General features: G+C 53.1%; 1 protein-coding gene across 1 annotated transcript; it reads left to right on the plus strand.

Annotated features, from left to right (window-relative positions):
• The first annotated feature begins 26,334 nt into the window (after window positions 1-26,334).
• On the plus strand, window positions 26,335-118,810 carry PTGFRN (prostaglandin F2 receptor inhibitor). Its single transcript, XM_068271013.1, has 9 exons — window positions 26,335-26,418; window positions 95,777-96,145; window positions 100,564-100,983; window positions 101,491-101,826; window positions 102,228-102,644; window positions 105,006-105,401; window positions 107,707-107,814; window positions 115,969-116,265; window positions 117,907-118,810. The coding sequence occupies exons 1-9, from the start codon at window positions 26,373-26,375 to the stop codon at window positions 118,074-118,076; spliced, it is 2,559 nt and encodes an 852-aa protein (XP_068127114.1). The 5' UTR covers window positions 26,335-26,372; the 3' UTR covers window positions 118,077-118,810.
• The last annotated feature ends 17,827 nt before the right edge of the window (window positions 118,811-136,637 follow it).

Here is a 136,637-nt window from a genome sequence, read left to right on the forward strand (position 1 = left end):
ATCACAGACCAATTTTACCCCCTTCCATGTAGTATGAGAGCCATACCTACACAGTCTTGTCTATGGAGCTGCACTCCCCATCAGACAGAAATCTTACCACCCTTCCATGTAGTATGAGAGCCACACCTACACAGTCTATTCTATGGAGCTGCACTCCCCATCAGACAGAAATCTTACCCCCTTCCATGTAGTATGAGAGCCACACCTACACAGTCTATTCTATGGAGCTGCACTCCCCATCAGACAGAAATCTTACCCCCTTCCATGTAGTATGAGAGCCATACCTACACAGTCTATTCTATGGAGCTGAACTCCCCATCAGACAGAAATCTTTGCAAGATGCTGCACACACAGATGCTGTACAGACACAAAAGATCAGTATCTGCAAAAGATCTGTTCCTGCAAAAGATCCCAGGGGCCCCAACCGTCCCGTTTTCGCCGGGACCGTCACGGGTTGGGGGAGGGGTCCCGCTGTCCCGGGATAGCCCCCCTTGTGTCCCGGCAGGCAGCAGCTCCTCTCCAGCGGAGGAAAAAAGAAGGATCGAGGCGCCAGCCGCGGCTGTGGTGTGCGGGATGCGGGCCGAGCTTGTCCCCCCTCCCTCCGAATGTGCCCCCCAGTGTCCCCCTGTATGGCGCAGCGCAGCAGAGCGGCAGTCTTACCATCTTCCTCGCGTACTGGCATCTCGTCTTCCAACTACTTCCTGTGACGTCACAGGAAGCGGAGAAGACGAGATGCCCATATGCGAAGAGGAATGGTAAGACTGCCGCTCTGCTGCGCTCGTATCTCGCCATACAGGGGGACACTGGGGGGCACATTCGGAGGGAGGGGGCCAAGCTTGGCCCGCATCCTGCGCACCACAGCCGCGGCTGGCGCCTCGATCCTTCTTTTTAGCTGGGCACCCTCACCCTTCTCCCCACCATTCATATATATATATATATATATATATATATATATATATATATATATATATATATATATATATACACACATTTTTGACTAGGGGTGTGTCAAGGGGTGTGGTTGGGGACGTGGTCGGGGGCGTGGCTTAAGTGTCCTGGTTTCTCATCTCAAAAAGTTAGGAGGTATGAGATCCATTCCTGCAAATTGCATTCATAGTCTATGATATCTGCAGATTATCATACACACCTTGTTTAACTGACATTCATCTGCAGATCAGACCCACCAGGATGGATCCTCAGATCTGCAGATGAATGTCTGTTAAACAAGGTGTGTATGAGATCTGAAGATATCATAGACCAGAGTTCCCCAACCCTGTCCTCAAGGCCCACCAACAGTACATGTTTTGCAGAAAACCACAAACATTCACAGGTGAGGTAATTAGCATCTCAGCAGAGATGATTAATTACCTCTCTGGATTTCTACAAAACATGCACTGTTGGTGGGCCTTGAGGACAGGGTTAGGGAACACTGTGACATAGACTATGAATGCATTTTGCAGGAACTAATATTTTGCAGATACTGATCTTTTGAATGTGTACTGCATCTTTGTGTGCAAACATTTTTATCTGATGGGGAGTTCAGCTCAATAGAATAGACTGTGTAGAGTTTAGGCTCATAAACACATCAGACTATAGTCTTTGGAAAATGAAAGATCACAGACCAATTTTACCCCCTTCCATGTAGTATGAGAGCCATACCTACACAGTCTTGTCTATGGAGCTGCACTCCCCATCAGACAGAAATCTTACCACCCTTCCATGTAGTATGAGAGCCACACCTACACAGTCTATTCTATGGAGCTGCACTCCCCATCAGACAGAGATCTTACCCCCTTCCATGTAGTATGAGAGCCATACTCTACACAGTCTATTCTATGGAGCTGATCTCCCCATCAGATAGAAATCTTACCACCCTTCCATGTAGTATGAGAGCCACACCTACACAGTCTATTCTATGGAGCTGCACTCCCCATCAGACAGAGATCTTACCCCCTTCCATGTAGTATGAGAGCCATACTCTACACAGTCTATTCTATGGAGCTGAACTCCCCATCAGACAGAAATCTTACCACCTTCCATGTAGTATGAGAGCCATACCTACACAGTCTATTCTATGGAGCTGCACTCCTCATCAGACAGAAATCTTACCCCCTTCCATGTAGTATGAGAGCCACACCTACACAGTCTATTCTATGGAGCTGAACTCCCCATCAGACAGAAATCTTACCTCCTTCCATGTAGTATGAGAGCCATACCTACACAGTCTATTCTATGGAGCTGCACTCCCCATCAGACAGAAATCTTACCCCCTTCCATGTAGTATGAGAGCCACACCTACACAGTCTTGTCTATGGAGCTAAACTCCCCATCAGACAGAAATCTTTGCAATATGCTGCACACACAGATGCTGTACACATGCAACAGATCAGTATCTGCAAAAGATCTGTTCCTGCCAAAGATCTGTTCCTGCAAATTGCATTCACAGACTATTGAGATCTGCAGATCCTCATACACACCTTGTTTAATAGACATTCATCTGCAGATCAGATCCACCAGGATGGATCTTTAGATCTGCAGATGATTGTCTGATCTGCAGATGAATGTCTGTTAAACAAGGTGTGTATGATGATCTGCAGATATCATAGACTATGAATTCATTTTGCAGGAACGGATCTTTTGCAGATACTGATCTGTTGCAGATACTGATCTGTTGCATGTGTACAGCATCTGTGTGTGCAGCATCTGTGTTTGCAGCATCTGTGTGTGCAGCATCTGTGTGTGCAGCATCTTGCAAAGATTTCTATCTGATGGGGAGTTCAGCTCCATAGAATAGACTGTGTAGAGTATGGCTCTCATACTACATGAAGGGGGTAAAACTGGTCTGTGATCTTTCATTTTCCAAAGACTTTTATCTGATGTGTGTACCCACCTTTACTAGGGTTGTTGAGTTGGTACAAAAATCATCCAACTCCTCAGTTCATAAAACCTCCAACTCCAGGTACCCAAAAATTGCTTCGACTCCACAGCTATGCAACGATCAGGGGCATAACTAGAAATCACTGGGCCCCCCTGCAGCTGCTTCCCTTGCAGGGTCTATTGTTACGCCCCTGGCCAGGATCTATGGGACACATTCTGCCACGTCCAGCCGAGCTCTCCGCTGCCACACAAGGCCATATATATACCCATGAACGAGGCTCAGAGTTGTTTTTCAGCCGGGCTTCCATTAAGCGCAGAGTGGTTTCCTCAGGTCTTGGTGGAGTAGAATGACTGCAGAAGTCATCATTCCCCATGAATAGCAATGTGGTGAAACATTAAGTTGGACGTCCCGCAGGAACCCTCCAGAGATATTCTGATGCTGAGTCTGTGCGCTCTCCGCTCTCCCCCACAACGTATCCCCCAATACCAGCCGTGGTCAGGGGACTCGTTATGCCTGTATCATCAGCTAATTGTTCTGTTAATGATAATGAGATCGATGTTACCGTGGCAACAGACTAAGACCTCCATTAATTTCCCCCATTTCATCGTCTTTCTATAAACCGTTAGAACATAATTACCGAGCGTGCCGCTGCACTCAACTATCCCTGCGTGCCGACGTCCCAGAATTCCAAGGGCCACGGCGTCCATCAGCTGCATATACATGTGATACCGAGAGCAAGGGAAGCTGGCTGCGCCTCCTCAATTGTGTTCCTTTAAACATTGTGCGCATGCGCAGTGTAAAGAGGAGCAGCCAGGGCTGCACATGTGCAGTGTGAGGAGGCACAGCGGGGGCTGCACATGCTCAGTGTAAGGAGGCACAGCGGGGGCTGCACATGCACAGTGTAAGGAGGAGCAGCCGGGGCTGCACATGTGCAGTGTGAGGAGGCACAGCCGGGGCTGCACATGCTCAGTGTAAGGAGGCACAGCCGGGGCTGCACATGCGCAGTGTAAGGAGGCACAGCCAGGGCTGCACATGCTCAGTGTAAGGAGGCACAGCCAGGGCTGCACATGCTCAGTGTAAGGAGGCACAGCCGGGGCTGCACATGCTCAGTGTAAGGAGGCACAGCCGGGGCTGCACATGCGCAGTGTAAAGAGGAGCAGCCGGGGCTGCACATGTGCAGTGTGAGGAGGCACAGCCGGGGCTGCACATGCTCAGTGTAAGGAGGCACAGCGGGGGCTGCACATGCGCAGTGTAAAGAGGAGCAGCCAGGGCTGCACATGCGCAGTGTGAGGAGGCACAGGCTGCACATGCGCAGTGTAAAGAGGAGCAGCCAGGGCTGCACATGCGCAGTGTAAGGAGGCACAGCCGGGGCTGCACATGCGCAGTGTAAGGAGGCACAGCCGGGGCTGCACATGCGCAGTGTAAGGAGGCACAGCGGGGGCTGCACATGCGCAGTGTGAGGAGGCACAGCCGGGGCTGCACATGCGCAGTGTAAGGAGGAGCAGCCGGGGCTGCACATGTGCAGTGTGAGGAGGCACAGCCGGGGCTGCACATGCTCAGTGTAAGGAGGCACAGCGGGGGCTGCACATGTGCAGTGTGAGGAGGCACAGGCTGCACATGCGCAGTGTAAAGAGGAGCAGCCAGGGCTGCACATGTGCACTGTAAGGAGGCACAGCCGGGGCTGCACATGCTCAGTGTAAGGAGGCACAGCGGGGGCTGCACATGCTCAGTGTAAGGAGGCACAGCGGAGGCTGCACATGCGCAGTGTGAGGAGGCACAGCCGAGGCTGCACATGTGCAGTGTGAGGAGGCACAGGCTGCACATGCGCAGTGTAAAGAGGAGCAGCCAGGGCTGCACATGCGCAGTGTAAGGAGGCACAGCCGGGGCTGCACATGTGCAGTGTGAGGAGGCACAGGCTGCACATGCACAGTGTAAGGAGGCACAGCGGAGGCTGCACATGCGCAGTGTGAGGAGGCACAGCCGAGGCTGCACATGTGCAGTGTGAGGAGGCACAGGCTGCACATGCGCAGTGTAAAGAGGAGCAGCCAGGGCTGCACATGCGCAGTGTAAGGAGGCACAGCCGGGGCTGCACATGCGCAGTGTAAGGAGGCACAGCGGGGGATGCACATGCACAGTGTAAGGAGGCACAGCCAGGGCTGCACTTGCGCAGTGTAAGGAGGAGCAGCCGGGGCTGCACATGCGCAGTGTAAAGAGGAGCAGCCAGGGCTGCACATGCGCAGTGTAAGGAGGCACAGGGGGGCTGCACATGCACAGTGTGAGGAGACACAGCCGGGGCTGCACATGTGCAGTGTAAGGAGGCACAGCGGGGGCTGCACATGCTCAGTGTAAAGAGGAAAAGCCAGGGCTGCACATGCTCAGTGTAAGGAGGCACAACGGGGGCTGCACATGCGCAGTGTAAAGAGGAAAAGCCAGGGCTGCACATGCTCAGTGTAAGGAGGCACAACGGGGGCTGCACATGCGCAGTGTGAGGAGACACAGCCGGGGCTGCACATGCACATTGTAAGGAGACACAGCCGGGGCTGCACATGCGCAGTGTAAGGAGGCACAGCGGGGGCTGCACATGCGCAGTGTAAGGAGGCACAGCCGGGGCTGCACATGCGCAGTGTAAGGAGGCACAGCCGGGGCTGCACATGCGCAGTGTAAGGAGGCACAGCCGGGGCTGCACATGCGCAGTGTAAGGAGACACAGCCGGGGCTGCACATGCGCAGTGTAAAGAGGAGCAGCCAGGGCTGCACATGCGCAGTGTGAGGAGACACAGCCGGGGCTGCACATGCACAGTGTAAGGAGGCACAGCGGGGGCTGCACATGCACAGTGTAAAGAGGAGCAGCCAGGGCTGCACATGCGCAGTATAAGGAGGCACAGCCGGGGCTGCACATGCGCAGTATACGGAGGAGCAGCCGGGGCTGCACATGTGCAGTGTGAGGAGGCACAGCCAGGGCTGCACATGCACAGTGTAAAGAGGAGCAGCCAGGGCTGCACATGCTCAGTGTAAGGAGGCACAGCGGAGGCTGCACATGCGCAGTGTGAGGAGGCACAGCCGAGGCTGCACATGTGCAGTGTGAGGAGGCACAGGCTGCACATGCGCAGTGTAAAGAGGAGCAGCCAGGGCTGCACATGCGCAGTGTAAGGAGGCACAGCCGGGGCTGCACATGTGCAGTGTGAGGAGGCACAGGCTGCACATGCACAGTGTAAGGAGGCACAGCGGAGGCTGCACATGCGCAGTGTGAGGAGGCACAGCCGAGGCTGCACATGTGCAGTGTGAGGAGGCACAGGCTGCACATGCGCAGTGTAAAGAGGAGCAGCCAGGGCTGCACATGCGCAGTGTAAGGAGGCACAGCCGGGGCTGCACATGCGCAGTGTAAGGAGGCACAGCGGGGGATGCACATGCACAGTGTAAGGAGGCACAGCCAGGGCTGCACTTGCGCAGTGTAAGGAGGAGCAGCCGGGGCTGCACATGCGCAGTGTAAAGAGGAGCAGCCAGGGCTGCACATGCGCAGTGTAAGGAGGCACAGGGGGGCTGCACATGCACAGTGTGAGGAGACACAGCCGGGGCTGCACATGTGCAGTGTAAGGAGGCACAGCGGGGGCTGCACATGCTCAGTGTAAAGAGGAAAAGCCAGGGCTGCACATGCTCAGTGTAAGGAGGCACAACGGGGGCTGCACATGCGCAGTGTAAAGAGGAAAAGCCAGGGCTGCACATGCTCAGTGTAAGGAGGCACAACGGGGGCTGCACATGCGCAGTGTGAGGAGACACAGCCGGGGCTGCACATGCACATTGTAAGGAGGCACAGCCGGGGCTGCACATGCGCAGTGTAAGGAGGCACAGCGGGGGCTGCACATGCGCAGTGTAAGGAGGCACAGCGGGGGCTGCACATGCGCAGTGTAAGGAGGCACAGCCGGGGCTGCACATGCGCAGTGTAAGGAGGCACAGCCGGGGCTGCACATGCGCAGTGTAAGGAGGCACAGCCGGGGCTGCACATGCGCAGTGTAAGGAGACACAGCCGGGGCTGCACATGCGCAGTGTAAAGAGGAGCAGCCAGGGCTGCACATGCGCAGTGTGAGGAGACACAGCCGGGGCTGCACATGCACAGTGTAAGGAGGCACAGCGGGGGCTGCACATGCACAGTGTAAAGAGGAGCAGCCAGGGCTGCACATGCGCAGTATAAGGAGGCACAGCCGGGGCTGCACATGCGCAGTATACGGAGGAGCAGCCGGGGCTGCACATGTGCAGTGTGAGGAGGCACAGCCAGGGCTGCACATGCGCAGTGTAAAGAGGAGCAGCCAGGGCTGCACATGTGCAGTGTGAGGAGGCACAGCCGGAGCTGCACATGCGCAGTGTAAGGAGGCACAGCCGGGGCTGCACATGCACAGTGTAAGGAGGCACAGCCGGGGCTGCACATGCGCAGTGTAAGGAGGAGCAGCCGGGGCTGCACATGCACAGTGTAAGGAGGCACAGCCAGGGCTGCACATGCACAGTGTAAGGAGGCACAGCCAGGGCTGCACATGCGCAGTGTAAAGAGGAGCAGCCAGGGCTGCACATGTGCAGTGTGAGGAGGCACAGCCGGGGCTGCACATGCTCAGTGTAAGGAGGTACAGCCGGGGCTGCACATGCGCAGTGTAAGGAGGCACAGCCGGGGCTGCACATGCGCAGTGTAAGGAGGCACAGCCGGGGCTGCACATGCGCAGTGTAAGGAGGCACAGCCGGGGCTGCACATGCGCAGTGTAAGGAGACACAGCCGGGGCTGCACATGCGCAGTGTAAAGAGGAGCAGCCAGGGCTGCACATGCGCAGTGTGAGGAGACACAGCCGGGGCTGCACATGCACAGTGTAAGGAGGCACAGCGGGGGCTGCACATGCACAGTGTAAAGAGGAGCAGCCAGGGCTGCACATGCGCAGTATAAGGAGGCACAGCCGGGGCTGCACATGCGCAGTATACGGAGGAGCAGCCGGGGCTGCACATGTGCAGTGTGAGGAGGCACAGCCAGGGCTGCACATGCGCAGTGTAAAGAGGAGCAGCCAGGGCTGCACATGTGCAGTGTGAGGAGGCACAGCCGGAGCTGCACATGCGCAGTGTAAGGAGGCACAGCCGGGGCTGCACATGCACAGTGTAAGGAGGCACAGCCGGGGCTGCACATGCGCAGTGTAAGGAGGAGCAGCCGGGGCTGCACATGCACAGTGTAAGGAGGCACAGCCAGGGCTGCACATGCGCAGTGTAAAGAGGAGCAGCCAGGGCTGCACATGTGCAGTGTGAGGAGGCACAGCCGGGGCTGCACATGCTCAGTGTAAGGAGGTACAGCCGGGGCTGCACATGCGCAGTGTAAAGAGGAGCAGCCAGGGCTGCACATGCACAATGTAAGGAGGCACAGCCAGGGCTGCACATGCGCAGTGTAAAGAGGAGCAGCCAGGGCTGCACATGTGCAGTGTGAGGAGGCACAGCCGGAGCTGCACATGCGCAGTGTAAAGAGGAGCAGCCAGGGCTGCACATGTGCAGTGTGAGGAGGCACAGCCCGGGCTGCACATGCTCAGTGTAAGGAGGCACAGCCGGGGCTGCACATGCGCAGTGTAAAGAGGAGCAGCCAGGGCTGCACATGTGCAGTGTGAGGAGGCACAGCCGGAGCTGCACATGCGCAGTGTAAGGAGGCACAGCCGGGGCTGCACATGCACAGTGTAAGGAGGCACAGCCGGGGCTGCACATGCGCAGTGTAAGGAGGAGCAGCCGGGGCTGCACATGCACAGTGTAAGGAGGCACAGCCAGGGCTGCACATGCACAGTGTAAGGAGGCACAGCCAGGGCTGCACATGCGCAGTGTAAAGAGGAGCAGCCAGGGCTGCACATGTGCAGTGTGAGGAGGCACAGCCGGGGCTGCACATGCTCAGTGTAAGGAGGTACAGCCGGGGCTGCACATGCGCAGTGTAAGGAGGCACAGCCGGGGCTGCACATGCGCAGTGTAAGGAGGCACAGCCGGGGCTGCACATGCGCAGTGTAAGGAGGCACAGCCGGGGCTGCACATGCGCAGTGTAAGGAGACACAGCCGGGGCTGCACATGCGCAGTGTAAAGAGGAGCAGCCAGGGCTGCACATGCGCAGTGTGAGGAGACACAGCCGGGGCTGCACATGCACAGTGTAAGGAGGCACAGCGGGGGCTGCACATGCACAGTGTAAAGAGGAGCAGCCAGGGCTGCACATGCGCAGTATAAGGAGGCACAGCCGGGGCTGCACATGCGCAGTATACGGAGGAGCAGCCGGGGCTGCACATGTGCAGTGTGAGGAGGCACAGCCAGGGCTGCACATGCGCAGTGTAAAGAGGAGCAGCCAGGGCTGCACATGTGCAGTGTGAGGAGGCACAGCCGGAGCTGCACATGCGCAGTGTAAGGAGGCACAGCCGGGGCTGCACATGCACAGTGTAAGGAGGCACAGCCGGGGCTGCACATGCGCAGTGTAAGGAGGAGCAGCCGGGGCTGCACATGCACAGTGTAAGGAGGCACAGCCAGGGCTGCACATGCGCAGTGTAAAGAGGAGCAGCCAGGGCTGCACATGTGCAGTGTGAGGAGGCACAGCCGGGGCTGCACATGCTCAGTGTAAGGAGGTACAGCCGGGGCTGCACATGCGCAGTGTAAAGAGGAGCAGCCAGGGCTGCACATGCACAATGTAAGGAGGCACAGCCAGGGCTGCACATGCGCAGTGTAAAGAGGAGCAGCCAGGGCTGCACATGTGCAGTGTGAGGAGGCACAGCCCGGGCTGCACATGCTCAGTGTAAGGAGGCACAGCCGGGGCTGCACATGCGCAGTGTAAAGAGGAGCAGCCAGGGCTGCACATGCGCAGTGTAAGGAGGCACAGCCAGGGCTGCACATGCACAGTGTAAGGAGGCGCAGCTGGGGTCTGCACATGCACAGTGTAAGGAGGCACAGCCGGGGCTGCACATGCGCAGTGTAAGGAGGCACAGCCGGGGCTGCACATGCGCAGTGTAAGGAGGAGCAGCCGGGGCTGCACATGTGCAGTGTTAGGAGGCACAGCCGGGGCTGCACATGCGCAGTGTAAGGAGGAGCAGCCGGGGCTGCACATGCGCAGTGTAAGGAGGAGCAGCCGGGGTCTGCACATGCACAGTGTAAGGAGGCACAGCCAGGGCTGCACATGCGCAGTGTAAGGAGGCACAGCCGGGGCTGCACATGCGCAGTGTAAGGAGGAGCAGCCGGGGCTGCACATGCGCAGTGTAAGGAGGAGCAGCCGGGGTCTGCACATGCACAGTGTAAAGAGGCACAGCCAGGGCTGCACATGCGCAGTGTAAGAAGGCACAGCCAGGGCTGCACATGCGCAGTGTAAAGAGGAGCAGCCAGGGCTGCACATGCGCAGTGTAAGGAGGCACAGCCGGGGTCTGCACATGCACAGTGTAAGGAGGCACAGCCAGGGCTGCACATGCGCAGTGTAAGGAGGAGCAGCCAGGGATGCACATGCACAGTGTAAGGAGGCACAGCCGGGGTCTGCACATGCACAGTGTAAGGAGGCACAGCCGGGGCTGCACATGCGCAGTGTAAGTAGGCACAGCCGGGGTCTGCACATGCACAGTGTAAGGAGGCACAGCCAGGGCTGCACATGCGCAGTGTAAGGAGGAGCAGCCAGGGATGCACATGCACAGTGTAAGGAGGCACAGCCAGGGCTGCACATGCGCAGTGTAAAGAGGAGCAGCCAGGGCTGCACATGCGCAGTGTAAGGAGGCACAGCCGGGGTCTGCACATGCACAGTGTGAGGAGGCACAGCCAGGGCTGCACATGTGCAGTGTAAGGAGGAACAGCCGGATCGGCACATGCGCAGTATACGGAGGAGCAGCCAGGGTTCCACATTCGCAGTGTAAGGAAGCACAGCTGGGGCTGCACATGCGCAGTGTGAGGAGGAGCAGCTGGGGCTGCAGATGCACAGTATACAGAGGAGAAGTCGGGGCCGCACATGCGCAGTGTCGGGAGGATATCAGGGGTTGGTGTAGTGGGATATTGGGAGTCAGTGTTGGAAAGATATCGGGACAGGGGCGTAACAATAGACCCTGCAAGGGATGCCTCTGCAGGGGACCCAGAAGCCACAGGGGGCCTGTGGGGGGAAAAGTTTGAGAGACTGACAAACTAAGGGCATGGAGAGAAAAAACGTATTCGGCTCTCGCACCATTGTTATATTGACTGCATGTTTCTACATAGATAAGGAATCATACACACTTTGGAATTTGTACACTGTCCCTGCTCCCTAGGGTTCGTAAAAAAACATCTGTCTCACACTACAGAAAAGTTCTGATGACTTAATGTACAACTTTACAAACAAAGGAGTCACAGATTAAAAAAAAGGTGTAGGCTGTCCCTATTCAGCAATCAGGGATATCAGGGGTCGGTGTTTGGGGGATATCGGGGGGGGGGGGGGATATCAGGGGTCGGTGTTTGGGGGATATCTGGTGTCAGGAACTGGCCCAAAGGTAAGCCTGCAGAGAGAGTTCCTAGACTGGGGTTTTTTCTTTTTTGACCAGATCGAGAGGGGAAGCAGTCTTATTCAAGCTAACACAAGGCTGTCACCTCTCAACAACACTTCACTCTGCCACCACTAGCAGCTGCTAGACACTTTGACAATCCCCACTCTGCTTTCGAGCGGCCTACACTCAGACTGGTGTTTCAGTATGTTGGGTCAGCTGCGCGCTTAGGCCAAAATACGGGAACGCCACAGACACACGAAATCTCACACAGTAGCGGTGTACAAACCGAGCATCCAATCAGACACTGAACTTGCAACACAAATTACACTGCAGTCTCTCTCTAGGAATGCGAGCTCTGCTAGTACATCAGAAGTCAGGCTTATTAAATAAATATTTAATATTCCAAAAAGTGGAACAGTGCAGAAAGAAACATATACGTATTCAACGAAGGACTGGCACCACACAAGGTAAGTATAGCTCTTTAAGGTTTTATTGATGCAGACATGACTACAACAACAAACAGTTGTTTCGGCCTCCTCTGACCTTTCTCAAGTTGTAAAATGGTCATATAAAACATCCTATGTCAAACACACACATTTATAGGACAAAATCCACCCCTCAGGTGAAACCCTTGACCAATCACAAGAAGCAAATAAAGGAGGACCTGATGGGAGACTAATATGCCCAAAACGGACCAATAAGTACTGCATGTTTAAAATCAAACTCACCAATCAGGTGGGCAGGAGGGGTCCCCGCTGTAGGCAGCCAGCGTGAGGGCAAATGCGAGGGCCAGCGTGAGGGCGCATCATAGCTCCATATCCGCCGCCTCCATCCACGGAAGCGAGCGGTATGGCGTCCGAGTCATGTGACAGAGTCACATGACTCAGTCAGCTGATAGACCATAAGCCAATCCTGTGCGCCCCAACCGTCACACAGCCCATGCATCATCACAGTAGGTGGTGCTAGAGCGGCCACAAGCGTTGCCTTAGCAACATAAACATAACAAATACACACAGACCGCAGCACTCACCATACTGCTGCGTGGTTAAAGGGGAACACCTCTTGCTCTCCAATTGCGTCCTGTGCAGGTCTGAAAATTAAAACAAAGCAAAAAGCATATTAAAACCACAAAGTGCCAATACTATACTATATATAACAGAGATGCACAGTCAAGTCACCCATAATTTTAAATACAGAATCCCAAGTCAAGCTCACGATTGAGCCCTGCCTTCCCCATAGCATCCATTCACCTAATCCAGCCCGCCTCGCTACGTAAGAGTTCTTTAGTTCTATCTCCTCCTCTCCAATTTGGTGGGACCCCATCTATGGCCATCACTCTAAGCTGAGAAACACTATGCCCACCAGATTTGAAGTGTTCTGCCACTGCCTGCCCTGCCGCGCCATGTCTGATGGCTGATTTATGCGCAGAAATCCTCATCTTGAGACACTGTGTAGTCATACCAATATAAACAAAGCTACATGGACATTTAAGTAGATATACCACATGGTTAGAATCACACGTATAATGTCCCCTGATATGATACACAGTGCCCAAGGTGGGATGCAAAAAGGTGTTACCACGTATAACACTATTGCACATATGGCAGGACAGGCAGGGGAACATCCCAATTCTAGTCGTATGAGGCTGAATTTGAGGTGCCGATTTAATCCGCAATTTATCTCGTAACGTCGGCGCACGGCGAAATGACATCATAGGAGGAAACCTAAACTCAGGCACCGTAGGGAAACCGTCCCTCAACAGGTGCCAATATCGACGTACCGTTCTTGCCACCACGTCACTGCAAATATTATACGTCGAAACGAAGGGTATACGTGGTACACCCTTCAAACGACGACCTTGAGAACGTTTCTTATAACCCAAAACCTCCATAGGATAACCTCTAGAACGAAATTTCTCACAGAGTTCATCCCTGCGATCGGCAGGTCTTTCAGGCTCACTTACAATCCTATCCACCCTCGAAAACTGACTTCCAGGAATCCCATCCTTCACACCACCAGGGTGGAAGCTCCCATAGTGGAGGGTGGAATTCCTGTCCGTCAGCTTCGTATACAAATTGGTGGATATAGTCCCATTGCTGTAACACAATAAAACATCAAGAAAGGGTAACTGTCCCGTGTCCCAATTTGCCGCCAATTTTATAGCCGGACACTGTTGATGTACTGTATCAATAAATCTATCCAATGTATCACGTGGCCCCCTCCATATGCAAAATACGTCATCTATGTATCGCCACCAGCACAAAGCGTGCTGGCGAAACAAGGGGTTCAAGTAGACAAAGGTCTCCTCGTATAACCCCATAAAAAGGTTTGCATAGGAGGGGGCCACATTGGAACCCATAGCAGTGCCTCGTAATTGGCCAAAGAACCGCCCTTCAAACACAAAATAATTTTCTTTAAGAACAATTTCAAGTAGCTTAATCAAAAACCTGCGTTGGGGGGAGGTACAATCCGATTGTGTCATAAGGTACCAGTCTACCGCCTCTACACCCCCATCATGTGGGATGGAGGTGTAGAGGCTCTCGACATCCAGAGTGACCAATGACACATCCCCCTCAAGAGATGGCAAAGCACTCAATTTGTTCAAAAACATACCCGTGTCTCGTAGATAGGACTCCAGAGACTGCACCATGGGTTGGAGAAGCTTATCCAAATATTGTGCCAATGGGACAAAGACCGATCCCACTCCCGCCACAATAGGCCGTCCAGGAGGTCGTTGTAGCGTTTTATGTATTTTGGGAAGAACATATATATGTGGCGTAGTGGGATTGGTCTTCTGCAAAAACTTGAACAAAGGTTCATCAATAATGTCTAAAGCCTCTCTCAATACTCCCAATATGTGTCTCTGGATCCTGGGTAAGGGGTCACATTGTAATTCCACATATACACTGCTGTCAGACAACTGTCTACCGATCTCCCCAATATACTGGTCCCGGTCTATTACAACAACAGCTCCACCCTTATCCGCAGGGCACACAACAATATAATTATTAACTTACTATTCAAGCTAACACAAGGCTGTCACCTCTCAACAACACTTCACTCTGCCACCACTAGCAGCTGCTAGACACTTTGACAATCCCCACTCTGCTTTCGAGCGGCCTACACTCAGACTGGTGTTTCAGTATGTTGGGTCAGCTGCGCGCTTAGGCCAAAATACGGGATCGCCACAGACACACGAAATCTCACACAGTAGCGGTGTACAAACCGAGCATCCAATCAGACACTGAACTTGTAACACAAATTACACTGCAGTCTCTTTCTAGGAATGCGAGCTCTGCTAGTACATCAGAAGTCAGGCTTATTAAATAAAGATTTAATATTCCAAAAAGTGGAACAGTGCAGAAAGGAACATATACAAAATATTTACAAAAAACACAGTAAAAACTACAAAAGCACACCACAAGACAGTTTGCAAAGATAAAAACGGGAATCAAAAGAGATATTGAACGTTTACCAGCGCAAAGGTCCAACTTGGTCGTGGAAGGAAACGGGTTCTGATCAGGAATCAGGGACCTCTCTAGCTCAGCGCTACCTTCAGGAGAATACAAGTTCTGAATCTTCCATGCTGACTTTTATAGGAAGGTGCATAGCCTTAGGCTATCCAATGTTCAGATCCAGAATTAATCTAATTTCCTCAGATTGTGACAGCACCGTTTTCAGAGACCTCTATAAGATCCTCGCTAGCTGTGATATGCAAATTCCCAAGGTTCCTGTTCCGCTTTTACCTTCCAGACTGAGTCTAGACAGTCCAATTGTATTTTTTTAACAAAAGGTGGCTGTATAGACTTCAAAGTAATGCAAACACCTCCAGCACATCAGACTATATTCAGGACAACTGGTTGGGCAATTATCTAATTAACCATTTCCTTGCTGGAGGCTAGGTAAATATTTCCTAATTCAATGTCCAGGTGTATTTGGGCTATTCAGCTTAACTGGTTTATTCAAATTAGATTCACAGCCCCTTTCCTGAGACTTGCAAATTTACCATTTCCAGGTGACACTTAGGGCCCGCTTCCACTAGCGCGGGAATCGGGCCGAATCTGCAGAGTTTCCCCGCAGGCAAATCGCACGGGGAAACTCTTCCATAAGGAAGTATAGCGACGCCAGCCGAATCGCTTGTGCTAGAGATTCGGCCGGCATCTCCATTCGAAATGGTGCTGTGAATCCCATAGCCGTGCATGGCACGTGCATGGCGTCGCCGCAGACCCGGAAGTGCAGACGCATGCAGCACAACTGGAAATGGGCCCTTATTTCAAAACCCGCAGCCAGACTGGCTTCTAACAGACATACACATTTGAGATAATGCACAACAGACAATGGCTTCCACGAGATACAAGTTCAAAAATGGCTGCTATATTATCACACCTCCCCTTTTCAAAATGGCGTACGGCAGATGATTACCACGAATCGCCTTGCCAGCGCCTACACTGCCAGCCTGGCCTGGTGGGGTAACTCCTTAGCATCCTCAGGAGGGTTCACCACCTGGCAGTTAGCTCCAAGCTACACTGCTGGACAACTAGGCCATGTTGCTGCAATGTGCCATTTCTCCTGGCAACCTGACGTAACCAACCAGGTGGATTATGGTCAGTGACGACCGTGAATTCGCGACCATAGAGATGGTGCCGCAACTGGTGAAGGGTCTATACAGTCACTTTCTCTATAGTGGCTGGAGATACTTCCGTGTCCTCTTGGGAAACCGTTAACTGCTGTACTGCCCCTTCCACATCAGACGGCTCTGGGGAATTAACCCCTACAAGGTTTGCCTTGTTCCCAGTACACCCTCACTTTGTCATCCTCAGCCGGTGGCCTGTTAGACAACCTCCTGAGCTCCTGTAGGCTGTTATCAACTGGAACAGCCTCAGAGAACTCAGGGCTGTCTGCCACAGGTACCAGGGAGGCTGCAAACTGGTAGGCCTCTAGGCCCTAAGGTCCAAGTTCTGAAGTTGAAGGTCCCGACCCGGCACCATAGCCCCTCCAGTGGACAATCCCTCTGCTGTAGACCCGCTAGCACTGCTGGTTATCACTGCAGCTGAGGGAGTGTCCGCATTACCTATATCATCGCTCATCAAATTACACTTGATCTCAAAATGTAAAAACCCGCAGCCAGACTGGCTTCTAACAGACATACACATAAGATAATGCACAGCAGACAATGAAAAAATATGGCTTCCACGAGATACAAGTTCAAAAATGGCTGCTATATTATCACATCTCAGGTTGGTGTTTGTGGATATCAGGGGTTGGTGTCAGGATATTGGGAGTCAGTGTCGGGACGGGAGCATATAGGGGGTCAGTGTCGGGAGGATATCGGGAGTCAGTGTTGGTGGGATATCAAGAGTCAGTGTTGGAAGGATATCGGAAGTCAGTGTTGGTGGGATATCGAGAGTCAGTGTGTGATGATTTGCTCAGCTGCCTGTACAGGCAGGCAGCCTTTTGACCATTGTGTAGGTTTGCATGCTGCAGGACTCTGGAAAGAAGAGCTTCTGTCAGTTTTGCAGCTTGTGCTTGCTGAGGAATTTGCATACGTTGTCATGCAAATTGCCTGGCCACATTTATTGGAGGCGTGTACTATAAGTACTATGTGTTTCCCACAATGCTTGGCTGTTCATAAGGAGTCTTCCTCTGAAACACTCTGGAGAGTGTCAGCCATGCTCTTTGTTTGAAGATCAGCTTAGAGTAATTCCTGGAAACTGTGCTAGGCAGGTTCCCAAGTGCAGTTAGGATTGTTTTTCTGTTTTGTTTGTCTGTTGCGATTGTCTTGTCCCAACGGTGGTCGACAGGAAATCGTTCTGAACTCTGTTCTTGGAGCATAGCTGGTACAGCGGTTGCTACCAGCTATCTCTTCTGTTCTGCCTCTCTGGATCGCACTAGCATCCTGCGCTAGTGCTGTGGATCCTTCTGTTCTGTTACTCTGTCCCTGGTTTGCACTCGCTTCGCGCTAGTGCTGTGGATCCTTCTGTTCTGCCTCTCTGGATCGCACTAGCATCCTGCGCTAGTGCTGTGGATCCTTCTGTTCTGTTACTCTGTCCCTGGATCGCACTCGCTTCGCGCTAGTGCTGTGGATCCTTCTGTTCTGCCTCTCTGGATCGCACTAGCATCCTGCGCTAGTGCTGTGGATCCTTCTGTTCTGCTACTCTGTACCTGGATCACACTCGCTTCGCGCTAGTGCTGTGGATCCTTCTGTTCTGTCTACCTGGATCGCGCTAGCCACTTTCGCTAGTGCTGTGGATCCTTCTGTTCTGTCTACCTGGATCGCGCTAGCCACTTTCGCTAGTGCTGTGGATCCAATCTCTCGCTTGTCCCTGTTTTCGTGTGTCTGTCTTGTCTGCTATGATCGCTTGCTGGAGGCTCGGTGAGGTTACCGTTAAGCAAGCGCTCGCGTCCTCTGTTTCATGTTTGTCTGTCGATGGTTAGTTAGGCGTGCTTGTTCTATTGTGCTTATCACGTGGAGACCGCGCATAACCGCGTGCACTGTTGCGAATGAGTGCGGTGTTCGCGGTTAGCTAGCGTTTGTTATTTTCCGTATCTCCTCATTGTATTATTTGCTGTGCCTTTGCTACTCTCGTGCTCCGCCTTGCTGTAGCCTTGTGTCACGTCTGGCGATCGCGTTCCTATTTCATATCTGCTGTTGGGTGTGCACTGTCGCGGGGTGGCGACTAGGTTGGTGCACACACATACAAACCTGTCCCTTTGCTCGTTCTCATTCGCAATCGATTCTCTTGCGATTGCGTTCTGCGCTTCGTACAATTCCTGTCTGGCATTTGTGGAGGTACAGAGGATTGGTTCCTCTGCACTCCCCAGCGCCATCTGCCGACAGGAATTTCCCTCTACGGGTGCGTAGCACCTTTTGCTGGGTGCCTGCAATTATACGCTTGTGGAGGATTTCCGCCGTATCAGCGCACGCATTGTGCGCTGATCACGGAGGAAGTTCCACAATCGTTACACAGTGTTGGTGGGATATCAGGATTCAGTGTCGGGACAGGAGCATATAGGGGTCAGTGTCGGGAGGATATAGGGAGTCAGTGTCGGGGGATATAGGGTGTCAGTGTCGGGGGATATCGGGAGTCAGTGTCAGGGGATATCGGGAGTCAGTGTCGGGAGGATATCGGGAGTCAGTGTCAGGGGTAGAGTTGGGCCGAACCTCCGATTTTAGGTTCGCGAACCTGGTTCGCGAACTTCCGCGGAAGGTTCGGTTCGCGTTAAAGTTCGCGAACCGCAATAGACTTCAATAAGGATGCGAACTTTGAAAAAAAAAAATAATTATGCTGGCCACAAAAGTGATGGAAAAGATGTTTCAAGGGGTCTAACACCTGGAGGGGGGCATGGCGGAGTGGGATACATGCCAAAAGTCCCCGGAAAAAATCTGGATTTGACGCAAAGCAGTGTTTTAAGGGCAGAAATCACATTGAATGCTAAATGACAGGCCTAAAGTGCTTTCAAACATCTTGCATGTGTATACATCAATCAGGTAGTGTAATTAAGGTACTGCTTCACACTGACACACCAAACTCACCGTGTAACGCACCGCAAACAGCTGTTTGTGTAGTGACGGCCGTGCTTTACTGGTGCGCACCATGGCGAGAGTGCAGGTTTTGGTGGCTTTACAACCCATATGGTCGCCTGGCTGATGTAGCTGAATGACAGAACAGTGACTGTCCAGCTGATCAAATTTGGTCTGACCACAATGAGGCAACGACCTTATTATCGTGGGTGTGCCCCCCGAGACACTCATCTAGGCGCCGGTCATTGCTTCATTGTGATACGCAAGCCCCTTCACCACGGCAAGGTAATGATCACGAAGGGGAATGGGCGCATGTACATGCCTTTTCTTTTGTTGTTGCAGCTGCCCGCAGTGCAGCCAGAAAAATTAGGCAGTCATGTACACGCACCAGAAAAATTATTACAGCGGCCGCTGCTAGCAGCGGCCTAAAAAATTCAGCAATCCGCCTGGAGTCCCGGACCCTGTTGGTGGTGGCGGAGAAGGTAGTCAAGCGGCCTGCAGGCAGACATGCTGTGTGGAGGGACTGGGAGCGACTTAGTCTTCTTGGGGCAGGCCAGGCAGCCAGTCACACGGCGTGCAGGCAGAGATGCTGTGTGTGCGGGGACTGACTTAGTCTTGGGGCGGGCAGCAGCCCTCCGGGATCCATGCCTCATTCATTTTGATAAAGGTGAGGTACTTAACACTTTTGTGACTTAGGCGACTTCTCTTCTCTGTGACAATGCCTCCAGCTGCGCTGAAGGTCCTTTCTGACAGGACGCTTGCGGCAGGGCAGGAGAGAAGTTGGATGGCAAATTGGGACAGCTCTGGCCACAGGTCAAGCCTGCGCACCCAGTAGTTCAAGGGTTCCTCATCGCTGTTCACAGCAGTGTCTACATCCACACTTAAGGCCAGGTAGTCGGCTACCTGCCGTTCCAGGCGTTGGTGGAGGGTGGATCCGGAAGGGCTACGGCGAGGCGTTGGACTAAAGAACGTCCGCATGTCCGACATCACCATGAGATCGCTGGAGCGTCCTGTCTTTGACTGCGTGGACACGGGAGGAGGATTAGTGGCAGTGGTACCTTGCTGGCGTTGTGCCGTCACATCACCCTTAAAGGCATTGTAAAGCATAGTTGACAGCTGGTTCTGCATGTGCTGCATCCTTTCCACCTTCCGGTGAGTTGGTAACAGGTCTGCCACTTTGTGCCTGTCCTGAGGGTCTAGTAGTGTGGCCACCCAGTACAGCTCATTCCCCTTGAGGTTTTTTATACGGGGGTCCCTCAACAGGCAGGACAGCATAAAAGACGACATCTGCACAAAGTCGGATCCAGTACCCTCCATCTCCTCTTGCTCTTCCTCAGTGACGTCAGGTAAGTCAACCTCCTCCCCCCAGCCGCGAACAATACCACGGGAAGGTTGAGCAGCACAAGCCCCTTGCGATGCCTGCTGAGGTTGTTCTCCTGCCGCTGTCCCCTCCTCCTCCTCCCCCAAAGAAACACCTTGCTCATCATCCTCTGAGTCTGACTCGTCTTCTGCACACGACTTCTCTTCTTCCTCCTCCTCCCCCCTCTGTGCTGCCGCAGGTGTTGAGGAAACAGCTGGGTCTGATGAAAATTGGTCCCATGCCTGTTCCTGCCGTAACGGTTCCTGGTCACGCTCATTCACAGCTTCATCCGCCACTCTACGCACAGCACGCTCCAAGAAGTAAGCGTAGGGAATTAAGTCGCTGATGGTGCCCTCACTGCGGCTCACCAGGTTGGTCACCTCCTCAAACGGCCGCATGAGCCTGCATGCATTTTTCATCAGTGTCCAGTTGTCGGGCCAGAACATCCCCATCTTCCCAGACTGTTTCATTCTACTGTAGTTGTAGAGGTACTGGGTCACGGCTTTCTTCTGTTCTAGCAGGCGGGAGAACATGAGCAGGGTCGAGTTCCAGCGAGTCGGGCTATCGCAAATGAGGCGTCTCACCGGCATGTTGTTTTTGCGCTGAATTTCCGCAAAGCGTGCCATGGCTGTGTAAGACCGCCTTAAATGCCCACAGAACTTCCTGGCCTGCTTCAGGACATTCGCTAAGCCAGGGTACTTTGCCACAAATCTTTGAACCACTAGATTTATGACATGTGCCATGCAGGGTATGTGTGTCAGCTTCTCCATATGCAAAGCGGCAAGCAGATTGCTGCCGTTGTCGCACACCACGTTGCCTATCTCCAGGTGGTGCGGGGTCAGCCACTCATCCACCTGTTTCTTAAGAGCAGCCAGGAGAGCTGCTCCAGTGTGACTCTCCGCTTTGAGACAAGACATGTCTAAGATGGCGTGACAGCGTCGTACCTGGCATGTAGCATAGGCCCTGCGGAGCTGGGGCTGTGTAGCTGGAGAGGAGAACTGCCACTCAGCCAAGGAGGAGGAGGACAGCGAAGAGCATGTAGCAGGAGGAGAGGAGGTGGCAGGAGGCCTGCCTGCAAGCTGTGGAGGTGTCACAATTTGGTCCGCTGCGCCCTGCTTGCCATCGTTCACCACCAGGTTCACCCAATGGGCTGTGTAGGTAATGTAGCGGCCCTGCCCGTGCTTGGCAGACCAGGCATCCGTGGTCAGGTGTACCCTTGACCCAACGCTCTTCGCAAGAGATGACACCACTTGCCTCTCAACTTCACGGTGCAGTTGGGGTATGGCCTTTCTCGAAAAATAAGTGCGGCCTGGCATCTTCCACTGCGGTGTTCCGATGGCCACAAATTTACGGAAGGCCTCAGAGTCCACCAGCCGGTATGGTAACAGCTGCCGAGCTAACAGTTCCGCCACGCCAGCTGTCAGACGCCGGGCAAGGGGGTGACTAGCCGAAATTGGCTTCTTCCGCTCAAACATTTCCTTCACGGACACCTGACTGCTGCTGTGGGCAGAGGAGCAGGAACCGCTCAAGGGCAGAGGCGGAGTGGAGGAGGGTGCCTGTGAAGGTGCAAGGGAGAAAGCGGCAGAAGCAGATAATGCACCTGATGGAGGAGGAAGAGGAGAAGGAGGGTGGCTTTGCTTTTGTGTGCTGCTGCTGCTTTTGCTCAGGTGGCCATCCCATTGCTGTTTGTGCCTTTTCTCCAGGTGCCTTCGTAAGGCACTTGTCCCTACGTGAGTGTTGGCCTTTCCACGGCTCAATTTTTGTTGGCAGAGCGAACAGATGGCTTTGGTCCGATCTGAGGCACACACATTAAAAAATTTCCACACCGCTGAGCCACCCTGGGATGTGGGCACTATGGGGACCTCAGCAGCTGATGCTGAAGGGCAAGTTTGCTGGCTGTACATAGGTGGCGATACATGGTGCCGGACTCTGCCACCAGCTGTTTCTGACGAAGAGCTGCCCCAGCTTCTTTCAGCAACTTCTCTCCTCCTACTACTCTCTGACTCCCCCTCTGAACTGTCCCCCTCTTCATCTCCTCTATAGGGAACATACAGAGGATCCCTATTACCGTCATCATCGTAGTCATCCTGCCCAGCTTCGCTTGCCTCAGACAAATCCAAACTTGCACCATCAGTAGGTCCTTCATCCTCCTGACACGTTACATCCATAGTGTTGCCGCGTAACTCAGACATATTAGCTGGTGAAAATTCATCTGGCTGTAACAACAATGGCTGTGCATCAGTGATTTCAACACTAAATAATTCTTGCGAAGTGTCAAATGCAGCGGAAGTGGTGCTAGTAGTAGCGCTGGTGGCTGAGCAAGATGAGGTGTTCTGTGTCGCTAAATACTCAACCACGTCCTGACAATCTTGGGAGGTGATGGGACGTGCCTTCTTCCGAGCACTGTACTGTGGGCCAGGTCCACACGAAATTACATTTACACGACCTCGCGCAGACCTGCCGGGTGGCCTTCCTCTGGCTCTGGCACTACCTCTTCCTCTACCTGTTTTGTCCATATCGGGTATGCACGGAGTGGTATATCACACTGTGTGCACTCACGTAGGTAGGTGGGTTCACTTAACTGCACAGGTATGCGCACTGATGCGGTGGGTTCACTAAACAGAACAGGTATACAGTGGCGGGTTCACAGAACAGGTATGCAGTGGCAGGTTCACTGAACACAACAGGTATGCAGTGGCGGGTTCACTGAACAGGTATACAGTGGCGGGTCCACTGAACAGAACAGGTATGCAGTGGCGGGTTCACTAAACAGAACAGGTATACAGTGGCGGGTTCACTGAACAGGTATACAGTGGCGGGTCCACTGAACAGAACAGGTATGCAGTGGCGGGTTCACTGAACAGGTATACAGTGGCGGGTCCACTGAACAGAACAGGTATGCAGTGGCGGGTTCACTAAACAGAACAGGTATACAGTGGCGGGTTCACTAAACAGAACAGGTATACAGTGGCGGGTTCACAGAACAGGTATGCAGTGGCAGGTTCACTGAACACAACAGGTATGCAGTGGCGGGTTCACTGAACAGGTATACAGTGGCGGGTCCACTGAACAGAACAGGTATGCAGTGGCGGGTTCACTGAACAGGTATACAGTGGCGGGTCCACTGAACAGAACAGGTATGCAGTGGCGGGTTCACTGAACAGGTATGCAGTGGTGGGTTCACAGAACAGGTATGCAGTGGTGGGTTCACAGCACAGGTATGCAGTGGTGGGTTCAATGAACAGGTATACAGTGGCGGGTCCACTGAACAGAACAGGTATGCAGTGGCAGGTTCACAGAACAGGTATGCAGTGGTGGGTTCACAGCACAGGTATGCAGTGGTGGGTTCACAGCACAGGTATGCAGTGGTGGGTTCACAGCACAGGTATGCAGTGGTGGGTTCACAGCACAGGTATGCAGTGGTGGGTTCACAGCACAGGTATGCAGTAGTGGGTTCACAGCACAGGTATGCAGTGGTGGGTTCACAAAACAGGTATGCAGCCAGACAGGAAAAAGTTAAGCCTAACTAATCTTTCCCTGAGAGACAGTCTGCAGCAGCTCGCCCTACTCTCACTAACGCAGGCAGCACACGAGTGACCGTAATGGCCGCCGCTGCCTGCCTTATATAAGAGGGGGTTGGGCTCCAGGGGCTAGTGTAGCCTAATTGGCTACACTGGGCCTGCTGACTGTGATGTAGAGGGTCAAAGTTGACCCTCCATGTGCATTATGGGGCGAACCGAACTTCCGCAAAGGTTCGCCTGCGGGACGCGAACGCGAACCACTGAAGTTCGCATGGAACCGTTCGCAGGCGAACCGTTCGGCCCAACTCTAGTCAGGGGATATCGGGAGTCAGTGTCGGGGGATATCTGGAGTCAGTGTTGGGGGATATCGGCAGTCAGTGTCGGTGGGATATCGAAAGTCAGTGTTGGGGGATATCGGGAGTCAGTGTCGGGGGATATCGGGAGTCAGTGTCGGGGGATATCGGGAGTCAGTGTCGGGGGATATCAGGAGTCAGTGTCGGGAGGATATCGGGAGTCAGTGTCGGGAGGATATCGGGAGTCGGTGTCAGGGGATATAGGTAGTCAGTGTCGGAAGGATATCGGGAGTCAGTGTCAGGGGATATCGGGAGTCAGTGTTGGTGGGATATCGGGAGTCAGTGTTGGTGGGATATCGGGAGTCAGTGTTGGTGGGATATCGGAAGTCAGTGTTGGTGGGATATCGGGAGTCAGTGTCGGGATATCGGAAGTCAGTGTCGGGGGATATCGGGAGTCAGTGTCGGGGGATATCGGGAGTCAGTGTCGGGATATCGGAAGTCAGTGTCGGGGGATATCGGGAGTCAGTGTCGGGAGGATATCGGGAGTCAGTGTCAGGGGATATCGGGAGTCAGTGTCGGGATATCGGGAGTCAGTGTCGGGATATCGGAAGTCAGTGTCGGGGGATATCGGGAGTCAGTGTCGGGGGATATCGGGAGTCAGTGTCGGGGGATATCGGGAATTAGTGTCGGGGGATATCGGGAGTCAGTGTCTGGAGGATATCGGGGGTCAGTGTCTTGAGCATATAGGGGGTCAGTGTCGGGATATCGGAAGTCAGTGTCGGGGGATATCGGGAGTCAGTGTCGGGGGATATCGGGAATTAGTGTCGGGGGATATCGGGAGTCAGTGTCGGGAGGATATAGGGGGTCAGTGTCGGGATATCGGAAGTCAGTGTCGGGGGATATCGGGAGTCAGTGTCGGGGGATATCGGGAATTAGTGTCGGGGGATATCGGGAGTCAGTGTCGGGAGGATATCGGGGGTCAGTGTCTTGAGCATATAGGGGGTCAGTGTCGGGAGGATATTGGGGGTCAGTGTCGGGAGGATATTGGGGGTCAGTGTCAGGAGGATATCGGGGGTAGGTGTGTGCAGCATATAGGGGGTCAGTGTCTGGAGGATATGGGGGGTCAGTGTCGGGAGGATATTGGGGGTCAGTGTCAGGAGGATATCGGGGGTAGGTGTGTGCAGCATATAGGTGGTCAGTGTCTGAAGGATATGGGGGATCAGTGTCGGGAGGATATTGGGGGTCAGTGTCGGGGGATATCGGGAATTAGTGTCGGGGGGAAATCGGGAGTCAGTGTCGGGAGGATATTGAGGGTCAGTGTCGGGAGGATATCGGGGGTAGGTGTGTGCAGCATATAGGGGGTCAGTGTCGGGAGGATATTGGGGGTCAGTGTCGGGAGGATATTGGGGGTCAGTGTCAGGAGGATATCGGGGGTAGGTGTGTGCAGCATATAGGGGGTCAGTGTCTGGAGGATATGGGGGGTCAGTGTCGGGAGGATATTGGGGGTCAGTGTCAGGAGGATATCGGGGGTAGGTGTGTGCAGCATATAGGTGGTCAGTGTCTGAAGGATATGGGGGATCAGTGTCGGGAGGATATTGGGGGTCAGTGTCGGGGGATATCGGGAATTAGTGTCGGGGGGAAATCGGGAGTCAGTGTCGGGAGGATATTGAGGGTCAGTGTCAGGAGGATATCGGGGGTAGGTGTGTGGAGCATATAGGTGGTCAGTGTCTGAAGGATATGGGGGGTCAGTGTCGGGAGGATATTGGGGGTCAGTGTCGGGAGGATATCGGGGGTAGGTGTGTGCAGCATATATGGGGTCAGTGTCGGGGGGGATATCGGGAGTGTCGGGGGATATCGGGAGTCAGTTACAGATATGTTGAAGTCAATGGTTAGGTTGCAAAATCTGATAGAGTTGCAAAAAATGTCACTACACCAGTCTGGGATCCCGGGGACACACACGAGGGGATATCGGGGGTCGGTGTGATGTGTGGAGGGGGGGAGGCTGGTGGATAGTGATGAGAGGTATATGGGGGGGCTGTATATACAGGTCTGGGGTCTCGGGGACACACACGGGGGGATATCGGAGTAATATCGGGCGGATATCGTGGCTCGGCGTCTCCTCTCGCCTCCTTTCCGGCAGGGAAAGGGTTTCTCCCAGGCTCCGCCCCTCGGCGCAGCTCCACCCAGTGGTGGGCGGGCCCAGGTGAGAGGCGAGGCCGCGGATTGGCCGCTCTCTCCCAGGTGCGCGCTCTCCGCCAGGCGGTGACGTAAAGCAGTGGGCGGGGCCTGGAGAGTGAGGCGGGGCTCCGGGGCGGAGTCTCGGCATTCACCATGAGAGCTCCGGAGTGGCGGCTGCTGTGGCTGTTCGTGCTGCCCGGTGAGTGCGGGGGAGGGGCGGGACTTACCGGGAGAGTGCGGGGGAGGAGGGAGGAGCTATGCTTCACTACTGACCCCCCGGGGGACCCCTGCTGAGATCACCCCTCTGTGTGCCGCACGCCCCTCCCCCTCTGTGTGGCCCCTCCCCCACCCTGCTTTGTGACTCTGTGCCTGCCTGCATGCCCCTCCCCCTCTTTGTACCCCATAGCTCCTCCCCATTGTCCTCTACACACCTCTATGTATGACTGTCCTACTGCCTTACTGCATGCCCCGCCCTCTCTATGCACCCCTGGCCCCTCCCCCATCGCCCTGTACACCCCCTGTGCCTGACTGCCCTACAGCCCTACTGCATGCCCCTCCCCTTTTATCTACCCCTGGCCCCTCCCCCATTGTCCTGTACACCCCCTATGCTCCACTACTGCCCTATGCTCCACTACTGCCCCATGCTCCACTACTGCCCCTGCCCAGTACTGACCCTGCTTTACCCCTCCCGACCCCAGGGTCTGCGCCCCTCGGTCCCCCAGGGTCTGCGCTCCTTGGTCCCCCAGGGCTTGCCCCTGCCCCCCAGGGTCTGCGGCCCCTTGGCCCCCCAGGGTCTGCGGCCCCTCGGCCCCCCAGGGTCTGCGGCCCCTCGGCCCCCCAGGGTCTGCGGCCCCTCGGCCCCCCAGGGTCTGCGCCCCTCGGCCCCCCAGGGTCTGCGCCCCTCGGCCCCCCAGGGTCTGCGCCCCTCGGCCCCCCAGGGTCTGCGCCCCTCGGCCCCCCAGGGTCTGCGCCCCTCGGCCCCCCAGGTCTGCGGCCCCTCGGCCCCCCAGGGTCTGCGCCCCTCCGTCCCCATCGCTTGCGTTTCTCCCCCAGGGTCTGTGCCCCTCCGTCCCCCAGGGTCTGCACCTGTACGTCTTCTGCACCTGTCTGTCCCCAGCATCTGCGCCCGTCCATCTCCTGCGTCTTGGCCCATCCATCTGCGCCTGTTCATCCCCTGCATCTGGGCCCCTCCATCCCCTGCGCCCCTTGGTGCCATGTACCCACGCCTGTTCGACTTTTAGAAAACACCCTAATTATTGTCACCCCCCCTTTGTCAACAGGTGACGTCTGGTTCCTTTACCTATTACACATCACAAAGTGAGCGCTCTGGTGTGTGTCTGCCTCATCCGCCCTTCTGCCCCACATAACTGCCCCTGACTGAGCTTCTGCCCCACATAACTGCCCCTGACTGAGCTTCTGCCCCACATAACTGCCACCACTGCCCTGTGTGAGCTTCTGCCACCACTGCCCCATCTGAGCTTCTGCCCCACATAACTGCCACCACTGCCCTGTGTGAGCTTCTGCCACCACTGCCCCATCTGAGCTTCTGCCCCACATAACTGCCACCACTGCCCCTGACGGAGCTTCTTCCTCCTCCTCCCTCTCATCCCACATAACTGCCCTGTCTGATCCTTTGCCCCCTGCTGTCCTCTGTTGCCCTCACACCTCACTATTGCCCCTCTTTATCCTCCAGTCTTCCTCCCTAGTGTCTCGGCCCTGTTCAACTCCCTTCCTACCCCCGCCAAGCACCCCCTCTGCTCTTTTCTCCCCTGAAGTGAGGTGTGACTTGGGGTACTTGTTGCCCTGTATGGCAGCTCTGTGATGATATGTCTGTGTTGCTTTGCATTGATAGTAATTATTGCTTTCATTTCCTTGTAGTGTCTGGTCTGGCTGTGATAGGTTAAAATAACGATCCTGTTATCTGCCCCTGGACTAGGCATATTTACCCCTAGTGAGCTGCCCCCGGGCTGTACAGGGCTGTGTGCTGGGCATATTTACCCCTAGCGAGCTGCCCCCGGGCTGTACAGGGCTGTATGCTAGGCATATTTACCCCTAGCGAGCTGCCCCCGGGCTGTACGGTGCTGTGTGCTGGGCATATTTACCCCTAGCGAGCTGCCCCCGGGCTGTACAGGGCTTTGTGCTGGGCATATTTTCCCCTAGCGAGCTGCCCCCGGGCTGTACAGGCTGTATGCTGGGCATATTTGCCCCTAGCGAGCTGCCCCCGGGCTGTACAGGCTGTATGCTGGGCATATTTGCCCCTAGCGAGCTGCCCCCGGGCTGTACAGGGCTGTGTGCTGGGCATATTTACCCCTAGCGAGCTGCCCCCGGGCTGTACAGGGCTGTGTGCTGGGCATATTTACCCCTAGCGAGCTGCCCCCGGGCTGTACAGGGCTGTGTGCTGGGCATATTTACCCCTAGTGAGCTGCCCCCAGGCTGTACAAAGCTGTATGCTGGGCATATTTGCCCCTAGCGAGCTGCCCCCGGGCTGTACAGGGCTGTGTGCTGGGCATATTTGCCCTTAGTGAGCTGCCCCGGGCTGTACAGGGCTGTGTGCTGGGCATATTTGCCCCTAGCAAGCTGCCCCGGGCTGTACAGGGCTGTGTGCTGGGCATATTTGCCCCTAGCAAGCTGCCCCGGGCTGTACAGGGCTGTGTGCTGGGCATATTTACCCCTAGTGAGCTGCCCCTGCACTGTACAGGGCTGTGTGCTGGGCATATTTACCCCTAGCGAGCTGCCCCTGGGCTGTACAGGGCTGTGTGCTGGGCATATTTACCCCTAGTGAGCTGCCCCCGGGCTGTACAGGGCTGTGTGCTGGGCATATTTACCCCTAGTGAGCTGCCCCCTGCACTGTACAGGGCTTTGTGCTGGGCATATTTACCCCTAGCGAGCTGCCCCTGGCTGTACGGTGCTGTGTGCTGGGCATATTTACCCCTAGCGAGCTTCTCCCTGCACTGTACAGGGCTTTGTGCTGGGCATATTTACCCCTAGCGAGCTGCCCCTGGGGTGTACAGGGCTGTGTGCTGGGCATATTTACCCCTAGTGAGCTGCCCCCGGGCTGTACAGGGCTGTGTGCTGGGCATATTTACCCCTAGCGAGCTGCCCCCTGCACTGTACAGGGCTTTGTGCTGGGCATATTTACCCCTAGCGAGCTGCCCCTGGGGTGTACAGGGCTGTGTGCTGGGCATATTTACCCCTAGTGAGCTGCCCCCGGGCTGTACAGGGCTGTGTGCTGGGCATATTTACCCCTAGCGAGCTGCCCCCTGCACTGTACAGGGCTGTGTGCTGGGCATATTTACCCCTAGCGAGCTGCCCCGGGCTGTACAGGGCTGTGTGCTGGGCATATTTACCCCTAGCGAGCTGCCCCCGGGCTGTACAGGGCTGTGTGCTGGGCATATTTACCCCTAGTGAGCTGCCCCCGGGCTGTACAGGGCTGTGTGCTGGGCATATTTGCCCTTAGTGAGCTGCCCCGGGCTGTACAGGGCTGTGTGCTGGGCATATTTGCCCCTAGCAAGCTGCCCCGGGCTGTACAGGGCTGTGTGCTGGGCATATTTACCCCTAGTGAGCTGCCCCCGGGCTGTACAGGGCTTTGTGCTGGGCATATTTACCCCTAGCGAGCTGCCCCCGGGCTGTACAGGGCTGTGTGCTGGGCATATTTACCCCTAGTGAGCTGCCCCCGGGCTGTACAGGGCTGTGTGCTGGGCATATTTACCCCTAGTGAGCTGCCCCCGGGCTGTACAGGGCTGTGTGCTGGGCATATTTACCCCTAGCGAGCTGCCCCCGGGCTGTACAGGGCTGTGTGCTGGGCATATTTGCCCCTAGTGAGCTGCCCCCGGGCTGTACAGGGCTGTGTGCTGGGCATATTTACCCCTAGCGAGCTGCTCCCTGCACTGTACAGGGCTGTGTGCTGGGCATATTTACCCCTAGCGAGCTGCCCCCGGGCTGTACAGGGCTGTGTGCTGGGCATATTTACCCCTAGCGAGCTGCTCTCTGCACTGTACAGGGCTGTGTGCTGGGCATATTTACCCCTAGCGAGCTGCCCCCTGCATTGTACAGGGCTGTGTGCTGGGCATATTTACCCCTAGCGAGCTGCCCCTGGGCTATACAGGGCTGTATGCTAGGCATATTTACCCCTAGCGAGCTGCCCCCGGGCTGTACAGGGCTGTGTGCTGGGCATATTTACCCCTAGTGAGCTGCCCCGGGCTGTACAGGGCTGTGTGCTGGGCATATTTACCCCTAGCGAGCTGCCCCCGGGCTGTACAGGGCTTTGTGCTGGGCATATTTACCCCTAGTGAGCTGCCCCCGGGCTGTACATGGCTGTGTGCTGGGCATATTTACCCCTAGCGAGCTGCCCCCGGGCTGTACAGGGCTGTGTGCTGGGCATATTTACCCCTAGCGAGCTGCCCCTGCACTGTACAGGGCTTTGTGCTGGGCATATTTACCCCTAGCGAGCTGCCCCCGGGCTGTACAGGGCTGTGTGCTGGGCATATTTACCCCTAGCGAGCTGCCCCCGGGCTATACAGGGCTGTGTGCTGGGCATATTTGCCCCTAGCGAGCTGCCCCGGGCTGTACAGGGCTGTGTGCTGGGCATATTTACCCCTAGCGAGCTGCCCCCGGGCTGTACAGGGCTGTGTGCTGGGCATATTTACCCCTAGCGAGCTGCCCCCGGGCTGTACAGGGCTGTGTGCTGGGCATATTTACCCCTAGCGAGCTGCCCCCGGGCTGTACAGAGCTGTGTGCTGGGCATATTTACCCCTAGCGAGCTGCCCCCGGGCTGTACAGGGCTGTGTGCTGGGCATATTTACCCCTAGCGAGCTGCCCCCGGGCTGTACAGGGCTGTGTGCTGGGCATATTTACCCCTAGTGAGCTGCCCCCGGGCTGTACAGGGCTGTGTGCTGGGCATATTTACCCCTAGTGAGCTGCCCCCGGGCTGTACAGGGCTGTGTGCTGGGCATATTTACCCCTAGTGAGCTGCCCCGGGCTGTACAGGGCTGTGTGCTGGGCATATTTACCCCTAGCGAGCTGCCCCCGGGCTGTACAGGGCTGTGTGCTGGGCATATTTACCCCTAGCGAGCTGCCCCTGCACTGTACAGGGCTTTGTGCTGGGCATATTTACCCCTAGCGAGCTGCCCCCGGGCTGTACAGGGCTGTGTGCTGGGCATATTTACCCCTAGCGAGCTTCTCCCTGCACTGTACAGGGCTGTGTGCTGGGCATATTTACCCCTAGTGAGCTGCCCCCGGGCTGTACAGGGCTGTGTGCTGGGCATATTTACCCCTAGCGAGCTGCCCCCTGCACTGTACAGGGCTTTGTGCTGGGCATATTTACCCCTAGCGAGCTGCCCCCGGGCTGTACAGGGCTTTGTGCTGGGCATATTTACCCCTAGTGAGCTGCCCCCGGGCTGTACATGGCTGTGTGCTGGGCATATTTACCCCTAGCGAGCTGCCCCCGGGCTGTACAGGGCTGTGTGCTGGGCATATTTACCCCTAGCGAGCTGCCCCCGGGCTGTACAGGGCTGTGTGCTGGGCATATTTACCCCTAGTGAGCTGCCCCCGGGCTGTACAGGGCTGTGTGCTGGGCATATTTACCCCTAGTGAGCTGCCCCGGGCTGTACAGGGCTGTGTGCTGGGCATATTTACCCCTAGCGAGCTGCCCCCGGGCTGTACAGGGCTGTGTGCTGGGCATATTTACCCCTAGCGAGCTGCCCCTGCACTGTACAGGGCTTTGTGCTGGGCATATTTACCCCTAGCGAGCTGCCCCCGGGCTGTACAGGGCTGTGTGCTGGGCATATTTACCCCTAGCGAGCTTCTCCCTGCACTGTACAGGGCTGTGTGCTGGGCATATTTACCCCTAGTGAGCTGCCCCCGGGCTGTACAGGGCTGTGTGCTGGGCATATTTACCCCTAGCGAGCTGCCCCCTGCACTGTACAGGGCTTTGTGCTGGGCATATTTACCCCTAGCGAGCTGCCCCCGGGCTGTACAGGGCTTTGTGCTGGGCATATTTACCCCTAGTGAGCTGCCCCCGGGCTGTACATGGCTGTGTGCTGGGCATATTTACCCCTAGCGAGCTGCCCCCGGGCTGTACAGGGCTGTGTGCTGGGCATATTTACCCCTAGCGAGCTGCCCCTGCACTGTACAGGGCTGTGTGCTGGGCATATTTACCCCTAGCGAGCTTCTCCCTGCACTGTACAGGGCTGTGTGCTGGGCATATTTACCCCTAGCGAGCTGCCCCCCGGGCTGTACAGGGCTTTGTGCTGGGCATATTTACCCCTAGTGAGCTGCCCCTGCACTGTACAGGGCTGTGTGCTGGGCATGTCTGCCCCCGGGCTGTACAGAGCTTTGGGCATGGAGTGTTGTGTGGAGCAGGTGGTGACGGGCAGCGTTGGAGGTGATGTTTGTGTTGGTGGGTGATGATTGCTGCCCCCCCTGTGTTGGATGTAGTACTCGTGGTTTCAGGATTAATCATCCCTTTCTGGAGAAACTTGCTTTCATTTCCTTGTTTGGCGGTGGCGGGACATGTACGGACCTGAGCGGGGGGCCGGTGTGACCGGGGGCGTACGTCACACTACAATGCCAGACTCACCTGTCATACACGAGAGAGGAGCGGCCTGGAGCGTTCCCACGCGTCTCTGATCCTCAGTATTTACACTGTGTACCACTTTATAACCCTGCACGCCTTATCAGTGTTACACCGTGTACCCCTTTATTACCCTGCACCCCTTATCAGTGTTACAGCGTGTACCCCTTTATTACCCTGCACCCCTTATCAGTGTTACAGCGTGTACCCCTTTATTACCCTGCACCCCTTATCAGTGTTACAGCGTGTACCCCTTTATTACCCTGCACCCCTTATCAGTTTTACAGCGTGTACCCCTTTATTACTCTGTACCCCTTATCAGTGTTACAGCGTGTACCCCTTTATTACTCTGTACCCCTTATCAGTGTTACAGCGTGTACCCCTTTATTACCCTGCACCCCTTATCAGTGTTACAGCGTGTACCCCTTTATTACCCTGCACCCCTTATCAGTGTTACAGCGTGTATCCCTTTATTACCCCGCACCCCTTATCAGTGTTACAGCGTGTACCCCTTTATTCATAACCCTGCGCCCCTTATCAGTGTTACAGCGTGTACCCCTTTATTACCCTGCACCCCTTATCAGTGTTACAGCGTGTACCCCTTTATTACCCTGCACCCCTTATCAGTGTTACAGCGTGTACCCCTTTATTACCCTGCACCCCTTATCAGTGTTACGAGTACCCCTTTATTAATAACCACGCTCCCCTTATTGTGGGTAACATCACCCCAGTTAACCCTTCATGCAGATATATTTGTTAGAAGTACTGTACGTTGTAATTGTGTATAAATGATTATCAAACATTCCTTGGGGCTGTTACTGAGCTATACATCCTTATTCAGTCTTGTGTATGTGTGAGTTATCATATTTTCATCTTAAAACTTACTAGAATGTACTGACTGTGACTAGTGACCCCTGTGTCCATGTAAATTACCCCCCTGGGGGGTGGGGGGATGAGGGACCTGTCTGTCTGTTGTGAGCCCTAGGTCATACATACCACAGCTTATGTCACTATGCAAGCTAGCCTATATAGCCATCTACCTTGTGCATTGATCAACCAAAGCAATAAAACATAATGTGTATGAACAGTGTATCCGTAAAGTATTCACAGCACATCACATTTCCCACATTTTTTATATTTACAGCCTAACTTCAAAATAGATTAAATTCATTTCGTTTTTTAAATTTATTTTTTTTTTCTTCAGAATTCTACAACCATAATGACCACGTGAAAAAAACTTGAAGTTTTGGCAAATTCACAGCCTTTGCCATGAAGCTTAAAATTGAGCTCAGGTGCATCCTGTTTCCCTGATCATCCTTGTGGATGGGAACACACTAGGCAGAATCGCATATGCATTTTCCATAGCACATAGTGGAGCACATAGTGGAGAACGCATATGCGATTCTGCCTAGCGTGCTCCTACCCTGAGATGTTTCTGCAGCTTAAAGGGATACTGTAGGGGGGTCTGGGGAAAATGAGCTGAACTTACCCGGGGCTTCTAATGGTCCCACGCAGACATCCTGTGTTGGCGCAGCCACTCCCCAATGCTCCGGCCCCGCCTCTGGTTCACTTCTGGAATTTCTGACTTTAAAGTCAGAAAACCACTGCGCCTGCGTTGCCGTGTCCTCGCTCCCGCTGATGTCACCAGGAGTGTACTGCGCAGACATAGACCATACTGGGCCTGCGCTGTGCGCTCTTGATGACATCAGTGGGATCGAGGATACGGCAACGCAGGCGCAGTGGTTTTCTGACTTTAAAGTCAGAAATTCCAGAAGTGAACCGGAGGCGGGGCCGGAGCACCGGTAAGCGGCTGCGTAGGCACAGGATGTCTGCGGGGGACCATTAGAAGCCCTGGGTAAGTTCAGCTCATTTTCCCCCGACCCCCCTACAGTATCCCTTTAAAGTGGACCCAAATTACAGAAATAAAATCTATTTTCTAAATTATATTAAAAAATAGCAGCCTTTTTTCAGCTGCATGATGACAAATATAAAATATTTTACATTTATTGGAGGAACCCCTCCCTTCCTTTCATATTGCCGGGACAGAATCCGGCAGACTGGTGGAGTAGATGGTGTCCAGCAAAGGAGGAATTGCTAATGGCTGACACCTGTATAACCCTAGTTATGAAAAGAGAAGGCTGAAAAGCATGCACTGAAATGCTCATAGGCTTGAAGGAGTGTTTATTTATCTTTGTATGTGTCAGAGTGCTGCAACTAAATATTTTGAATTAAAAAACTGTTTGGTTTGGGTCCGCTTTAATTGGAGTCCAGCTGTGCTAAAGTCAGCTGATTGGATATGATTTGAAAGGCACACACCTAATATAAGGTCCCACAGCTGGAATTATCTGTAGACCTCCGAGACATGATTGTCTCCAGGCACGAGTCTGGGGAATTACAGAAACTTTTCTGCTGCTTTGAAGGTTCCAATGACCACAGTGGCCTCCAGCATCGGTAAGTGGAAGGAGTTCAAAACCACCAGGACTCTTCCTAGAGCCGGCTGTCCATCTAAACTGAGCGATCGGGGAGGCGGGCCTTAGTCAGGGAGGTGACCGAGGACCCGATGGTCACTTTGTCAGAGCTCCAGGAGGACAACCATCTTCCAGGAGGACAATCATCTTTGCAACAATCCACCAATCAGGCCTGTATGGTGAATATATCACTAATACATATACCGTAATACTACCATAGTAGGACATTAGATGCGACCTCACTGATGTGAATTCTTTGAAGTTAAGCGCAGTGGAAAACATGTCAGAACTGCATAAATCTGACATAATAATCCGGCCGGATTGTGTGGCGGGCGTCTCGTGTGTACGAGGGAACTATAAGCTTTCAGAGCATCTCATGTGTATAAGGTAGCTGTAAGCTTGCACAGTGTCTCATGTATGAGGGAGCTGTAAGCTTGCACAGTGTCTCATGTATGAGGGAGCTGTAAGCTTGCGCAGTGTCTCATGTATGAGGGAGCTGTAAGCTTGCGCAGTGTCTCATGTATGAGGGAGCTGTAAGCTTGCGCAGTGTCTCATGTATGAGGGAGCTGTAAGCTTGCGCAGTGTCTCATGTATGAGGGAGCTGTAAGCTTGCGCAGTGTCTCATGTATGAGGGAGCTGTAAGCTTGCGCAGTGTCTCATGTATGAGGGAGCTGTAAGCTTGCGCAGTGTCTCATGTATGAGGGAGCTGTAAGCTTGCGCAGTGTCTCATGTATGAGGGAGCTGTAAGCTTGCGCAGTGTCTCATGTATGAGGGAGCTGTAAGCTTGCGCAGTGTCTCATGTATGAGGGAGCTGTAAGCTTGCGCAGTGTCTCATGTATGAGGGAGCTGTAAGCTTGCGCAGTGTCTCATGTATGAGGGAGCTGTAAGCTTGCGCAGTGTCTCATGTATGAGGGATCTGTAAGCTTGCGCAGTGTCTCATGTATGAGGGAGCTGTAAGCTTGTGCAGTGTCTCATATGTACGAGGGAGCTGTAAGCTTGCGCAGTGTCATATGTACGAGGGAACTATAAGCTTGCACAGTGTCTCGTGTATGAGGGAGCTGTAAGCTTGCACAGTGTCTCGTGTATGAGGGAGCTGTAAGCTTGCGCAGTGTCTCGTGTATGAGGGAGCTGTAAGCTTGCGCAGTGTCTCGTGTATGAGGGAGCTGTAAGCTTGCGCAGTGTCATGTATGAGGGAGCTGTAAGCTTGCGCAGTGTCATGTATGAGGGAGCTGTAAGCTTGCGCAGTGTCATGTATGAGGGAGCTGTAAGCTTGCGCAGTGTCATGTATGAGGGAGCTGTAAGCTTGCGCAGTGTCTCATGTATGAGGGAGCTGTAAGCTTGCGCAGTGTCTCATGTATGAGGGAGCTGTAAGCTTGCGCAGTGTCATGTGTACGAGGGAGCTGTAAGCTTGCGCAGTGTCTCATGTGTACGAGGGAGCTGTAAGCTTGCGGAGTGTCAGCTCTGTTGTCTTTGTGATCAGTGTCACAAGTCGGCACTCGTTTTCTAGACAAGCGAGTGACGTGTCGTCTCGAGTCCCATCTGGCACCCTGGGGCGACTATTGCTGCCTGTCACTAATGGGTGGGTGTGACCCGGTCAGTGTCGCTGATGAGTATTGTGACAGCTGGATAATTCTGCTATTACAGGCAGTAAAGGATCCTGCAAACATTTTATAGGGGAACTCCTGTCTGGCTCGTAATACCCAGTACAAAGTGTGCTACTATAATCTGCATTCCACGTGTGGCCCTGTGCTCTCCGTACGTGGCCCCGGCTGAGGGTTCTGTCCTCCTCTGCTTGCCGTACATGGCCCAGACTGAGGGTTCTGTCCTCTCTGCTCCCCATACGTGGCCCAGACTGAGGGTTCTGTCCTCTCTGCTCCCCATACGTGGCCCAGACTGAGGGTTCTGTCCTCTCTGCTCTCCATACGTGGCCCAGGCTGAGGGTTCTGTCCTCTCTGCTCGCCATATGTGGCCCAGACTGAGAGTTCTGTCCTCTCTGCTCGCCATATGTGGCCCAGACTGAGGGTTCTGTCCTCTCTCTGCTCGCCATATATGGCCCAGAGTGAGGGTTCTGTCCTCTCTGCTCGCCCTACGTGGCCCAGGCTGAGGGTTCTGTCCTCTCTGCTCGCCGTACGTGGCCCAGGCTAAGGTTCATGTCCTCTCTGCTCGCCATATATGGCCCAGGCTGAGGGTTCTCTCTGCTCAGCATAAGTGGCCCAGGCTGAGGGTCCTCTCTGCTCACCATACATGGCCCAGGCTGAGGGTCCTGTCCTCTCTGCTCGCCATACGTGGCCCAGGCTGAGGGTCCTGTCCTCTCTGCTCAGCATAAGTGGCCCAGGCTGAGGGTCCTGTCCTCTCTGCTCGCCATATGTAGCCCAGGCTGAGGCTTCTGTCCTCTCTGCTGTCCATACGTGGCCCAGGCTGAGGGTTCTGTCCTCTCTGCTCGCCATACGTGGCCCAGGCTGAGGCTTCTGTCCTCTCTGCTCGCCATACGTGGCCCAGACTGAGGGTTCTGTCCTCTCTGCTCGCCATACGTGGCCCAGGCTGAGGCTTCTGTCCTCTCTGCTCGCCATACGTGGCCCAGGCTGAGGCTTCTGTCCTCTCTGCTCGCCATACGTGGCCCAGGCTGAGGCTTCTGTCCTCTCTGCTCATTATACGTGGCCCAGGCTGAGGGTTCTGTCCTCTCTGCTCACCATACGTGGCCCAGGCTGAGGGTTCTGTCCTCTCTGCTCGCCATACGTGGCCCAGGCTGAGGGTTCTGTCCTCTCTGCTCACCATACGTGGCCCAGGCTGAGGGTTCTGTCCTCTCTCTGCTCTCCATACGTGGCCCAGGCTGAGGGTTCTGTCCGATCTGCTCACCATACGTGGCCCAGGCTGAGGGTTCTGTCCTCTCTGCTCTCCATACGTGGCCCAGGCTGAGGGTTCTGTCCTCTCTGCTCACCATACGTGGCCCAGGCTGAGGCTTCTGTCCTCTCTACTCTCCATATGTGGCCCAGGCTGAGGCTTCTGTCCTCTCTGCTCTCCATATGTGGCCCAGGCTGAGGGTTCTGTCCTCTCTGCTCTCCATACGTGGCCCAGGCTGTGGGTTCTGCTCTCTGCTCTCCATATGTGGCCCAGGCTGAGGCTTCTGTCCTCTCTGCTCTCCATATGTGGCCCAGGCTGAGGGTTCTGTCCTCTCTGCTCTCCATACGTGGCCCAGGCTGAGGGTTCTGCTCTCTGCTCTCCATATGTGGCCCAGGCTGAGGCTTCTGTACTCTCTGCTCTCCATATGTGGCCCAGGCTGAGGGTTCTGTCCTCTCTGCTCTCCATACGTGGCCCAGGCTGAGGGTTCTGTCCTCTCTGCTCACCATACGTGGCCCAGGCTGAGGGTTCTGCTCTCTGCTCTCCATATGTGGCCCAGGCTGAGGCTTCTGTCCTCTCTGCTCTCCATATGTGGCCCAGGCTGAGGGTTCTGTCCTCTCTGCTCTCCATACGTGGCCCAGGCTGAGGGTTCTGTCCTCTCTCTGCTTGCCATACGTGGCCCAGGCTGAGGGTTCTGTCCTCTCTCTGCTCGCCATACGTGGCCCAGGCTGAGGGTTCTGTCCTTACTGCTCTCCATATGTGGCCCAGGCTGAGGGTTCTGTCCTCTCTGCTCTCCATACGTGGCCCAGGCTGAGGGTTCTGTCCTCTCTCTGCTTGCCATACGTGGCCCAGGCTGAGGGTTCTGTCCTCTCTCTGCTCGCCATACGTGGCCCAGGCTGAGGGTTCTGTCCTTACTGCTCTCCATACGTGGCCCAGGCTGAGGGTTCTGTCCTCTCTGCTCTCCATACGTGGCCCAGGCTGAGGGTTCTGTCCTGTCTGCTCGTCATACGTGGCCCAGGCTGAGGGTTCTGTCCTTACTGCTCTCCATACGTGGCCCAGGCTGAGGGTTCTGTCCTCTCTGCTCTCCATACGTGGCCCAGGCTGGGGGTTCTGTCCTCTCTCTGCTCGCCATACGTGGCCCAGGCTGAGGGTTCTGTCCTCTCTGCTCGCCATACGTGGCCCAGGCTGAGGGTTCTGTCCTCTCTGCTCGCCATACGTGGCCCAGGCTGAGGGTTCTGTCCTCTCTGCTCGCCATATGTAGCCCAGGCTGAGGGTTCTGTCCTTACTGCTCTCCATACGTGGCCCAGGCTGAGGGTTCTGTCCTCTCTCTGCTCTCCATACGTGGCCCAGGCTGAGGGTTCTGTCCTCTCTGCTCACCATACGTGGCCCAGGCTGAGGGTTCTGTCCTCTCTCCTTACCATACGTGGCCCAGGCTGAGGGTTCTGTCCTCTCTCTGCTCTCCATACGTGGCCCAGGCTGAGGGTTCTGTCCTCTCTGCTCACCATACGTGGCCCAGACTGAGGGTTCTGTCCTCTCTGCTCTCCATACGTGGCCCAGGCTGAGGGTTCTGTCCTGTCTGCTTGTCATACGTGGCCCAGGCTGAGGGTTCTGTCCTTACTGCTCCCCATACGTGGCCCAGACTGAGGGTTCTGTCCTCTCTGCTCCCCATACGTGGCCCAGACTGAGGGTTCTGTCCTCTCTGCTCCCCATACGTGGCCCAGACTGAGGGTTCTGTCCTCTCTGCTCCCCATACGTGGCCCAGACTGAGGGTTCTGTCCTCTCTGCTCCCCATACGTGGCCCAGACTGAGGGTTCTGTCCTCTCTGCTCCCCATACGTGGCCCAGACTGAGGGTTCTGTCCTCTCTGCTCCCCATACGTGGCCCAGACTGAGGGTTCTGTCCTCTCTGCTCTCCATACGTGGCCCAGGCTAAGGGTTCTGTCCTCTCTGCTCGCCATATGTAGCCCAGGCTGAGGGTTCTGTCCTCTCTCTGCTCGCCATACGTGGCCCAGGCTGAGGGTTCTGTCCTCTCTTCTTACCATACGTGGCCCAGGCTGAGGGTTCTGTCCTCTCTGCTCGTCATACGTGGCCCAGGCTGAGGGTTCTGTCCTCTCTGAAGAAAGCCAAGCAGGACAAGCAGAGCCTAGAGAACAATGACAAGGTATGATAGCTGTGATTGTTCTAACACTGTAGGGTGGCCCACTGAGCGCCCCCTAGTGGCTGCAGCTCTCAAGCGCTTTAAGTCCTACAGGAGAAACGCACTATCCAAATGTCAGTATTATTATTGTTTGTTTCTAAAAGGGAACATTTGAGACTAAAAAGTGCCCCTATGGGGTACTCGCCTCGGGAGGCGGAGCCTCTGCATCCTAAAGAGTTTTCGTCAGTCCTCCTCCGCAGTCTTGCGCTGGGATCCTCGAAAGTCAGCTTGTCAGCTCTCGGGTCCTGCTTGGCCTTCTTCAGAGTTAGCCGGATTGAGCTGCATGTGCAGTACCACAGACCCGATTGGGATCAGCTGTATCCAGCAGGGCGGAGCTAGAGCGCATGTGCGGTACCACAGACCCGATTGGGATCAGCTGTATCCAGCAGGGCGGAGCTAGCATGCATGCGCAGTGCCACAGACCCGATTGGGATCAGCTGTATCCAGCAGGGCGGAGCTAGAGTGCATGTGCAGTGCCACAGACCCGATTGGGATCAGCTGTATCCAGCAGGGCGGAGCTAGAGCGCATGTGCAGTACCACAGACCCGATTGGGATCAGCTGTATCCAGCAGGGCAGAGCTAGCACGCATGTGCAGTACCACAGACCTGACTGGGCTCAGCTGTATCAGGCGGACCTGAGAAGGGCGGAGCTAGCGCGCATACGCAGCACCAAAGACCCAATCGGGCTCAGCTTTATCAGGTGGACCTGAGCAGGGCAAAGATACTGCACATACGCAGTACCACAGACCCGATCGGGCTCAGTTGTATCAGGAGGACCTGAGCAGGGAGGAGCTAGCACGCATGCGCAGTACCACAGACCCAATCGGGCTCAGTTGTATCAGGCGGAGCCTGACCAGGGGGGAGCTAGCGTGCATGTGCAGTACCACAGACCCAATCGGGCTCAGTTGTATCAGGCGGAGCCTGAGCAGGGGGAGGTATCGTGCATGTGCAGTACCACAGACCCGATCGGGCTCAGCTGTATAGGGTGGACCTGAGGAGGGCTGAGCTAGCACGCATGCGCAGTACCACAGACCCGATCGGCGCTCAGCTGTATCTGGCTGACCTGAGCAGGGCAGATGCTAGCATGCATGCGCAGTATCACAGGCCCGATCCGGATCAGCTATATCAGGAGGACCTGAGCAGAGCAGAGCTAGCGCGCATGCGCAGTACCACAGACCCGATCGGGCTCAGGTATATCAGGCGGAGCCCAAGCAGGGCGGAGCTAGTGCACATGCGCAGAGAGGCCACATTTCAGGGGTCGCCGGGGTGGGGCTGCATGAGCACACCATAGGGCCACTTTTTTAAATCTCACCGGTTCCCTTTAAACAGGCTGTTTGTGTGTATTTTCACTGTGAGTCATCAGTAAGTTGTGTGATTTTTATGATAAGTTTGTTGCTGATCCGGGTACAAGTTCTGCTGGTATTTTCACTTTTATTATTTTCACTTCTCCAGTCCAAGGAAACCCCCCGGGGAATGCCAAGTGTACAAAGGAGGCTTCAGCTTCAATACTTTCCCTGCAAGCATAGAGTAGTAGGCATAGGCATCAGTGTTGGTATATGCAGGGAGCAGGAGGTGCAGTGTTGGTATATGCAGGGAGCAGGAGGTGCAGTGTTGGTATATGCAGGGAGCAGGAGGTGCAGTGTTGGTATGTGCAGGGAGCAGGAGGTGCAGTGTTGGTATATGCAGGGAGCAGGAGGTGCAGTGTTGGTATATGCAGGGAGCAGGAGGTGCAGTGTTGGTATATGCAGGGAGGAGGAGGTGCAGTGTTGGTATATGCAGGGAGCAGGAGGTGCAGTGTTGGTATATGCAGGGAGCAGGAGGTGCAGTGTTGGTATATGCAGGGAGCAGGAGGTGCAGTGTGTGTGTATATGCAGGGAGCAGGAGGTGCAGTGTGTGTATATGCAGGGAGGAGGAGGTGCAGTGTTGGTATATGCAGGCAGTAGGAGGTGCAGTGTTGGTATATGCAGGGAGCAGGAGGTGCAGTGTGTGTATATGCAGGAGGGAGGAGGTGCAGTGTTGGTATATGCAGGCAGTAGGAGGTGCAGTGTTGGTATATGCAGGGAGCAGGAGGTGCAGTGTTGGTATATGCAGGGAGCAGGAGGTGCAGTGTTGGTATATGCAGGGAGCAGGAGGTGCAGTGTTGGTATATGCAGGGAGCAGGAGGTGCAGTGTTGATATATGCAGGGAGCAGGAGGTGCAGTGTTGGTATATGCAGGGAGGGGGAGGTGCAGTGTGTGTATATGCAGGGAGGGGGAGGTGCAGTGTGTGTATATGCAGGGAGGGGGAGGTGCAGTGTGTGTATATGCAGGGAGGGGGAGGTGCAGTGTGTGTATATGCAGTGAGGGGGAGGTGCAGTGTGTGTATATGCAGTGAGGAGGAGGTGCAGTGTGTGTATATGCAGTGAGGAGGAGGTGCAGTGTGTGTATATGCAGGGAGCAGGAGGTGCAGTGTGTGTATATGCAGGGAGGAGGAGGTGCAGTGTGTGTGTATATGCAGGGAGCAGGAGGTGCAGTGTTGGTATATGCAGGGAGCAGGAGGTGCAGGGTTGGTATATGCAGTGAGGAGGAGGTGCAGTGTGTGTGTGTGTATATGCAGTGAGGAGGAGGTGCAGTGTGTGTGTGTGTATATGCAGGGAGCAGGAGGTGCAGTGTGTGTATATGCAGGGAGGAGGAGGTGCAGTGTTGGTATATGCAGGCAGCAGGAGGTGCAGTGTTGGTATATGCAGGGAGCAGGAGGTGCAGTGTTGGTATATGCAGGGAGCAGGAGGTGCAGTGTTGATATATGCAGGGAGCAGGAGGTGCAGTGTTGGTATATGCAGGGAGCAGGAGGTGCAGTGTGTGTATATGCAGGGAGGGGGAGGTGCAGTGTGTGTATATGCAGTGAGGAGGAGGTGCAGTGTGTGTATATGCAGTGAGGAGGAGGTGCAGTGTGTGTATATGCAGTGAGGAGGAGGTGCAGTGTGTGTATATGCAGTGAGGAGGAGGTGCAGTGTGTGTATATGCAGTGAGGAGGAGGTGCAGTGTGTGTATATGCAGTGAGGAGGAGGTGCAGTGTGTGTATATGCAGTGAGGAGGAGGTGCAGTGTGTGTATATGCAGTGAGGAGGAGGTGCAGTGTGTGTATATGCAGTGAGGAGGAGGTGCAGTGTGTGTATATGCAGTGAGGAGGAGGTGCAGTGTGTGTATATGCAGGGAGGAGGAGGTGCAGTGTGTGTATATGCAGGGAGGAGGAGGTGCAGTGTTGGTATATGCAGGGAGGAGGAGGTGCAGTGTTGGTATATGCAGGGAGCAGGAGGTGCAGTGTTGGTATATGCAGGGAGCAGGAGGTGCAGTGTTGGTATATGCAGGGAGCAGAAGGTGCAGTGTTGGTATATGCAGGGAGCAGGAGGTGCAGTGTTGGAATATGCAGGAGGTGCAGTGTTGGTATATGCAGGGAGGAGGAGGTGCAGTGTTGGTATATGCAGGGAGCAGGAGGTGCAGTGTTGGTATATGCAGGGAGCAGGAGGTGCAGTGTGTGTATATGCAGGAGGTGCAGTGTGTGTATATGCAGAAGGTGCAGTGTTGGTATATGCAGGAGGTGCAGTGTTGGTATATGCAGGGAGCAGGAGGTGCAGTGTGTGTATATGCAGGGAGCAGGAGGTGCAGTGTTGGTATATGCAGGGAGCAGGAGGTGCAGTGTGTGTATATGCAGGGAGGAGGAGGTGCAGTGTGTGTGTATATGCAGGGAGCAGGAGGTGCAGTGTGTGTGTATATGCAGGGAGCAGGAGGTGCAGTGCTGGTATATGCAGGGAGCAGGAGGTGCAGTGTTGGTATATGCAGTGAGGAGGAGGTGCAGTGTGTGTGTGTATATTCAGTGAGGAGGAGGTGCAGTGCGTGTGTGTGTGTGTGTGTGTATATATGCAGTGAGGAGGAGGTGCAGTGTGTGTGTATGTGCAGTGAGCAGGAGGTGCAGTGTTGTTATATGCAGGGAGGAGGAGGTGCAGTGTTGGTATATGCAGGGAGCAGGAGGTGCAGTGTTGGTATATGCAGGGAGCAGGAGGTGCAGTGTTGGTATATGCAGGGAGCAGGAGGTGCAGTGTTGATATATGCAGGGAGCAGGAGGTGCAGTGTTGGTATATGCAGGGAGCAGGAGGTGCAGTGTGTGTATATGCAGGGAGGGGGAGGTGCAGTGTGTGTATATGCAGGGAGGAGGAGGTGCAGTGTGTGTATATGCAGTGAGGAGGAGGTGCAGTGTGTGTATATGCAGTGAGGAGGAGGTGCAGTGTGTGTATATGCAGTGAGGAGGAGGTGCAGTGTGTGTATATGCAGTGAGGAGGAGGTGCAGTGTGTGTATATGCAGTGAGGAGGAGGTGCAGTGTGTGTATATGCAGTGAGGAGGAGGTGCAGTGTGTGTATATGCAGTGAGGAGGAGGTGCAGTGTGTGTATATGCAGTGAGGAGGAGGTGCAGTGTGTGTATATGCAGGGAGGAGGAGGTGCAGTGTGTGTATATGCAGGGAGGAGGAGGTGCAGTGTGTGTATATGCAGGGAGGAGGAGGTGCAGTGTGTGTATATGCAGGGAGGAGGAGGTGCAGTGTGTGTATATGCAGGGAGGAGGAGGTGCAGTGTGTGTATATGCAGGGAGCAGGAGGTGCAGTGTGTGTATATGCAGGGAGCAGGAGGTGCAGTGTGGGTATATGCAGGGAGCAGGAGGTGCAATGTGTGTATATGCAGGGAGGAGGAGGTGCAGTGTTGGTATATGCAGGGAGGAGGAGGTGCAGTGTGTGTATATGCAGGGAGGAGGAGGTGCAGTGTGTGTATATGCAGGGAGGAGGAGGTGCAGTGTGTGTATATGCAGGGAGGAGGAGGTGCAGTGTGTGTATATGCAGGAAGGAGGAGGTACAGTGTTGGTATATGTAGGGAGGTGGAGGTGCAGTGTTGGTATATGCCGGGAGCAGGAGGTGCAGTGTTGGTATATGCAGGGAGCAGGAGGTGCAGTGTTGGTATATGCAGGGAGCAGGAGGTGCAGTGTTGGTATATGCAGGGAGCAGGAGGTGCAGTGTTGGTATATGCAGGGAGCAGGAGGTGCAGTGTGTGTATATGCAGGGAGGGGGAGGTGCAGTGTGTGTATATGCAGGGAGGAGGAGGTGCAGTGTGTGTATATGCAGTGAGGAGGAGGTGCAGTGTGTGTATATGCAGTGAGGAGGAGGTGCAGTGTGTGTATATGCAGTGAGGAGGAGGTGCAGTGTGTGTATATGCAGGGAGGAGGAGGTGCAGTGTGTGTATATGCAGGGAGGAGGAGGTGCAGTGTGTGTATATGCAGGGAGGAGGAGGTGCAGTGTGTGTATATGCAGGGAGGAGGAGGTGCAGTGTGTGTATATGCAGGGAGGAGGAGGTGCAGTGTGTGTATATGCAGGGAGGAGGAGGTGCAGTGTGTGTATATGCAGGGAGCAGGAGGTGCAGTGTGTGTATATGCAGGGAGCAGGAGGTGCAGTGTGTGTATATGCAGGGAGCAGGAGGTGCAGTGTGTGTATATGCAGGGAGCAGGAGGTGCAGTGTTGGTATATGCAGGGAGCAGGAGGTGCAATGTGTGTATATGCAGGGAGGAGGAGGTACAGTGTTGGTATATGCAGTGAGGAGGAGGTGCAGTGTGTGTATATGCAGTGAGGAGGAGATGCAGTGTGTGTGTGTGTATATATGCAGTGAGGAGGAGGTGCAGTGTGTGTGTGTGTATATATATGCAGTGAGGAGGAGGTGCAGTGTGTGTGTATGTGCAGTGAGGAGGAGGTGCAGTGTGTGTGTATATGCAGGGAGGAGGAGGTGCAGTGTTGGTATATGCAGGGAGCAGGAGGTGCAGTGTTGGTATATGCAGGGAGCAGGAGGTGCAGTGTGTGTATATGCAGGGAGGAGGAGGTGCAGTGTGTCTATATGCAGGGAGGAGGAGGTGCAGTGTGTGAATATGCATGGAGGAGGAGGTGCAGTGTGTGAATATGCAGGGAGGAGTTGATGCAGTGTGTGTATATGCAGGGAGGAGGAGGTGCAGTGTGTGAATATGCAGGGAGGAGGAGGTGCAGTGTGTGTATATGCAGGGAGGAGGAGGTGCAGTGTGTGTATATGCAGTGAGGAGGAGGTGCAGTGTGTGTATATGCAGTGAGGAGGAGGTGCAGTGTGTGTATATGCAGTGAGGAGGAGGTGCAGTGTGTGTATATGCAGTGAGGAGGAGGTGCAGTGTGTGTATATGCAGTGAGGAGGAGGTGCAGTGTGTGTATATGCAGGGAGGAGGAGGTGCAGTGTGTGTATATGCAGGGAGGAGGAGGTGCAGTGTGTGTATATGCAGGGAGGAGGAGGTGCAGTGTGTGTATATGCAGGGAGGAGGAGGTGCAGTGTGTGTATATGCAGGGAGGAGGAGGTGCAGTGTGTGTATATGCAGGGAGCAGGAGGTGCAGTGTGTGTATATGCAGGGAGCAGGAGGTGCAGTGTGGGTATATGCAGGGAGCAGGAGGTGCAATGTGTGTATATGCAGGGAGGAGGAGGTGCAGTGTTGGTATATGCAGGGAGGAGGAGGTGCAGTGTGTGTATATGCAGGGAGGAGGAGGTGCAGTGTGTGTATATGCAGGGAGGAGGAGGTGCAGTGTGTGTATATGCAGGGAGGAGGAGGTGCAGTGTGTGTATATGCAGGAAGGAGGAGGTACAGTGTTGGTATATGTAGGGAGGTGGAGGTGCAGTGTTGGTATATGCCGGGAGCAGGAGGTGCAGTGTTGGTATATGCAGGGAGCAGGAGGTGCAGTGTTGGTATATGCAGGGAGCAGGAGGTGCAGTGTTGGTATATGCAGGGAGCAGGAGGTGCAGTGTTGGTATATGCAGGGAGCAGGAGGTGCAGTGTGTGTATATGCAGGGAGGGGGAGGTGCAGTGTGTGTATATGCAGGGAGGAGGAGGTGCAGTGTGTGTATATGCAGTGAGGAGGAGGTGCAGTGTGTGTATATGCAGTGAGGAGGAGGTGCAGTGTGTGTATATGCAGTGAGGAGGAGGTGCAGTGTGTGTATATGCAGGGAGGAGGAGGTGCAGTGTGTGTATATGCAGGGAGGAGGAGGTGCAGTGTGTGTATATGCAGGGAGGAGGAGGTGCAGTGTGTGTATATGCAGGGAGGAGGAGGTGCAGTGTGTGTATATGCAGGGAGGAGGAGGTGCAGTGTGTGTATATGCAGGGAGCAGGAGGTGCAGTGTGTGTATATGCAGGGAGCAGGAGGTGCAGTGTGTGTATATGCAGGGAGCAGGAGGTGCAGTGTTGGTATATGCAGGGAGCAGGAGGTGCAATGTGTGTATATGCAGGGAGGAGGAGGTACAGTGTTGGTATATGCAGTGAGGAGGAGGTGCAGTGTGTGTATATGCAGTGAGGAGGAGATGCAGTGTGTGTGTGTGTATATATGCAGTGAGGAGGAGGTGCAGTGTGTGTGTGTGTATATATATGCAGTGAGGAGGAGGTGCAGTGTGTGTGTATGTGCAGTGAGGAGGAGGTGCAGTGTGTGTGTATATGCAGGGAGGAGGAGGTGCAGTGTTGGTATATGCAGGGAGCAGGAGGTGCAGTGTTGGTATATGCAGGGAGCAGGAGGTGCAGTGTGTGTATATGCAGGGAGGAGGAGGTGCAGTGTGTCTATATGCAGGGAGGAGGAGGTGCAGTGTGTGAATATGCATGGAGGAGGAGGTGCAGTGTGTGAATATGCAGGGAGGAGTTGATGCAGTGTGTGTATATGCAGGGAGGAGGAGGTGCAGTGTGTGAATATGCAGGGAGGAGGAGGTGCAGTGTGTGTATATGCAGGGAGGAGGAGGTGCAGTGTTGGTATATGCAGGAAGCAGGAGGTGCAGTGTTGGTATATGCAAGGAGGAGGAGGTGCAGTGTGTATATGCAGGAAGGAGGAGGTGCAGTGTGTGTATATGCAGGGAGGAGGTACACTGTTGGTATATGCAGGGAGGAGGTACACTGTTGGTATATGCAGGGAGGAGGTACGCTGTTGGTATATGCAGGGAGGGGGTACACTGTTGGTATATGCAGGGAGGGGGCACACTGTTGGTATATGCAGGGAGGAGGTACACTGTTGGTATATGCAGGGAGGAGGCGGTACACTGTTGGTATATGCAGGGAGGAGGCGGTACACTGTTGGTATATGCAGGGAGGAGGCGGTACACTGTTGGTATATGCAGGGAGGAGGCGGTACACTGTTGGTATATGCAGGGAGGAGGCGGTACACTGTTGGTATATGCAGGGAGGAGGCGGTACACTGTTGGTATATGCAGGGAGGAGGCGGTGCACTGTTGGTATATGCAGGGAGGAGGGGGTGCACTGTTGGTATATGCAGGGAGGAGGTACACTGTTGGTATATGCAGGGAGGAGGGGGTACACTGTTGGTATATGCAGGGAGGAGGGGGTACACTGTTGGTATATGCAGGGAGGATGGGGTACACTGTTGGTAAATGCTGGGAGGGGGTACACTGTTGGTAAATGCAGGGAGGGGGTACACTGTTGGTATATGCAGGGAGGGGGTACACTGTTGGTATATACAATACAATAACATTTCTATAGCGCTTTTCTCCCATAGGACTCAAAGCGCTTAGGCTCTCTCAGATTCAGTAATTAGTAGGATGAAGTATTCACACAACAAAAGTTATATTTCTGCAAATGCCAAACTGAACAGGTGGGTTTTTAGTCTGGATTTAAACACGTCCAGGGATGGAGCTGTCCTGATCTGTTGAGGTAAGGAGTTCTAAAACGTAGGGGCAGCATGACAGAAGGCTCTGGGACCAAAAGTTTCCAAGTGGACTCTGGGTATGACAAGATTATTAGAACCTGTTGATCTGAGAATGCGGGGATTGCTACGCAGCTGCAACATATCTTTCATGTATCCAGGGCCTAAATTATTCAGGGATTTAAATGTCAGTAGGCCGATCTTGAATAGGACCCTCCATTCTATAGGTAGCCAGTGAAGGGAGTGCAGGACTGGCGTTATGTGGCAGTGACGGGGTTGGTTGGTTAGCAGTCTGGCAGCAGTATTCTGTATCAGCTATAGTCGGTACAAGACCTTTTTTGGAAGGCCAGTGTAGAGAGCATTGCAGTAGTCCAGTCGGGATGTGATGAAGGCGTGGACTAAGGTTGGCAGATCTTCTGGGGGGATGAGGTGCTTGATTTTTGCAATGTTCTTCAGGTGAAAATAGGATGATTTCACCACAGCAGAGATTTGAGTTCTAAAGTTTAAATCCCAATCAATTAGAACACCCAGGCTACGCACATGATCAGAGCTGCGTAGATCCGTGCCTCCTATTCCCAGTGGTGAAGACTGCAAGTTAAGTTGTTTTGTTATCATGCTCTGCCCTCCTATCAGAAGGACTTCAGTTTTGTCTGCATTTAGTTTCAGACAGTTGTCATTCATCCATTGCTGTAGTTCACGTAAGCATGCGTTTATAGTTAGAGTTGGGTCTGTCACACCAGGCTTGAAGGAAAGATATAGTTGGGTGTCGTCTGCATAGCAGTGGTATGTCAGGCCATGTTTTTGGATTAGTTTTCCCAGCGGTAACATGTAAATCGTGAAAAGCAGGGGAGAGAGGATTGAGCCCTGGGGCACCCCATACCTAAGTGATACAGGGGTGGACAGGAAGGGCCCCATAGACACTTTGTGGGTTCTGCCACTCAAGAAGGATTGGAACCACTGAAGAACTATGCCATCAATGCCGCAGTATTCCTGTAGCCTGTTTATCAAGATGTCATGGTCAACTGTGTCAAAGGCTGCAGAAAGGTCTAGCAGTATGAGGATCGAGCACTCTCCTCTGTCTCTTGCCATGAGCAGGTGGTTGCATATTTGGATGAGGGCAGTTTCAGTGCTGTGGTGTTTCCTGAAGCCAGACTGGAATGGGTCATAACTGTTGTTTTGTAGGATTTTGGCTTCTAGCTGGAGGTAAACAGCTTTTTCAATTAGCTTGCCCAGAAAGGGGAGGTTAGAGACAGGTCTGTAGCTGGTCATTGCATCTGGGTCCAGGGAGGGTTTTTTGAGGAGAGGCCTGATGATTGTTTCCTTCAGTAAAGCAGGAAATATCCCTGATTTTAAGGAACAGTTAACAATTTTTAGGAATACCGGTACGAACAGGTTGGGGCAGTTCAACATGAACTGTGTTGGGCCAGGATCCAGGTCACAGGTAGTTAGGCGGACGTGAAGGAGGATGCTTGATGTGACTTCTTCATCAATTTCTTTGAAGTTTGACCAAGGTGTTACATTGTCGCTGCTAATGGTCTTCGGCGCTATATTAGGCTCAGATGCTGTAAAGCTGGCCACTAACGGTCCAATTTCTAGCGAAAAATCGTTTGAGCGATCAGAAATTCTGATCGGACTGGTTGTAAATAATCTCCATTGGTGGACACAATCGATTATGAATAAGTGAAAAAAATGTCGCCCGAATGAATTTTCGTCGAACGAAAATTTGGATTTTCTTAGTGGTCGTGATAGATAGGAAGCAAAGATTGGTTAGTTGATGGGGTAGTGAACGATTTTTCGTCCGATCAGAATTTCTGATCGATCGAACGATTTTTCGCTAGAAATTGGACAGTTAGTGGCCACCTTAAGTTGGATGGCGGACCTTATAGCGGAGACTTTGTCTGTGAAGAAATGGGCAAATTGGTCACAGAGGTCCTTTGAAGACTCGATGTTAAGTTTTTGACATGCCGGGTTGCAGAGTTTTTCCACTGTGCGGAACAGTTGGGCTGGTTTGTTAACTGCATTTACAATCTCTTGTGATAGAAAGGATGATTTTTTCCCGTGATTACCTTTTGGTAGCTCTTCAAGTGGAGGATTAAGGCATGTTTGTCTTCTGGGGACTGGGATTTGCGCCACAGTCTCTCACGTTTTCGGCCTTGTCTTTTCAGCTCTTTTATAGCGTTATCAAACCACTGTGCATGATGGTGTGGAGTAAGATATTTGGTGCGCAGAGGAGCAATGGTCTCAATGGTGGAGGACACACATTTGTTGTATTTATCAGGGTCCAAGCTGGAGTCAGTCAATTCATCAAAGCTAAGGTTATCTCGGATATGTTGAGGTGTTAGCCCTTTTAAGCGGCGATATTTTATTTGATTCTTGGCCTGGTGTTTGACAGCTGATATTGAGATGCAGGGAGGGGGTACACTGTTGGTATATGCAGGGAGGGGGTACACTGTTGGTATATGCAGGGATGGGGTACCCTGTTGGTATATGCAGGGAGGAGGTACGCTGTTGGTATATGCAGGGAGGGGGTACACTGTTGGTATATGCAGGGAGGAGGTACACTGTTGGTATATGCAGGGAGGGGGTACACTGTTGGTATATGCAGGGAGGAGGTACGCTGTTGGTATATGCAGGGAGGGGGTACACTGTTGGTATATGCAGGGAGGAGGTACGCTGTTGGTATATGCAGGGAGGGGGTACGCTGTTGGTATATGCAGGGAGGAGGTACGCTGTTGGTATATGCAGGGAGGGGGTACACTGTTGGTATATGCAGGGAGGGGGTACACTGTTGGTATATGCAGGGAGGGGGTACACTGTTGGTATATGCAGGGAGGAGGCGGTACGCTGTTGGTATATGCAGGGAGGGGGTACCCTGTTGGTATATGCAGGGAGGAGGCGGTACGCTGTTGGTATATGCAGGGAGGGGGTACGCTGTTGGTAATGCAGGGAGGAGGTACGCTGTTGGTATATGCAGGGAGGAGGTACGCTGTTGGTATATGCAGGGAGGGGGTACGCTGTTGGTATATGCAGGGAGGGGGTACACTGTTGGTATATGCAGGGAGGAGGTACGCTGTTGGTATATGCAGGGAGGGGGTACGCTGTTGGTATATGCAGGGAGGAGGGGGTACACTGTTGGTATATGCAGGGAGGAGGTACACTGTTGGTATATGCAGGGAGGAGGTACACTGTTGGTATATGCAGGGAGGAGGCGGTACGCTGTTGGTATATGCAGGGAGAAGGGGTTACACTGTTGGTATATGCAGGGAGGGGGTACACTGTTGGTATATGCAGAGAGGAGGTACAGTGTTGGTGTATGCAGGGAGGAGGTACACTGTTGGTATATGCAGGGTGGAGGTACGCTGTTGGTATATGCAGGGAGGGGGTACACTGTTGGTATATGCAGGGAGAAGAGGGTACACTGTTGGTATGTGCAGGGAGGAGGCACACTGTTGGTATATGCAGGGAGGAGGTACACTGTTGGTATATGCAGGGAGGAGGGGGTACACTGTTGGTATATGCAGGGAGGAGGTACACTGTTGGTATATGCAGGGAGGAGGTACACTGTTGGTATATGCAGGAAGGAGGTACACTGTTGGTATATGCAGGCAGGAGGGGGTACACTGTTGGTATATGCAGGGAGGAGGGGGTACACTGTTGGTATATGCAGGGAGGAGGTACACTGTTGGTATATGCAGGGAGGGGGTACACTGTTGGTATATGCAGGGAGGAGGTACACTGTTGGTATATGCAGGGAGGAGGTACACTGTTGGTATATGCAGGGAGGAGGTACACTGTTGGTATATGCAGGGAGGAGGTACACTGTTGGTGTATGCAGGGAGGGGGTACACTGTTGGTGTATGCAGGGAGGGGATACACTGTTGGTATATGCAGGGAGGGGGTACACTGTTGGTATATGCAGGGAGGAGGTACACTGTTGGTATATGCAGGGAGGAGGTACACTGTTGGTATATGCAGGGAGGAGGCGGTACGCTGTTGGTATATGCAGGGAGAAGGGGTTACACTGTTGGTATATGCAGGGAGGGGGTACACTGTTGGTATATGCAGAGAGGAGGTACAGTGTTGGTGTATGCAGGGAGGAGGTACACTGTTGGTATATGCAGGGTGGAGGTACGCTGTTGGTATATGCAGGGAGGGGGTACACTGTTGGTATATGCAGGGAGAAGAGGGTACACTGTTGGTATGTGCAGGGAGGAGGTACACTGTTGGTATATGCAGGGAGGAGGTACACTGTTGGTATATGCAGGGAGGAGGGGGTACACTGTTGGTATATGCAGGGAGGAGGTACACTGTTGGTATATGCAGGGAGGAGGTACACTGTTGGTATATGCAGGAAGGAGGTACACTGTTGGTATATGCAGGCAGGAGGGGGTACACTGTTGGTATATGCAGGGAGGAGGGGGTACACTGTTGGTATATGCAGGGAGGAGGTACACTGTTGGTATATGCAGGGAGGGGGTACACTGTTGGTATATGCAGGGAGGAGGTACACTGTTGGTATATGCAGGGAGGAGGTACACTGTTGGTATATGCAGGGAGGAGGTACACTGTTGGTATATGCAGGGAGGAGGTACACTGTTGGTGTATGCAGGGAGGGGGTACACTGTTGGTGTATGCAGGGAGGGGATACACTGTTGGTATATGCAGGGAGGGGGTACACTGTTGGTATATGCAGGGAGGAGGTACACTGTTGGTATATGCAGGGAGGAGGTACACTGTTGGTATATGCAGGGAGGAGGTACACTGTTGGTATATGCAGGGAGGAGGCGGTACGCTGTTGGTATATGCAGGGAGAAGGGGTTACACTGTTGGTATATGCAGGGAGGGGGTACGCTGTTGGTATATGCAGAGAGGAGGTACAGTGTTGGTGTATGCAGGGAGGAGGTACACTGTTGGTATATGCAGGGTGGAGGTACGCTGTTGGTATATGCAGGGAGGGGGTACACTGTTGGTATATGCAGGGAGAAGAGGGTACACTGTTGGTATGTGCAGGGAGGAGGTACACTGTTGGTATATGCAGGGAGGAGGTACACTGTTGGTATATGCAGGGAGGAGGGGGTACACTGTTGGTATATGCAGGGAGGAGGTACACTGTTGGTATATGCAGGGAGGAGGTACACTGTTGGTATATGCAGGAAGGAGGTACACTGTTGGTATATGCAGGCAGGAGGGGGTACACTGTTGGTATATGCAGGGAGGAGGGGGTACACTGTTGGTATATGCAGGGAGGAGGTACACTGTTGGTATATGCAGGGAGGGGGTACACTGTTGGTATATGCAGGGAGGAGGTACACTGTTGGTATATGCAGGGAGGAGGTACACTGTTGGTATATGCAGGGAGGAGGTACACTGTTGGTGTATGCAGGGAGGAGGTACACTGTTGGTGTATGCAGGGAGGGGGTACACTGTTGGTGTATGCAGGGAGGGGATACACTGTTGGTATACACATGCATTGAGCAGTAGGGGCTGCTGGCTGGGCTGTGTTGGGGGCGGCTCAGGTCAGCCCATCTCTTGGTATTTGGGGGGGGAGGAGGAAGGGGGTCTCAGATTTCTTCAGTGTTCTGCAGTCACAAAGGCTGTCTGCCCCTCCCCCACCCTCAGCAGCACTTTATCCAGACTGTCCCATCCCCCTGTGGATTGGGAGCCCTGGTGTTATGGGGATTCTATAGGCAGCACATAGTTACATGTATATATGGGGATCTATAGGCTGCACATAGTTACATGTATATATGGGGATCTATAGGCAGCACATAGTTACATGTATATATGGGGATCTATAGGCTGCACATAGTTACATGTATATATGGGGATCTATAGGCAGCACATAGTTACATGTATATATGAGGATTCTATAGGCAGCACATAGTTACATGTATATATGGGGATCTATAGGCAGCACATAGTTACATGTATATATGGGGATCTATAGGCAGCACATAGTTACATGTATATATGGGGATCTATAGGCTGCACATAGTTACATGTATATATGGGGGTCTATAGGCTGCACATAGTTACATGTATATATGGGGGTCTATAGGCAGCACATAGTTACATGTATATATGGGGATCTATAGGCTGCACATAGTTACATGTATATATGGGGGTCTATAGGCTGCACATAGTTACATGTATATATGGGGATCTATAGGCTGCACATAGTTACATGTATATATGGGGATCTATAGGCAGCACATAGTTACATGTATATATGGGGATCTATAGGCTGCACATAGTTACATGTATATATGGGGATCTATAGGCAGCACATAGTTACATGTATATATGAGGATTCTATAGGCAGCACATAGTTACATGTATATATGGGGATCTATAGGCAGCACATAGTTACATGTATATATGGGGATCTATAGGCAGCACATAGTTACATGTATATATGGGGATCTATAGGCTGCACATAGTTACATGTATATATGGGGGTCTATAGGCTGCACATAGTTACATGTATATATGGGGATCTATAGGCTGCACATAGTTACATGTATATATGGGGATCTATAGGCAGCACATAGTTACATGTATATATGGGGATCTATAGGCAGCACATAGTTACATGTAAATATGGGGATCTATAGGCAGCACATAGTTACATGTATATATGGGGATCTATAGGCAGCACATAGTTACATATATATATGGGGATCTATAGGCTGCACATAGTTACATGTATATATGGGGATCTATAGGCAGCACATAGTTACATGTATATATGAGGATTCTATAGGCTGCACATAGTTACATGTATATATGGGGATCTATAGGCTGCACATAGTTACATGTATATATGGGGATCTATAGGCAGCACATAGTTACATGTATATATGGGGATCTATAGGCTGCACATAGTTACATGTATATATGGGGATCTATAGGCAGCACATAGTTACATGTATATATGAGGATTCTATAGGCAGCACATAGTTACATGTATATATGGGGATTCTATAGGCAGCACATAGTTACATGTATATATGGGGATCTATAGGCTGCACATAGTTACATGTATATATGGGGATCTATAGGCTGCACATAGTTACATGTATATATGGGGATCTATAGGCAGCACATAGTTACATGTATATATGGGGATCTATAGGCTGCACATAGTTACATGTATATATGGGGGTCTATAGGCAGCACATAGTTACATGTATATATGGGGATCTATAGGCAGCACATAGTTACATGTAAATATGGGGATCTATAGGCAGCACATAGTTACATGTATATATGGGGATCTATAGGCTGCACATAGTTACATGTATATATGGGGATCTATAGGCAGCCCATAGTTACATGTATATATGGGGATCTATAGGCAGCACATAGTTACATGTGTATATATGGGGATCTATAGGCAGCACATAGTTACATGTATATATGGGGATTGTATAGGCTGCACATAGTTACATGTATATATGGGGATTCTATAGGCAGCACATAGTTACATGTATATATGGGGATCTATAGGCAGCACATAGTTACATGTATATATGGGGATCTATAGGCTGCACATAGTTACATGTATATATGGGGATCTATAGGCAGCACATAGTTACATGTATATATGGGGTTTCTATAGGCAGCACATAGTTACATGTATATATGGGGATCTATAGGCTGCACATAGTTACATGTATATATGGGGATCTATAGGCAGCACATAGTTACATGTATATATGGGGGATCTATAGGCTGCACATAGTTACATGTATATATGGGGATTGTATAGGCAGCACATAGTTACATGTATATATGGGGATTCTATAGGCAGCACATAGTTACATGTATATATGGGGATTGTATAGGCTGCACATAGTTACATGTATATATGGGGATCTATAGGCAGCACATAGTTACATGTATATATGGGGATTGTATAGGCAGCACATAGTTACATGTATATATGGGGATCTATAGGCTGCACATAGTTACATGTATATATGGGGATCTATAGGCTGCACATAGTTACATGTATATATGGGGATCTATAGGCAGCACATAGTTACATGTATATATGGGGATCTATAGGCAGCACATAGTTACATGTATATATGGGGATCTATAGGCAGCACATAGTTACATGTATATATGGGGATCTATAGGCAGCACATAGTTACATGTATATATGGGGATTGTATAGGCAGCACATAGTTACATGTATATATGGGGATCTATAGGCAGCACATAGTTACATGTATATATGGGGATTGTATAGGCAGCACATAGTTACATGTATATATGGGGATCTATAGGCTGCACATAGTTACATGTATATATGGGGATCTATAGGCTGCACATAGTTACATGTATATATGGGGATCTATAGGCTGCACATAGTTACATGTATATATGGGGATCTATAGGCTGCACATAGTTACATGTATATATGGGGATCTATAGGCTGCACATAGTTACATGTATATATGGGGATTGTATAGGCTGCACATACACTACTCAAAAATATAAAAGGAACACACAAATAAGACATCCTAGATCTGAATGAATGAAATATTATTATTATTATTATTATTATTATTATTATTATTATTATTATTATTAAATAATTTGTTCTTTACATAGTTGAATGTGTTGACAACAAAATCACACAAAAATTATCAATGGAAATCAAATCTATCAACTCATGGAGGTCTGGATTTAGAGCCACCCTCAATTAAAGTGGTAAAAACACTACAGGCCCATCCAACTTTGATGTAATGTCCTTAAAGAGACACTTTAAGAGACTCTGAAGCGAGAATAAATCTCGCTTCAGAGCTCATAGTTAGCAGGGGCATGTGTGCCCCTGCTAAAACGCCGCTATCCCGCGGCTAAACGGGGGTCCCTTCACCCCCAACCCACCCCCCGCAAAAGTGTGTCGTAAAAAGGTCGCAGAATTTCCCTTCCTGGAGGCAGGGCTAACGGCTGCAGCCCTGCCTCCAGTCGCGTCTGTCAGCGGCGCATCGCCGCCTCTCCCCCGCCCCTCTCAGTGAAGGAAGACTGAGAGGGGCGGGGGAGAGGCGGAGATACGCGCTGACAGACGCGCGTGGGGCAGGGCTGCGGCGGTTAGCCCTGCCCCAACCAGGAAGCGCTCCCCGGGTGTATCGAGGGGGATTTGGGGGTGAAGGGACCCCCGTTAAGCCGCGCTATAGCACACGTGCCCCTGCTATTTATGAGGTCTGAAGCGAGATTTATTCTCGCTTCAGACTCTCTTTAAGCTAGAAAAAAATTAGTTTTACTCACTTGGGGCTTCTACCAGCCCCCTGCAGCAGTCCTGTGCCCTCGCAGCCACTCACTAATCCTCTGGTCCCCCGCTGCCAGCTAGTTCTGCTTCTACCAGCCCCCTCTGGTCCCCCGCTGCCAGCTAGTTTCGTTTTTGCTGACAGGCCCGTCAGGACTGGCCACGCGTAGCTTTTTCTGCATTCCCGACTGCAATTAGCGCTATTGCGGGCCGCAACGCGTACAAAAATACGCGTTGCCGCATATCTATGCATTCATAATGCGGCAACGCATATTTTTGTACGCGTTGCAGCCCGCAATAGCGCTAATTGCAGTCGGAAATGCGGAAAAAGCTACGCGTGGCCAGTCCTGACGGGCCTGTCGGCAAAAATGAAACTAGCTGGCAGCGGGGGACCAGAGGATTAGTGAGTGGCTGCGAGGGCACAGGACTGCTGCAGGGGGCTGGTAGAAGCAGAACTAGCTGGCAGCGGGGGACAGAGGATTAGTGAGTGGCTGCGAGGGCACAGGACAGCTGCAGGGGGCTGGTAGAAGCAGAACTAGCTGGCAGTGGGGGACCAGAGGATTAGTGAGTGGCTGCGAGGGCACAGGACTGCTGCATGGGGCTGGTAGAAGCAGAACTAGCTGGCAGCGGGGGACCAGAGGATTAGTGAGTGGCTGCGAGGGCACAGGACTGCTGCAGGGGGCTGGTAGAAGCAGAACTAGCTGGCAGCGGGGGACCAGAGGATTAGTGAGTGGCTGCGAGGGCACAGGACTGCTGCAGGGGGCTGGTAGAAGCAGAACTAGCTGGCAGCGGGGGACCAGAGGATTAGTGAGTGGCTGCGAGGGCACAGGACTGCTGCAGGGGGCTGGTAGAAGCAGAACTAGCTGGCAGTGGGGGACCAGAGGATTAGTGAGTGGCTGCGAGGGCACAGGACTGCTGCAGGGGGCTGGTAGAAGCAGAACTAGCTGGCAGCGGGGGACAGAGGATTAGTGAGTGGCTGCGAGGGCACAGGACAGCTGCAGGGGGCTGGTAGAAGCAGAACTAGCTGGCAGTGGGGGACCAGAGGATTAGTGAGTGGCTGCGAGGGCACAGGACTGCTGCATGGGGCTGGTAGAAGCAGAACTAGCTGGCAGCGGGGGACCAGAGGATTAGTGAGTGGCTGCGAGGGCACAGGACTGCTGCAGGGGGCTGGTAGAAGCAGAACTAGCTGGCAGCGGGGGACCAGAGGATTAGTGAGTGGCTGCGAGGGCACAGGACTGCTGCAGGGGGCTGGTAGAAGCAGAACTAGCTGGCAGCGGGGGACCAGAGGATTAGTGAGTGGCTGCGAGGGCACAGGACTGCTGCAGGGGGCTGGTAGAAGCAGAACTAGCTGGCAGTGGGGGACCAGAGGATTAGTGAGTGGCTGCGAGGGCACAGGACTGCTGCAGGGGGCTGGTAGAAGCAGAACTAGCTGGCAGTGGGGGACCAGAGGATTAGTGAGTGGCTGCGAGGGCACAGGACTGCTGCAGGGGGCTGGTAGAAGCAGAACTAGCTGGCAGTGGGGGACCAGAGGATTAGTGAGTGGCTGCGAGGGCACAGGACTGCTGCAGGGGGCTGGTAGAAGCAGAACTAGCTGGCAGCGGGGGACCAGAGGATTAGTGAGTGGCTGCGAGGACACAGGACTGCTGCAGGGGGCTGGTAGAAGCAGAACTAGCTGGCAGCGGGGGACCAGCGGATTAGTGAGTGGCTGCGAGGGCACAGGATGGCTGCAGGGGGCTGGTAGAAGCAGAACTAGCTGGCAGCAGGGGACCAGAGGATTAGTGAGTGGCTGCGGGGGCACAGGACTGCTGCAGGGGGCTGGTAGAAGCAGAACTAGCTGGCAGCGGGGGACCAGAGGATTAGTGAGTGGCTGCGAGGGCACAGGACTGCTGCAGGGGGCTGGTAGAAGCAGAACTAGCTGGCAGCGGGAGACCAGAGGATTAGTGAGTGGCTGCGAGGGCACAGGACTGCTGCAGGGGGCTGGTAGAAGCAGAACTAGCTGGCAGCGGGGGACCAGAGGATTAGTGAGTGGCTGCGAGGGCACAGGACTGCAGCAGGGGGCTGGTAGAAGCAGAACTAGCTGGCAGTGGGGGACCAGAGGATTAGTGAGTGGCTGCGAGGGCACAGGACTGCTGCAGGGGGCTGGTAGAAGCAGAACTAGCTGGCAGCGGGGGACCAGAGGATTAGTGAGTGGCTGCGAGGGCACAGGACTGCTGCAGGGGGCTGGTAGAAGCAGAACTAGCTGGCAGCGGGGGACCAGAGGATTAGTGAGTGGCTGCGAGGGCACAGGACTGCTGCAGGGGGCTGGTAGAAGCAGAACTAGCTGGCAGTGGGGGACCAGAGGATTAGTGAGTGACTGCGAGGGCACAGGATGGCTGCAGGGGGCTGGTAGAAGCAGAACTAGCTGGCAGCGGGGGACCAGAGGATTAGTGAGTGGCTGCGAGGGCACAGGATGGCTGCAGGGGGCTGGTAGAAGCAGAGCTAGCTGGCAGCGGGGGACCAGAGGATTAGTGAGTGGCTGCGAGGGCACAGGATGGCTGCAGGGGGCTAGTAGAAGCAGAACTAGCTGGCAGCGGGGGACCAGAGGATTAGTGAGTGGCTGCGAGGGCACAGGATGGCTGCAGGGGGCTGGTAGAAGCAGAACTAGCTGGCAGCGGGGGACCAGAGGATTAGTGAGTGGCTGCGAGGGCACAGGACTGCTGCAGGGGGCTGGTAGAAGCAGAACTAGCTGGCAGCAGGGGACCAGAGGATTAGTGAGTGGCTGCGAGGGCACAGGACTGCTGCAGGGGGCTGGTAGAAGCAGAACTAGCTGGCAGCAGGGGACCAGAGGATTAGTGAGTGGCTGCGAGGGAACAGGACTGCTGCAGGGGGCTGGTAGAAGCAGAACTAGCTGGCAGCGGGGGACCAGAGGATTAGTGAGTGACTGCGAGGGCACAGGATGGCTGCAGGGGGCTGGTAGAAGCAGAACTAGCTGGCAGCGGGGGACCAGAGGATTAGTGAGTAGCTGCGAGGGCACAGGATGGCTGCAGGGGGCTGGTAGAAGCAGAACTAGCTGGCAGCAGGGGACCAGAGGATTAGTGAGTGGCTGCGAGGGCACAGGATGGCTGCAGGGGGCTGGTAGAAGCAGAACTAGCTGGCAGCGGGGGACCAGAGGATTAGTGAGTGGCTGCGAGGGCACAGGATGGCTGCAGAGGGCTGGTAGAAGCAGAACTAGCTGGCAGCGGGGGACCAGAGGATTAGTGAGTGGCTGCGAGGGCACAGGACTGCTGCAGGGGGCTGGTAGAAGCAGAACTAGCTGGCAGCGGGGGACCAGAGGATTAGTGAGTGGCTGTGAGGGCACAGGACAGCTGCAGGGGGCTGGTAGAAGCAGAACTAGCTGGCAGTGGGGGACCAGAGGATTAGTGAGTGGCTGCGAGGGCACAGGATGGCTGCAGGGGGCTGGTAGAAGCAGAGCTAGCTGGCAGCGGGGGACCAGAGGATTAGTGAGTGGCTGCGAGGGCACAGGACTGCTGCAGGGGGCTGGTAGAAGCAGAACTAGCTGGCAGCGGGGGACCAGAGGATTAGTGAGTGGCTGCGAGGGCACAGGACTGCTGCAGGGGGCTGGTAGAAGCAGAACTAGCTGGCAGCAGGGGACCAGAGGATTAGTGAGTGGCTGCGAGGGCACAGGACTGCTGCAGGGGGCTGGTAGAAGCAGAACTAGCTGGCAGCGGGGGACCAGAGGATTAGTGAGTGGCTGCGAGGGCACAGGACTGCTGCAGGGGGCTGGTAGAAGCAGAACTAGCTGGCAGCGGGGGACCAGAGGATTAGTGAGTGGCTGCGAGGGCACAGGACTGCTGCAGGGGGCTGGTAGAAGCAGAACTAGCTGGCAGCGGGGGACCAGAGGATTAGTGAGTGGCTGCGAGGGCACAGGACTGCTGCAGGGGGCTGGTAGAAGCAGAACTAGCTGGCAGTGGGGGACCAGAGGATTAGTGAGTGACTGCGAGGGCACAGGATGGCTGCAGGGGGCTGGTAGAAGCAGAACTAGCTGGCAGCGGGGGACCAGAGGATTAGTGAGTGGCTGCGAGGGCACAGGACTGCTGCAGGGGGCTGGTAGAAGCAGAACTAGCTGACAGCGGGGGACCAGAGGATTAGTGAGTGGCTGCGAGGGCACAGGACTGCTGCAGGGGGCTGGTAGAAGCAGAACTAGCTGGCAGCGGGGGACCAGAGGATTAGTGAGTGGCTGCGAGGGCACAGGACTGCTGCAGGGGGCTGGTAGAAGCAGAACTAGCTGGCAGCGGGGGACCAGAGGATTAGTGAGTGGCTGCGAGGGCACAGGATGGCTGCATGGGGCTGGTAGAAGCAGAACTAGCTGGCAGCGGTTGACCAGAGGATTAGTGAGTGGCTGCGAGGGCACAGGATGGCTGCAGGGGGCTGGTAGAAGCAGAACTAGCTGGCAGCGGGGGACCAGAGGATTAGTGAGTGGCTGCGAGGGCACAGGACTGCTGCAGGGGGCTGGTAGAAGCCCCAGGTGAGTAGAACTCAGTTTTTTTTTTCTGGCTTAAGTGTCTCTTTAAAGCGCAACTGTAAATTCGCTGAAAACAAACTGTTTCACCTACCTGGGGCTTCCCCAAGCCCCCAGCAGCTGTCCTGTCCCGCGCCGGTCCTCCACTATCCTCCATTCTCCCACCACGGCTAAGTTTCGTTACCACCAACTTGTAAGTCAACAGCAACTGCGTTCTCCACGGTGTCTCCAGACTCTGTCACATGTGCTCAGTGTGAATCTGCTATCATCTGTGAAGAGCACATGGAGCCAGTGGCGAATTTGCCAATCTTGGTGTTCTCTGGTAAATGCCAAATGTCCTGCGTGGTATTGGGCTGTAAGCACAACCCTCACCTGTGGATGCCAGGTCCTCATACCACCCTCATGCAGTCTGTTTATGACTGAGCAGACACATGCACATTTGTGACCCGTTGGCCAGGGCTGCGCAGGCACGGTGGCCTGCCCACTCAGTCGATCAAATAAAAAAAAAACTAAGCCGTGACGGGGGAACGGAGGATCGCTTCGGGCCGGCACAGGATGGCTGCAGGGTAGAAGCCCCAGGTAAGTGAAAATCCTTTTTTTGTTTTTGTTTTAGTGGCTTTAGTAGTATCCCTTTAACACGGATCCGAGATTAAATATTAACTATTAAGGTGGCCATACACTGGCCGATTTGCCATCAGATCGACCGATAGATCCCTCTCTGATCGAATCTGATCAGAGAGGGATCGTATGGCTGCCTTTACTGCAAACAGATTGTGAACCGATTTCAGCCTGAAACCGATCACAATCTGTGAAGCTGCCCCCCCCCCCCGCATACATTACCTGATCCGGCTGGTGCAAGTCCCCTGGTCTTCGCTGTCTCCATCCTCCGCTCTGGGCTCCAGCTTCACTGAACTTCCTGCCGGGGAAGTTTAAACACTAGAGGGCGCTCTACTGTTTAAACTTCCTGTCCGGACAGGAAGAAATGAATCCGGAGCCCAGCGGAGAAGGAACAGGGGTGACAGCAGGGACTCGCGCCAGCCGGATCAGGTAATGTATTGCCGCTAGCGTCGGTCATCGGGCATTCAACCGCAGATATCAACGCACTCCCGAACCGCCGGCGATCGAGGGAAATCTTCTGCACGGACGTATCGACGGGAACGATCGATTTTCGGACGGAAACTGATCGTTCTGTCAGCGTTTGCGCAACGATTTCACAGCAGATTTGATCACCGTGATCAAATCTGCTGTATATCGGCCAGAAAATCGTTAGGTGTATGGGCCCCTTAACAAGTAACTTGGCAATATATCTTATCTAAAGTTTAGATAGTTTGCACAGCATATCTAGCTGCAAACCGCTTCAATAGAATGTGATTATTTATTCCAGTGATACAATGACAGCAGCCATGTTCTGTTTGTCACATTACACACAGGCAAGCTGATCTGCATCTCCAACCCTCAGTCTGTGAAAATGTAACTCCTCTCTCCTCCCCTCTGCCTCTGAAATCAATGGCTGGTAACACCACCTCCTGAGCTCCCATAAGCCCTTGCTACAGTGCCTAGGCGCTGGAGGAGCTGTGGGCGAGGCTTGTTTAGTTTATAGGGAATTAGAGTATTAAAACAAAAAAGTATTTGGCTTGAAGAATGCCATATAAACAATAGGAAAGGAACACGATGATGCAATGAGTAAAAGTTTTTTTCTCGGATCCACTTTAAGTGGGCAGCTTGATTTCGCACACTATTCTCCGTGTGATTGACTTGGAATGACATTGGGCTGTTTCCATGTTCCCCTTTAGTTTTTTGAGCAGTGTATACATTGGGATCAGATCGCGCCCCCCCATGCCTCACTTAGCTGTGCTTAGTTCCCATATCTTCTGGTGGGGATAGACAGAGGGAATCATTGAAGAAAGTGTTGTAATGCTGGGCATACACAGGTCGTTTTTTGTTATCAATCGAGCCGATTTTATCCGACGTGTCCGATGACCCGCCGGATCGATTCCGCACTCGATACCCGTGGGCGGACAACAGCAAAAAACGAGCGGAAGAGAAGAGAAGCGCCTGCGGGGACGAGCGGGAATCGATCCAGGCGCGCGCGGGAGTCGGTCCTGTGGCTAATCGAGCCACAGAAATGGATCGTGTGTGCCCAGCATTACAGAATAGTAGTGAAAATCCAGCCGTGACATCCACCATAATGTAGCAGGCAAAACTTCAACACAACATGGATCTGGCTGCACCCATGTGAGTTATCCATGCAATCTTTTCAAGGATTAGGGTTAGGTTGTTTTGTAATCTTTTTATTGAATAACCCGTACAGTACATGATTAATCAGCCACTCCTCACAATCTGAATGTTCTGCAGCTAAACAAACTGTGAAACATGGCGGTGTCTGTCCTCTGTGGGGTTTTAGGTCCTTAGAGGGTGGGTGGGCAGCACCATCTGTAGTGTGGGCGGAGCCATCATCTGCCATTGGCTGTTGTATGTTTAGACCTCACATGACATGTGCCATGTTTGGATGTATTAAATTGCAAACCAGCCCTAATGTGCGAAACCTCCCTCAGTCCAGAGGTGACTGCAGAGTGAAAGTGAATTGGCAAACCTGTTTATATTTTGCCTGGGTCAATTCAGATCATAGTGGGATTGCTGGAGATGTTGTTATACACTATGTGCTCAATCTATCAGCCAATCGGTATCTTCCTGATCTGGTTGGAAATCTATCAGAGTAACGATTGTGTTAAGTCGGTATTGCTGCCTCTGCCACCTTTGCGTAGATTTCTGCATTTCTCCGTCACGTTTACATCGATATCGATTGTCTGCGCTCCTTGTACTTGAGTTGCCGTACTTCTGATGTGTCGTTTTCGCCGTATCGAGCGTCTGATGTCTGGATGGTGTATAGCTGGTGTTGGGGATGCTCAACAAAATGGTTCTGAGTTAAGGCAAACTGTATTCCAGTTCACACAGTATATCCGTGAGCGTTTCCCAGCTGGCTGGAGTTGGCAGTTGTCATCGTAGCGCCTACCTGCGGTGACAATAGTGATCAATCGGGGTAAGTGCTGGCAAACTATCCCTACGATCTGATATAACCCAAGTGGATGGGTCTTTGATGAACTAGTGTGTGTACAGCGCCTTCTGCAGGCTAGTGACACACTCCGTTGCTATGGAGAGGGGCAGAGGGACGATGGTACTGATTGTTTTGGAGAATAGTGTGTGTGTGTTTGGACGATTCGCCACTTGGGTTATATCAGGCTTCGGGGGGGATTGTGGGCTGCTGTACAAACGCACTCGATTCTGGCCAGAGGTAGTGTGCATAGAAGGCTTAATGGACGCATGCCAGGCTTGCAGGATGTCCAATGTTCTTTAGACTGTTATCTCTGTCTGTCTGTGACGTGTGGAGCTGAGCACTTGCTGTAACCGGTCCCCAGAGATATGACATCCCTGTGGACTCCCTGGTCCCCCCTTGTGGTGAGGTGCGGTAGAGGGTGGGCAGTGCAGACGCTGGATGATTGCTACTCTGTGTAGGGTAGAATGGCTCCACCCTCGTCAGATTACCCTGCATTGCGTCTCCAGCGACTCCTCAGATGTGGATAATCCCTCCTGGGAACTGTCAGCAGAGGAGGGATAGATGGCAGAGGATTATCTCCCCAGAATATGTCTGTTCTCATGGCAGCGTTTCCTCCAGTGTGTGCTGCAGCCTGAGACCCGGGACATCCCCGGCCAGGGAGAGATGTGTGGTCTGTCAGGGTTTCCCCCGGCCTGTGCTGCAGCCTCACCCTGGCACACATCCAGCCAGGAGAGAGATGTGTTCCAGGCGTGACTCCGCTGGCTGCATGCTTGTTCCAGGTGTGACTCAACTGGCTGCATGCTTGTTCCCGGTGTGACTCTGCTGGCTGCATGCTTGTTCCAGGTGTGACTCTGCTGGCTGCATGCTTGTTCCCGGTGTGACTGCTGGCTGCATGCTTGTTCCAGGGGTGACTCCACTGGCTGCATGCTTGTTCCAGGCGTGACTCTGCTGGCTGCATGCTTGTTCCCAGTGTGACTCTGCTGGCTGCATGCTTGTTCCAGGTGTGACTCTGCTGGCTGCATGCTTGTTCCCGGTGTGACTGCTGGCTGCATGCTTGTTCCAGGTGTGACTCCGCTGGCTGCATGCTTCTTCCCGGTGTGACTCCACTGGCTGCATGCTTGTTCCCGGTGTGACTCTGCTGGCTGCATGCTTGTTCCCGGTGTGACTCTGCTGGCTGCATGCTTGTTCCCGGTGTGACTGCTGGCTGCATGCTTGTTCCAGGGGTGACTCCACTGGCTGCATGCTTGTTCCAGGCGTGACTCTGCTGGCTGCATGCTTGTTCCCAGTGTGACTCTGCTGGCTGCATGCTTGTTCCAGGTGTGACTCTGCTGGCTGCGTGCTTGTTCCAGGTGTGACTCTGCTGGCTGTGTGCTTGTTCCAGGTGTGACTCCGCTTGTTTGCGTGCTGGTTCCAGGTGTGACTCCGCTGGCTGCATGCTTGTTCCAGGCGTGACTCCGCTGGCTGCATGCTTGTTCCAGGCGTGACTCTGCTGGCTGCATGCTTGTTCCAGGTGTGACTCTGCTGGCTGCATGCTTGTTCCAGGTGTGACTCCACTGGCTGCATGCTTGTTCCAGGCGTGACTCTGCTGGCTGCATGCTTGTTCCAGGCGTGACTCTGCTGGCTGCATGCTTGTTCCCGGTGTGACTCTGCTGGCTGCATGCTTGTTCCCGGTGTGACTCTGCTGGCTGCATGCTTGTTCCAGGTGTGACTCTGCTGGCTGCGTGCTTGTTCCAGGTGTGACTCCGCTGGTTGCGTGCTGGTTCCAGGCGTGACTCCGCTGGCTGCATGCTTGTCCCAGGTGTGACTCTGCTGGCTGCATGCTTGTTCCAGGTGTGACTGCTGGCTGCATGCTTGTTCCAGGTGTGACTCTGCTGGCTGCATTCTTGTTCTAGGTGTGACACTGCTGGCTGCATGCTTGTTCCAGGTGTGACTCTGCTGGCTGCATGCTTGTTCCAGGTGTGACTCCGCTGGTTGCGTGCTGGTTCCAGGCGTGACTCCGCTGGCTGCATGCTTGTTCCCGGTGTGACTCTGCTGGCTGCATGCTTGTTCCAGGTGTGACTCCGCTGGTTGCGTGCTGGTTCCAGGCGTGACTCCGCTGGCTGCATGCTTGTTCCCGGTGTGACTCTGCTGGCTGCATGCTTGTTCCAGGTTTGACTCTGCTGGCTGCATGCTTGTTCCAGGTGTGACACCGCTGGCTGCATGCTTGTCCCAGGTGTGGTTCCGCTGGCTGCATGCTTGTCCCAGGTGTGACTCTGCTGGCTGCATGCTTGTTCCAGGTGTGACTCTGCTGGCTGCATGCTTGTTCCAGGTGTGACTGCTGGCTGCATGCTTGTTCCAGGTGTGACTCTGCTGGCTGCATGCTTGTTCTAGGTGTGACACTGCTGGCTGCATGCTTGTTCCAGGTGTGACTCTGCTGGCTGCATGCTTGTTCCAGGTGTGACTCCGCTGGTTGCGTGCTGGTTCCAGGCGTGACTCCGCTGGCTGCATGCTTGTTCCCGGTGTGACTCTGCTGGCTGCATGCTTGTTCCAGGTGTGACTCCGCTGGTTGCGTGCTGGTTCCAGGCGTGACTCCGCTGGCTGCATGCTTGTTCCCGGTGTGACTCTGCTGGCTGCATGCTTGTTCCAGGTTTGACTCTGCTGGCTGCATGCTTGTTCCAGGTGTGACACCGCTGGCTGCATGCTTGTCCCAGGTGTGGTTCCGCTGGCTGCATGCTTGTCCCAGGTGTGACTCTGCTGGCTGCATGCTTGTTCCAGGTGTGACTCTGCTGGCTGCATGCTTGTTCCAGGTGTGACTGCTGGCTGCATGCTTGTTCCAGGTGTGACTCTGCTGGCTGCATGCTTGTTCCAGGTGTGACTCTGCTGGCTGCATGCTGGTTCCCGGTGTGACTCTGCTGGCTGCATGCTTGTTCCCGGTGTGACTCTGCTGGCTGCATGCTTGTTTCAGGTGTGGCTCTGCTGGCTGCATGCTTGTTCCATGTGTGGCTGCATGCTTGTTCCAGGCATGACTCTGCTGGCTGCATTCTTGTTCTAGGTGTGACACTGCTGGCTGCATGCTTGTTCCAGGTGTGACTCTGCTGGCTGCATGCTTGTTCCAGGTGTGACTCTGCTGGCTGCATGCTTGTTCCAGGTGTGACTCTGCTGGCTGCATGCTTGTTCCAGGTGTGACTCTGCTGGCTGCATGCTTGTTCCAGGTGTGACTCTGCTGGCTGCATGCTTGTTCCAGGTGTGACTCTGCTGGCTGCATGCTTGTTCCAGGTGTGACTCTGCTGGCTGCATGCTTGTTCCAGGCGTGACTCCGCTGGCTGCATGCTTGTTCCAGGCGTGACTCTGCTGGCTGCATGCTTGTTCCAGGTGTGACTCTGCTGGCTGCATGCTTGTTCCAGGTGTGACTCTGCTGGCTGCATGCTTGTTTCAGCTGTGGCTCTGCTGGCTGCATGCTTGTTTCAGCTGTGGCTCTGCTGGCTAGATGCTTGTTCCAGGTGTGACTCTGCTGGCTGCATGCTTGTTTCAGCTGTGGCTCTGCTGGCTGCATGCTTGTTCCAGGTGTGACTCTGCTGGCTGCATGCTTGTTCCAGGTGTGACTCTGCTGGCTGCATGCTTGTTCCAGGTGTGACTCTGCTGGCTGCATGCTTGTTCCAGGTGTGACTCTGCTGGCTGCATGCTTGTTCCAGGTGTGACTCCACTGGCTGCATGCTTGTTCCAGGCGTGACTCTGCTGGCTGCATGCTTGTTCCCGGTGTGACTCTGCTGGCTGCATGCTTGTTCCCGGTGTGACTCTGCTGGCTGCATGCTTGTTCCAGGTGTGACTCTGCTGGCTGCGTGCTTGTTCCAGGCGTGACTCCGCTGGTTGCGTGCTGGTTCCAGGCGTGACTCCGCTGGCTGCATGCTTGTTCCAGGCGTGACTCCGCTGGCTGCATGCTTGTTCCCGGCGTGACTCTGCTGGCTGCATGCTTGTTCCAGGTTTGACTCTGCTGGCTGCATGCTTGTCCCAGGTGTGGTTCCGCTGGCTGCATGCTTGTCCCAGGTGTGGTTCCGCTGGCTGCATGCTTGTCCCAGGTGTGGTTCCGCTGGCTGCATGCTTGTTCCAGGTGTGACTCTGCTGGCTGCATGCTTGTTCCAGGTGTGACTGCTGGCTGCATGCTTGTTCCAGGTGTGACTCTGCTGGCTGCATGCTTGTTCCAGGTGTGACTCTGCTGGCTGCATGCTTGTTCCAGGTGTGACTGCTGGCTGCATGCTTGTTCCAGGTGTGACTCTGCTGGCTGCATGCTTGTTCCAGGTGTGACTCTGCTGGCTGCATGCTGGTTCCCGGTGTGACTCTGCTGGCTGCATGCTTGTTCCCGGTGTGACTCTGCTGGCTGCATGCTTGTTCCCGGTGTGACTCTGCTGGCTGCATGCTTGTTCCCGGTGTGACTCTGCTGGCTGCATGCTTGTTTCAGGTGTGGCTCTGCTGGCTGCATGCTTGTTCCATGTGTGGCTGCATGCTTGTTCCAGGCATGACTCTGCTGGCTGCATTCTTGTTCTAGGTGTGACACTGCTGGCTGCATGCTTGTTCCAGGTGTGACTCTGCTGGCTGCATGCTTGTTCCAGGTGTGACTCTGCTGGCTGCATGCTTGTTCCAGGTGTGACTCTGCTGGCTGCATGCTTGTTCCAGGTGTGACTCTGCTGGCTGCATGCTTGTTCCAGGTGTGACTCTGCTGGCTGCATGCTTGTTCCAGGTGTGACTCTGCTGGCTGCATGCTTGTTCCAGGTGTGACTCTGCTGGCTGCATGCTTGTTCCAGGTGTGACTCCGCTGGCTGCATGCTTGTTCCAGGTGTAGCTCTGCTGGCTGCATGCTTGTCCCAGGTGTGACCCCGCAGGTTGCATGCTTGTTCCAGGCGTGACTCTGCTGGCTGCATGCTTGTTCCAGGTGTGACTCTGCTGGCTGCATGCTTGTTCCAGGTGTGACTCCGCTGGCTGCATGCTTGTTCCAGGTGTAGCTCTGCTGGCTGCATGCTTGTTCCAGGTGTGACTCCGCTGGTTGCATGCTTGTTCCAGGCGTGACCCCGCTGGCTGCATGCATGTTCCAGGTATGACTCTGCTGGCTGCATGCTTGTTCCAGGTTTGACTCTGCTGGCTGCATGCTTGTTCCAGGTATGACTCTGCTGGCTGCATGCTTGTTCCAGGTATGACTCTGCTGGCTGCATGCTTGTTCCAGGTATGACTCTGCTGGCTGCATGCTTGTTCCAGGTATGACTCTGCTGGCTGCATGCTTGTTCCAGGTATGACTCTGCTGGCTGCATGCTTGTTCCAGGTATGACTCTGCTGGCTGCATGCTTGTTCCAGGTGTGACTCTGCTGGCTGCATGCTTGTTCCAGGTGTGACTCTGCTGGCTGCATGCTTGTTCCAGGTGTGACTCTGCTGGCTGCATGCTTGTTCCAGGTATGACTCTGCTGGCTGCATGCTTGTTCCAGGTATGACTCTGCTGGCTGCATGCTTGTTCCAGGTATGACTCAGCTGGCTGCATGCATGTTCCAGGTATGACTGTTGTGGCACAGCAGCAATCAGGAGGTGCTAGCAAAGTAGAGCAGTATTGGTTGCCAAGGCTGTGGTGGCACTGTAGATCAGGTGCCTGGGTGAGGGTGGCACTGTAGAGCGGTATCAGCTGCCAGGTTTTGGCGTCGCACAGCTCGCTGTCTTGCGCTGTCGATTATCTGGTGGTAGGGCTGGCACTGTAGATCTGTATTGGCTGGCTGGGCAGGACTGGCACTGTAGATGTATTGGGTGGCTGGGCTGGCACTGTAGATGTATTGGGTGGCTGGACTGGCACTGTAGATGTATTGTGTGGCTGGACTGGCACTGTAGAGCTGTATTGGGTGGCTGGGCAGGACTGGCACTGTAGATGTATTGTGTGGCAGGACTGGCACTGTAGATGTATTGGGTGGCTGGGCTGGCACTGTAGAGCTGTATTGGCTGGCTGGGCAGGACTGGCACTGTAGATGTATTGGGTGGCTGGGCTGGCACTGTAGATGTATTGGGTGGCTGGGCTGGCACTGTAGAGCTGTATTGGGTGGCTGGGCAGGACTGGCACTGTAGATGTATTGGGTGGCTGGGCTGGCACTGTAGAGCTGTATTGGGTGGCTGGGCAGGACTGGCACTGTAGATGTATTGGGTGGCTGGGCTGGCACTGTAGAGCGGTATCTGTACTGTAGAGCGGTATCAGCTGCCAGGTTTTGGCGTCGCACAGCTCGCTGTCTTGCGCTGCAGATAATTGTGCTGTCGGCTGCCGGCTGTGAGTTGCCAGGTCTCATCCATCCCTTATATAGAAGCAGCAGCGCTGGAATCCTCTGCAGGGCAGGCGTGCCGCTCTGTGCCAAGCAGCACACCCGAGTAACCTTCCTGCAGTGTGACATGCCCCTGGCACAGGATCCCCGCTGTATATACTGCGAGGGGGGGGTACCTGTCACCCGGGGGGGGGGGTACCTGTCACCCGGGGGGGGGGGGGGGGGCTTCCCTCTGATTGTAGCAGCAGGATCATCTCTGTATAATGTCACAGCTGCACCACACACAGCGGTGGCTGAAATATCAATACCAGTCTGATCAGAGCAATCGATTCCATCAGTCTGATCAAATTGGTTACCAGGAATTCAGCCATTAATGGGCACGACTAATCGTTACAATCGATTACCGCAGGATTGTATTGTTCATGGGCACCTTAAGAACGATTTCCCGTGTGATGGTGTTTATAGGATGACCTCCTCCTGAATCCCTGATCTAATCTTCCTCCTCCACCTGGCTACATGCATGTTAAAGGGAACTGAAGGCAGGAGGGATATGGAGGCTGCCATATTTATTTCCTTGTAAATAATGCCAGTTACCTGGCAGCCCTGCTGATCTTCTGGCATGCGCGTAGTCTGAGTCGAAACCCTGGAACAGGCATACAGTATGTCTTATCCAGTAAAACTAAGTCAGCTGAGTTAGAGTACCTAATCTGCTGCATGCTTGTTCAGGGTCTGTGGCTAATTGTATTAGAGACACCAGATCAGGACCAGGCAACTGGTATTGTTTAAAAGGAAATAAATATGGCAGCTTCCATAGGTCACACACCTCCGGTTCCCTTTAAGGGGAACTCTGCTCACCCCGGCCAGCTTTTATTGCTGTCTGCCCCGTTCAATCCTGGCACAGACAGTGGAGGGAACTCTTCCCCTGGGGGAAACACAGATCGCATCTGACAGTCCTTTCTGTCCAATATGTAATGTACACCGTGCTACACAATTCGAAAGGCTTTCAGATAACTCCGTAGAGTAAATGCCTTGAAGGCCAGATCACCACTAGTCAATGTCCGGTGCAGAAGTGGATGATGCAGCTGTGCAGGGTAATGCTCTGGTGAATTCTCCCTGTTCAGGGGACAGTGCTGACATCGCCAGCAGAGAATGAGTTAATAATAAGTAAATGTGTAATCTGCGTGTTACTGGGACATGCATGACCTGTCTGATGGATGGCATGTGTGCTGTGCCCCCGCTGTGCGCGCTCTATAATGCCCCCCTTGTCTTGCTCCGCAGACGGGTGACAGACGGGCACAGCTGCAGCCGGGGCTCCTCACAGCTGTCGTCCTGCACAATACGGGGGTGTCACTAGCGAACAATGAGGGAACGCGGCTCCAGTTACACACGGGGGGGATACAGGGGCTGCAATTCTGCAGATATAATATTACTGCTTCATCACTAAGCCCCCCCTGTGTCCCACCATACAGACCCCCGTCCTGGCACTGCGGGCAGCAGGGAGGGGTCTCTGCGCCCCCAGTGTCCCACCATACAGACCCCCGTCCTGGCACTGCGGATAGCAGGGAGGGGTCTCTGCGCCCCCAGTGTCCCACCATACAGACCCCCGTCCTGGCACTGCGGACAGCAGGGAGGGGTCTCTGCACCCCCAGTGTCCCACCATACAGACCCCCGTCCTGGCACTGCGGACAGCAGGGAGGGGTCTCTGCACCCCCAGTGTCCCACCATACAGACCCCCGTCCTGGCACTGCGGACAGCAGGGAGGGGTCTCTGCACCCCCAGTGTCCCACCATACAGACCCCAGTCCTGGCACTGAGGGCAGCAGGGAGGGGTCTCTGCGCCCCCAGTGTCCCACCATACAGACCCCCGTCCTGGCACTGCGGACAGCAGGGAGGGGTCTCTGCACCCCCAGTGTCCCACCATACAGACCCCCGTCCTGGCACTGCGGGCAGCAGGGAGGGGTCTCTGCACCCCCAGTGTCCCACCATACAGACCCCCGTCCTGGCACTGCGGGCAGCAGGGAGGGGTCTCTGCGCCCTCAGCTGGCAACACACAGAGATTTCCACCCAATGTTCCAAGATGCTCTTCGAATCCCAATCGGACATGTCTGATTGAATCGCACAAAAAATTGTATGGTGTAGGTGGAGCTTTAGTCTCACAAAAAAAACTTGATCGATTTTAACACTTTGGGGGAATCCATTCTCAGCAATGAGTCAAATCGGCAGGGAATCGAACAGGAAAATCTATGGTGTATCAGCAACGGTAGTGAGAAGAATATGGAGGCTGCCATCTTTATTTCCTGTTAAACAATACGAGTTGCCTGGCAGTCCTGCTGATCTATTTGGCTCCAGTAGTGGCTGAATCACACCAGAAACCAGCATGCAGCTAAACTGCAATAATGTCAGAAACACCTGATCTGCTGCATGCTTGTTCAGGGGCTATGGCTAAAAGTGTTAGAGGCAGAGGATCAGCAGGATAGCCAGGCAACTGGTATTGCTTAAAGTGGACCTGAACAGAAGCAAAACGTAGAGAAACGCACCCTGTATGTATTGAGAGAGTTTGGCCTGTCTAATTCCACGTTATCTGCGATTAATCACCACTGTAATTTGATCTCTCAGCCATGTCCGCTAAGGAATCTCCTCTGCCATGTCAGAACAGCTAATTTGAAAGCACAGGATGTTAACAATATGTCTGCTGCCATGAAAGCAGGAAGTAGACACACTGCAGATTTATTGCAGGATTTGTATCAGCTGCAACAAATGTTTTTCTGCAAAGGTTATTATGCTGTTGCTTATCTGTTAAAGGAGAGAGGAAGTTCTGGGTCTGCATGTAAAGGGGCCCATACACCTAACGATATTCCCGCCGATATACAGCAGATTCGATCACTGTGATTGAATCTGCTGTGAAATCGTTGCGCAAACGATTGATTTCCGTCCGAAATCAATCGTTCCCGTCGAGCCGTCCGTGCTCTATTTTGCTCGATCGCCGGCGGGTAGGGAGTGCGTCGATAGCGGCGTTCGAATGCCCGACAGCCGATGCAATACAACGGCAATACATTACCTGTTCTGCTGGCGCGAGTCCCCTGGTCACCGCTGCTCCGTCTCCACGCTGGGCTCCGAGTCCAGCAGGCTTCACTTCTTCCTGTCCCGGCAGGAAGTTTAAACAGTGGAGTGCCCTCTAGTGTTTAAACTTCCCCCGGCTGGAAGTAAAGTGAAGCTGGAGCTCAGAGCGGAGAAGAGACAGTGGAGACCGGAGGACTCACGCCGGCCGGATCAGGTAGTGTATAGCTGGCGGGGGGGGCAGCGGCAGCTCCACAGATGGTGATTGGTTTCAGGCTGAAATCGATTCACAATCTGTTTGCAGTAAAGGCAGCCATACGATCCCTCTCTGATCAGATTCAATCAGAGAGGGATCTATCTGTTGGTCGATCTGATGGCAAATTGACTAGTGTATGGCCAACTTATGAGGTGTAACAGTATTCTGCTCTGCTGCCTGTATGTACAGCGCCCCCAGCTGGTCAGTGCATGTATGAGGTGTGACAATATTCTGCTCTGCTGCCTGTATGTACAGCGCCCCCAGCTGGTCAGTGATGGATGAGGTGTGACAGTATTCTGCTCAGCTGCCTGTATGTACAGCGCCCCCAGCTGGTCAGTGATGGATGAGGTGTGACAGTATTCTGCTGCCTGTATGTACAGCGCCCCCAGCTGGTCAGTGCATGTATGAGGTGTGACAGTATTCTGCTCTGCTGCCTGTATGTACAGCGCCCCCAGCTGGTCAGTGCATGTATGAGGTGTGACAATATTCTGCTCTGCTGCCTGTATGTACAGCGCCCCCAGCTGGTCAGTGCATGTATGAGGTGTGACAATATTCTGCTCTGCTGCCTGTATGTACAGCGCCCCCAGCTGTTCAGTGATGGATGAGGTGTGACAGTACTCTGCTGCCTGTATGTACAGCGCCCCCAGCTGGTCAGTGCATGTATGAGGTGTGACAATATTCTGCTCTGCTGCCTGTATGTACAGCGCCCCCAGCTGGTCAGTGATGGATGAGGTGTGACAGTACTCTGCTGCCTGTATGTACAGCGCCCCCAGCTGGTCAGTGCATGTATGAGGTGTGACAATATTCTGCTCAGCTGCCTGTATTTACAGCGCCCCCAGCTGTTCAGTGATGGATGAGGTGTGACAGTACTCTGCTGCCTGTATGTACAGCGCCCCCAGCTGGTCAGTGCATGTATGAGGTGTGACAATATTCTGCTCTGCTGCCTGTATGTACAGCGCCCCCAGCTGGTCAGTGATGGATGAGGTGTGACAGTATTCTGCTGCCTGTATGTACAGCGCCCCCAGCTGGTCAGTGCATGTATGAGGTGTGACAGTATTCTGCTCTGCTGCCTGTATGTACAGCGCCCCCAGCTGGTCAGTGTTGGATGAGGTGTGACAGTATTCTGCTCTGCTGCCTGTATGTACAGCGCCCCCAGCTGGTCAGTGCATGTATGAGGTGTGACAGTATTCTGCTCTGCTGCCTGTATGTACAGCGCCCCCAGCTGGTCAGTGATGGATGAGGTGTGACAGTATTCTGCTCTGCTGCCTGTATGTACAGCGCCCCCAGCTGGTCAGTGCATGTATGAGGTGTGACAGTATTCTGCTGCCTGTATGTACAGCGCCCCCAGCTGGTCAGTGATGGATGAGGTGTGACAGTATTCTGCTCTGCTGCCTGTATGTACAGCGCCCCCAGCAGGTCAGTGATGGATGAGGTGTGACAGTACTCTGCTGCCTGTATGTACAGCGCCCCCAGCAGGTCAGTGATGGATGAGGTGTGACAGTACTCTGCTGTCTGTATGTACAGCGCCCCCAGCAGGTTAGTGATGGATGAGGTGTGACAGTATTCTGCTCTGCTGCCTGTATGTACAGCACCCCCAGCAGGTCAGTGATGGATGAGGTGTGACAGTATTCTGCTGCCTGTATGTACAGCGCCCCCAGCAGGTCAGTGATGGATGAGGTGTGACAGTACTCTGCTGTCTGTATGTACAGCGCCCCCAGCAGGTTAGTGATGGATGAGGTGTGACAGTGCTCTGCTCTGCTGCCTGTATGTACAGCGCCCCCAGCTGTTCAGTGCGTGTATGAGGAGTGACCGTACTCTGCTGCCTGTGTGTACAGCGCCCCCAGCAGGTCAGTGATGGATGAGGTGTGACAGTGCTCTGCTCTGCTGCCTGTATGTACAGCGCCCCAGCTGTTCAGTGATGGATGAGGTGTGACAGTACTCAGCTGCCTGTATGTACAGCGCCCCCAGCAGGTCAGTGATGGATGAGGTGTGACAGTATTCTGCTCTGCTGTCTGTATGTACAGCGCCCCCAGCTGTTCAGTGCGTGTATGAGGAGTGACCGTACTCTGCTGCCTGTGTGTACAGCGCCCCCAGCAGGTCAGTGATGGATGAGGTGTGACAGTATTCTGCTCTGCTGTCTGTATGTACAGCGCCCCCAGCTGGTCAGTGTGTGTATGAGGAGTGACAGTGCTCTGCTCTGCTGCCTGTATGTACAGCGCCCCCAGCTGTTCAGTGCGTGTATGAGGAGTGACCGTACTCTGCTGCCTGTGTGTACAGCGCCCCCAGCAGGTCAGTGATGGATGAGGTGTGACAGTGCTCTGCTCTGCTGCCTGTATGTACAGCGCCCCCAGCAGGTCAGTGCGTGTATGAGGTGTGACAGTACTCTGCTGCCTGTATGTACAGCACCCCCAGCTGGTCAGTGATGGATGAGGTGTGACAGTATTCTGCTCTGCTGCCTGTATGTACAGCGCCCCCAGCAGGTCAGTGCGTGTATGAGGTGTGACAGTACTCTGCTGCCTGTATGTACAGCACCCCCAGCTGGTCAGTGATGGATGAGGTGTGACAGTACTCTGCTGCCTGTATGTACAGCGCCCCCAGCTGGTCAGTGCATGTATGAGGTGTGACAGCGGTCTCTTGGAGGGGTGGCATTCGCAGTGTGGAGTCTGGGCAGATATGTTGGCACACGTCTCGCTGGAATAAGGGGGGGCACCGCCCAGAATCTGCAGTATAATCCCTGCCAGGAGTCATTATTCTATCAGAGCGGAATGCTAACCCTCTCCTGCAGTAACCCCTTCCTGGCTGCACCCAGAGCTCCGCAGAGGCAGCGATATACTGCTGCTTCCCCCAACCACCGAGGGGGGGGGGGAAGCCCCGGGTCACCCCTGTCACATCTGCGGCAGCCCCGGGTCTGTGGGACGCCCGTGTTGTGTGTTGCGGCTCGTGCGCTGAGTGTAATGGATCCCGCCTGTAACACCTGAGCTGCGATTTCCATTCTCTGTGGACTTTGTCCATTATTGTGAAACAATTTCCTGTGACATGCGAGACTATTAACCCCTTCCTGGTGCGGCAGGTAATGGGAGCCGGGTGATGTCACCTGCAGGGCGAGGCGTCTGGCAATGTGACAGCTTCTCATCCCCGGAGAGCTGCCGGGACTTGTCACTGGAAACTGGGGCAGCTGGGGGATCACCATATACAGACGCAGGGGAGATGGGCACCTCCTGCCCCCTCACCCACTGCATGCCTCCTCATCTACTACATGCCCCCTCGTATCTGCCTCCTCATCCACTGCCCCCTCACCCACTGCCCTATAGAGCCTCCCTGTGCCCTCATATCTGCCCCCTCCTATCTTCCCCTCGCCCACTGAATGCCCTCTCGTATCTGCCCCCTTATCCTTCTGTGTGCAGCCCCCGATCCTCCATATTTGTATCATGTGCAGCCCCCTGCCCCATATCCCAGTGCTTCATAGTGCTGTGTGTATCTGAGATCGGCGTGTCAGGCCTGGCCATAGACAAGAAGGAGATGGATTAGAGGAAGCAAGGGTTAGGCTGATCAGCAGATCACAGATGTGGGAATTCAGGTTCAATATTCAGCAGATTTGATTCTTCGCTGGGAAATATAAATGGACTGGTTGGGAGTTTTAGGCTGAATTTTTACTCCAGATAAATGATGTATATCGCACTGTTCAGCACAGAGGATGTCCAGCAACAAACTGGTCGGCTCCAATCAGATATCCATTAGTAAAAACGATTGAAAGAAAGGATTGTATATAATTGATCACCATTAAACAATCCAACTGTCGATCGGATCTTTGAAAAGATTTGCTAAGCCGCTTGATCTTGCTGTAAGGAAACTATCGATAATGCGATCGTTCAGGATCGATTGATTGCAGCCTGAAACTGAACGGATCTGAACAGATCCAAAGCATTAGGATCCGCTCACGCAGGCCCGGATTTACCTCACAGGGGCCTATAGGCACAGATGTCACGGCACACTGGACTCCGCCCTCCATGAACCTGCAACCCCCACCGAACCAAACCGCAAGTGTGCTGTCTGTCCCAGCTGTCCCTTCTCCCATACTTCCATTGCCTGTTAGCATTAGGTAGCCAGAGATACCTAGAGGTACCTAATTAGAGCAAGGGAGGCATTCAGGGAGGGAATTGAGACCCTTTCCATCACCAGGCGCCTGCAGGCTCATGCCTACCCTGCCTTATGGTAAATCCGGCCCTGCTCTCACATGAGACCAAATGATCGGTTCTGAATAGCGGAACCCAACTGTGAGTCCTGCACAACGTTTCCAGAACGGCCGGATGAAGCGGATAGCAAGAGAGGCTGACGGAAGCAATACTAGCCTAGCGTGCGCCGTCTGTCCTAGCTGCTGTGTACAGGTAATAGGACAGGTGTGATTGCTGTGCCACCATTGGATGGTGCAGTGTGGGGGGTGGAGGCAGAGGCGGGGCTAGCTGCTGTGTACAGGTAATAGGACAGGTGTGATTGCTGTGCCACCATTGGATGGTGCAGTGTGGGGGGTGGAGGCAGAGGCGGGGCTAGCTGCTGTGTACAGGTAATAGGACAGGTGTGATTGCTGTGCCACCATTGGATGGTGCAGTGTAGGGGGTGGAGGCAGAGGCGGGGCTAGCTGCTGTGTACAGGTAATAGGACAGGTGTGATTGCTGTGCCACCATTGGATGGTGCAGTGTGGGGGGTGGAGGCAGAGGCGGGGCTAGCTGCTGTGTACAGGTAATAGGACAGGTGTGATTGCTGTGCCACCATTGGATGGTGCAGTGTAGGGGGTGGAGGCAGAGGCGGGGCTAGCTGCTGTGTACAGGTAATAGGACAGGTGTGATTGCTGTGCCACCATTGGATGGTGCAGTGTGGGGGGTGGAGGCAGAGGCGGGGCTAGCTGCTGTGTACAGGTAATAGGACAGGTGTGATTGCTGTGCCACCATTGGATGGTGCAGTGTGGGGGGTGGAGGCAGAAGCGGGGCTAGCTGCTGTATACAGATAATAGGACAGGTGTGATTGCTGTGCCACCATTGGATGGTGCAGTGTGGGGGGTGGAGGCAGAGGCGGGGCTAGCTGCTGTGTACAGGTAATAGGACAGGTGTGATTGCTGTGCCACCATTGGATGGTGCAGTGTGGGGGGTGGAGGCAGAGGCGGGGCTAGCTGCTGTGTACAGGTAATAGGACAGGTGTGATTGCTGTGCCACCATTGGATGGTGCAGTGTAGGGGGTGGAGGCAGAGGCGGGGCTAGCTGCTGTATACAGATAATGGGAAAGGTGCGATTGCTGTGCCACCATTGGATGGTGTAGTGTGGGGGGTGGAGGCAGAAGCGGGGCTAGCTGCTGTGTACAGGTAATAGGACAGGTGTGATTGCTGTGCCACCATTGGATGGAGCAGTGTGGTGGGTGAAGGCAGAAGCGGGGCTAGCTGCTGTATACAGATAATAGGACAGGTGTGATTGCTGTGCCACCATTGGATGGGGCAGTGTGGTGGGTGGAGTCAGAGGTGGAGCTAGCTGCTATATACAGATAATAGGACAGGTGTGTGATGAGGCCTCTGCATTCCAGCATGGAAGCTTCTCTCTGTGTTTGTCCTGGGCGGGACGCTGCGCTGCAGTCCTGGAAACAATCCTCTGTGTAAAGAACCTGCTAAGCCCCAGAGAGAACCTGTCTGATGAGAGGTCACTGCACGGTCACCTGTGCAGGTATTTACCACAGACATGATCAGCCAATCACAGGGCAGCAGATCGGTGTATTCCGGCCTCCAGACACGGGGATGACAACTTGCTGAAGAGGAAAGGGGGATTAAGACTGCGACTGAACTTTCATAAAATCACAAAATACGACATTGCACTGAATGTTTATCAATAGCGATGCTGCGTTCGTTGGAAATGGGATTTTGTAAGTCCCTGTCACATAAGACCGCAGTGTGCGTGTAATTCCTATAGATGGACAAGAGGTACCAGCAGTCTATGATGAGCAGCGCATACGTTAAATTGTGCACTAAATATGCAAAATCGTCTGGGAAACAACGGGTGTTTTACACAGACACGTGTGGTTTGAACATGGCATGGTTGTTGGTGTCAGAAGGGCTAGTCCGACTATTTCAAAAACCTGCTGATCTACTGGGATTCTCACACACAACCATCTCTAGGGCTTACAGAGAGTGGTCTGAAAAATATCCAGTGAGCAGAAGATGTGTGGAGGAAAATGCCTTGCTGATGTCAGAGGAGAATAAGCAGACTGGTCCGTGACTATCGAAAAGGAAAAGTAACGGAAGCTCAAACAACCCCTCGTCACAGCCAAGGTCCCAACTCTGATCACACAACACATGGATGCTGGAAGCAGATGGGCTACAGCAGCAGGAGACCACACTGGATGCCACTCCTGTCAGCTGAGGCTACAGTCTGCATAGACTCTCCAAATCGGGACAACATAAGCTTGGAAAAATGTTGCCTAGTCTGAGGATTCTTATTTTTGAGCAGCAATCTTCAGACGAGCGGTCAGAATTCAGCTCCATCCCGCCTCGTGCCCCCAGTTCTGGCTGCGGGTGATGTATTGGTGTGGGGGGCGTTTTCTTGCCACACTTTGGATCCTTCATTACCAATCGAGCATTGTTTAAACCCCACAGCCTGCCTGAGTATTGGTGCTGAGCACTTCTAGCCCTGTATGACAGCGGTGTATCTGATTCTCGTCACTGATGTCTAGCCAATAAATCTGCAGCGCCTGCATGACTCCATCATGTCAATATGGGCCAAATTCTCTGAGGAACGCTACCAACACCTTCCTGGATCTCTGCCTCTAAGAATTAAGGACTTCTGGGGGCAAAAGGGGATCCAACCGGTACTAGCCATGTGTACCTAATAATAAAGTGGCCAAAGAGAGTATGTAGGTCACTCGTTGGTCATCTGCATGGAAGGTCAGACAGAGGTCACCTGTATGATGGAAGGATGGCATGTACAGTGAGGTCACCTATATGTGGGAAGGATGGCATGTACAGTGAGGTCATACTGAGGTCACCTGTGTGATGGGAGGATGGCATGTACAGTGAGCTCATACTGAGGTCACCTGTGTGATGGGAGGATGGCATGTACAGTGAGGTCATACTGAGGTCACCTGTGTGATGGGAGGATGGCATGTACAGTGAGGTCATACCGAGGTCACCTGTGTGATGGGAGGATGGCATGTACAGTGAGGTCATACTGAGGTCACCTGTGTGATGGGAGGATGGCATGTACAGTGAGGTCATACCGAGGTCACCTGTGTGATGGGAGGATGGCATGTACAGTGAGTTCACACAGAGGTCACCTGTATGAGGGAAGGATGGCATGTACAGTGGGGTCACCTATATGATGGGAGGGTGGCATGTACAGTGAGGTCATACCGAGGTCACCTGTATGATGGGAGGATGACATGAACAGTGAGGTCACACAGAGGTCACCTGTATGATGGGAGGGTGGCATGTACAGTGAGGTCACCTATATGTGGGAAGGATGGCATGTACAGTGAGGTCATACTGAGGTCACCTGTGTGATGGGAGGATGGCATGTACAGTGAGGTCATACTGAGGTCACCTGTGTGATGGGAGGATGGCATGTACAGTGAGATCACACAGAGGTCACCTGTGTGATGGGAGGGTGGCATGTACAGTGAGGTCATACCGAGGTCACCTGTGTGATGGGAGGATGGCATGTACAGTGAGGTCATACCGAGGTCACCTGTGTGATGGGAGGATGGCATGTACAGTGAGTTCACACAGAGGTCACCTGTATGAGGGAAGGATGGCATGTACAGTGGGGTCACCTGTATGATGGGAGGGTGGCATGTACAGTGAGGTCATACCGAGGTCACCTGTATGATGGGAGGATGACATGTACAGTGGGGTCACACAGAGGTCACCTGTATGATGGGAGGGTGACCTGTACAGTGAGGTCACACAGAGGTCACCTGTATGATTGGGAGGATGGCATGTGCGGTATATTTTCCTGTTAAACAATACCAGTTGCCTGGCTGTCCTGCTGGTCTATTCGGCTGCAGTGGGGTTGGGGAACAAGCATGCAGCTAATCCAGTCACACTTCAGTCAGAGCGCTTGATCTTCATGCTTGTTCAGGGGCTGTGGCTAAATGTGATAGAGGCAGAGGATCAGCAGGACTGCCAGGCAACTGGTATTGTTTACAAGGAAATCAATATGGCCGCCTCCATGTCCCTCTCGCTGCAGGTGTACTTTAAAACACACAACCTGTAGCTTATTTCTGCATACTGTATGTATGTACTGTTGCATGTGATCGGTATACAATGCTTTTCTTTGGGTGGATAAAACTGTATGTGTTTTTTTTACAAAGTAAATAGAATACTGTATCTTTCTCCACTAAAAAGAAGAAAATATTGAGAAAAAAATACTTCAAAAGCATGAAGAACGCAGAAACCTGCATAACTCTGGCTTTTCCGCACAGACACGCGAGCTCTCAGTAGTCCGCTGTAATTCTGGTCTTGTAGGGAGAGTGCCTGGGTCTCTGGTCCTGAGGGCAGCCTCCACTGACAGGTCCTCTTGCCGCTGGTTTGCATTCTCCTCTATGCCTGGGTCTCTAGTCCTGAGGGCAGCCTCCACTGACAGGTCCTCTTGGCGCTATTTTGCATTCTCCTCTATGCCTGGGTCTCTAGTCCTGAGGGCAGCCTCCACTGACAGGTCCTCTTGCTGCTGTTTTGCATTCTCCTCTGTGCCTGGGTCTCTAGTGCTGAGCATGGTCACCTCTGACAGGTCCTCTTGCTGCTGTTTCGCCTTCTCCTCTGTGTCTGGGTCTCTAGTGCTGAGCATGGCCACCTCTGACAGGTCCTCTTGCTGCTGTTTCGCCTTCTCCTCTGTGCCTGGGTCTCTAGTGCTGAGCATGGCCACCTCTGACAGGTCCTCTTGCTGCTGTTTTGCATTCTCCTCTGTGCCTGGGTCTCTAGTGCTGAGCATGGCCACCTCTGACAGGTCCTCTTGCTGCTGTTTCGCCTTCTCCTCTGTGCCTGGGTCTCTAGTGCTGAGCATGGCCACCTCTGACAGGTCCTCTTGCTGCTGTTTCGCCTTCTCCTCTGTGCCTGGGTCTCTAGTGCTGAGCATGGTCACCTCTGACAGGTCCTCTTGCCGCTGTTTTGCATTCTCCTCTGTGCCTGGGTCTCTAGTGCTGAGCATGGCCACCTCTGACAGGTCCTCTTGCCGCTGTTTTGCATTCTCCTCTGTGCCTGGGTCTCTAGTGCTGAGCATGGCCACCTCTGACAGGTCCTCTTGCCGCTGTTTTGCATTCTCCTCTATGCCTGGGTCTCTAGTCCTTAGGGCAGCCTCCACTGACAGGTCCTCTTGCTGCTGTTTCGCCTTCTCCTCTGCCTGTGATTGGCGTGGTGATAACGTGGCCTGAGGTCAGCATTCCTGGCTGTGCTGTCCCAGAATGCCCTGCGGCCGGCGAGACTGGGCATGTTTCTATGAATAGAAGAGCAGTTGTGTGACGGGGTCACTGATTGGCTGCAGATGATCTCACCGACTCGGGTGAGGTCATCGGTCTGGTGTTGTGGTGAACGAGGGCAACCGGTGACATAACCGCACATTGTCAATGAGGACTCGCCCTGATTCGTAACACAAAGTGACTGACGTGAGTGCATAGTGCAGGTGTACTGCGGACCTGATCCTTGTATAGTGCAGGTGTACTGCGGACCTGTTCCTTGTATAGTGCAGGTGTACTGCGGACCTGTTCCTTGCATAGAGCAGGTGTACTGCGGACCTGTCCCTTGCATAGAGCAGGTGTACTGCGGACCTGTTCCTTGCATAGTGCAGGTGTACTGCGGACCTGATCCTTGTATGGTGCAGGTGTACTGCGGACCTGTTCCTTGCATAGTGCAGGTGTACAGCGGACCTGATCCTTGTATGGTGCAGGTGTACTGCGGACCTGTTCCTTGCATAGTGCAGGTGTACTGCGGACCTGATCCTTGTATAGTGCAGGTGTACTGCGGACCTGATCCTTGTATAGTGCAGGTGTACTGCGGACCTGATCCTTGCATAGTGCGGGTGTACTGCGGACCTGATCCTTGCATAGTGCAGGTGTACTGCGGACCTGATCCTTGTATAGTGCAGGTGTACTGCGGACCTGATCCTTGCATAGTGCTGGTGTACTGCGGACCTGATCCTTGTATGGTGCAGGTGTACTGCGGACCTGTTCCTTGCATAGTGCAGGTGTACTGCGGACCTGTTCCTTGCATAGTGCAGGTGTACTGCGGACCTGATCCTTGTATAGTGCAGGTGTACTGCGGACCTGATCCTTGTATAGTGCAGGTGTACTGCGGACCTGATCCTTGTATGGTGCTGTACTGCGGACCTGATCCTTGTATAGTGCAGGTGTACTGCGGACCTGATCCTTGCATAGTGCTGGTGTACTGCAGACCTGATCCTTGCATAGTGCGGGTGTACTGCGGACCTGATCCTTGCATAGTGCTGGTGTACTGCGGACCTGATCCTTGTATGGTGCAGGTGTACTGCGGACCTGTTCCTTGCATAGTGCGGGTGTACTGCGGACCTGATCCTTGCATAGTGCTGGTGTACTGCGGACCTGATCCTTGTATGGTGCAGGTGTACTGCGGACCTGATCCTTGTATGGTGCAGGTGTACTGCGGACCTGTTCCTTGTATAGTGCAGGTGTACTGCGGACCTGTTCCTTGCATAGTTCAGGTGTACTGCGGACCTGATCCTTGCATAGTGCAGGTGTACTGCGGACCTGATCCTTGTATAGTGCGGGTGTACTGCGGGCCTGATCCTTGCATAGTGCTGGTGTACTGCAGACCTGATCCTTGCATAGTGCAGGTGTACTGCGGACCTGATCCTTGTATGGTGCAGGTGTACTGCGGACCTGTTCCTTGCACAGTGCAGGTGTACAGCGGACCTGATCCTTGCATAGTGCAGGTGTACTGCGGACCTGATCCTTGCATAGTGCAGGTGTACTGCGGACCTGTTCCTTGTATGGTGCAGGTGTACTGCGGACCTGTTCCTTGCATAGTGCTGGTGTACTGCGGACCTGATCCTTGCATAGTGCAGGTGTACTGCGGACCTGATCCTTGTGTGGTGCAGGTGTACTGCGGACCTGTTCCTTGTATAGTGCTGGTGTACTGCGGACCTGATCCTTGTATAGTGCAGGTGTACTGCGGACCTGATCCTTGTATAGTGCGGGTGTACTGCGGGCCTGATCCTTGCATAGTGCTGGTGTACTGCGGACCTGATCCTTGCATAGTGCTGGTGTACTGCGGACCTGTTCCTTGTATAGTGCAGGTGTACTGCGGACCTGATCCTTGCATAGTGCTGGTGTACTGCGGACCTGTTCCTTGTATAGTGCAGGTGTACTGCGGACCTGTTCCTTGTATAGTGCAGGTGTACTGCGGACCTGATCCTTGTATAGTGCGGGTATACAGCGGACCTGATCCTTGCATAGTGCAGGTGTACTGCGGGCCTGATCCTTGCATAGTGCGGGTGTACTGCGGACCTGATCCTTGTATAGTGCTGGTGTGCTGCGGACCTGATCCTTGTATAGTGCAGGTGTACTGCGGAGCTGTTCCTTGTACAGTGCAGGTGTACTGCGGACCTGATCCTTGCATAGTGCTGGTGTACTGCGGACCTGATCCTTGCATAGTGCAGGTGTACTGCGGACCTGATCCTTGCATAGTGCAGGTGTACTGCGGACCGGTTCCTTGTACAGTGCAGGTGTGCTGCGGACCTGATCCTTGTATAGTTGTCAATATTGAGTGCTGATGGGGGAGTCTTGCAGTTAGCAGTGTCGGTGAGTCTTGCAGTTAGTAGTGGTTGATAGTATAGAGCAGTTAGCGGTGTCTGTATTGAGTGCTGATTGGTGAGTCTGGCAGTTAGGGGTGTAGAGCAGTTAGCGTTGTTGGTAGTAGTTAGTAGTATAGAGCAGTTAGTAGCAGTGCCAGTATAGAGCACTGACCCGGAAGCCACACAAGCAGAAGATCTTGGCTGACACATCTTCTGCTAATTGATGTGTAAATTCTGATCAGCGTATTAATTCTCTCCTCCTCGGCAGCCGGGATCTGTGGGGAGTCGCTCAGCTTTGTAGGTCAGGAGATATCACTGTGTGTCTGACATGCATATGAGGGGAGTACAGGGGCTGCCATTACTGACACTGCTGTACTGGCTGCATGCTCTATCCCAGGCGTGACTGGCTGCATGCTGGATTCTAGGTGTGACTCTCCTGGCTGCATGCTTGTTCCAGGTGTGACTCTGCTGGCTGCGTGCTTGTTCCTGGTGTGACTCCGCTGGCTGCATGCTTGTTCCAGGTGTGACCCTGCTGGCTGTATGCTTGTTCCAGGTGTGACTCCGCTGGCTGCATGCTTGTTCCAGGTGTGACTCTGCTGGCTGCATGCTTGTTCCAGGTGTGACCCTGCTGGCTGTATGCTTGTTCCAGGTGTGACTCCGCTGGCTGCATGCTTGTTCCAGGTGTGACTCCGCTGGCTGCATGCTTGTTCCAGGTGTGGCTGGCTGCATGCTGGATTCTAGGTGTGACTCCGCTGGCTGCATGCTTGTTCCAGGTGTGACTGCGCTGGCTTTATACCTTGTTCCAGGTGTGACTCTGCTGGCTGCATGCTTGTTCCAGGTGTGACTCTGCTGGCTGCATGCTTGTTCCAGGTGTGACTCTGCTGGCTGCATGCTTGTTCCAGGTGTGACTCTGCTGGCTGCATGCTTGTTCCAGGTGTGACTCTGCTGGCTGCATGCTTGTTCCAGGTGTGACTCCGCTGGCTGCATGCTTGTTCCAGGTGTGGCTGGCTGCATGCTGGATTCTAGGTGTGACTCCGCTGGCTGCATGCTTGTTCCAGGTGTGACTCCGCTGGCTGCATGCTTGTTCCAGGTGTGACTCCACTGGCTGCATGCTTGTTCCAGGTGTGACTCTACTGGCTGCATTCTTGTTCCAGGTGTGACTCCGCTGGCTGCATGCTTGTTCCAGGTGTGACTCCGCTGGCTGCATGCTTGTTCCAGGTGTGACTCCGCTGGCTGCATGCTTGTTCCAGGTGTGACTCCGCTGGCTGCATGCTTGTTCCAGGTGTGACTCTACTGGTTGCATGCTTGTTCCAGGTGTGACTCTACTGGCTGCATGCTTGTTCCAGGTGTGACTCCGCTGGCTGCATGCTTGTTCCAGGTGTGACTCCGCTGGCTGCATGCTTGTTCCAGGTGTGACTCCGCTGGCTGCATGCTTGTTCCAGGTGTGACTCCGCTGGCTGCATGCTTGTTCCAGGTGTGACTCTGCTGGCTGCATGCTTGTTCCAGGTGTGACTCCGCTGGCTGCATGCTTGTTCCAGGTGTGACTCTACTGGCTGCATGCTTGTTCCAGGTGTGACTCCGCTGGCTGCATGCTTGTCCCAGGTGTGACTCTGCTGGCTGCATGCTTGTTCCAGGTATGGCTCTGCTGGCTGCATGCTTGTTCCAGGTGTGACTGGCTGCATGCTTGTCCCAGGTGTGACTCTGCTGGCTGCATGCTTGTTCCAGGTGTGACTGCTGGCTGCATGCTTGTTCCAGGTGTGACTGCTGGCTGCATGCTTGTTCCAGGTGTGACTCTGCTGGCTGCGTGCTTGTTCCAGGTGTGACTGGCTGCATGCTTATTCCAGGTGTGGCTCTCTGCTGGCTTCATGCTTGTTCCAGGTATGGCTCTGCTGGCTGCATACTCTATCCCAGGCATGACTTGTTCCAGGTGTGACTCTGCTGGATGCATGCTTGTTCCAGGTGTGGCTGGCTGCATGCTTGTTCCAGGTGTGGCTGGCTGCATGCTTGTTCCAGGTGTGACTCCACTGGCTGCATGCTTGTTCCAGGTGTGACTCCACTGGCTGCATGCTTGTTCCAGGTGTGACATTGGTAACAGTGTGCGGTGCAGGTGACTTGGTGCAATAAGTTGCCACGTGAGTATGGTGACACTGCAAAGGATTTTCAGTGGTGATCTGCAGTGCACAGTGCAGTGGATTTGGAGCGAGGTTCTGCAGTGCACAGTGCAGTGGATTTGCAGCAATGTTCTGCAGTGCACAGTGCAGTGGATTTGCAGCAATGTTCTGCAGTGCACAGTGCAGTGGATTTGCAGCAATGTTCTGCAGTGCACAGTGCAGTGGATTTGCAGCAATGTTCTGCAGTGCACAGTGCAGTGGATTTGCAGCAATGTTCTGCAGTGCACAGTGCAGTGGATTTGCAGCGATGTTCTGCAGTGCAGTGGATTTGCAGCGATGTTCTGCAGTGCAGTGGATTTGCAGCGATGTTCTGCAGTGCAGTGGATTTGCAGCGATGTTCTGCAGTGCAGTGGATTTGCAGCGATGTTCTGCAGTGCAGTGGATTTGCAGCGATGTTCTGCAGTGCAGTGGATTTGCAGCGATGTTCTGCAGTGCGGTGGATTTGCAGCGATGTTCTGCAGTGCACAGGATTTGCAGCGATGTTCTGCAGTGCAGTGGATTTGCAGCGATGTTCTGCAGTGCAGTGGATTTGCAGCGATGTTCTGCAGTGGATTTGCAGCGATGTTCTGCAGTGCGGTGGATTTGCAGCGATGTTCTGCAGTGCAGTGGATTTGCAGCGATGTTGTGCAGTGGATTTGCAGCGATGTTCTGCAGTGGATTTGCAGCGATGTTCTGCAGTGCAGTGGATTTGCAGCGATGTTGTGCAGTGGATTTGCAGCGATGTTCTGCAGTGCACAGTTAGCCGTTGCAGGCCATGAGTTGTGAAACGATGGAGATATCTCAGCAGTGAATGTGTAGAGGAACATATAGGATAAGAATTAACCCTTGCCTCCCTGCGTCGCTAGCAGAGTGCCACAGCTGCGCTCCAGACACTGCAGGGTTACCCGGCCGTCACTCATCCTGAGCCGATTGTAATTGTGCCTGCTGGGAAGTGATTTGAGGCCCCAGCGCTGCGTGTGACATGAGGACACATCCCTGCTCCCCATCATGCTGAGCTTCATCAATGTGAAGTGATGTGAGCGGGTGACTGTCTCCGGTACCTGTGTGTGGGGGCAGCTGCCTCCTGTCTCTGCGTCTCAGTATTGTTGCCCCCACATGTGTGATCCAAGTGTGACATCTGCATCATTCACACCGCTAGCTGTGACTCCGCGTACGCCAGATGTCACGCTCCTCTCACAACACTGAGCTAAAGAAAGAACAGCCTGTGATCCCCGTACTGACATCACCAAACCATCTCCTCCTTCCACTACCACAGCCCTCACCAAACCATCTCCTCCCACTACCACAGCCCTCACCAAACCATCTCCTCCCACTACCACAGCCCTCACCAAACCATCTCCTCCTTCCACTACCACAGCCCCCACCAAACCATCTCCTCCTTCCACTACCACAGCCCTCACCAAACCATCTCCTCCCACTACCACAGCCCTCACCAAACCATCTCCTTCCACTACCACAGCCCTCACCAAACCATCTCCTTCCACTATCACAGCCCTCACCAACCCATCTCCTTCCACTACCACAGCCCCCACCAAACCATCTCCTTCCACTACCATAGCCCTCACCAAACCATCTCCTTCCACTACCACAGCCCCCACCAAACCATCTCCTTCCACTACCATAGCCCTCACCAAACCATCTCCTTCCACTACCACAGCCCTCACCAAACCATCTCCTCCTTCCACTACCACAGCCCTCACCAAACCATCTCCTCCCACTACCACAGCCCTCACCAAACCATCTCCTCCCACTACCACAGTCCTCACCAAACCATCTCCTCCCACTACCACAGTCCTCACCAAACCATCTCCTTCCACTACCACAGCCCTCACCAAACCATCTCCTCCCACTACCACAGCCCTCACCAAACCATCTCCTTCCACTATCACAGCCCTCACCAACCCATCTCCTTCCACTACCACAGCCCCCACCAAACCATCTCCTTCCACTACCATAGCCCTCACCAAACCATCTCCTTCCACTATCGCAGCCCTCACCAAACCATCTCATCCCACTATCACAGCCCTCACCAAACCATCTCCTTCCACTATCACAGCCCCCACCAAAACATCTCCTCCCACTATCGCAGCCCTCACCAAACCATCTCCTCCCACTATCGCAGCCCTCACCAAACCATCTCCTTCCACTATCGCAGCCCTCACTTAACCATCTCCTTCCACTACCACAGCCCTCACTAAACCATCTCCTTCCACTACCACAGCCCTCACCAAACCATCTCCTTCCACTACCACAGCCCTCACCAAACCATCTCCTCCCACTACCACAGCCCTCACCAAACCATCTCCTCCCACTACCACAGCCCTCACCAAACCATCTCCTCCCACTACCACAGCCCTCACCAAACCATCTCCTCCCACTACCACAGCCCTCACCAAACCATCTCCTCCCACTACCACAGCCCTCACCAAACCATCTCCTCCCACTACCACAGCCCTCACCAAACCATCTCCTCCCACTACCACAGCCCTCACTAAACCATCTCCTTCCACTACCACAGCCCTCACTAAACCATCTCCTCCCACTACCACAGCCCTCACCAAACCATCTCTTCCCACTACCACAGCCCTCACTAAACCATCTCCTTCCACTACCACAGCCCTCACCAAACCATCTCCTCCCACTATTACAGCCCTCACCAAACCATCTCCTCCCACTATCACAGCCCTCACCAAACCATCTCCTCCCACTATCACAGCCCTCACCAAACCATCTCCTTCTGCACTCCTGGAGACCCTGGAGTCCATCTTTCTCCAACCCTACCACCTCCATCTGCTTCCCTAACTTCTATCTGAAACTCCTCAACCTGAGCCCACTTTCATTTCCTTCCCCAACCTCCAGGATACCCCTCCATATTCTTCTCTGACTCCCATATCCCACATCCATATCCTTCACTCTTCACCTTCCCATCTCAGTGATCACCTGTGCTAATCTTCCTAAAACCTACCACAGCTCGCCTCCAAATCCATCCAGCACCTCCTCTGTCCACCTCCAAACCCTTCCCCAACCTCCACAGCTCACCTCCAAATCCATCCAGCACCTCCTCTGCCCACCTCCAAATCCTTCCTCAACCTCCACAGCTCACCTCCAAATCCATCCAGCACCTCCTCTGCCCACCTCCAAATCCTTCCTCAACCTCCACAGCTCACCTCCAAATCCATCCAGCACCTCCTCTGCCCACCTCCAAATCCTTCCTCAACCTCCACAGCTCACCTTCAAATCCATCCAGCACCTCCACTGCCCACCTCCAAATCCTTCCTCAACCCCCACAGCTCACCTCCAAATCCATCCAGCACCTCCTCTGCCCACCTCCAAATCCTTCCTCAACCTCCACAGCTCACCTCCACAGCTCACCTCCAAATCCATCCAGCACCTCCACTGCCCACCTCCAAATCCTTCCTCAACCTCCACAGCTCACCTCCAAATCCATCCAGCACCTCCTCTGTCTACCTCCAAATCCTTCCCCAACCTCCACTGCCCACCTCCAAACCCTTCCCCAACCTCCACTGCCCACCTGCAGATCCATCCAGCACCTCCTCTGCCCACCTCCAAATCCATCCAGCACCTCCTCTGCCCACCTCCAAATCCTTCCTCAACCTCCACAGCTCACCTCCAAATCCATCCAGCACCTCCTCTGCCCACCTCCAAATCCTTCCTCAACCTCCACAGCTCACCTTCAAATCCATCCAGCACCTCCACTGCCCACCTCCAAATCCTTCCTCAACCCCCACAGCTCACCTCCAAATCCATCCAGCACCTCCTCTGCCCACCTCCAAATCCTTCCTCAACCTCCACAGCTCACCTCCACAGCTCACCTCCACAGCTCACCTCCACAGCTCACCTCCACAGCTCACCTCCAAATCCATCCAGCACCTCCACTGCCCACCTCCAAATCCTTCCTCAACCTCCACAGCTCACCTCCAAATCCATCCAGCACCTCCTCTGTCTACCTCCAAATCCTTCCCCAACCTCCACTGCCCACCTCCAAACCCTTCCCCAACCTCCACTGCCCACCTGCAGATCCATCCAGCACCTCCTCTGCCCACCTCCAAATCCATCCAGCACCTCCTCTGCCCACCTCCAAATCCTTTCTCAACCTCCACAGCTCACCTCCAAATCCTTCCTCAACCTCCACAGCTCACCTCCAAATCCATCCAGCACCTCCTCTGTCTACCTCCAAATCCTTCCTCAACCTCCACTGCCGACCTCCAAATCCATCCAGCACCTCCTCTGCCCACCTCCAAATCCTTCCTCAACCTCCACAGCTCACCTCCAAATCCATCCAGCACCTCCTCTGCCCACCTCCAAACCCTTCCCCAACCTCCACAGCTCACCTCCAAATCCATCCAGCACCTCCACTGCCCACCTCCAAACCCTTCCCCAACCTCCACAGCTCACCTCCAAATCCATCCAGCACCTCCTCTGCCCACCTCCAAACCCTTCCCCAACCTCCACTGCCCACCTGCAAATCCATCCAGCACCTCCTCTGCCCACCTCCAAATCCATCCAGCAGCTCCTCTGCCCACCTCCAAATCCATCCAGCACCTCCTCTGCCGACCTCCAAATCCCTCCAGCACCTCCTCTGTCCACCTCCAAATCCATCCAGCACCTCCACTGCCCACCTCCAAATCCATCCAGCACCTCCTCTGCCCACCTCCAAATCCATCCAGCACCTCCTCTGCCCACCTCCAAATCCATCCAGCACCTCCTCTGCCCACCTCCAAATCCATCCAGCACCTCCACTGCCGACCTCCAAATCCCTCCAGCACCTCCTCTGTCCACCTCCAAACCCTTCCCCGAACTCCACTGCCCACCTCCTTCCTCAACCCCCAGGATACACCTCCATATCCTTCCTTCTTCACCTTTATTTTATCTCTTTCCCCAATGGCTAGAGCTTGCTTCCGTCTACTTTCCCTAATGGCGAGAATCTGCGAGCACCTCCCAGAGCTCCCTTTTCCATCTCAGTTTCAAATCTGCACAGCTCATCCTCCTGAAACCTGCCCTCTCCTTGTAAAACTCTTCAAATCCAGCTTACCCTGTGATAGTGCCTCTATCTCCTGCCCTCATTCCCAGAGACCCCCCATTCTGCACTGAGCCACATACTATCAGCCTCTGCATTGGCCTTCTGCCTCCTCCTCTCAGATCTGGGCCTCCCCCCTCCCCCCTCATTCCCAGAGACCCCCCATTCTGCACTGAGCCACATACTATCAGCCTCTGCATTGGCCTTCTGCCTCCTCCTCTCAGATCTGGGCCTCCCCCCTCATTCCCAGAGACCCCCCATTCTGCACTGAGCCACATACTATCAGCCTCTGCATTGGCCTTCTGCCTCCTCCTCTCAGATCTGGGCCTCCCCCCTCATTCCCAGAGACCCCCCATTCTGCACTGAGCCACATACTATCAGCCTCTGCATTGGCCTTCTGCCTCCTCCTCTCAGATCTGGGCCTCCCCCCTCATTCCCAGAGACCCCCCATTCTGCACTGAGCCACATACTATCAGCCTCTGCATTGGCCTTCTGCCTCCTCCTCTCAGATCTGGGCCTCCCCCCCCCCCTCATTCCCAGAGACCCCCCATTCTGCACTGAGCCACATACTATCAGCCTCTGCATTGGCCTTCTGCCACCTCCTCTCAGATCTGGGCCTCCCCCCTCATTCCCAGAGACCCCCCATTCTGCACTGAGCCACATACTATCAGCCTCTGCATTGGCCTTCTGCCTCCTCCTCTCAGATCTGGGCCTCCCCCCTCATTCCCAGAGACCCCACATTCTGCACTGAGCCACATACTATCAGCCTCTGCATTGGCCTTCTGCCGCCTCCTCTCAGATCTGGGCCCTCTAGGCTCTACATAGTATTGAGTGAAGAATTTGTCTATTGTACCGATTGCCTCTTGCAGAAAAGTGTCGCCTGGTACACAAATCAATTTGCCATCAAAGCGACGGACCAAATCGATAATTTCCGCCATATCCAATCTGCTCCCGATCGAGAACAGGATCGCTTTTTAGATCAGTACTGCACAAAATATCGGGAGCAGATCGGACATGTCCTAAATTATCGAATCTGACGGTAAATTGCTTCGTATGTACCAGGCATAAGCCGGCAAATGAAGCAGCTTTCTGTTTGTCGATAACCCAGCAACTAAGTTATAACAACTGTAGGATCGGATAATTGTCTTCTGATTTGACTTCTGTAGCTGCCTCTCCTGTGTGTAGCGTGATCTGCATATGAAGTATTTGCTCCTCCCTTATTGTTTTGTCTTTTGTTCTGACCTCTGCAGTCCAGCTTCATTTGTCTGCTCTTTCCCCTCAGGACCTAAGCTTGATGAGTGACAATAATCTGTGTTGTATCTCTGATGTCTGGGCCCTCATTGACCTCTTCTCTCTCTCTTTGCAGTGGTTGTGTGGGGCCGCATTGTCCGGGTCCCTTCCAGCCCTCTCCTTCGAGTGGAGGGCACGGATATCGCCATACCTTGTAATGTTACGAACTATGAAGGCCCCCCTGAACAGAACTTTGATTGGATGTACTCCTCGGGGGCCGGCCCTGGATTGGAGCTCGTCAGTACCTGGGACGATGGCTTCACGAAGCCGGTGTTTTTAGACCGGGTCAAGGCGGGAGAGATCAGTTTACAGAGAGTGAGCAACGATGAGGTTCTCCTGCTGATTAAACAGCTGAAGCCATCCGATGAGGGGAACTACACCTGCTCTACCCCCAGCACGGACGCCACGTTCAGCGGCAACTACGAGGCCCACGTTCAGCTGAAAGGTAACATGAGAAATGGAGAGGAGTGCTCCTCAGGGGAGGGGCTTATCGGGAGTCTGACAGAGCATTGCCTAAAGCAGGGAACCTGTCTGGGCTTCACTTCCTGACTCTGTCATGGTTGTTAGTCGCATTAATAGGGATGATAAACTGAGGTGCAAATATTTCTGAGTTCGTGCAGGATTATGTAAATTTTTATGCAAATATATGCATCTTGAAAATGGACCAATCAATTTAAGCCTTGGAGGGACTTGATTGGTCCATTTTTCAAGCTGCATATATTTGCATACAAATTTACATAATGCTACATGAACTCGGAAATCTTTGCAAATCATTGATCATCCTGAGCCAGTAATGGTTCCACAGTCATGGCGCTGGACTGTGATCTCTGGATGTGGCTCAGAAGGTCACAGGGTTGCGTGGCTCTGTTCGCTATCACAAAGTCATGCAAGATGGACGTGGCAAGTTGATTGGCCTAATGGGCTGCTTGTCAAGTGACAGGCAGCCTACTGAGTCAATCAAAGCACTGGGATCACGTCCTAGAAAGCCACAGGACCCGCCGGGGCTCAGGGCGAGAGGAGTGGAGCGGCCGTTATTACCAAGGAGCGTGCGTTAGTTACCAGCGCACACTACCATGCGCTACCTCAGGATAGCGTGCGCTGAGCTCGCACTCCTCTCATTAAGCTGCGCTGCTTGATGAATCAAGTCCGTAGCGCGGCATCAATCCACGTAGCGATAACCGTGGATGCTGGACTTATTGGTGGACATTCTGCTCACTAAGCGCAGAAACCGCCCGAACATATCAGCACAGATTACACACCACTTCTTCTTCATATGGGAACAAAGATGGGGCTTCCCTGGGCCCCCCTCTGCCTGGAGAGACTCGGTGTGACTTCCAAACAACTGCTGGAATTCTAGGGAGATTAGGTGTGAGATCTCACCAGTAGCAACATGTGGGCCAGCTCCACTCTTCATTGGCTGATCGACATGAGGCATGATGGGATGCTGCTGCTTGTGCCAAGGACAGGTTCCCTTTACTGACAGCTTCCCTCTCCCAGGATTGGTCAGGAGTGTTTGTTGTACACCCAACTATTCTCTGCACTGTATCAGGAATGTCTCCTAAACATACAGGTATATACTGCCACCCTGTGGCCCTTCCAGGAATCACAGCCCAAATGTTCTGTACAACTGCTTATTATGTATTTATATAGCACTGACATCTTCTGCAGCACTGTACAGAGTACATAGTCATGCTACTGACTGTGCTCAGAGGGGCTCACAATCTAACGCTACCATAGTTATAGTGTAATGTCCTACCATATTTTTATTATGTATTTATATAGCACTGACCTCTTCTGCAGCACATTACAGAGTACATAGTCATGTCACTGACTGTCCTCAGAGGAGCTCACACTCTAATCCCTACCATAGTCATAGTGTAATGTCCTACCATATTTTTATTATGTATTTATATAGCACTGACCTCTTCTGCAGCACATTACAGAGTACATAGTCATGTCACTGACTGTCCTCAGAGGAGCTCACACTCTAATCCTACCATAGTCATAGTGTAATGTCCTACTATAATAATAATAATAATAATAATAATAATAATAATAATAATAATAATAATAATAATAATAATAATAATAATTATAATTATGTATTTATATAGCACTGACATCTCCTGCAGCATATTACAGAGTACATAGTCATGTCATTGACTGTCCTCAGAGGAGATCACAATCTAATCCTACCATAGTCATAGCCTAATGTCCTACCATATTATTATTATGTATTTATATAGCACTGACATCCTCTGCAGCACTTTACAGAGTACATAGTCATGTCACTGACTGTCCTCAGAGGAGCTCACACTCTAATCCTACCATAGTCATAGCCTAATGTCCTACCATATTATTATTATGTATTTATATAGCACTGACCTCTTCTGCAGCACCTTACAGAGTACATAGTCATGTCACTGACTGTCCTCAGAGGAGTTCACACTCCAATCCTACCATAGTCTAATGTCCTACCATATTATTATTATGTATTTATATAGCACTGACCTCTTCTGCAGCACTTTACAGAGTACATAGTCATGTCACTGACTGTCCTCAGAGGAGCTCACACTCTAATCCTACCATAGTCATAGTCTAATGTCCTACCATATTATTATTATTATTATGTATTTATATAGCACTGACATCTTCTGCAGCACATTACAGAGTACATAGCCATGTCACTGACTGTCCTCAGAGGAGCTCACACTCTAATCCTACCATAGTCATAGTCTAATGTCCTACCATATTATTATTATGTATTTATATAGCACTTACATCTCCTGCAGCACTGTACAGAGTACATAGTCATGTCACTGGCTGTCCTCAGAGGAGCTTACACTCTAATCCTACCATAGTCAGTCTAATGTCCTACCATATTATTAGTATTATTATTATTATTATGTATTTATATAGCACTGACATCTGACTCCACAGCCCTTGTCCCCCTGCACAGAGGATGGTGATTAACCCTCCCTCTGCCAGAAGCATTGCCATGACTCTCTCTGCTGTAACTTTAGAGTATATTGTGCAGCATGTTTCCCTCAGTGAGTCCTGAGTCCGGGGACTTGTGTAACCAGCAGTAGACAGTGCGATCCGGCCTCCGCTGCAGCACTCCGAGGGTTAACTGGTGTCATCCTGATGAGTGGAGAGCCAGAGGGCAGCCATATTGTCTGGCCTCTGCCCCCCTGAGGGCTCGGCTCCTCATTGTCCTCCTGAATTCCTCCATGGCCTCCTGTAGGGTGGGACAGTGTTCACAATAAGCAGCATTTATCAATGTGTCGGTGAGAAGAAAGGCCTCAGACTGAGCGTATTGCCAGTGGCAGCCAATCACAGCGTCCCGGCCCCTTAACTGCCCTGCGGTCTGATTAGTCACCCTGGATGTGACTGGCTCTTCTCTTCTAGACATTCCCAACATCCTCCAGCCGAGTATGAGAAAGTCAAGCAGATGTCCGTGTTCAGAGGCCACACAAGGGCTCTCTATGAAGGACGAGGATGACCACATGGATGTCCCCCTAAAGACTTCTTTACATGTTTCTTCCCCTCAGCTAGGATGTGCACATTTCCAATGACTGTGGTCTTCTTCTGATTATACCGGTCTGGTGGCCTCCTCCACCTGTTGTAGCTCACACTAGACATTGATAGACCTGTGTCATAAGGGTCCTGGATGAACCTCTTGTATATAGTGTGTGTGTCAGTGTGTGTGTCAGTGTGTGTGTGTGTGTGTGTCAGTGTGTGTGTGTGTGTGTGTGTGTTAGCAGCAGATAAGACAAGACAAGACAAATAACATTTATATTGCTCTTTTCTCCTTGCGGACTCAAAGCGCCAGAGCAGAGCAGCAGCCACTAGGGCGCGCTCTATAGGCAGTAGCAGTGTTAGGGAGACTTGCCAAAGGTCTCCTACTGAATTAGTGCTGGCTTACTGAACAGGCAGAGCCGAGATTCGAACCCTGGTCTCCTGTGTCAGAGGCAGAGCCCTTAACCATTACACCATCCAGCCAACAGATAATTTGTTACTGTAGGAGGAAATCAGTTGGTTGCATTTGATAGGTATTCCCAGTCAGTGTTGTTCTTTCCCCCGCTGCCGAGTCATCTGTGCTCTCCAAGCGTTCTTGCTGATGCCGGTCTCCCAGCAGTGGTGGTTGCTCATACAATGACAGTTTCAACACCACCGTTGCTCGGGCATCAAATGATGACACCGTTTTCTCCAAAGTAAGTTTTCAGGTTTCCTAATCACACCTGAGTAAGCCTAACCCTAGTGGTAGCCTCAGCCTGCAAGCATTGGTCTGCAGATGGTAGAGTAGCCATCACACAACCTCAACCCACCATCTGCAGACTGTCCTCTAGATGTAGCACAGCAGGTCCCGCTCATACCGGCCCCATGGTATCTGCAGTATAGGAGTGAACAAGCCCTCACGGTTCTCCAGTTGGTGGGTTTCCATGATTGTTGGGCGGAAAAGAATTGGCACAGTGACAGATCTTTTGTTCTGCAGATGATTGGCCAATATTGGGTATTTCCTCAGATCTGAGACTGCAAGACCCCTCATGTGCCTAGCGCTAACGTCTCCCTCCCTCCAACATTAACCTTAACCCTTTAAGTTTAGCTACCCCTACTTGGAGGCCTCCTGACTAGAACAGACAGGTGTCCCATCTTGTGAACTTTGCATTTGTTGCCTGTAGGAAGTAGAGGAACCGTAGTGTAGATGTTGCATGACATGAAATTGTTGATTGACACTTATTGTAAATTGTGGAACTGTCGAGTTGTGTAGTATGTTTGATTACTCTCTATATTTGGTTGGTAATGTGTTTATGACGATATTCTGGTAATTTTTGGTCCCATCTTCTTTCTTCTTCCTTGCAGTGATCTCTGACACACTGCGACTGATCGGTCCAAAGGGTCGTCTGACCAACGTGCGCAATGTGACAGAAGGGGGCTCCTTCCAGCTACAATGCCAGGCGGCCGCCAGTGGTTCCTCTGCTCACACTCACCTGTCCCTCACCTGGGAGCGGCAGACAGGAGGCTCCACCTCCGAGGTCCTGACCCTCACCCACCTGGGGCGTTTCCAGCCTGGAGCAGAGTACGCAGAGCGCTATGGCAATGGAGAAGTACGATTGGACACCTCGGGCTCTGACCTGTACCAGCTGACTGTAGAGGGCGCTCACCCGCAGGATAGCGGGCAGTACAGCTGTGTGGCCCGGACCTGGGTACAGGGGGCTGATGGCTGGGACAAGATCCAGGAGAAGAAGGTGGCAGTGGCCCAAGTGGAGGTTCACCCACTGGGTAAGTCATGGGAGGGCACCAGTGGCAGCTCTATGTATTTGGCAATTGTTGTAATAATAGAATAGGAACTGCAAGTTCTGAAACCTGCTGGGTAAACGGCTACAGAGTTTTATTGGCTCCGTTTCATCTGTGGAATTTTTCATTCAATTTAGAACTTCAAACTCCTCCTGACCATCCCTAGTTAGTACCCATCAAGTTTGGGAGACTCTGCCTGCTGTAATGAGATGTTCAGTGTCTCCCCCTAGTGGAGCCCGGCATGCCATGCGTCAGTCAGCTGAGTAGTGTGGAGGAGGCGGGGGCTACCAGTAACCCTGAAGAGGTGATATTGCAGGACATGCTAGCTCGTAGGGCTTCACTGGAGACCTTGTCCACCATGGTGGTTAATAGTAACCTGCAATGAGTCCAGAATGAGAGTGGAGAGATGAACAGATGCTGAGGGTAGTGTTTGTAGACTGTGGAGCCGCCTGTTACTAAATGTCTCCTCACTGGACTTCTCTCCTTCTGCAGATCTCACAGTGACCGTGCCAGAGACCACAGTGGAGGTCCCAGAAGGAAGCCCCCTCACCCTGACCTGCCAGTTGGCAGTAGATGGCGATGTGCCCGTCACGTTCCAGGTCCGGTGGTTCTGGTCCCACTCTGGAGAGGTTCAGGAGCTGCCCGGTGGTCCAGGACCAGAACCTGCCCAGCAGAAGATGCAGACCCACCAGCTGGCGTTACCACAAGCGCGGGATTCTGGGGACTACACGTGCCAGGGAACTGCTTGGACCCTGCTCAGGAATGGCAGCTGGAGTAAGGCTGCAGAGAAGATGTCTGCTCCCATTAAGGTCAACGTGCTCAGCAATGGTGAGTGACCCCTGACAGCTCATCCCGATACCCTGTGAGGCATGACGGGTCCGTGCTAACTGCTGTGTATTCTGTCTTTGTCCACACTGACTGCTGTGCGTTCTCTCTTTGTCTGCACTGACTGCTGTGTATTCTCTCTCTTTGTCTGCACTGACCGCTGTGTATTCTCTCTCTTTGTCTGCACTGACCGCTGTGTATTCTCTCTCTTTGTCCATACTGACCGCTGTGTATTCTCTCTTTGTCTGCACTGACCGCTGTGTATTCTTTGTCTGGACTGACCGCTGTGTATTCTCTCTTTTTGTCCACACTGACCGCTGTGTATTCTCTCTCTTTGTCCACACTGACCGCTGTGTATTCTCTGTCTTTGTCTACACTGACCGCTGTGTATTCTCTCTTTGCAGTGCCGGCCCTGCAGGTGTCGCTGAACACGTCTGTTGCCCCCCTCATGTCAGATGACCCCACAGAGCTGTTGTGTCATGTGACTGTTTCAGGGGCCCCGCGCCTCTCCGTGTCTTGGTACTTCACCTCATTGCCGGGGCCCCATCCTTCGGCTGGCACGTCTGTGTTGGTGGGCTCTATGAACCAGGACTGGAGCCTGCAGGTGGGAGAGCGCTATGAGCAGCGCCTAGAGAGAGGGGATCTGATCTTTTCCCGCCGGGACCCCAACACATTTTCTCTACGCCTCCAGTGGACGTCTGAGGAGGATCGGGGGAGCTATCATTGTGAGGGCACTGCCTGGAAGCTGCAAGCTGACAACAGCTGGGCCGCAGTGAGCAAAGCGAGCTCAGAGCCCATCACTGTCTCCTGGGCTGCAGAAGGTGAGCGGCAGCATGTGTGTACATAAAATGTTTGTGCGCGCCACGTGGTATCTGTCCTTCCTGTGTGACCCGTTTCTGTTTCCTGTGCCTACCCGTTTCCTGTGGGCCACGTGTGACCTGTCCTACCCGTTTCCTGTGGGCCATGTGTGACCTGTCCCTCCTATTTCCTGTGGGCCACGTGACTTGTCCTTCCTGTTTCCTGTGGGCCACGTGTGATCTGTCCCTCCTATTTCCTGTGGGCCACGTGACTTGTCCTTCCTGTTTCCTGTGGGCCACATGTGACCTGTCTCTCCTATTTCCTGTGGGTCACGTGTGAATTGTCCTTCCTGTGGGCCACAGGTAACTTGTGGTTCCTGTTTCCTGTGGGCCACGTGTGGGTTGTCTTTTCCATTGGCCATGTGTGACTTGTCCTTCTGGTTTCCTGTGGGCCACGTGTGATCTGTCCCTGCTATTTCCTGTGGGCCACGTGTGATCTGTCCCTCCTATTTCCTGTGGGCCACGTGACTTGTCCTTCCTGTTTCCTGTGGGCCACATGTGACCTGTCCCTCCTATTTCCTGTGGGTCACGTGTGAATTGTCCTTCCTGTGGGCCACAGGTAACTTGTTCTTCCTGTTTCCTGTGGGCCACGTGTGGGTTGTCTTTTCCATGGGCCATGTGTGACTTGTCCTTCCGGTTTCCTGTGGGCCACGTGTGACCTGTCCTACCCGTTTCCTGTGGGCCATGTGTGACCTGTCCTTCCTGTTTCCTGTGTGACTTGTCCTTCCTGTGTCCTCTGAGCAGTATTACAGTTTGTCGGCTATGGAAGGCATTTCTTCACTCGATCTCTCCTAGCCTCTCTCTGTTGCATCTCTAGTCTTCTTTATTTCTCTCTTCTCTCCTTTCTCTCGCCTCTCTCTTTTACATCTCTCCTCTCTATCTTCTCTGCTCTCTCTTCCTTGTATTTTGTCTCATCTCTTCATTCGTCTTTCCTCTTTTCCCTCTATTTTGCCTTTTCTCTCCCTTCCTCCGTTCCTCTCTGCACTCCTCCTTTTGCCCCAAGGTCTTTCCCTCCTGTGTTAGTAAGTCTGCAGAGTGGTGTGCTATGATCCCAGAGCTGCAGCTCTTGTGTGGTATCCGTACGTTGCTGACTCATGTATTTTCTGTAGTATATCAAAATGTACAGTGATATCCTGGTAAACCTTCCTGTCTGCCCCGCTTGTCCCCTCTCTGATGCCTTCCTGATTACCTCATTTCCTGTCTGCCCCTCTTGTCCTCTCTCTGATGCCTTCCTGATGACCTAATTTCCTGTCTGCCCCGCCTGTCCTCTCTCTGATGCCTTCCTGATTACCTCATTTCCTGTCTGCCCCGCTTGTCCCCTCTCTCATGCCTTCCTGGTGACCTCCATTTCCTGTCTGCCCCGCTTGTCCTCTCTCTGATGCCTTCCTGATGTCCTCATTTCCTGTCTGCCCCGCTTGTACTCTCTATGATGCCTTCCTGATATCCTCACTTCCTGTCTGCCAGCTTGTCCCCTCTGATGCCTTTGGGATGACCTCATTTCCTGTCTGCCCCGCTTGTCCCCCCTCTGATGCCTTCCTGATGTCCTCATTTCCTGTCTGCCCGCTTGTCCTCTCTCTGATGCCTTCCTGATGACCTAATTTCCTGTCTTCCCCGCCTGTCCTCTCTCTGATGCCTTCCTGATGTCCTCATTTCCTGTCTGCCCCGCTTGTCCTCTCTCTGATGCCTTCCTGATGTCCTCATTTCCTGTCTGCCCCGCCTGTCCTCTCTCTGATGCCTTCCTGATTACCTAATTTCCTGTCTGCACCGCTTGTCCCCTCTCTGATGCCTTCCTGATGTCCTCATTTCCTGTCTGCCTCGCATGTCCTCTCTCTGATGCCTTCATGATGACCTCATTTCCTGTCTGCCCCGCTTGTACTCTCTATGATGCCTTCCTGATGACCTCATTTCCTGTCTGCCCCGCTTGTCCTCTCTCTGATGCCTTCCTGATGTCCTCATTTCCTGTCTGCCCCGCTTGTACTCTCTATGATGCCTTCCTGATGACCTCATTTCCTGTCTGCCCCGCTTGTCCCCTCTCTGATGCCTTCCTGATGTCCTCATTTCCTGTCTGCCTCGCATGTCCTCTCTCTGATGCCTTCATGATGACCTCATTTCCTGTCTGCCCCGCTTGTACTCTCTATGATGCCTTCCTGATGACCTCATTTCCTGTCTGCCCCGCTTGTCCTCTCTCTGATGCCTTCCTGATGACCTAATTTCCTGTCTGCCTCGCTTGTCCTCTCTCTGCCTTCCTGATGTCCTCATTTCCTGTCTGCCCCGCTTATCCTCTCTCTGATGCCTTCCTGATGACCTCATTTCCTGTCTCCTCAGATTCTGCGCTCGTTGTGAATGCCAAGCTGATCAAAACTGTGTCGGCGGCAGGAGGAACCTTTGAGATGATGTGCACCGTGCAACCCAAAAACATTCCCTTCCCCCAGTACTCTGTGCAGGTGACCCTGAGACCCCCGGAGAGTGCTGCGGCCCCCGTCAATGTCATCTCTGTGAGCCGCGACGGAGCGACACGCCGGAAGCCGTCCAGTGTCACCAACACCTTCCTGGAGAAGGGGAAAGAGGGCGTGTACATCTTCAGACTCTACCAAGTGCAGAACCAGGATGTAGGAGCATACCAATGTGTCATCACCGCCTGGACGCAGGGAGGAGGCGGGGCCTGGCATATGGTGCGCAATCAGACGACCAATCCGATCCAGCTGGAGTTCCGCAGTTCCGGTGAGCAAGGGGAGAGGAATGGGTGCAGGGGTGTAACTGTAAATCTTGGGGTCCCCAGCAAAACTTAGATGGGGGCCCCTTAATGTTCCCACCCTTCTCTTGCCTCCCCCTGGTGACCCTCACAGCCTGGAGGCCTGTCTCACAGATCTTCACACCCATAACAAGTGCAGCCACAAAACACCTGATCTGCAGTATCAGAGGAAGGGAAGGTTAGTAGTTGGGGGCCCCGAACACCTCTGAACCCCCTTGCAGTTGTAGGGGCTGCTCGTCCAAACCCCCCCCCCCCTTCTGCCCCCGAGTTACGCCTTTAAAGTGAACCAGAAACTAAGCACCCTCATGTATTTTACCATATATATCAGTGGGAACATTAGAGAAAACCCCTACCCTGCTCTCTGCTTCATTCTTCCCTGCTCAGCCTGCTTGTTTTCAGCCCTGATGAAATCCCCAGCTGAGCAGTCTGCCTTTGCTCAGGAATCATTACAGCTGAGCCACAAGGGGGCAGGCTTGGGCTTGAAAAGACATCAGAGAAGACAGACTCGGCTATAATGATTCCTGAGCAAAGCCAGACTGAATGCTCAGTCAGGGATTTTATCAGGGCTGATAACAAGCAGGCTGAGCAGTGAAGAATGAAACAAAGAGCAGGGTAGGCGTTTTCTCTAATGTTCCCACTGATATATATGGTAAAATACATGAGGGTGCATCGTCTCTGGTTCACTTTAAGTGGGTGATTCAGAGTCCCCAGAGCTGAATGCAGTCCCCCTGGCTGCCAGCAGAGGGGGCTACAGACAAAGTATGTGTATTCATAGAAGGGGAGAAATGCTATAACACACAGCACTGCACATGTATTTGTATAGAAAATAATTATCAAATACAAACCCTGGAAAGAGATGCACCTAAATCGAATAGGCTCCGTGTAGGTTTCCATGGCGATCACCCTATTGGATTTGGGGGCATCCTTACCCAAGTTTTGTATCTGATAATTAACCATTTTTCTATAGAATTACATGTGTAGTGTTATATTAATTTTTTCCTTTTTATGAATATGCTGTAAACAGTTGCAGCGCCCCCTGGTGGCCAGTCTAGGGTTTGAGTGCAAATACTATTTCGTAATTCACAGACAGGAAGAGCAGGATTATCCACCAGGCAACCTAGGCAGGTCGTGTATTCGACCCCACAAGTGGGGCTTGCACTCTTTTGCAGGTAGGCACTTGCCTGTTTTTAAGTAGCGCTGCTCATTTCCTTGCTATGTACTAATGTAATTCGTTTTTGGTCAGCTGCTCCCACTTAACAGCCATGCTTTTGGTGTATTTGCAGAGCTTCTGTTTGGGTTCAAGGTGTGTTTGTAGTTCCTGGGGGGGCTCAGCGCATCTCTGATGGAGGCCATTCGGAGGCGGCCTGGTGTTGCGCTGATCCACCTTTTGCACAATTTTAAACCTAGGCAGGTGATTGGGGCTTAGTGGGTGTCAAGGAGCCCAAAGCCTAGGATAGTGCACCGGAGTTCCAGATGGAGAGCAGGCGGAGCCATTCTCACCCCACCCACTAGAAGCCACTGTCACGACGCTGCAGTCCCTCCTCTCCCCTCCATAGCAACAGCGTTCAGCCCTAAACTGTTGCCCTAGCAACCACATCCCAACAATCTCACATACACTAGATGAGCGTTTATCATTCCTGTCCTCATGGCTCCCCATCAGTGCATGTTCTGCAGGCAGCATCACCTATGCACAGGTGGGGTAATTGGTGTCTCGGCTTGGTGGATTCCATGTCGCTGAGACACTTATTACCCCTCCTGTACATAGATGAGGTTACCTGCAGAACATGCACCGTTGGGGAGTCATGAGGAAACACTGCTCTAGATATTCTCGGTCAGGGCTACCTCCGTCAGTGTGTATGGTGGCCCCAATGGGTCACCGAGAGATCTTGGCTGAGCACAGGGCAAGTCTATTGTTCCCTTCTACACAACACCTTGCTAGCCTCTAGACTAGCAACAAGTCTGTACAGAACTCCGCCTTAAGTAGTGACACATGCGGGTGACAAACCTCCTATGTACAAGGATCTGGTCGGGTGTAGATTTGGAGGTGCATTGGTGAAAGGTTAATGATTGTTGTTTGGCGAGGTTGTTTTTGGTCAGTGTAGAGGGCAGGAGGGGTTGGTTGAGGAGAGAGGTTATGGTGAAAGGTTGGTTGATGGGAGATTGAGGTTGTCCCGGGAGGGGGAGGAGGCTGAAGGATTAATGGGCGGGGTATCACCCATTTCCGCCAATAGCAGCCTTTATCTAACTAGTAACCTATACTTACCTCTCTAACAGGTCCGGTGTTCAATGTGACAGCGCGGTCAGACAGCACCAGCGTGTATCACGGAGACAGAGCGGAGTTCTGGTGCTTCATCACCATCGATGGACCAGCCCTGGACCCAAGTAAGACTCACAAATGAGATGTGATTACTGGCAATATGGGAAGGACACTCCCCTCGTCTCTCATTGGTTCCCCAGCAGAGGGGAGGGCTAATGACCGGCTAATCATTCCTGCAGCTTGGGATTGGCCAATAAGCGATTTTCCTGCCATATCTAATTGGCCAGTAGCAGGCTGCACAGTGTAGCGCAGGGGTAGGGAGCCTATGGCTCGGGAGCTGGATGTGGCTCTGATGGCTGCATCCGGCTCACAGACACCAGTAGGGGTTGAGTCACTAAGCTACACGGCTCAAGCAGCACAGCTCAGTGTGGCAGCGCAAGTAACATTTTCAGAGTAGGCACGTTACTGCTGTAGCATACACTACTAACTTACTAGCGCTACCCCAAAACAGCTGCTCCAATTGTCCCATTCTGGGCCCTGTCAGGTCTAGTGACTTTGTAGGACGAGATCCCCGCACTTTGATTGGCTCAATAGTCTGCCTGTCACCTGACAGGCAGCCTATTGGGCCAAAGTGTGGGGATCTCGTCCTACAAAGTGAATCAACCCCCAAGTCAGCTAGCTAATTGTACAAGCTGTTAGTTGGTATTTCTCCTGTCTGGCTCTTGGGGAAATTGCTGATGTTGCGGAAGCCCAAGAGAAGCTGAAGACGTGTCTGACACTTCCGCTGTCTGGAGGATCAACTGTATACACATCACCATGGCAACAGGGACACGAGCCCTCTGCTGCGCATGCGCACTCTCCCAGTTTGAAACATTGGGCCTGATTCACAAAGCGGTGCTAACAGTTAGCACACTAGTGAAAAGCCCTTTATCACGCTTAAACTCTGTTTAGGCATAAGTTTAGGCGTGATAAGTTTAGGCGTGATAAGTTTAAGCACCAACTGCGTTAGCACCGCAGTGCACAGCTGATCAAAAGTTTTGCGCTAGCAAAGTATGGAGCACTTTGCATAGAGTTTAATGGCACTGCTTTGCGTGCGGGACTTTGCGCGCTATCTACACTTATCTAAACTTATCATGCCTAAACTTATCATGCCTAAACTTATCATGCCTAAACCTCTCATGCCTAAACAGAGTTTAGGCATGATAAAAATGGCTATCATGCCTAAAGTCTTTAACTGGGTTATCACCGCTTTGTGAATCGAGCCCATTGTATGGCTCTCATGGAAATGTAAAATATGTGGTGTTTATGGCTCTCTCAGCCAAAAAGGTTCCTGAACCCTCGTGTAGCATGTCATCTGACATTATTGGCATGGACCAGCTCTACCGATCGGTAAAATCACCATCGTTCCCACGTCTCCCTACCAGAAACACAGACTGACCAAAAATCCTACCCAACAGGACCAGCCCACTAAATGGTCTTCTGTCTGGCTCCTAAACTGTATTAATTATTCTAGGCTACACAAATGAATGTACTGATTGGTGGCCTCCACTCCACACAGGAAGTGATGTCAGCACTTCCTGTAAGCATTTTTTGTCGTGATGTGCATGTATAAAACTTAACGTTTAGCTTGAAGAGTGTGATAAGTGGAGTCCCAGAAATGGCAATAAAAGCTGTAAAGCATACTGAAGTGAGAGAGATGTGGAGGCTGCCATATGTATTTCCTTTGCCTGGCAGCCCTGCTGACCTTCTACCTCTAATACTATTAGCCATAGCCCCTGAACAAGCATGCGGTAGATAAGGTGCTCTGACTGAAATCCGATCTGACAAGATTCGCTTCATGCTGCCTGGTAACGGCTCACTGCTGCCTGGTAACGGCTCACTGCTGCCTGGTAACGGCTCACTGCTGCCTGGTAACGGCTCACTGCTGCCTGGTAACGGCTCACTGCTGCCTGGTAACGGCTCACTGCTGCCTGGTAACGGCTCACTGCTGCCTGGTAACGGCTCACTGCTGCCTGGTAACGGCTCGTTGCTGCCTGGTAGCTGCTGGTTGCTGCCTGGTAGCTGCTGGTTGCTGCCTGGTAGCTGCTGGTTGCTGCCTGGTAGCTGCTGGTTGCTGCCTGGTAGCTGCTGGTTGCTGCCTGGTAGCTGCTGGTTGCTGCCTGGTAGCTGCTGGTTGCTGCCTGGTAGCTGCTGGTTGCTGCCTGGTAGCTGCTGGTTGCTGCCTGGTAGCTGCTGGTTGCTGCCTGGTTGCTGCCTGGTAGCTGCTGGTTGCTGCCTGGTTGCTGCCTGGTAGCTGCCGGTTGCTGCCTGGTAGCTGCCGGTAGCTGCCGGTTGCTGCCTGGTAGCTGCCGGTTGCTGCCTGGTAGCTGCCGGTTGCTGCCTGGTAGCTGCCGGTTGCTGCCTGGTAGCTGCCGGTTGCTGCCTGGTAGCTGCCGGTTGCTGCCTGGTAGCTGCCGGTTGCTGCCTGGTAGCTGCCGGTTGCTGCCTGGTAGCTGCCGGTTGCTGCCTGGTAAGCTGCCGGTTGCTGCCTGGTAAGCTGCCGGTTGCTGCCTGGTAGCTGCCGGTTGCTGCCTGGTAAGCTGCCGGTTGCTGCCTGGTAAGCTGCTGGTTGCTGCCTGGTAAGCTGCTGGTTGCTGCCTGGTAGCTGCTGGTTGCTGCCTGGTAGCTGCTGGTTGCTGCCTGGTAGCTGCTGGTTGCTGCCTGGTAGCTGCTGGTTGCTGCCTGGTAGCTGCTGGTTGCTGCCTGGTAGCTGCTGGTTGCTGCCTGGTAGCTGCTGGTTGCTGCCTGGTAGCTGCTGGTTGCTGCCGGTTGCTGCCTGGTTGCTGCCTGGTTGCTGCCTGGTAGCTGCTGGTTGCTGCCTGGTAGCTGCTGGTTGCTGCCTGGTAGCTGCTGGTTGCTGCCTGGTAGCTGCCTAGTAGCTGCTCGTTGCTGCCTGGTAGCTGCTCGTAGTAGCTGCTCGTTGCTGCCTGGTAGCTGCTCGTTGCTGCCTGGTAGCTGCCTGGTAGCTGCTGGTAGCTGCTGGTTGCTGCCTGGTAGCTGCTGGTTGCTGCCTGGTAGCGCCTGGTAGCTGCTGGTAGCTGCTGGTTGCTGCCTGGTAGCTGCTGGTTGCTGCCTGGTAGCTGCTGGTTGCTGCCTGGTAGCTGCTGGTTGCTGCCTGGTAGCTGCTGGTTGCTGCCTGGTAGCTGCTGGTTGCTGCCTGGTAGCTGCTGGTTGCTGCCTGGTAGCTGCTGGTTGCTGCCTGGTAGCTGCTGGTTGCTGCCTGGTAGCTGCCTAGTAGCTGCTCGGTAGCTGCCTGGTAGCTGCTCGTTGCTGCCGGTTGCTGCCTGGTAGCTGCCGGTTGCTGCCTGGTAGCTGCCTGGTAGCTGCCTGGTAGCTGCCGGTTGCTGCCTGGTAGCTGCCGGTTGCTGCCTGGTAGCTGCCGGTTGCTGCCTGGTAGCTGCCGGTTGCTGCCTGGTAGCTGCCGGTTGCTGCCTGGTAGCTGCCGGTTGCTGCCTGGTAGCTGCCGGTTGCTGCCGGTAGCTGCCGGTTGCTGCCTGGTAGCTGCCGGTTGCTGCCTGGTAGCTGCCGGTTGCTGCCTGGTAGCTGCCGGTTGCTGCCTGGTAGCTGCCGGTTGCTGCCTGGTAGCTGCCGGTTGCTGCCTGGTAGCTGCCGGTTGCTGCCTGGTAGCTGCCGGTTGCTGCCTGGTAGCTGCCGGTTGCTGCCTGGTAGCTGCCTGGTAGCTGCCGGTTGCTGCCTGGTAGCTGCCGGTTGCTGCCTGGTAGCTGCCGGTTGCTGCCTGGTAGCTGCCGGTTGCTGCCTGGTAGCTGCCGGTTGCTGCCTGGTAGCTGCCGGTTGCTGCCTGGTAGCTGCCGGTTGCTGCCTGGTAGCTGCCGGTTGCTGCCTGGTAAGCTGCCGGTTGCTGCCTGGTAAGCTGCCGGTTGCTGCCTGGTAAGCTGCCGGTTGCTGCCTGGTAAGCTGCCGGTTGCTGCCTGGTAGCTGCCGGTTGCTGCCTGGTAGCTGCCGGTTGCTGCCTGGTAGCTGCTCGTTGCTGCCTGGTAGCTGCTCGTTGCTGCCTGGTAGCTGCTCGTTGCTGCCTGGTAGCTGCTCGTTGCTGCCTGGTAGCTGCCTGGTAGCTGCCGGGTGCTGCCTGGTAGCTGCCGGGTGCTGCCTGGTAGCTGCCGGGTGCTGCCTGGTAGCTGCCGGTTGCTGCCTGGTAGCTGCCGGTTGCTGCCTGGTAGCTGCCGGTTGCTGCCTGGTAGCTGCCGGTTGCTGCCTGGTAGCTGCCGGTTGCTGCCTGGTAGCTGCCGGTTGCTGCCTGGTAGCTGCCGGTTGCTGCCTGGTAGCTGCCGGTTGCTGCCTGGTAGCTGCCGGTTGCTGCCTGGTAGCTGCCGGTTGCTGCCTGGTAAGCTGCCGGTTGCTGCCTGGCCGGTTGCTGCCTGGCCGGTTGCTGCCGGTTGCTGCCTGGTAAGCTGCCGGTTGCTGCCTGGTAAGCTGCCGGTTGCTGCCTGGTAGCTGCCGGTTGCTGCCTGGTAGCTGCCGGTTGCTGCCTGGTAGCTGCCGGTTGCTGCCTGGTAGCTGCCGGTTGCTGCCTGGTAGCTGCCGGTTGCTGCCTGGTAAGCTGCCGGTTGCTGCCTGGTAAGCTGCCGGTTGCTGCCTGGTAGCTGCTCGTTGCTGCCTGGTAGCTGCTCGTTGCTGCCTGGTAGCTGCTCGTTGCTGCCTGGTAGCTGCTCGTTGCTGCCTGGTAGCTGCTCGTTGCTGCCTGGTAGCTGCTCGTTGCTGCCTGGTAGCTGCCTGGTAGCTGCCGGTTGCTGCCTGGTAGCTGCCGGTTGCTGCCTGGTAGCTGCCGGTTGCTGCCTGGTAGCTGCCGGTTGCTGCCTGGTAGCTGCCGGTTGCTGCCTGGTAGCTGCCGGGTGCTGCCTGGTAGCTGCCGGGTGCTGCCTGGTAGCTGCCGGGTGCTGCCTGGTAGCTGCCGGGTGCTGCCTGGTAGCTGCCGGGTGCTGCCTGGTAGCTGCCGGTTGCTGCCTGGTAGCTGCCGGTTGCTGCCGGGTGCTGCCTGGTAGCTGCCGGGTGCTGCCTGGTAGCTGCCGGTTGCTGCCTGGTAGCTGCCGGTTGCTGCCTGGTAGCTGCCGGTTGCTGCCTGGTAGCTGCCGGTTGCTGCCTGGTAGCTGCCGGTTGCTGCCTGGTAGCTGGTAGCTGCCGGTTGCTGCCTGGTAGCTGCCGGTTGCTGCCTGGTAAGCTGCCGGTTGCTGCCTGGTAAGCTGCCGGTTGCTGCCTGGTAAGCTGCCGGTTGCTGCCTGGTAGCTGCCGGTTGCTGCCTGGTAGCTGCCGGTTGCTGCCTGGTAGCTGCCGGTTGCTGCCTGGTAGCTGCCGGTTGCTGCCTGGTAAGCTGCCGGTTGCTGCCTGGTAGCTGCTCGTTGCTGCCTGGTAAGCTGCTCGTTGCTGCCTGGTAGCTGCTCGTTGCTGCCTGGTAGCTGCTCGTTGCTGCCTGGTAGCTGCTCGTTGCTGCCTGGTAGCTGCTCGTTGCTGCCTGGTAGCTGCTCGTTGCTGCCTGGTAGCTGCTCGTTGCTGCCTGGTAGCTGCTCGTTGCTGCCTGGTAGCTGCTCGTTGCTGCCTGGTAGCTGCCTGGTAGCTGCCGGGTGCTGCCTGGTAGCTGCCGGGTGCTGCCTGGTAGCTGCCGGTTGCTGCCTGGTAGCTGCCGGTTGCTGCCTGGTAGCTGCCGGTTGCTGCCTGGTAGCTGCCGGTTGCTGCCTGGTAGCTGCCGGTTGCTGCCTGGTAGCTGCCGGTTGCTGCCTGGTAGCTGCCGGTTGCTGCCTGGTAGCTGCCGGTTGCTGCCTGGTAGCTGCCGGTTGCTGCCTGGTAGCTGCCGGTTGCTGCCTGGTAAGCTGCCGGTTGCTGCCTGGCCGGTTGCTGCCTGGCCGGTTGCTGCCTGGTAAGCTGCCGGTTGCTGCCTGGTAAGCTGCCGGTTGCTGCCTGGTAAGCTGCCGGTTGCTGCCTGGTAAGCTGCCGGTTGCTGCCTGGTAAGCTGCCGGTTGCTGCCTGGTAAGCTGCCGGTTGCTGCCTGGTAGCTGCCGGTAGCTGCCGGTTGCTGCCTGGTAGCTGCCGGTTGCTGCCTGGTAGCTGCCGGTTGCTGCCTGGTAGCTGCCTGGTTGCTGCCTGGTAGCTGCCGGTTGCTGCCTGGTAGCTGCCTAGTAGCTGCCTGGTAGCTGCTCGTTGCTGCCTGGTAGCTGCTCGTTGCTGCCTGGTAGCTGCTCGTTGCTGCTGGTTGCTGCCTGGTAGCTGCTGGTTGCTGCTTGGTAGCTGCTGGTTGCTGCCTGGTAGCTGCTGGTTGCTGCCTGGTAGCTGCTGGTTGCTGCCTGGTAGCTGCCTGGTAGCTGCTCGTTGCTGCCTGGTAGCTGCTCGTTGCTGCCTGGTAGCTGCTCGTTGCTGCCTGGTAGCTGCTCGTTGCTGCCTGGTAGCTGCTCGTTGCTGCCTGGTAGCTGCTGGTTGCTGCTGGGCATACACGGGTCGACCGCCTCTTATCAATCGAGCCGCTGATGGCTCGATTGATAATATCTAACAGGTCCGATCCCCGCGGGCGGACAATAGCGGGCAATCGAGCGGCTGATAAAGAAGCGCCCGCGGGGACACTGCGGGAGACGGTCCGGCGGCTAATCGAGCCGCCGGATCGCTCTGTGTATGCCCAGCATAATACTTTTAGCCACAGCCCCTGAACAAGCATGCAGCAGATCAGGTGCTCTGACTGAAGTCAGACTGGAATAGCTGCATGCTTGTTTCTGGTGTTGTTCAGATACTACTGCAGCCAAATAGATCAGCAGGGCTGCCAGGCAACTGGTATTGTTTAAAAGGAAATAAATATGTCAGCTTCCATAGGTTTCACACCTTCCCTTCCCTTTAAACATTGATATAAATTATGTTGGGGGGAGGGGGGTTAGCGTACATGTATTTACATACATTTACAGAGGAACTTTAACCCAATCAGTAGCTGATGCCCCCTTTCCCATGAGAAATCCATTCCTTTTCTCAAACTGATCATCAGGGGTCGCTGTATGGCTGATACTGTGGTGAGACCCCTCCCACAGTGTGATGTCATGACCTAAGTCCTGGCAGTTTCCTGTCTTTGAATCTTGTTGCATTGTGGGAAATGATGGCCTTTTACATTTGCCAAGCGAGCAGTATCTCCCCATGTGTATATATGTGGCCTATGGCTTTGTTAGTGGGTGCTTTTATAGATGAGGGTAGTTGTTGCTTGTCTGCCAGTAGTAAAGATGATCGTGCCAATCATTTCTAATCCCCTCACTTTCCAAAGTATTGACTTAGATTTCCCCCCCCTACTACTATTATTCGGTAATGTTCCTGTGTAACTACAGGTGCTACTCCATATGGGGGCATCTATCTTCCCTGTGCCAAAGTGCCCGCGGTGATGCCATGTGTCCCCGGCCGATGGAGTGCATATCGAGAGATGGAATTCCTAATGGGCTGGAGCTCCCAGCATGCACTGCAGCGGCTGGGGACATGTGACATTACTGCGGGTACTCAGAGCTCAGCATAGTCCAGGAGAGGAAGTCGCAAAATGGAACCCCTCATATAGATGGGGAGCTACGGAGCAGCCCCCCTCTGGTCCATAAATGCACACTGCCCCCCCCCCCCCCCCCCACCATTTGTGATTTAACATATACTGGTGCGTATTACATTTACAACCTATAAATGTTACATCTGCTGCTTGGGTTGATGTGTCTGCATGTGAGCAGAATGCCATATATTACAGATCATGCATCGCGCTCTACTCATGGTGCATAAGACTTGACACCCGTAATCCTGCTTACTGCAGTCCACAGAGTTATGGCAAACTCCATGCTCTGGTTGGAGGAGCCTACAGGAAAGTCGGGACCCTCAGATCTGTAATGCTAGCCTGTAACAGAAGCTATTGGCCACTTATACCTGTTTCAGGTCATTTGACCCTCACCTGTGCAGATTATGGAAAACCATGGCCCTGAGGGGAGGCTTGAGGTTCCTCTGTCTAACAGTGGTCTGCTCGTGTACTCTGCCTTGGTACGTCCCCTAACCCAACTCCCCAGGGCCATGGTTTTTCATACTGAAGAGGACCTGATAGGGTGAGGCATGTCTATTCTGAGATAATTGTCTGTGATACGCAGTTGATCACATGGGGGTGTTGATACTGTGTGTATGGCTGTATTCCCTGTGGTTGGGGAGGAGGGGTATAAGCTGATATTGTGGTTAGGGAGGAGGGGTGTAGTAGTTGTGGTGGACTCGCATAACCCGTTCTCTCTCTGTCTCCGCAGAGGACATGGCGTTTGATGTGGCCTGGTTTGCTCAGAGGCCGGGCGGTTCTACGGTCTTCCTGGCAGAGGTGGACCACACAGGACAGGTACAGCACGGTCGCAGGAACAGCACTAGCGAGGTGGCCCTGGAGCGGGTCAGTGACATGGAATACAGGCTACGAGTGTACAACAGCGAGGAGGAGGATGCAGGGGGCCATTACTGTACAGTGACCCCCTGGGTGCGGACGGGAGAGGGAGACTGGAATAGTCAGGAGAGCATCACCTCGTCCCTTGTGGCCCTCAGCGTCAAGAAGGACTGTAAGTATGAGTTCCACGCGCCTGATCATGTGTGCCGAAACCCTGATTGCTTGTGCCCAAACCCTGATTGCTTGTGCCCAAACCCTGATTGCTTGTGCCCAAACCCTGATTGCTTGTGCCCAAACCCTGATTGCTTGTGCCCAAACCCTGATTGCTTGTGCCCAAACCCTGATTGCTTGTGCCCAAACCCTGATTGCTTGTGCCGAGTGCCAAAACACTGGGGATATTTCAGCTACACAATATATTCTACATCATGGGGGAGGGTCTATTCCACAACAGAAGATGGCCACGCCCCAGCTGCAGGGTGATAACCATCTCATTTGACCCCATTTTCTCTGCAGCCCCTCATTCAACAACCCCCTCCCCTCCATAGAGCACAGAACAGACTGCCTGGTAGAGTGTAAGCAGAAGGTCTAAAGTTATTGTTCCTAAGCTGATGCATTTCAAACCGCTGCGAGCCAATTTGGCCATTGTTGCAGAGTTTGGCCTCAATCCACTAAGCTTATCTCCTATCTTTAATAACTCTTCTGTAACGGCTCAGAATATTTATTAAAGACAGGAGATAAGCTTAGTGAATTGAGACCTTTATCAGTAATATTTGCTGATATTTCACTATGACCCAACCTCTCCCTACTCACACAGAAGCCCCCTGGTGGGCAATTAATAACCCCCCCCCCCCCCCCCCCGACACTATTGACTAGCACCTAACCTTAACCCCCATGACAGATAATTGGCACCTACTATGCAAACTGCAGCTACCGCTTTTGGTAGCCACAGTTCACATAGCGGGTGGCCCCAGCGCCCTCTGTTTATCGCGCTCCCATTTTTGTTGCGCTATAATCAACTGTTCCATCCTAAGCTGTCACCCAATACAATCACTAATGACCGTTACTGAGAATATGTCCTTAGCTCTACTTTTTGAAAGTGGACCTGAAGTTTTGCACAGCACTCAACAAAAGATCTTTATTCCACATACAGTTCTGTGTGTTTGGGGCACATCTAGGTGTCTAATAAGCTCTTATCAGCAGCTGTGAATAGACTGCAGGAGCTCTGCCTAGATAGCTCTCCCCATACAGTTAACACTGAGGCTTAACCCTTTCAGTGCTCCCTGCACAAGTTATACCAAGTAAAACTTTGTTTTTTTTGGGGGGGTGAGAGGGGGGGGGGATTTCCATAAATTGTAATAGGTTTTTTTTTTTTTACCATAAATGTTATCATGCTATGAATAATCTTTTAGAGCAGAGAGAGAGAGAGAGAGAGAGAGAGAGAGAGTTTTGAGTTTAGTTTGGACTCCATCTACCAAACAAATATTAGTGGTGAAGTGATGTATGACTTTCTCTGATGTTTGATGCCATCTGCTGGACATACATGTGTAGTGCAATGATGTATGTGAGATGAGTGGCACCATCTGCTGGACATACATGTGTAATGCAATGATGTATGTGAGATGGGTGGCACCATCTGCTGGACATACATGTGTAGTGCAATGATGTATGTGAGATGGGTGGCACCATCTGCTGGACATACATGTGTAGTGCAGTGATGACACATATGTGAGATTTGTGGCGCCATCTGCTGGACGTATATGTGTATTATGAAGCTCTGATCTGTAGAATGACTGCTGCTTTCTCTCTCCTGCAGTGCTGAGCGCCTTCCAGTACCCTCTGCTGATTGGTTCCGGTGTAGCCCTCCTAGTTGGGCTGTTGTCTCTTCTGATTGGATACTGCAGCTCCCGCTATTGCTGCAAGGCCCAGCCGGTGCCAGAGAAGCGCAGGGAGCACCGGCGACTCATGTCGATGGAGATGGACTGACTCCAGGCGAATGGCGGCGGACGCTGAATGAGCCACTGACTTATCGGGGGAGGGAGGGGGTTCTATTTTCTACAGATGCCAAGCAAGAGCTATGTGACTCTGATAGGATTGTACCACTGACACCAGTGTGGGGGAGATCAGTCCCGCCCCCTGCCTCTGCCATGATGGACTGCAACGATGGTACAATATGGAGGGAGGCGCTGCTGCTCCGGCCTCCTTCTCAGCAAAGCAATAAAGTACCTGAAACCAATAAACTCCCCTCCTGCGCTTCCAGAAGGATCCGCATCTGCTGGGCGGGTCCATCCACACAGGAGCAGCCCAGGAAATAAAGGGAAATGTTTGCAGCACTAAACCCTCCCCAGCATTGCAGGTGCTACACCCCACAGGTTCCGCCTGGGCGTGTCTCTACAGTGCCATAACGCACACACTGTGATGCCCCGCCCCCGCGGAGCCACACAAGCAGCACAAAGTCCAAATCCTCCCAATGTCCCTGTTACTTCCTGTGTGTGACAATCCCTGTGAAGTGTGCTCCGTTTTTATATGCAATTCTCCGCCGCTCCATCCTCAGCCTGCTGTTAGCCCACCCGCTGTTGGTTTCCGGGATGGGTTAACCCTTCGTCTTCCATAGCAGACGCTTGATTGCACTGGTGAGCAGCGGAGGAGTCCCTGTGTTGATGTTTGTGTTTTTATCCTGAGTTCTCTCCATCCAGCAATAAATGCAGTTCTATTTTTTACACGCCGGTCTCTGTTGTATCTGTGGGGAGGGAGGGGCTTAGAGGAACTGATGCGAAAATCTTAAAATTTAAAACACATACAAATAATATGTTTCTTCCTGAGTAAAATGAGCCATAAATTACTTTTCTCCTATGTTGCTGTCACTTACAGTAGGTAGTAGAAATGTGAAATTACTGACAGGTTTTGGGCTAGTCCATCTCTTCATGGGGGATTCTCAGCATGGCCTTTATTCTTTATAAAGACATTCTCTGAAAATGATTAATACATAGATGCTGGCCAGCTTCCCTGCTCGCGGCGCGCTATTTTGACAGTTGGATGGACCAACTGTCATTCACCAAGAGCTTTTAAAAATAAAGAACCCCCCCCCCATAAGAAGATGGGCTAGTCCAAAATCTGTCGATAATGTCAGATTTCTACTACCTACTGTAAGTGACAACAACATAGGAGAAAAGTCATTTATGGCTCATTTTAATGTGGGAGAAATGTACTTCTTATTTGTATGTGTTTTAAATTTTAAGATTTTCGCGACCAATCCTCTTTAAAGGGATACTGAGGTGACATGATGACATAGACCTGTATGTATGGCCTGTACCTTCTTTAAGAGGCCACGCACGATATGACTGTCGCTATACAGCAGATGTGATCACTGTGAAGATCCAATCATTTGCGATGAATACGTGGGGGTGTGGGTTGCAGTTTGGGCACTGGGCCTCTATAAGGCTGCCAATCACTGGTACAGACTCGCTGCACGACACACACTGTCTCCCAATGTAGCAGAAGTCTCCTCAGGAGTGCCCAGAATCTCAGTGAACATCTATTGCAGAGAGCGACAGTGAGGTTTTTATCGTAAATTAGTCTCCGTCTTCTGACAGGGCCTACATTGCTGTCTGAGCACCGCTATAGCGGTAATTCACTGTATGCTCTATGCCGCTCCCTGGTGCGCCCAAATCTCCAGTGCCGTTTTTTGCCTGACAGGGGGGGCAATCTGGGATCGGAGGGTAAATGGATCGCAGGAAATTATCGAGTTGAGCGTTCTGGTGACTTGGCTGCTCTGCTCTCTCACAGACAGAACTTCTGCTTTATGCCGATGACCTCATCCCGTCAGTACAGCGGTCACTGTGTTTCCCAATCACTGCTTCACTCACCACTTCTGCATCGCACTGTCCAGACTGCCCCCCGCAGCCAATCACAAGAGAGTAACCAGAAGCTATTCTCCTGCTGCTGATGTCTCGTATATCCAGGGCCAGCTGTAGACTTTTTACTGCCTGAAGCAAACCTCTGAGGTTACCCCCCCAAAAAATCCTCTCATTTGGAATGATCGCACAGCACCTGGCACTTTGCACTGAGTCTTATAGCCCCAATGCAACAAAAGAAGACACCCTCAGTATAAGTAGGTGGGTAACTGACAGCGGCTGGACAGTGTACTGGTGAAGGGCTCAACCTGTGACCTGGGAGACCAGGGTTTGATTCATGGCTAGGGTCAGTACCTATTCAATAAGGCGTTCAAGGCAAGACTCCCTAACACTGCAAGGTGGCCTCTTGAGCACTTTTGAGGCCAACAGGAGATGTTCAGATTGTTGTTATTATTATTACTAGCCAACCCGCGTCGTAGCATACGCCGCATCTATCTATCTAATAGAGTACGTGCCTCAACCTTGAAGCAAGAAGAAGTAGGCTTTCCATGAGAAAATGTATGCGTGCTCAAACACCAAGTTTAACCCTAGCAAGTCTGGCTTTCCAAATCTGGCCTAATTGGCTATTCATGAGGCAATGCTCATGCAAATATGCATTTGCTTTCGCATGCCAAACTATGCAGGGTCAAAAAACCAATACTGCAAAGTGCTCTCTCGCTGCCTGGGAACCACAGCGGCACCCCGGAGTGGGAGGCTGGGTGGCGGAGCCGCCCCCCCCCCCCCCCCCAAGCGTGGCCAGCGCTGGGGAGAGCCGTCCGCACCCACCTCCTAATATTAAAAACAGCCACTTACCTTAACGTCCATTGGGTTCTGCTACATGCACATTAATTTTCTCATGGAAAGCATTTTGTGCAGTTTGAATCCTTTGGAGGCAGGTGGTGGATGGCTTGCTCCGGTGGTGTGAACCCTGGAGTGAGTGCGCCTGTCCTCCCCCCCCCCCCTCTGGAGTGCTGTATGTGAGCCAGCTCTGAGCTCTAAAGCTCGGGGTGACCCATGCTTCTCTCCTTTCTCATGTGGTGCCCCCAAATTAATGCGCATGTAGCAGAACGTAATGGACGTTAAGGTAAGTGCCTGTTTTTAATATTGGGAGGTGGGTGCAGACGGCTCTCCCCGGCGTTGGCTAAACTTGGGGGGGGGGGGGGGTCGTCCACGCCACCCAGCCTCCCCCTCCGGGGTGCCGCTGTGGTTTCCAGGCAGTGAGAGAGCCTGGGACCCTGCGGTCCCCCCAGTTGTATAAAAAGGGGGCATTGGGAATCCTCCCCGTTGCGCTCTGGAGGCCTGGAGCACACCAAAAACCGCTAGCAGATCCGCAAAATGCTAGCAGATTTTGAAACGCTTTTTCTTATTTTTCTGTAGCATTTCACCTAGCATTTTGCGGTTTTGTAAAGCGTTTTTGGTGTAGTAGATTTCATATATTGTTACAGTAAAGCTGTTACTGAACAGCTTCTGTAACAAAAACGCCTGCAAAACCGCTCTGAACTGCCGTTTTTCAGAGCGGTTTGCGTTTTTCCTATACTTAACATTGAGGCAGAAACGCATCCGAAATACAAAAAAATGCCTCACCTCGGGAGTATGCGTTTCAGCAAAACGCCTCCCGCTCTGGTGTGCACCAGCCCATTGAAATACATTACCCAAGCGTATCCGTAGCCGCAAGTGGATCGCAAAACGCTGCCGAACCGCTCTGGTGTGCACTAAGCCGGATAGTGCTAATGTAGCATGTAGCAGGGTGACTGCTTTGTGGTATTGGTTTGTGCATGCATTTGCATGAGCATTGCCTCATGAATATCCAATTAGGCCAGATTTGCAATGTCAGACTTGCTAGGGTAAGGCCTCTTTTCCATGGACTGTGAATAGGCAGTGAAATGGCTCTCAAACTCTCACAACTGCTCACTGCTGCCTGGTAACTGCTTGCTGCTGCCTGGTAACTGCTTGCTGCTGCCTGGTAACTGCTTGCTGCTGCCTGGTAACTGCTTGCTGCTGCCTGGTAACTGCTTGCTGCTGCCTGGTAACTGCTTGCTGCTGCCTGGTAACTGCTTGCTGCTGCCTGGTAACTGCTTGCTGCTGCCTGGTAACTGCTTGCTGCTGCCTGGTAACTGCTTGCTGCTGCCTGGTAACTGCTTGCTGCTGCCTGGTAACTGCTTGCTGCTGCCTGGTAACTGCTTGCTGCTGCCTGGTAACTGCTTGCTGCTGCCTGGTAACTGCTTGCTGCTGCCTGGTAACTGCTTGCTGCTGCCTGGTAACTGCTTGCTGCTGCCTGGTAACTGCTTGCTGCTGCCTGGTAACTGCTTGCTGCTGCCTGGTAACTGCTTGCTGCTGCCTGGTAACTGCTTGCTGCTGCCTGGTAACTGCTTGCTGCTGCCTGGTAACTGCTTGCTGCTGCCTGGTAACTGCTTGCTGCTGCCTGGTAACTGCTTGCTGCTGCCTGGTAACTGCTTGCTGCTGCCTGGTAACTGCTTGCTGCTGCCTGGTAACTGCTTGCTGCTGCCTGGTAACTGCTTGCTGCTGCCTGGTAACTGCTTGCTGCTGCCTGGTAACTGCTTGCTGCTGCCTGGTAACTGCTTGCTGCTGCCTGGTAACTGCTTGCTGCTGCCTGGTAATTGCTTGTTGCTGCCTGGTAATTGCTTGTTGCTGCCTGGTAACTGCTCGTTGCTGCCAGGTATCTGCTCGTTGCTGCCTGGTATCTGCTTGCTGCTGCCTGGTATCTGCTCCCTGCTGCCTGGTAACTGCTTGCTGAACACACAGCTCAACAGTCCGTGGAAAAGAGGCCTTAAACTTGGTGTTTGATCACGCATAAATTTTCTCATGCAAAGTACTTCTTCTTCTTGTTTGAAGGTTGAGGCACTTAGTCTATTATATATATAGATTATTAACATAGTATAAGAAGGCAGGTAACCTGTATAGGAAGCAAAGCATAGGTGCCCCTATTATAGATATCCAGGTATAGGTGCCCCTATTATAGATATCCAGGTATAGGTGCCCCCAGTATAGGTAGCCAGGCATAGGTGTCCCCAGTGTAGCCAGGTATATGTGTCACCAGTATAGGTAGCCAGGTATAGGTGCCCTCAGTATAGGTAGCCAGGTATAGGTGCCCCCAGTATAGGTTGTCAGGTATGGGTGCCCCAGTATAAGTAGCCAGGCATAGGTGCCCCAGTATAGGTAGCCTCGCATAGGTGCCCCAGTATAGGTAGCCTGGCATAGGTGCCCCCAGTATAAGTAGCCAGATATAGTTGCCCCCAGTGTAGGTAGCCAGGTGTAGATGCCCCAGTATAGGTAGCCTGGTATAGGTGCCCCCAGTATAGAAAGCCAGGTATAGGTGCTCCCAGTATAGGTAGCCTTGCATAGGTGCCCCCAGTATAGGTAGCCAGGTATAGGTGCCCCCAGTATAAGTAGCCAGATATAGTTCCCCCAGTATAGGTAGGCAGGTATAGATGCCCCAGTATAGGTAGCCAGGTATAGGTGCCCCCAGTATATGTAATAACAATAATATTTATATAGTGCTTTTCTCCCTGGGAACTCAAAGCGCTGTGACCCTGCATTATGCAGTCTCAAAGGCTAGGGAAAAGAGGTGAGTTTTTAGCCTTTTTTTAAAGCTGTCCAGAGAGGGAGCCTCTCGTACTGATTGTGGAAGTGAGTTCCATAGAGTAGGGGCTGCGTAGGAAAAGGCCCGAGCACCAAATGTTAAGTGTATCCTGGGAATAACCAGCTTCATCTTGTTGGCAGAGCGGAGGGTGCGTGGAGGGGCATAAAGTTCCAATATATCCACTATGTATTTGGGTCTCATGTGGTGTAGAGCCTTGAATGTCAGCAGGCAGATCTTAAAATTGATTCTCCATTTTACTGGCAACCAGTGAAGAGTTTGCAGTACTGGGGTGATGTGTGAGCTGCGGGGGGCATTGCAGTACTGGGGTGATGTGTGAGCTGCAGGGGGCATTGCAGTACTGGGGTGATGTGTGAGCTGCGGGGGGCATTGCAGTACTGGGGTGATGTGTGAGCTGCGGGGGGCATTGCAGTACTGGGGTGATGTGTGAGCTGCGGGGGGCATTGCAGTACTGGGGTGATGTGTGAGCTGCGGGAGGCATTGCAGTACTGGGGAGATGTGTGAGCTGCGGGGGGCATTGCAGTACTGGGGTGATGTGTGAGCTGCGGGAGGCATTGCAGTACTGGGGAGATGTGTGAGCTGCGGGGGGCATTGGCTAGGAGTCTGGCTGCAGCATTCTGTACTAGCTGTAAGGGGCGCAGAACCTTATCTATAGATCCGATGAACAGGGCGTTGCAGTAGTCTAGGCGGGAGGATACAAATGCATGAACCAGGGCAGGTAAGTCTTCAGCTGGGATAAGGTGTTTGATTTTCGCTATATTTCTTAGATGGAAGAAGGAAGACTTGACGACAGCTGATACCTGCTGTCTGAGTTTTAGATTTCCATCCAGGATCACCCCAAGGTTTCGCACAGAGTCTTTATACTGTACAGTATCTCCCCCAATTGCTAGTTTGAGGTGGTGAGCGTTTTGAACTTTATCCATCATGTGTGGACCACCTACCACCAACACCTCTGTTTTGTCAGAGTTCAGCCTCAGCCAGCTGGTGTTCATCCAATTTTGTAAATCCACTAGACACGCATTTATGGATGCTGATGGGTCTTGGGTGCCAGGCTTGAAGGACAGATACAGTTGTGTGTCATCTGCATAACAATGGTATCCTAGGCCATAGTTCTGGATTATTTTGCCCAGTGGGAGCATGTAGACTGCAAAGAGTAATGGTGATAGTACAGAACCCTGTGGAACTCCATAGGCAAGTGGCACTGGATTAGAGTAGTGTGTGCCCAGACATACTTGCTGTGTCCTGCCAGATAGGAAGGTCTGAAACCAGCTAAGAACAGTACCCCTTAGGCCACAGTAATTCTTCAGTCGCTGGATAAGAATTTCATGATCCACAGTATCAAATGCTGCTGACAAGTCAAGAAGACTTGTAGCCTGGTATAGGTGCCCCCAGTATAGAAAGCCAGGTATAGGTGCCCCCAGTATAGAAAGCCAGGTATAGGTGCTCCCAGTATAGGTAGCCTGGCATAGGTGCTCCCAGTATAGGTAGCCTGGCATAGGTGCCCCCAGTATAGGTAGCCTGGCATAGATGCCTCCAGTATAGGTAGCCTGGCATAGGTGCCCCCAGTTTAGGTAGCCAGGTATAGGTGCCCCCCAGTATAGGTAGCCAGGTATAGGTGCCCCCAGTATAAGTAGCCAGATATAGTTCCCCCAGTATAGGTAGCCAGGTGTAGATGCCCTAGTATAGGTAGCCTGGTATAGGTGCCCCCAGTATAGGAAGCCAGGTATAGGTGCCCCCAGTATAGGTAGCCAGGTATAGGTGCCCCCAGTATAGGTAGCCAGGCATAGGTGCCCCCAGTATAGGTAGCCAGGTATAGGTGCCCCCAGTATAGGTAGCCAGGTATAGGTGCCCCCAGTATAGGTAGCCAGGTATAGGTGCCCCCAGTATAGGTAGCCAGGTATAGGTGCCCCCAGTATAGGTAGCCAGGTATAGGTGCCCCAGTATAGGTAGCCAGGCATAGGTGCCCCCAGTATAGGTAGCCAGGCATAGGTGCCCCCAGTATAGGTAGCCAGGCATAGGTGCCCCCAGTATAGGTAGCCAGGTATAGGTGCCCCCAGTATAGGTAGCCAGGTATAGGTGCCCCTAGTATAAGTATCCAGATATAGTTGCCCCCAGTATAGGTAGCCATGTTTGCCCCCCTTCCTCCACCGGCCGCCGCTCATTTACCTGATCAGGTCGGTGGCCACCACCCTCCACCACATTGTGCCCTGGCCGACCCTCGCTATATCCCCGGCACGGCATACGGCACTGGGACCTCAGATCAGCAGACCTGCAGTGGATACAGCGGAGCGGTTCCCCTAGTAACGGCGCATATACTGGAAGTAAACACTCGAGGGGCGGCCGGGACAATGTGGTGGAGGGAGGTGGCCACCGACTCGATCAGGGAAGCTAGCGGGGGCTTGGGTGGAAGGGGGCGGGATGCTGCCCCTTGGAAGATGCCCTGTGACATAAGGCGTTCAGGCTTACCAAACACACAGGAGATACTCACTTCCCAGACAGTTCTCTGCTGCTTATATAAAGCCTGCAGGCTGCTTGTAAGCCAATCAAGAAGTGCACATACACATGACACCTAGTCTGCAGTGATTAATTCAAACAGAAGCTGAGCTACTCAGCTAGTAATTGGAGAGGGTTTCAGTTGCATATAGACAATGGCTATATGGCCAGCAGGGGGCACCAGCGTGCAGGATATTCCCTCATCTGCCCCCCTCCTAACTAAACTATTGTTTTTAATTATAAGGCGTTCAGGCAGCGTTGAGGAAGGTCCGCCCCTGCATACATCATGGGATTACATTTATTATATGTAACAAACTACAAAGATACAACTCCAAAAAAGGGAAAAAGAATGGTCCAATTGACAGCAGCACTGTGTCAAAAGACAACATTGGCCAAATTACAATAAAAACAGTGTAATTCGGCCGCCAGCAATGGCTGGAGGCCAAATTACATCTTATCCCTGACTCAATGTCTGCCTGGAGGGGGGTAGAAATTAACCCACCAGGACTTTTGCAGGAGCGGGGTGCACCCAAATGTTCCAGAGCCTTAAAGTGAACCAGAGACAAAGCCCCCTCATGTATTTTACCATATAGATCAGTGGGAACATTACAGAAAACACCTGCCCTGCTCTCTGTTTCATCCGTCACTGCTCAGCTTGTTTCTTATCAGCCCAGATAAAATCCCAGACTGAGCATTTAGTCTGGCTTTGCTATAATGACTCCGCTATAATGATTCCTGAGCAGTCTCAGCAGGGGGCAGGCTTGGACTTGAAAAAAACACCAGAACACAGACTCAGCTATAAATATTCCTGAGCAAAGCCAGACTGAATGCTCAGTCGGGGATTTTATCAGGGCTGATTAGAAACAAGCTGAGTAGGGTAGGTGTTTTCTCTAATGTTCCCACTGATATATATGGTAAAATGCAGGAGGGTGCTTCGTCTCTGGTTCACTTTAAAGGAAACCTGAAGAAAAAACAAAACTGTGTTTCACTTACCTGGGGCTTCTGCCAGCCCCCTGCAGCCGCCCTGCGCCCGCACCGTTACCAAACGATCCTTCGGTCCCTCGCCGTGACTCAGTTTTGCTTTCTTTGGTCACCGTACAGTGCGCCTGTGTGACCCCGGCCGCTCGCGTCCTGATTAGCGATCCTGTCACCAGGAGTGTCGTGCGCAGGTGCAGTACGGCAAAATCTCTACTGCGCAGGACGCTGTCACAACAGGACATCGACTTTCAAGTCGGCGATAACAAAACTAAGCCGTGATGGGAGACCGGAGGATCATTTGGCAAAGGCACAGGCATAGGCCGGCTCACCTGGCTGCCTTGGCAGAGCAGCTAATTTGAAAGCACAGGATGTTACCAATATGGTCTGCTTCCATGAAAGCAGGAAGTAGACACACAGCAGATGTATTGCAGGATTTGTATCAGCTGTAACTAGGAAATGCTTTTCTGTAAAGTTTTATTATGCTGTTGCTTATCTTTTTCGAGCAGCGAGGAAGTTCTGGTCCTCTTTCATAGTACAGAAATGAGTGAAGGTGATTCCTGATGTATAGGATATAACTAGAAGTCCATATGATGGCAATGCAATGGTCCTTTATTCTAAATATCGAATGGAATAATGTGTGGCCGGGATGCAAATACTTCCAGCTAGCATACAAAAATAATGCAAATGATATGCAGCTTGGAATTGGGCCAGATTGTGGCTGATTTTCCTGCTGCATACAATTTGCATTGGATTTGCATGCGAGCTGGCGTTATTTGCATCTCATTGCAGAGATTCCCGGCTTCCTGCGAATGTCACATCTCTGCCCTGCTTCCCTTCCCCCGCCTGTAATCACCAGTAAGAGGAATAATTACCTCTGCGCTGATTTTCCTGCTGCATACAATTTGCATTGGATTTGCATGCGAGCTGGCATTATTTGCATCTCATTGCAGAGATTCCCGGCTTCCTGCGAATGTCACATCTCTGCCCTGCTTCCCTTCCCCCGCCTGTAATCACCAGTAAGAGGAATAATTACCTCTGCGCTGATTTCCCACTGCATACAATTTGCATTGGATTTGCATGCGAGCTGGCGTTATTTGCATCTCATTGCAGAGATTCCCGGCTTCCTGCGAATGTCACATCTCTGCCCTGCTTCCCTTCCCCCGCCTGTAATCACCAGTAAGAGGGATAATTACCTCTGCGCTGATTTCCCACTGCATACAATTTGCATTGGATTTGCATGCGAGCTGGCGTTATTTGCATCTCATTGCAGAGATTCCCGGCTTCCTGCAAATGTCACATCTCTGCCCTGCTTCCCTTCCCCCGCCTGTAATCACCAGTAAGAGGAATAATTACCTCTGCGCTGATTTTCCTGCTGCATACAATTTGCATTGGATTTGCATGCGAGCTGGCATTATTTGCATCTCATTGCAGAGATTCCCGGCTTCCTGCGAATGTCACATCTCTGCCCTGCTTCCCTTCCCCCGCCTGTAATCACCAGTAAGAGGAATAATTACCTCTGCGCTGATTTTCCTGCTGCATACAATTTGCATTGGATTTGCATGCGAGCTGGCATTATTTGCATCTCATTGCAGAGATTCCCGGCTTCCTGCGAATGTCACATCTTTGCCCTGCTTCCCTTCCCCCGCCTGTAATCACCAGTAAGAGGAATAATTACCTCTGCGCTGATTTTCCTGCTGCATACAATTTGCATTGGATTTGCATGCGAGCTGGCGTTATTTGCATCTCATTGCAGAGATTCCCGGCTTCCTGCGAATGTCACATCTTTGCCCTGCTTCCCTTCCCCCGCCTGTAATCACCAGTAAGAGGAATAATTACCTCTGCGCTGATTTCCCACTGCATACAATTTGCATTGGATTTGCATGCGAGCTGGCGTTATTTACATCTCATTGCAGAGATTCCCGGCTTCCTGCGAATGTCACATCTTTGCCCTGCTTCCCTTCCCCTGCCTGTAATCACCAGTAAGAGGAATAATTACCTCTGCGCTGATTTTCCTGCTGCATACAATTTGCATTGGATTTGCATGCGAGCTGGCGTTATTTGCATCTCATTGCAGAGATTCCCAGCTTCCTGCGAATGTCACATCTCTGCTCTGCTCCCTTTCCCGCCTGTAATCACCAGTAAGAGGAATAATTACCTCTGCGCTGATTTCCCACTGCATACAATTTGCATTGGATTTGCATGCGAGCTGGCGTTATCTGCAGCTCATTGCAGAGATTCCCGGCTTCCTGCGAATGTCACATCTCTGCCCTGCTTCCCTTCCCCCGCCTGTAATCACCAGTAAGAGGAATAATTACCTCTGCGCTGATTTTCCTGCTGCATACAATTTGCATTGGATTTGCATGCGAGCTGGCGTTATTTGCATCTCATTGCAGAGATTCCCGGCTTCCTGCGAATGTCACATCTCTGCCCTGCTCCCTTCCCCCGCCTGCAATCACCAGTAAGAGGAATAATTACCTCTGCGCTGATTTCCCACTGCATACAATTTGCATTGGATTTGCATGCGAGCTGGCGTTATTTGCATCTCATTGCAGAGATTCCCGGCTTCCTGCAAATGTCACATCTCTGCCCTGCTTCCCTTCCCCCGCCTGTAATCACCAGTAAGAGGAATAATTACCTCTGCGCTAATTTCTTACTGCATACAATTTGCATTGGATTTGCATGCAAGCTGGCGTTATGTGCATCTCATTGCAGAGATTCCCGGCTTCCTGCAAATGTCACATCTCTGCCCTGCTTCCCTTCCCCCGCCTGTAATCACCAGTAAGAGGAATAATTACCTCTGCGCTGATTTCCCCACTGCATACAATTTGCATTGGATTTGCATGCGAGCTGGCGTTATTTGCATCTCATTGCAGAGATTCCCGGCTTCCTGCGAATGTCACATCTCTGCCCTGCTTCCCTTCCCCCGCCTGTAATCACCAGTAAGAGGGATAATTACCTCTGCGCTGATTTCCCACTGCATACAATTTGCATTGGATTTGCATGCGAGCTGGCATTATTTGCATCTCATTGCAGAGATTACCGGCTTCCTGCGAATGTCACATCTCTGCTCTGCTACCCTTCCCCCGCCTGTAATCACCAGTAAGAGGAATAATTACCTCTGCGCTGATTTCCCACTGCATACAATTTGCATTGGATTTGCATGCGAGCTGGCGTTATTTACATCTCATTGCAGAGATTCCCGGCTTCCTGCGAATGTCACATCTCTGCCCTGCTTCCCTTCCCCCGCCTGTAATCACCAGTAAGAGGAATAATTACCTCTGCGCTGATTTCCCACTGCATACAATTTGCATTGGATTTGCATGCAAGCTGGCGTTATGTGCATCTCATTGCAGAGATTCCCGGCTTCCTGCGAATGTCACATCTCTGCTCTGCTTCCCTTCCCCCGCCTGTAATCACCAGTAAGAGGAATAATTACCTCTGCGCTGATTTCCCTGCTGCATACAATTTGCATTGGATTTGCATGCGAGCTGGCGTTATTTGCATCTCATTGCAGAGATTCCCGGCTTCCTGCGAATGTCACATCTCTGCTCTGCTTCCCTTCCCCCGCCTGTAATCACCAGTAAGAGGAATAATTACCTCTGCGCTGATTTCCCTGCTGCATACAATTTGCATTGGATTTGCATGCGAGCTGGCGTTATTTACATCTCATTGCAGAGATTCCCGGCTTCCTGCGAATGTCACATCTCTGCCCTGCTTCCCTTCCCCCGCCTGTAATCACCAGTAAGAGGAATAATTACCTCTGCGCTGATTTCCCACTGCATACAATTTGCATTGGATTTGCATGCAAGCTGGCGTTATGTGCATCTCATTGCAGAGATTCCCGGCTTCCTGCGAATGTCACATCTCTGCTCTGCTTCCCTTCCCCCGCCTGTAATCACCAGTAAGAGGAATAATTACCTCTGCGCTGATTTCCCTGCTGCATACAATTTGCATTGGATTTGCATGCGAGCTGGCGTTATTTGCATCTCATTGCAGAGATTCCCGGCTTCCTGCGAATGTCACATCTCTGCCCTGCTTCCCTTCCCCCGCCTGTAATCACCAGTAAAAGGAATAATTACCTCTGCGCTGATTTCCCACTGCATACAATTTGCATTGGATTTGCATGCGAGCTGGCGTTATTTGCATCTCATTGCAGAGATTCCCGGCTTCCTGCGAATGTCACATCTCTGCCCTGCTCCCTTCCCCCGCCTGCAATCACCAGTAAGAGGAATAATTACCTCTGCGCTGATTTCCCACTGCATACAATTTGCATTGGATTTGCATGCGAGCTGGCGTTATTTGCATCTCATTGCAGAGATTCCCGGCTTCCTGCAAATGTCACATCTCTGCCCTGCTTCCCTTCCCCCGCCTGTAATCACCAGTAAGAGGGATAATTACCTGTGCGCTGATTTCCCACTGCATACAATTTGCATTGGATTTGCATGCGAGCTGGCGTTATTTGCATCTCATTGCAGAGATTCCCGGCTTCCTGCGAATGTCACATCTTTGCCCTGCTTCCCTTCCCCCGCCTGTAATCACCAGTAAGAGGAATAATTACCTCTGCGCTGATTTTCCTGCTGCATACAATTTGCATTGGATTTGCATGCGAGCTGGCATTATTTGCATCTCATTGCAGAGATTCCCGGCTTCCTGCGAATGTCACATCTTTGCCCTGCTTCCCTTCCCCCGCCTGTAATCACCAGTAAGAGGAATAATTACCTCTGCGCTGATTTTCCTGCTGCATACAATTTGCATTGGATTTGCATGCGAGCTGGCGTTATTTGCATCTCATTGCAGAGATTCCCGGCTTCCTGCGAATGTCACATCTTTGCCCTGCTTCCCTTCCCCCGCCTGTAATCACCAGTAAGAGGAATAATTACCTCTGCGCTGATTTCCCACTGCATACAATTTGCATTGGATTTGCATGCGAGCTGGCGTTATTTACATCTCATTGCAGAGATTCCCGGCTTCCTGCGAATGTCACATCTTTGCCCTGCTTCCCTTCCCCCGCCTGTAATCACCAGTAAGAGGAATAATTACCTCTGCGCTGATTTTCCTGCTGCATACAATTTGCATTGGATTTGCATGCGAGCTGGCGTTATTTGCATCTCATTGCAGAGATTCCCGGCTTCCTGCGAATGTCACATCTCTGCTCTGCTCCCTTTCCCGCCTGTAATCACCAGTAAGAGGAATAATTACCTCTGCGCTGATTTCCCACTGCATACAATTTGCATGCGAGCTGGCGTTATGTGCAGCTCATTGCAGAGATTCCCGGCTTCCTGTGAATGTCACATCTCTGCTCTGCTCCCTTTCCCGCCTGTAATCACCAGTAAGAGGAATAATTACCTCTGCGCTGATTTCCCACTGCATACAATTTGCATTGGATTTGCATGCGAGCTGGCGTTATCTGCAGCTCATTGCAGAGATTCCCGGCTTCCTGCGAATGTCACATCTCTGCCCTGCTTCCCTTCCCCCGCCTGTAATCACCAGTAAGAGGAATAATTACCTCTGCGCTGATTTCCCACTGCATACAATTTGCATTGGATTTGCATGCAAGCTGGCGTTATGTGCATCTCATTGCAGAGATTCCCGGCTTCCTGCAAATGTCACATCTCTGCCCTGCTTCCCTTCCCCCGCCTGTAATCACCAGTAAGAGGAATAATTACCTCTGCGCTGATTTCCCACTGCATACAATTTGCATTGGATTTGCATGCAAGCTGGCGTTATTTGCATCTCATTGCAGAGATTCCCGGCTTCCTGCGAATGTCACATCTCTGCCCTGCTTCCCTTCCCCCGCCTGTAATCACCAGTAAGAGGGATAATTACCTCTGCGCTGATTTCCCACTGCATACAATTTGCATTGGATTTGCATGCGAGCTGGCATTATTTGCATCTCATTGCAGAGATTACCGGCTTCCTGCGAATGTCACATCTCTGCTCTGCTACCCTTCCCCCGCCTGTAATCACCAGTAAGAGGAATAATTACCTCTGCGCTGATTTCCCACTGCATACAATTTGCATTGGATTTGCATGCGAGCTGGCGTTATTTGCATCTCATTGCAGAGATTCCCGGCTTCCTGCGAATGTCACATCTCTGCTCTGCTACCCTTCCCCCGCCTGTAATCACCAGTAAGAGGAATAATTACCTCTGCGCTGATTTCCCCACTGCATACAATTTGCATTGGATTTGCATGTGAGCTGGCATTATTTGCATCTCATTGCAGAGATTCCCGGCTTCCTGCGAATGTCACATCTCTGCTCTGCTCCCTTCCCCCGCCTGCAATCACCAGTAAGAGGAATAATTACCTCTGTGCTGATTTCCCACTGCATACAATTTGCATTGGATTTGCATGCGAGCTGGCGTTATTTGCATCTCATTGCAGAGATTCCCGGCTTCCTGCGAATGTCACATCTCTGCTCTGCTCCCTTCCCCCGCCTGCAATCACCAGTAAGAGGAATAATTACCTCTGTGCTGATTTCCCACTGCATACAATTTGCATTGGATTTGCATGCGAGCTGGCGTTATTTGCATCTCATTGCAGAGATTCCCGGCTTCCTGCGAATGTCACATCTCTGCCCTGCTTCCCTTCCCCCGCCTGTAATCACCAGTAAGAGGAATAATTACCTCTGCGCAGATTTCCCACTGCATACAATTTGCATGCGAGCTGGCATTCTTTGCATCTCATTGCAGAGATTCCCGGCTTCCTGCGAATGTCACATCTCTGCTCTGCTTCCCTTCCCCCGCCTGTAATCACCAGTAAGAGGAATAATTACCTCTGCGCTGATTTCCCACTGCATACAATTTGCATTGGATTTGCATGCGAGCTGGCGTTATTTGCATCTCATTGCAGAGATTCCTGGCTTCCTGCGAATGTCACATCTCTGCCCTGCTTCCCTTCCCCGCCTGTAATCACCAGTAAGAGGAATAATTACCTCTGCGCTGATTTCCCACTGCATACAATTTGCATTGGATTTGCATGCGAGCTGGCGTTATTTGCATCTCATTGCAGAGATTCCTGGCTTCCTGCGAATGTCACATCTCTGCTCTGCTCCCCTTCCCCCGCCTGTAATCACCAGTAAGAGGAATAATTACCTCTGCGCAGATTTCCCACTGCATACAATTTGCATGCGAGCTGGCATTCTTTGCATCTCATTGCAGAGATTCCCGGCTTCCTGCGAATGTCACATCTCTGCTCTGCTTCCCTTCCCCCGCCTGTAATCACCAGTAAGAGGAATAATTACCTCTGCGCTGATTTCCCACTGCATACAATTTGCATTGGATTTGCATGCGAGCTGGCGTTATTTGCATCTCATTGCAGAGATTCCTGGCTTCCTGCGAATGTCACATCTCTGCCCTGCTTCCCTTCCCCCGCCTGTAATCACCAGTAAGAGGAATAATTACCTCTGCGCTGATTTCCCACTGCATACAATTTGCATTGGATTTGCATGCGAGCTGGCGTTATTTGCATCTCATTGCAGAGATTCCCCCGCCTGTAATCACCAGTAAGAGGAATAATTACCTCTGCGCTGATTTCCCACTGCATACAATTTGCATTGGATTTGCATGCGAGCTGGCGTTATTTGCATCTCATTGCAGAGATTCCCGGCTTCCTGCGAATGTCACATCTCTGCCCTGCTTCCCTTCCCCCGCCTGTAATCACCAGTAAGAGGAATAATTACCTCTGCGCTGATTTCCCACTGCATACAATTTGCATTGGATTTGCATGCGAGCTGGCGTTATTTGCATCTCATTGCAGAGATTCCTGGCTTCCTGCGAATGTCACATCTCTGCCCTGCTTCCCTTCCCCCGCCTGTAATCACCAGTAAGAGGAATAATTACCTCTGCGCTGATTTCCCACTGCATACAATTTGCATTGGATTTGCATGCGAGCTGGCGTTATTTGCATCTCATTGCAGAGATTCCCGGCTTCCTGCGAATGTCACATCTCTGCTCTGCTTCCCTTCCCCCGCCTGTAATCACCAGTAAGAGGAATAATTACCTCTGCGCTGATTTCCCACTGCATACAATTTGCATTGGATTTGCATGCGAGCTGGCGTTATTTGCATCTCATTGCAGAGATTCCCGGCTTCCTGCGAATGTCACATCTCTGCCCTGCTTCCCTTCCCCCGCCTGTAATCACCAGTAAGTCTGCCGCATCGTTACAGGAAACGGGAGCTTCTGTATCCGAGGAGGAGAATCCTGAGCTCTCCGCTCCACCGTGTATCACAAGGGTTAATTGTGAGCGACGCATCGTGCGGAATAATATGTATGCAGATACACCACAGCTATTCCCAAGTGTTCCTACGTGACACTTGCACATCGCAGGGTGAGACTTCTGCCTGTCACTGGATTATTGCAAGTGCTGAAAATAAGTAACAATGGCTCCTGCTCTGTGTAACTGATTACTCCTACAGCATAATGGTGGTTCCTGGGCATTCTGTATCCCAATTAGAGCCGTTTCCATGGTTACCATGGTTACACACAACTGCAGCTCTGTGTGATGTCAGAGAGTCTTAGCTGTCTGCAGAAGTGACATTTTGGTAACCTTAAATTGCAGAAAGACGTGAGGATTTCTCATGTGTGCTTGTTTCAGTTTTATAAGAAAGGTGGGAGGTCCTCTTTAATTACCACTGCATGAGGGCCGGATTTCCCATAAGGCAGTGTAGGCACGTGCCTACAGGCGCCTGATGGTGGAAAAGCAGCTCGCGCCACTCCCTGAGCACCTCCCTCCCTCCTTCTGTATGTAGAGTCCTGCTAAGAGTATAAATGAGAGGTTACTCTCTGCATTCCACTGCTGAGATCTCCCTTCAGTCAGTCAGGGGCACCTCTAGCTACTTAATACTGAGGTTACCTCTGGCTACCTAATACTGATGGACACCTGAGGCTACCTATGATGGGCAAGGGAAGTAAGGGAGAAGTGACAGCTGAGCCAGCACACTTATTTTGCGACTCGGTGGGGTTTGTAGGTTTATAGAGGGCGGAGTCTAGGGTGCCAGGACATCTGTGCCTATAGGCTCCTGTGATGTAAATCCGGGCCTGGCTGAAGCCATTATCTGCCTCTTTCCATAGAGATTAACACTTCACCATAATTGTATTGTTAGCCCCGCCTTCTCCCCCCCCTCCCCAGCTTAACCCAAGGTGGGCTCTCCTCTCCCAGAACCCCCCATATGTTCTAGTGGCTGGAGAAGATGTTGGTAGGTCTCTGTATGATGAGTGTGATGGGGATGCTTTTGGCATGGGTCATATCAGGACATAGTAGTGGCTGGAGCAGAGATATCTATAAAATGGTGTGCGGTTAGCGGTCGCTGGTCCCCGGAGTGGCCACTTGTTGGTACGTCTCTGTGTGATGATTGTGACAGGGATCTTTCTGACCTGGGTCATGTCAGGACATAGTGGTGGCTGGAGAAGAGATATATATATATAAGATCCATGGTTATAATGCATGGTTAGCGGTTGCAGGTCCCCGTAGTGGCCACTTGTTGGTACGTCTCTGTGAGATGAGTGTGTTGGGGATATTTCTGGCTTGGTTCATATTAGGACATAGTGGTGGCTGGAGAAGAGAT

The sequence above is a fragment of the Hyperolius riggenbachi genome, chromosome 2, assembly GCF_040937935.1.
Source record: "Hyperolius riggenbachi isolate aHypRig1 chromosome 2, aHypRig1.pri, whole genome shotgun sequence".
In the NCBI taxonomy this organism is placed as follows: Eukaryota; Metazoa; Chordata; class Amphibia; order Anura; family Hyperoliidae; genus Hyperolius; species Hyperolius riggenbachi.

Bases quoted from the DNA above. Each gene is read 5' to 3' on its own strand.
- PTGFRN (XM_068271013.1), top strand. From the start codon at position 26,373: ATGAGAGCTCCGGAGTGGCGGCTGCTGTGGCTGTTCGTGCTGCCCG. The intron at 101,827-102,227 runs GTGAGTGACCCC...CTCTCTTTGCAG, and splicing joins GGTCAACGTGCTCAGCAATG to TGCCGGCCCTGCAGGTGTCG. The intron at 105,402-107,706 runs GTGAGCAAGGGG...CCTCTCTAACAG, and splicing joins GCTGGAGTTCCGCAGTTCCG to GTCCGGTGTTCAATGTGACA.